General features: G+C 35.8%; 4 protein-coding genes across 5 annotated transcripts in view; 3 read left to right on the top strand and 1 right to left on the bottom strand.

The window, feature by feature from the left end:
• Positions 1–1,113: 1,113 nt before the first annotated feature.
• LOC129271117 (tubulin polyglutamylase TTLL7-like) lies at positions 1,114–25,112 on the top strand. 2 transcript variants are annotated; one of them, XM_064106268.1, is made up of 19 exons: positions 1,126–1,214; positions 3,306–3,349; positions 4,958–5,080; positions 5,539–5,673; positions 7,261–7,318; positions 8,158–8,221; positions 8,798–8,865; positions 9,507–9,665; positions 10,407–10,623; positions 11,362–11,526; positions 13,350–13,508; positions 14,981–15,169; positions 15,603–15,863; positions 16,411–16,497; positions 17,050–17,439; positions 17,751–17,879; positions 19,681–19,922; positions 20,702–20,878; positions 21,600–25,112. In XM_064106268.1, the coding sequence occupies exons 3-19, from the start codon at positions 5,044–5,046 to the stop codon at positions 21,724–21,726; spliced, it is 2,664 nt and encodes an 887-aa protein (XP_063962338.1). In that variant the 5' UTR covers positions 1,126–1,214; positions 3,306–3,349; positions 4,958–5,043; the 3' UTR covers positions 21,727–25,112. The 2 variants fall into 2 exon arrangements, with proteins under 2 accessions (XP_054764453.2, XP_063962338.1); XM_054908478.2 differs by lacking the exon at positions 3,306–3,349 and having other exon boundaries at positions 1,114–1,214.
• A 19,379-nt stretch (positions 25,113–44,491) lies between these two features.
• Positions 44,492–51,619, top strand: LOC129272076 (uncharacterized). Its single transcript, XM_054909314.2, has 3 exons — positions 44,492–44,496; positions 46,762–46,857; positions 47,578–51,619. The coding sequence occupies exons 1-3, from the start codon at positions 44,492–44,494 to the stop codon at positions 47,900–47,902; spliced, it is 426 nt and encodes a 141-aa protein (XP_054765289.2). The 3' UTR covers positions 47,903–51,619.
• A 3,386-nt stretch (positions 51,620–55,005) lies between these two features.
• Positions 55,006–109,142, bottom strand: LOC129271116 (fibrillin-2-like). The gene is made up of 39 exons (XM_054908477.2): positions 108,733–109,142; positions 105,517–105,657; positions 103,511–104,095; positions 101,474–101,758; positions 100,741–100,971; positions 99,492–99,662; positions 94,407–98,162; positions 92,976–93,203; positions 91,692–91,976; positions 90,898–91,128; positions 89,836–90,006; positions 88,550–89,404; positions 85,612–85,899; positions 85,081–85,368; positions 84,601–84,674; positions 81,305–83,960; positions 80,094–80,212; positions 79,333–79,451; positions 78,635–78,882; positions 77,323–77,419; positions 76,500–76,753; positions 75,873–76,033; positions 75,377–75,545; positions 74,066–74,278; positions 72,088–72,196; positions 70,442–70,606; positions 69,624–69,907; positions 68,766–68,987; positions 68,207–68,454; positions 67,438–67,615; positions 65,631–65,840; positions 64,737–64,958; positions 63,579–63,776; positions 63,117–63,257; positions 62,811–62,880; positions 61,621–61,845; positions 60,573–60,694; positions 57,591–59,852; positions 55,006–57,406 (listed from the first exon to the last, which is right to left on the bottom strand). Exons 1-38 carry the CDS (start codon positions 108,851–108,853, stop codon positions 59,665–59,667), a joined length of 14,328 nt encoding a protein of 4,775 aa, XP_054764452.2. The 5' UTR covers positions 108,854–109,142; the 3' UTR covers positions 55,006–57,406; positions 57,591–59,664.
• An 8,063-nt stretch (positions 109,143–117,205) lies between these two features.
• Positions 117,206–121,896, top strand: part of LOC129271115 (ran-binding protein 3-like) — a 29,891-nt gene continuing 25,200 nt past the window's right edge. Inside the window, exon 1 of the mRNA XM_064106267.1 lies at positions 117,206–117,322. Coding sequence (XP_063962337.1) covers positions 117,286–117,322 — 37 coding nt within the window. The 5' untranslated portion in view covers positions 117,206–117,285. The remainder of the gene's footprint in view (positions 117,323–121,896) is intronic.

Below are 121,896 nucleotides of genomic sequence, written 5' to 3'. Positions count from 1 at the left end.
TCATCTTCATCATAACAATAGTAATATATATATTACTATTGTTATGATGATAATAATGATGATGATGATAGTAATAATAATAATAATAATAACAATTATTGTTGTTATTATTATCATTATCATTATCATTATTATGGCAATAATAATATGTCCATATTAAATAAGATTTTATATAGTTTTTAAAGTTAAATAATCTTGATAAGGGACTTCCAATATCGAATTGTTTAGTTGGGATCAGTATACACTGACACCCCCCCCCCCTGGCACTCACGTATAATTTTAAATGGCTGTATGGGTATGTGTGGACCTTAACACCCCCTTTTCACATCCAGCCGAAGATGAAAAGTTTTGCTTAATATCACAAAACAGTTCGCACATTCTGGTCAGCGTGAAAATGACGCGGGATCGACGACACCGTATTGAATATGAAAATAAAATATTTTTCTCCTCATTTTCATGAAAAACAAAGCTTTAGGCTCTCTGAATAAGTGGAATTATCATTGTTTATGATTTAATCTAGAGGGTCCTTATTGTCAAATCTGTAAAAAGTGAAACAATGTACATTACTACATTTCAATATATTATATTTTTTTTAAATAGTGAGTGGGTGACATTCTCTCATTTCACTGAGCTGTGCAGCATGTAACTGCCATGACTTGTGAAAAATAAGCGACACTTTAGAATGTCATAACTTTCTTATTTTACATCGAATTTTGAAGATTTGTATGTGTTATGATTGTTTACCTTTTTTCTATTGATTCAATTTTTTTATGGGGGTGGACCTGACCTTCATGCTTGATTGCTTTCAGATACTGGGGCCTACACCCAAATAGGCATAGGCCTACCCTTTCCTAATCCGAGTCCCCCCCCCCCCCCCCCCAGGGTTGATAGAAAGATAGAGGGAGCGCTTTAAATCCCCAGATACCGTAATCACAGAAAGCGCAATCAAGTGAAAATGTCATAATTTACGACACCAACATTATTTTCAGTGCCATACCAGGAAAATAATTATCGACTCCACTTTAACCGAGCGTCTGTTGCTATGGAAACACCATTGCACCTGTCGTCTCATGTCAAATTCGACGACACGCGCACGGTATTTGTACGGATATCGACCGACGGACGAAAAAAATGAAAATATAACGTACGCGCGCGCGCATGATTTATCGAGCCGACATTTGTTTCTTAATCATCTTTCTTGAGTGAGAGTTGAGGTAAAACAAAACTTGTTTTGATAATTTGAATTACTCCACTATTATCATTTGTTCATCATGAATTATCACTGCTGGATCTCACTGTACTTTTTTAAAATGTTACTGAGAACTTCATAAGTAATTACGGTATCGGTAATCGTTATCTCGATCTTGACATCGCGTACACTGGTCCAAGCTGCCGGCTGCTGCCCTGATGATCGGGAAGCACCGGGTACCGGTACGGGTTACTCTCCCGTAGAGGCGCGAGGCTGCGGGGCAATTCATGTCCGCTACTAGGATGGGGGATCGGGTGTCCGGACACTTAATATTTTTGAAGCCTTCTTTTTTGTCATTGGATTACACTACAAATACGAAATCAATAGTTGTAATCATCTTCTATTTTGTTCTCTATAATATTTCCTGACATTTTGTACTAAAAATTGATAAAACTTTCCTTGTAAATTTTTCCAAATGACTTTCTAAAATTGATCGTCCGGACACACAACCTGTCCGGACACACAACAACTGGGTATACTACGCTCACAAATTGAACAAGTGCAACGCTTTTCATTTTTCTTTTAGTTGAATTAATTGTGTATTTGACAGAATATTATTTGTCTGAACAGTCTGATATATGGCAGTGTATCCAGTGTTTTCTTTTCATCGCACTTGCCGCGTACCCCTCCACGAAAAATAATTATTTTCGTGCATGACAAATTACATCATGATTCCAGACGCGCACCGGACGGGTAACGATATATTCTTGATTATTTTATAATATAAAATAATCTTGAACCTTGAAGAAGTACTCTCCCAAAAAGCGTACACGCGGTCCTTGGCTGGAGAATCAAGAATCTTCATGTCATGATCAGACTCATGATGTAAGATTAAGAAAGAATTGGTGTGAATTTTTCTTCATATCATGAGTAAATTCTAAGTTTTTTGTTTGCTTTTTTAAATTTTATATTGAATCTAAGCAGATGTTGGTAATAAATTTGTGTTTTCTAACTAATTTTTTTTATTTTAAAGTTCTGCATGTTCCATGGCAGTGATGGCACTTTCCAATATTATGCTCGTTCGTATTGTGCGCGTGACGCTCATTGCATTAAGTTCTATCGACGCGCTGTCGATCGTCGACGGCTCTAATCACGGTAAACCTCATGCACGGTACCTTGAGTCTGAGAGCTAGCCGTCGACGATCACCCACAATACCACACCTCAACATTCGATCGAAGGAGCGGATGAGATTGAAATTCGGCAAATCAGGCCCATATTTCCATCAGAAAATATATCAATTGTTAATGCAAAACAATGTTATGATATTTTAATCATTTTCTGTCATTTTAAAGATAAATAAGCCTAGGTAAAAGTTTGATTTTTTGCCTTGTTTTTGCAATCTTGTTCTATGTATTACTATGTGAAATTGAACTGCGGAAGTCCTACGGTATAGGTAGGAAATTGTTTTTTTTACGCACTAGTATGCGCGTCCGGAACCATGATAGTGTCCGGTAATACAATACGTGACTATAAATCTGGACTGGTTCATTGAGAGCTGTTTAAGCAAGGACAATGGTACGAACTACGATTTACAATAACATTTGGCATAACGTTCATGACATTAGACTAGAACTGTGTTAGTCTATAGAGTATAGTGGTCTATGCCATAAATAAACAAACCTTGAGGGGATAAGGTACATGGACGTGGTACTGTGAGTGGCCTAGTAGTAGTACGGGTAATGGTAGATTTCAAACATAAGTTACAAAAATCTTGCCTTGTGCTTTCGCGCTCACATTACTCTACTGATCATAAATACAACTTGTTATTTATAAAAAACTTCAAGTTCTCGGATCAGAATATCAAATATTTTCAGCTTAGGTGGCAATTTTTTTTTTAAACAAAGAAAGCAAAAGATTTTGTTCATGTTGATTACCCATCAAAATCAAATTAGATCTAATACGTTCTTTTCAATGAAAAAAAGGGAAAGACTTCCTTATGTCCCCTCCACTAATTAAAAAAAATACTTCTCCAAAATCCCCCTTCTTTCGTTCTCTTTTTCTTCTTTTTTTCTTCTTACTTCCGGTTGGAACTTGGATTCGAACCTCTCGTTGCAGAATGATGAATCTCCAGTTTGTCGCCTTACTCACTGAGCTAGCAGGTATTGTTGAAAGCCAATGGTTTCATAACGGTTATCAACCGGAATTATGACTAGTCTACTCTCCAAGAGTATTGGGCATTTATAACATTTTTCTTACTAAATAAACCGATGCCATAGGGAATTACACACACTCAAAATTTTGACGGAATAAAGCCATATTTCGGTATGTATCCAACTTTTCCTTCTTAAATCTCTTAGATATACATGTATGTTAGATAATTCTTGATAAACCTCCATATTTTTTTTTTCAATTTTAGTGGAGGGGATATATGGAAGTCTTGCCAAAAAAAAAAAATAAAAAAAATCAGCATTGCCATTATTAACGTTAAACGCTAACCTATGTCCAAATCATGCTAAAAAAGTGATGTTAAATTAGAAGATTGTTGTTGAGGGAGCATGCTTACGCCAGAGTGCCAGACTATCTTGGAGGAGTTAAAAAAAAAATACTTTTTTATTATGGAGGAAGTGCACTAGTCCAGCAGAATAAATGACATACATGTAACAGAGACTGAAGCATTTGGTCTAAAGCTGTTGCACAAGACACATTGCTTTTGTTTTCATAATAGATCTACCGGTATATGAATACATATGTATGCATGGGGGGGTGGAATCTCTGGCTCTGCTTTTTCATTCTTCACAACGTAAAGCATTGTGACCCTGGCCTGATGGCGTCTGAGGTCTCTGAGTTGCTTGTAATTCATCTTTTAACTTGTTTGTTGATAATAAAATATTTGAAAACAAAATATAGTGCCTTTGAGATGCCATCCCTGGCCAACATAGAAGATGAATTAACTAATTAAAAACTTGTTAAAGTTCAAGTCCACCCTAACAAAAAATTGGTTTGAATAAAAGGAAAGAAGAAAAACAAGTATAACACAGGAAATTTCATCAAAAGTAAATGTAGAATTTACAGAAGATATGACGTTGTAAACTTTTGTTTAATTTCACAAAAATATCTATGCACATAAACAGTATGCAAATGAGAGGATCTACATGTATTACATCACCCACTCACTATTTCTTTTGTGTTTTATAAAAATATTTATATTGAATATAATTTTCTCCTCTAAAATGCCATGTGAAAATATGTTTTATTCTTTCCTGAACATTACCACTGTTTTTTAATTTTATGGTTCAATTAAGAGGTTCCTTTATCTTTACCGCAAGGACTGGAGGAATGCTAAATTAGCATTGACAAATCTGTAAAAATTGAAATATTGTTTAATTCAAATAATAAAAACAAAAATAGTAAGCAAGTGACATCATCACTCAATTGCTTGTCACTGAGTTTTGCATTTATAATCGTAATGTGTGAAAAATAAGCGAAACTTTGAAATGTCAATTTCTTATTAAAAGTTATTAGACCATATGGGATAAGATGAAATGAAAAGTAGATGAAGTGGATCAGACCAATCACCAATTTACAATTTTGATAATGACCCTTGACCTGGGCCCGTAATACAAAGCTTAGCATTGATCATAGAACATTTTTCTACAATTGATTGCATTGACTACAATGTACAATCAATCATGAAATTCAAGCATACGATTAATCGCTAACCTTTGTGTTACTTAGCCCTTATGTGTCTATTGACTGATTCCTTTCAGGTGACAGTATGACATTATGACGAGAAGAATCTGCAATTTCAAACAACGGCATAAACTATAACCTCTCGCCCTGCTCGCCACTAAAAATGGAGTCAGGTGAAAGGCCTTCATCGTCAAGGAGAAGTAAGTAGTCTCATTTGACTCGTATTTTTCACTTGAGTTTTTAAATTCAAACTCTGTGTCCGAAATTGAAAAATTATAAAAATTGATAGCTGATTATGACACTGATTTGTAAAAAGTAGAGGTTCAAAAACTGTCAGTGCATTTGGTCTTCATTTGTAACTGTCTATAGGTTATATTATTGTGTTGTCATGGAGGGGTTATTGTTGGGTGGGTTATTTATTTTTTAAGAGGTGAGGAAGCCGGAAGGAGTGAGGTGGGACTGGAATGGGGTCAAACTGCAAGCTTCATGCATCAGCAAAGGACACTTTGATCGATAGGCAAGAATCATAACCATTACCCCACAACACTTCAGTTTACCACGTCACTAATTTGTGATTGTGATTATGGGTATATAGCTTTGAAAAATTGTCATCATTCTTTCTAATCTCCTTTTCCCTTTTTGCTTGTTTTCTATTTAGGTGTCCCCTTTCCAACTAGTAGAAAAGCCACATTCAGTGGATATGGCGAAGAGACACGCCCAGTTACCAATCACAAGAAGAAACGAAAAAAGCGACCTATATCCATCAATGTCACCGGCACAAAATATGAAGTCGGTAAGTACATACAAACATCAAACAATGTCAAATTCGCAGTCACCCAGTATTTGTAAGATCAACAAGAGTAAAGATAATGGTAAAGATAACTGTTTAGCTACATGGAGGTTCAAAGTTTTCTGCCGTATGAAAAAACTTTACTCCCCGTATGCCAATTGGTCCTGTGATTGTCCCTCTCGTAATTTTTTAGAAGGTAATGTGTTTATGGTTAAGCTTCTAAAAGTTTTTTTTTATTAATCTGAATAATGCCTGGATTATGGTTAAGAATGAGTTTGAGGTTAGATTCTATGTTTGGCTTAATATAAAGGTTTTGTCTCACCTGCATAGCAGAGTGAGACTATAGGCGCCGCTTTTCCGACGGCGACGGCGGCGGCGGCGGCGGCGACGGCGGCGTCAACACCAAATCTTAACCTGAGGTTAAGTTTTTGAAATGACAGCATAACTTAGAAAGTATATGGACCTAGTTCATGAAACTTGGCCATAAGGTTAATCAAGTATTACTGAACATCCTGCCTGAGTTTCATGTCACATGACCAAGGTCAAAGGTCATTTAGGGTCAATGAACTTAGACCATGTTGGGGGAATCAACATCAAAATCTTAACCTAAGGTTAAGTTTTTGAAATGTCATCATAACTTAGAAAATATATGGACCTAGTTCATGAAACTTATACATAAGGTTAATCAAGTATCACTGAACATCCTGCATGAGTTTCACGTCACATGAACAAGGTCAAAGGTCATTTAGGGTCAATGAACTTTGGCCGAATTGGGGGTATCTGTTGAATTACCATCATAACTTTGAAAGTTTATGGATCTGATTCATGAAACTTGGACATAATAGTAATCAAGTATTACTGAACATCCTGTGCAAGTTTCAGGTCACATGATCAAGGTCAAAGGTCATTTAGGGTCAATGAACTTTGGCCAAATTGGGGTATTTGTTGAATTACAGCCATAAATTTGAAAGTGTGTTGGTCTAGTTCATAAAACTTGGACATAATAGTAATCAAGTATCACTGAACATCCTGTGCGAGTTTCAGGTCACATGATCAAGGTCAAAGGTCATGTAAGGTCAAAGAACTTTGGCCACGTTGGGGGTATTTGTTGAATTGCCATCATATCTCTATAAGTGTATTGGTCTAGTTCATAAAACGTGGAAATAAGAGTAACCAAGTATCACTGAACATCTTGTGCGAGTTATAGTAGTTTTCAAAATCAGCACTGCTGCTATATTGAATCCCGTGATGCAGGTGAGACGGCCAGAGGCATTCCACTTGTTTCATCAAAGCAATCGTCATCAGAGTAAATGGGTCAGAAAAGTCTATCTAAAAAATGGGCTTCCTTAATTACAGCTAAATCTTAGTGTATAATGGCTGCATATTGATGAGTAGCTATCTACTAGGCCTTGGCCAGCAACATTATTGCAAAGTTCCAGGTATTACAGCATTAAATAGAACAGTCTGTACATATTTGCTTCTTTAGTTATCATTGATTATACACTAGAAAAGGATACCTCTCATTTTATGAAAAGTATTGTCCTTTTCTGCATTTGACAAGTTTATTAATCTCCTTTTATGTTTTTTTAGTGCGGAAAGTTGCAGAGAAGTATGGGGCGTTGACAGACAGAGAGGATGACCCCAACTGGTAAGTAATCATCTATCTATTTATTCATGGATTTATTTAATTTCTACATAAATAACACTTTAATTCTTATTAACATTCAGTCATTTTGAATTGTTGAGCAGTCATAAAAACAGAGGCTTGACATGCACACACAAAAAATGTTTCCCTGTTATGATATCATTTGCTTCCTTTTGTGAAACTTTGGCAGCGTATTATGTTGATCCCATTTTTATGATTCAGGATTGGATGCTACCCTAGAGCTGTTTCATAAAGCTGTTCATAAGTTATCCATGAGTTTCACAGGATTGGTGCCCCTTTCTTTTGTTATACATGTACCCCAGATTTTCATTGGAATTGATTTAGCTGTTAAGAAAGGAACACCAGTCCTGCATATTTATTGTTTATTACTTACAAACAGCTCTATGAAACAGCCACCAGGGGATGTCGACATAAAGATCTCTTTTCTCCATCCTATACTTGAACCAAGGAGATATCACCTCTAGAGGTGATATCTCCTTGCTTGAACATTTTTAAAGAAATTAATCATTGTTTATTAGTGGCAGCTTTTGTATCACATATCTCTCAATTGGGACAAGAAATGAAATTTTTTTTTGAGCCTTTCGCTGTCTGTGACCGTTACATTGCATTTATCTTCCATGTACATGTAAGCAACCACAACAAAATTGCCAGAATGTTCGAAAGAAAATTTCACACTCATCTCTTTCTATGCATGCTAAGTAATGTGATATGTCATTCAGCAGGATTTAAACACCAGTTCCACTAGTATTCTATCTGCTTAATATTGATCACTTAATACGTCTAAAAAGCTTCATAATTGTATTTTTTTGTTGTAATTGTAGCTTCTTGTTCTGGAATGATACAGCAATTCCACCTGAAAGAATAGGAGAATTGAAGTCATATCAGGTAAGCATTTCAATCATCTGCATCCATCTCTCACTTTCTGTCCTACCTTGTCTGTCTGTCTGTCTGTTTCTCTCTTCATTTTTGAAAGTCTAAAGTCTCCCCTTGCTCTGTGACCATTGGAGTGCATTCAGACACTGGAATAAAACCAATTATTATTGTTTTTTTTGCAATGAATTTGAAGTTTAAACAAGTACGATTTCCTTATTTGAGGATTGAAAAACATTGGTAAATGAAACCAAAATCATGAATAAGCCACTCAGTTACATTTAATGTTTAGTGAAGGAAAGTATACCTGGAGCTAACCTGTGTGAGCATTGTGCTATCATACATACATTTGTCACATGTTTCTTTGTGACCTACTTGCGATAGATTAATCATGTAATGGATTTCACTTCCAACTGACTTGTGTATGCATATGAAGTGCCAATGATCTGATCAGACTTGAAGTAAATGATACCATTATCAAAATCAACAATGCACTTAGTTGATAATAAACCAATTCATACGGTTTGGGATACTCAATGTAGAGTTTATTTCTTGTCACTCATTCAGTTCTTTTCCTTTTTTCTTTCACAGAGAATTAATCACTTTGCTGGAATGGGGGAAATATGTCGAAAAGACTGTCTTGCCAGAAATATGACCAAGTAAGTTTCTACTGTATTGATCTTTATTTCCACAGAGGTTATTCTGGGGGTGTTTCACAATGTGTTAAGTGCAGTAATGAGAAAGTCTGTAAAACCAAGGTTAATTGTCACTATATCTTCTAAGATCTACACTGTAGATCCGGGTTGAGATGTATTTACTGAACTTTTTGAAATCCTGAAATCTAAGCTAAAAACGATCATATTGAAGATCACCAACACAGATTAGCACATGTGTATTATTACTATTGCTTGGAAAGAGACCTGGGGAGTGTTTCATCAACATTTTCATCCGACAAGTTGTCAGATCTGACATCTTTCTCTGATGTTGATTGGCTGAGAGGTACTGTTACTATGGTAACTGTCGGATAAAATGGGACTTGTCGGATAAAACGTCCGACAAGTCCTTTCATGAAACGCCCCCCTGATGGCATTCTTGAATTTCATGCTTGTTTGGCTAATTTCTCAGCAATTACACATCTTCGAAAATCCTTTAGCACATAGTTGTATTTACAGACAGGTGGATGTTCATTTGATTTGATTTTGTATGAACTCATTTTGAAACTGGCATTTATCTTTAAAATGAGTGATTTTGATTGTCTTGTTCCTCAATCTATTGAAGGGTTTTGTCTTAATTTTCCTAGGATGGTCAAGAAACATCCTGAAGAATTCAGTTTCGTTCCCAGAACCTGGATCTTTCCAGCAGAGTACTCAAGTTTTCAAAACTACGTTCATGATCTCAGGAGAAGAAAGAAGACAAGGACTTTCATTGTTAAACCTGCGAACGGTTCCATGGGCCAGGGGTGAGTTCTTAATGAATTTTTTTGCCTCTTTGGACAGATCTTTATTACAATATAACCAACATCTACAAGCACCAGTATTCTCCATATTTCTGGGTCTTTTTCCTTTTGAATATTGGAAGTTTTTTTGCCATTGCTTCTATGTATCTAAGTATTGAATATAAACCTGGGTTTACTATTTGAGTATATTTGAATACATGAATTGCTCACCAGGCAATGGCAGATAGAATGTCACGTTTTGTATCATTCAAATGTTTGTTCCATTGTGAATTCTGATTTTTATATTCAAGTATGTTGAAGGCAATGCAGTGTATATCATGTCCACTTTGAACAGCAACAGCTCAATTACATCTAAAAAGGCCTAAGCTCGGGGTTGGCTGGAATGGGAAACGGTGGTAATGAATAATACTGTTAAATGCCACTTCCATAATTTTTTAGGAGAATGGGAAATAGTTGGAAATTAAGGGAAAGTATACTTCTTGACTACCAGTATTTTCAGGTTTACCCAGGTGTTTCTCAAGCACATTCTAGCATTGCATGGTAGCTCCCTGTAATCTGTAATACTTCCATCTGCAAGTTCTCAGTATTTCCCAAAACTACTCACTTAGGTCCTAGTTTCTTTACTGACGATGCTACATTTTGACCATTAGTGTGCATATAATACTGTATTACCATTAGAATGAAATGTAATTTTCTATTACTCTGAATCTATTATTTGTTGATTTGTTTGTAATGTACATGTAGGATCACGTTATACAGGAATGGAGAACGCATACCAGCTCAAGATCACATGATAGTACAGGAATATGTAGACAAACCTTTCCTTCTTGAAGGATTCAAGTTTGACCTTCGCGTCTACGTCCTGGTGACGTCATGCGATCCTTTGAGAATATTCCTCTATCCGGATGGCTTGGTCCGTATGGGAACGGAGCAATACTTGCAACCTACTGATAACAATGTGGTAAGAGGATGGATGGGTGGGTGGGTGGGTGGATAGATGGATGGCATGATGGATGGATGGAAGGAAGGAATGATGAATGGATTGATGGATGGATGGGTGGGTGGATAGATGGATGGATGGGTGGGTGGGTGGGTGGATAGATGGATGGATGGAATGGTGGATGGATGGATGGATGGATGGAATGATGGATGTATGTATGGATGGATGGATGGGTGGGTGGGTGGGTGGATGGATGGATGTGTGGATGGATGCATTGATGAATAGATGGATGGATAGATGGTTGGATATTAATGGTGGATGTATATATGAATGGATACAATGTAGATGGATGCATATGGAAATATAGAAATACCTGTAACCTACTGTATCATAACTATCCAATCTGATCCAATCCAATAGTAATTTTATATTTTGTATTTTCCTTTTGGTAACAAAGCGCTGCGCACACACTTCTCCATATTTGGGCCACTAAAACAACAATTGAACACCTCAGAGGGATCAGTTTAGTCCATGCAATTCATTGTCCTCTTAGCAAAATATGCCAAGGGAGGGATGGAAGGAATCCTTGTTTGCAATGTAGGCCTACTTGCAATCTATTAGGTAAAAAAGTGTATCAATTCCAGTAAATCCATAATTCTGGGGGCCCATTCTGAATCAAAACATGTTCAGCTTCTCTCTTAAAAATTGTTTTTGTGTGATATTTTTGTCTTCAACATATTTACTTTCTTTGTCATATAGGATCAACTGTACATGCATCTCACCAACTACTCAATCAACAAGAAGAATGCCAACTTTCAGCGTAGTTCTGACGTGAGTACGGGAAGCAAACGCTCCATCTCCTACCTGACTGACTACCTGAGACGAAAAGACTACGATGTCAATACTATGTGGAAGAACATTGCGGTAAGTCATTGATCCTTTAATCACCATATATTTCACTATTTCACCCACCAAGAGCTAGAACCATCCTTCTGAATAAAACATTTATTTTTACAGGTACACAACTTTGGAACTCTCTTTTGGAATCCGTGCGCAGTAAACCGACACATTTTAGTTTCAGTAATGGGTTAAAGAAAATTCTTCTCCACAAATATAAACCGCAGATATCCAACGTCTCTACTTAAGCAGCATTCTCTTTTTGTTTTTATTTTTTCTTATTTTCTATTCCCCTCTCCTCACATTTTCATCTTCTCTTTCTATTCTTAATGTGCAGATTTCTTGTTTGTTTTGTCTGTTCTGGTCTTTTGGCTTGTTATCTGTAGTGTTTGTTTTGTTTTTTGTTTCTCTGTCCTGTTTTGTCCTGTCTTGTCCTCTTCGGTACACTGTCTTTGTTTTGTTTTGTGTTTTTTCTCTGTTAATATTCCCTCTTGTCTTGTTAAATTTATCTTACATACAATATTTGAATCGTTATCTTGTATATATATATATATTTGTATACCATGGGTATGAATATATTGTCTTGATTGTATTAATTTTTGTATATTGCATAAACATACGAAGCTTGACCCCATTAGTAGTATTCAAATATTTTATTGAACATTGTTAATTTATATTTGTATTTGATAAATTTTAATCAGTTATTTATTTCAGGGGACTCACATAAACAAGCGAAGCTTTCCAGTGAGTTCCCTTTTTTCATTTCTGTTATTCATATTGTGTTTTGTTCCTACTTACTTTGTCAATTTGTTTGAAATGAAGAAAAAATAAATTCATTCAATCAATCAATCAATCAATCAATATAGGCATTGAACCCATGGCATAACAGTCACTGTTAGGGTAACTTTTTTCCATCTGATAGTGATTACCATGTTAATGATGCTCAATAGTCAATCAAAATCATGGGAGTTTACCATTGGATGGCAAAGTTGCCATAATAGTTACGTTTAACAGGGCTGTGGTTTGATTGAAATGTTTGTAGTGGTTACAGATGCAATTTCTCAATAAACAACCACAAAATATTCACTTTCTAAAATATGTGTAGTAAGTGAATGAGTAACAATAATATTGTGAATATAAATGCAAATTCTTGTGAGTCAGTGACTTTCTATTACACCCTCATGACCATATGGTTGAAATAGCTCCCCAGGGAGTTGATATGAGACAGATTGTGCGTTATCAAACTCAGAGTCAGATATTATACAGTTTGGAACTAGAGTAATGAAATAAAATAACAGACTCGATACCTTAAATACATCAAAATTGTCATTGGTTCTAGGCAGGTGAGAATCTATAAACTGGTAATTTTCAATTTAAGAAAAATAAACATAGGAACATTAAAAACAGGAATAAGCCCTGGGCCCCATAATAGAAAGGTTAGCGACGGATTGGAAATATGAAAGCAATATTTTGATTGGTTCGTTGTCAGTATTTGGAATTAATTGCCTATTCACCATTGTTCTTGATTGGCCATTGAGTTTAGTGATTGATCGCAAACCTTTGTTTGGGGGCCGTTTCATAAAGCTGTTTGTAAGTTGCGATGACTTTACAAACAACTGCTGACCCTTTCTTCAGCTAAATCATATTACACTATGTTGCCCAATTGGGGCATGTGAACACGTTCCAGTCGTACATGCATATCTTTACAAATGGCTTTATGAAGCACAACCCAGGGCAACAAATAGAGAAACAGAAAAATGTGTACTTTGACGACCGGATGGAGATACACAAGAGTCATTTTAAAATAATAGATCATAATGTATCTTTATTATATCTGTTTATTATGACAGGATGTGTTAGTGAAAACCATCATCGTGGCTGAACCCCATGTACTTCATGCATATCGGAACTGTCGACCTGGAGGAAATACCACCAATGACAGTGTGTGTTTTGAAATCCTAGGCTTTGATGTTCTACTGGATAGGAAACTTAACCCTTGGGTGCTTGAGGTAAGTTTTTATTATGATGATGAAGATGGTGATGCTGACAATTATAGTGGTGATGATGATTATTGTGATGGCGGTGGTAGTGAAGATGATAATGGTGACAATGATATTGATAATAATGGTGATGATGATGATAATGGTGGTGGTGGTGATCATGATGAAGATGATGATGATGATGATGATGATGATGATAGTGTTGATGATGATTATGGTAATGGTGGTGGTTTTGAAGATGATTATGATGATGATAATGATGACAGTGGTATTGATGATAATGGTTATGATGATGATAAATCCTGATGATGCTGCTGCTGCTGCTGCTGATGATGAAGATGATGGTGATGATGGTGATGGTGATGATGATGGTGATGGTGATGATGATGATGATGATGATGATAGTGTTGATGATGATTATGGTAATTGTGGTTTTGAAGATGATTATGATGATAATGATGACTGTGGTATTGATGATAATGGTGATGATGGTGATGGTATTGATGATGATAGTGATGATGATGATGATTATGATAGGAATAATGATGATGATGATGATGATAATGATGATGGTGATGATGGTGTAGGTGCTGGTAGTGGTGGTGGTGATGATATAGATGCTACTACTGCTGCTGCTGCTGATAAGAGAAATATCAATGACAATATTCAAAATTCAAGTCCCTTAACCCTATCTAGGCTGGGGTATTTTGGGAGTTCATATGGCCGGGCCGTGCGACATAATCTACAAAATTGTATAGTAATTTATTTCATGCAAATTGCTATTAAAAGTGATTATGCTAATTTATGCGTAATTAGTATGCGAAATCATATTTTTCCCTCTAACTCCCTAAATAAAGCTCCAAATGTTATAATTTTTGGTTTGGAAACTCTTTATGGTGATCTTAGCAAGTGAACATGAAAAAAATTGCGATATCAGATCAATTTCTTATGTATCATATTGTTTTTTGCAGTTTCTTATGTATTTCTTTGTTTTTTGGACCTTTTGTTTTTCATTGTTTTTAATGAAATTCGTTGGGGACTCTTCTGAGATCATAAACAGCATAAAATAAATACATTTGGACCAGCAAAACTATAAATAATCATACAATTAATGATTTTTATTTGAAAACACAATTTGCATTGACTTTGTACACGAAATCACGTTTTTAAGCAATTTTTGGTCTGACATTCACTTACATAATGTTGCGTAATTTCAGAACTGCGTACCCGGGTGACGCAAAATTGGGTCTCAAAAGTTGCGCAAGACTTAAAAGTAAAAAGTCAGCGAACGGCGGGGTCAAAAAATTTCGCGCGGCGAAGATATTGCGCGAATTGTTGAGGGGGGCCTGCGAGGCCCCCCCCCCCGCCTGGATAAGGTTAATGCAGGGGTAAAAAGAAGGAACGAAAAGTGAGAGATTAGTATCAAAGGAAATGTGTTAAAGAATTGAAAGATGACATCATTTGTGATATGTTTTTGATAGGTCAACCGAGCACCAAGCTTTGGAACAGATGAACAGATTGATCTGGACATCAAGAGTGGTCTGTTGACAGATTCATTCCGGCTCATCAATATGAGAACCTCAGATAAAAGAAAGGGTATGGCAGCCCAGAAAGCTGAATCACAGAAGAGATTACTCAGACCAACTAAACGACTCTCAACAGAACATAATGTGAGTAGGCTCCCTTCTTTGGACCAGAAATGTGTTGGTTATGATTATTATGGAGCTTCCAAAAAGACTACAGAGGGCAAAGAGGATGTTCAGATACATGTAGAAATTTATGCAAGTATGCTGTGAGCATGTTCAGTCCTAAATTGTTTGAGCATGCTCCTAAATGATTTAAACATGCTCAGTCCAAAATAATTAGAGCATGTGCAGCCTTTGATGATCTGAGCATGCTCAGTTTTTAAATTTTGTTCTTCTGAACATGGTGTGTTACTTTCTTGTACTCTTCTTGATTTTAACCATATTGGTATTATTACTAATTATTAAGCAAATGCTATTAAATTACATCTAGTGAGAAAATTATATTCATATCTTCTGAAAGTAATTTCTGCCTGTATGAAGAAAAATCTTGTGCACTTATTTCCTCCCCATAAAACAGGAGTTGGAAAAGAGGAGACTAGACATAGAGCAGCGGAAGGCGGAGATCAGGGTCAAGTTGACGCAGGTTCGACGAGAGAATGCACGGGAGGATTATGAAAATCGCAACATGGGACGTTTCCGTCGTATCTACCCACCTCACGATAGAATGCTAAAAGAGAAGTATGATAGATTGATAGATGATGCCTTTGAGATCTTTCTATCCGGTAGAGCTGCTACTATACAAAGGGATGCGTATCAACTACTCTCTGGTCAAATACAGGTAATAATTTTTTCTATTCAATGTATCTTTCTCTCAGCTGTATTCATGTGAGTGTGTGTGTGTGTGTGTGTGTCTCCCTCTCCCTATTTACCATCTCTTGGTATCTCTAGCTCTGTAGAAACTCTTTATGAAGGCATGAAAAAAAAATTCACACTACCTATCTTTAAATATTTTATTGGTAAGCCTTTTTTTTTCTTTTCTTGGGATTTTTATCAACTGAATTTCTTCTTTCTTTTTGAAAAATTATTCATCTTAGTTATTTTTAATGTTAGCACTGTTGCTAGATTGAATTTCGTAATGTGGACGAGGCTGCCAGGGGCAATCTGTTTCATTGGTTTATCACTTTTATCCGATTGACTTTTATCCGATTGACACAAAATTGTTAATGAGTGTAATAAGTCTCTGAGCTTTGTTTTACCACATCTAAAGAAACCTTTATTCTACTTACATATACACCATGTCCTCTGAAGCACATGTATGAAATGTCAACCAAGATAGATATATGCATAATTCCACTTCTACACAATTACCCATGTTATTATTACAGGAGGATGAGTTACTGGACATGTTACAGCAGTGTGATTTATCAGATTGTGAGAGGGAGGGCAGTGCCAAGGTGTTCAGGGGACCAAAGGTTAGTTTTTTTTCGGTTTCATATATGTAGTAACTTTGTGATAGCTAGATAATTTCTAAATATTTCAGTAATTCACAGATCGTCATGATGATGAACAGCTTTTGTATGGCGCCATTTTCAGTAAGTGGATTAGTTTCCAGACTTTGAAACAGAGGGTTGTGGGTTCATATCCCAGCCAAGGGGTAGATTTCTTCAGCAAGAAATTTATTCACATTGTGCTGCGCTTGACTCAGGTGAGGTAAATGGGTCCTTGGTAGGAATTAATTCCTTGAAATAAGTGTGCGCTGTAAATAATTACGGCTGCAAAGCTAAAACCGAGGTATTAATATCAAAGTCCTTTGGAAGCACATAGAGACGTTATAATCATAATGTGATATGCGTTATACAAGAACTGTTTATTATTGTCATTATTATTATGTCCCGTTCAGGTCTTTCACACTTATTCATAGGTGCATTATTATCAGCATTTCCCAATCGTATCTATAATTACAATTCAATCTTATGACCCACTTTCACCTTTACTTTTAACTTCATATTGTTTGTCTCTTTCAGCCTCTGTCATCCATGCCAACGGTGGTCAATCATGTTGAGGAAGAGGACGACGATGATGAGGATGACGATGAGGAATCCGAGATCTCACCATCTAGTACTCCATCCTCCTCCACTAACACCATCGATGCAACAGCACCGGAGGATCATGTCAGACCTCATGCGCCACCACCTAGGACGTCCCGCCCCCCTACACACCCCTCTCCTCACCCCTTGCCAAGCCCAATCAGTCCAGGGGTCGGTGGTAGGGCCAGACCGCAATCTGCTCAAAGACCAGGCTCAGCAAGACCACTGTCAGCATCCAACAACATCCGTAGTCTATCATCGTCTCAGAGATCGAGATCTCTGACACGTCCTAGGTCTTCAACCAATAGAATAACAACAGGGTCAATGGTGAGATGTGGTCTTTATGTTTCAGGTTTAAATGAATCTGTTTTAAATCCTCAAATTGGCAACATGATGTAAATTTATAACTAATTGATCATGATAGTGGTCTCTTGCATTCCTTTAAATTATCATTCTGTTAAATGACCAATATATTTTGTTGATATTTATTTTCATTGCTTATATTACAATTATTGTAATATTGATTTGTTATTTTATGTTGTGTTGTATACACATCTCTTCTGTGAATGCAAAAATGAAATCAATCTATCAATCAATTAAAACATTGATAAAATGTTTGCCCATTTCTTTTTTTACAGGATGATCTATCCGCTGCTATCAGGGATAAACAAGATGAGATTATCAAGAAGATGATAGCCTCCTTAAAGGAAATGAAAATTAAATTCCCAGGAAAAACAGATGATGAAGCCACAATGATACTAGATAAGGTATGTCCTTGACCTTACCCTTTTGGTCTTTACTTGTAGCATTGTAGCATATTATGATTAGCAACCAAAAAATGGGTGCTGCTACAAATGATCAGAAATAGAAGAAGAAAAGGCTAGCACACAAAATGCAGCATGACATAGCTTATTGATCAGTCGTAGAAGCTACATATTTGGACTGGCAATGAGGGGAAGACCTTGTAAATGCTTTCTTGAAGATTGATCGCAGAAGGCAAAGCTACAGGATATGAAATTAAAACAGATAGCTTGAGACCGTAGTAATTTGTTAGTTTCATAATACATTCTTCATTGATATTCATTATCATGATAGGCCTTGTGAGTCAACCACTTCTCCTTATAGGCCTAAATCACACACTGCGAGTGGGAATTTGAAAATTAGATATTTAAGTGAAAGATGAATCCCAATGGCAGTGAACACTAAGGTCTAATTAGTAGAACTATAGGTTTGATCCCAGGAAAACTAATGCTTAAATGTAGTTTGTAATCATTTTCATTCAATAAAAAAAAAAAACAGAAGCACTGATCAATGCATGAAGTTGAGGATACGTTATCAATCTCTCAGGATGAAACATGTATAAGTAAGCATGATGTGCCAATCCCAGGAATTTACTGACTCAACAATTTGGATGTCACATTAAGGGCACAACTTGTGTACATATACTATGAAATGCACATATCGGAGTGCCTCTTGATGTTAATTCTTCTGGGGTTACTGAACCAATTATGTTCTGACCGATCTCTATTGATGATTCACAGTATGCACAAGTGCATATTAAAGGCAGTAATAATCATATATTAGGTATTCAAATAACTCTTCCTGAATTTTAGCCCATCCTAGATGACACACATATATAGGGGAAGGCGGGGTAAGTTGTGACACTTTTTGCATTTTGCATGATAGAATTGATATGACTAATAATATTGTAGAAATAAGTACCTTGCCTTTAAATATGATTCTTGGGAAATCTTTTTCACCTATATACAACGTTCTACCCCCACACTGAAAATTGTTGTGACCTTTGAAAAAAACGATGTCAAGTGGCACAACTTGCCCCATCTGTGGGGTAAGTTGTGCCACCTTCTAGGGTAAGTTGAGCCACAAAACCTATGTACAAAATGTATGCGGGAAGAACCTGCATTTCAATTTTTTATTTAAAGTCTTTTCACTTGCTAATTCTCTATAAATACTAACATTCTCTAAAAGTAAAAGAACTGTCATGTGCATTTGCTCTTTTCTGCCTGCATATCGATGGCTTTTTAAGGGTTTGATTGTTTTTTATTTACATTACCATAAGAATTACCATGGCTCAACTTGCCCCATGTTGGCTGGCTCAACTTACCCCAGTCCGAACTTAATGCGATAATTTCGCAGCCACACATTTCTTATGCATCCATCATGTAAAAGATTGTGACAAGAATGAAGATCCATACCTGGACTGACAATGTTGTTCTTATGTCTTTTTATATGTAAAGACGTGTGTGTGTAAAAAACACTTATTTATTTCACACCCGTTTTTACTTTTTTGGCTGAAATTTGTATTTTTCCCTCTAAAAAAGTACTTTTTGTTTCAAAGTTGAAAAAAATGTGGTGGGGTTAAGGGTTATGTAATGGGTCATCAATAAATGACACCGCCATAATGTCTGACTCATTCATTATTGGCCTGGGGGTGGTGGCTCAACTTGCCCCTATGCTCAACTTACCCCGCCTTCCCCTACTTAATAAAAGTCCCTAAAATGTGCTAAAATCAGATACTGATATACTTGTATCTTGTTTCATTTTCAGATACATGACAACTGGAAGTATCACAAACCAAGGATAGCATCATATTGGCTTGTCAAACTAGATTCTATCAAGCGTCGTAAGGTGATTGACATCGTTCGTTCCAACGTGAAGGCTCTCATCCAACGTATCTGGCGTTGTTCTGAGATAGAGAACATCCGTCTCTATCGTATCTTAAGCAAGGTCTTTAATAGGCTCCTATGGAGTCACGGACAAGGGTTGTGGAATTGCTTCTCATCTTCAGGGTGAGTATTTTAATATACCTTTTTGTCTCGTCAGATTTAAAGCTAAACTCAAGTAGCCACAACAGATAGTAATTTCATGAGAAAGTCTTTTAAATGATGGTCGATTGTTGCTATCATTGCGAAATCATGAAGTCTAAGCTGAAAAACATATACTTATCTATCCATTACATGATAAAAAGATTTTGATGATATTTTGAATAACAAATGTGACGTGCCACCCCAAAACCAACAATATGTCGCCCAATATGAATTTGATATTTTTATTTAAAAAAAAGCACATTCTAAGCTGATGTATAATATGTCAACATCTATCAACAATAATTCACACAAGTACTTGATTGAATGTAGAAGGACTTCATTGAGAGTTGCAGAGAATAAGAGGAATAAGGTTTGAAGTTAGTTGCTGCCTCAAGTTTGAGATGTAAACACTGCAATTGTCTTTTATTTAACTTCACAACTTTCAAATGTTGTCAGTTTGAAGATGAAGAATTATTCTTTCAGATAGCTAACTAAAGTTTACCATTTGAATTTTTGAAGATCCAAATTTCTATGTTGGCTATTTTTACAGAGAACCTTCCCTGGCGACTTATTGTTGATTTTTAGATGTCTGGTCTCAAATGTACGGATTTTCAACAATTTTAACTGACTCAAAATCTCAAAAAGAAGGAACATGGTGAAATAATCTTAAGTGCTACAACGATATCACCTGCATATTTTTCACTTTATAAATCATTATCTTTCATGTATCATATTTTCCTGTTTGGTTAATAATTGTGTAGGAGTTCTTGGGAGACAATCTTCAGCAAGAGTACGGAGGCAATAACAGGACTGGAGATGATCTGCTGTAGAAGGGTTGTTGAGTTATGTCAGGATTGTCTTCTTATCGTCTATCAGTTTGCTGCGGATACCAAGACTACTAACAGTGGAGGGTACTCTGATTCCAGAAACCATCATAGGTAACTATTATGTAACATGGGTGTACTGCTTATAGTGGTATTGATATTGTATTTGATGGCTCAGAAACGGATACCAGAAATATTCCAAGTGTTAGGATCAATATTGCATGAATCAAAGATGAGTGAAATATATGTGGTTTTTCATTATAAAAGCCATCCAATACAATTATTATATGCAATAATATAGCATGATATTACGCATCAAGTTTTGTACATTAAGCTTTTTGGGAGTTTTGTTAGATTTTGCTTGATCATGCAATTTGCTTTCATGTTGAAATCATGCAGCATTCATTTTTATTTTTAATGCATGGATAAAATATGTAGATAATAATTGTGTATACTGAAATACATGTAGAAGGAAAGTTGTAGAAGAGTTGTGGAGTTATTTTAAGAACGCACTATATGTTACTGGCATATAAATTGTAATTTTTTGTGACTGAAGCATGTATGAAATAATGTGTCTGATTTTATATCAAATCTGCAAGTACAACCATTTCAATTACAAAGTTGAGAAATTGAAATTGTCAAATATGCTCATCTTTGATGCATTTTACCAAACCAAATATGCTTTCCTGTTGTCATCAATAGCATACCCCTTTTGAGAGTTCTTCAAAAAGAGATACAGTTTCGTTGTAACTAGATATTATTAAATATATGTTTTAAATGAGATATTGAAACAATACATTGTATGTTGGTCTTTGGTCTTTTTTGTTTCTTACAGAACTCAGTCCTCATTGGGACCACCTACGAAGATTGGATCCTGGAACAGTGCTAGTCCTACAGCTATGGTACCAATAAGTCAACGCATGTCCCGTCTCTATCCTACAAACTCGCTAGAAAAACTCTAGAACCATGGATTTTGTGAGAGTGCATGTTATACTTCTGTAGGACCAGTCATTGAGCACATGTCATGACTCTATTATTCAAATTCACTAGAGTATTCTCTAGGACCAATGATGGTTGACAGTTCTTATCCTATCTTAGGAAGGTGTCAGCGTAAGTGTCATATCTATCCTACAAACTTGCTTCAGAAACTCTATAACCATGTGTTGTGTAAGTGCTAGTCCTAGAGCTGTTGGACAAATCATTGAGCATATGTCATGACTCTATCCTTCAAATTCACAGGAGTATCTCTCGGACCATTGATGGATGAGGGTTCGAGTCCTGCAGCTATTGTATGAATTTATCAGCATAAGTAACATCTCTGTCCTACAAAACTTGCTACAGAAACTCTATAACCATTTGATGTATGAGCGCTAGTTCTAGAGCCGAGCTGTTACCAATGAATCAAGGTATCATGTGTTCTCTATCCTACAAACTCACAAGAGAAACTCTAGAACCACTGGTCATATGAGAGTGCTTGTCCTCTAGCTGTGGGTACCAATCAGTCAGGGCAAGTCATGTCTCCAACAAACTCAACAGAGAAACTGTAGGACCATGCATCGTATTTGTATAAGAGTACTAGTCCTATGGTACCGAGCAGTCAGTGTAAGACATGTCTCTGTCCTACAAACTCACTTGAGAAAATCTAAGACCATGGATCATACGTGAGTAGTGGTGCTGCTGCTATTGAACCAACCAGTTAGCATTAGCCATGTCACGTCCTGCAATCTCACACGAGGTACTGGAGAATGGCTGATTGTATGATAATGCCCTTCCTACAACTACAAGACCGGGCATCAAGCATATGTATTTCTTGCATTCATGAAGGCTGTCAATATGTAGAGCTAAATACAGTAGGTTTTGGACCATAATAGGGGTTGACAAAATTTGTGATGGTTGATGGGTTACCAAGCCTGCAGGCAGTGTAGCAGCAGGTACATATCCAGCATCAGATCCTACAAAGCATTTTATGGGCCCAATTGTCTGTGGACAAAAGTGACTCTATGATGCTTGTGCATGGGCCCATACATTGCTTTGTCATAGTTGATGCTGGATACGCTAGTAAGGAGGGAGCGTGATTCAGTTGTTTCTAATATGAAATTATTTGAATTTTTTTCCTTTTGTTCCTGATGATATTGTCATGATGAAAGACTGTTTCACTTTGAAGCAATAGTACTAAATCTGGTATACTCTACCTCTATGAAAATCTCAATAATCTGCATTATAAAGAAGATTCAAGGATGCAGCCAAGAGTGAATGTGTATGCAAGTCACATGCTGGTGGGATAATTTACCCAAATATCCAGCTGTGCTTTTATAATCCATCTCTTCACCTCTGGCGCAAAAAAAACTGAGATGTCGTGAAAACAGCCTATTTCAAAGACACATATGGCAAGGATTTGTATTTTGTGGCTCAGCCTTGTGTTGTAAATGTGGGAAATTATTTGAAAAAGTTTGTCTGTTTGATTCAAGAATGCGAAGGTACGTGTAGGCTGAATATTTAACAAGCTGTATCAATTATTTTTTATTCATGATATAAAACATGTTTGTCTAATAGAATGAAAATATTTGAATTGGATTATTTCAAAGGCCCATGTCAACCATGGTGAAATGTCATTTACATGTATAAATATAATAGAAAAATAAGATGTAAAGGCGTAAATGCATTATTATGACACAAATGGACATGAAATATTTGATGTTATCTGGGGAGCGTTGCATGAAAGGACTTGTCGGACGTTTTATCCGACAAGTCCTATTTTATCCGACAGTTACTATAGTAACAGTGCTTCTCAACCAATCAGAATCCAGGAAAGTTGTCAGATCTGACAACTTGTCGGACGAAAATATTGATGAAACGCCCCCCTGAAGTTCTGTATAAAGTATTGCCACTTAGATGTCTAAAAGAGTAAATAATTTGCTAGAAATTACCCAAGGTGTAAATTTCTGTTATTAGATATGAAATATATTGCTGTATACTTGTAAATAGTTTTCAGAGTTTATGTGAACTGTCAATCTTTATGCGTACATTACATCATATATTAATTATGTTGTAGATTAAAGATCTTTTTAAAAATCCTTTGTACTTTTGTAAATATGTGAGCTTTTTAGGATACCATATTTGCCTATCTATCTAAACTATGCAATATATTAGATATGAAAAATTAGATATAGAATATTACAGTAATAAAGATTGTTCTTTTTGTGTACGTGTTTCAGGGTTGAATTGATTTCAGATATAGACTGACGAATTCAAGTTCTTTATGCATTACAGATATATGCCTATATAATTATGGAACAATCCAAATGGGTGGTTTTAAATTCAATGTTTGTTATGCAGTTAATATGCTTAAACAGGGATTGAGTAAATTTATGTAAACAGGCCTTTTTTAATTTAACGTGTACTGAATATATTGAAAGCAATGCACATCTCATTAAATTTCTGTTCTTTTATACATATTTTAAGCAATAGTTTTTATTCAATAATAATAATAACAATTATGTTCACACATAGTGGCTTATTCTACAGATTTTTTAAATATATTCTTTTACCATTTTATACATCTGTCCATTTTGTCAGATTTTAAAAAGAATAGTGCTAATTCTTTGTCTCTCACTTTTTTTTTTCAATGGATGTCCCCATGCCAAAGGTTAAAGGGTTTTGCAGTTTTGGAAATTTGTTATCATATGCCCATTGTAAAAAATAGAATTCTATCAGTTATATAATTTTTAAAAGGAGTGGATTTTTTTATGTGAAGAATTAATGGAAGTTTAAGGGTTTTAATCTTAAAGAGGGATTTTCATCATGAAATGAATATAAATTAATGAAAATATGATGTATGAATTGATGGAAGTTTAAGGGTCTCAGTTTTAAAAGATGGATTTTCATCATGAAATAAATATAAATTAATAAAAATCTGATTTATCATAAAAAAATAAGTGGCTGAATATATAGATAAACTGTTTCATAGTTTCTAAACTTTCTATTCTGAAAATGGATTCTATTTATCATGCATTGGGCTTATTATAGGTATTGGTAATATTAGTAAGTTCTATATTCATATCTATTTGTAAATCAGGGAAAGATGTGTGTTAAATGTATAACTTTTTTTTTATAGAATTGGTTTAATTTGCAGTGTAAAGGCTCATTCAAATATGATGCTTCATAATGGAACAGCCACATAAGCACAGCTGACTCCGAATCAACCTATGGTATGCTGTTCAACATAATGTAATAACTTTGATTGGTTTGGAGTCTGTTTTGTTGATGCGACTCATAACTCATCAACAGTGTTCATGGTGTTCAGAGATATTGAAACAAATCACCACACTAACGTTCATTGCCTCCAATTCTTAAAAAATGTTCAAAAGTACCTGGATTTCTGGCTCATGACTTAAAAATAAAATCATTATATGATGTGAATATTTCAACAGTTCTCTGTATAGATTATTTTGCGCTAACTTTTGATCTTTGAAATACTAAGATTGGTCAGTAAATTCTGTCGTCTTATATTGAAATGAAGTTGCTTGATTCTGCAACACACCTACATGTACATTACACTTCATTTGCTTTTCAAACAAGAATGTTGATGAGTTTTGTGGCATCACTCCTGAACGAGTCTTTATTTGATCTAGATCAGTCGTGTCCTGATTTTAGAGGGGGACATTCAAACTCAGGTAGAAAGCTCTGTGTGATTTTTTTTTTTTCAATATTGCTGCATATTTTATATAATTAATTAATGATTATTACTGATTAATAGCTAGTGTTTTCTGTATTGCTTTAGGTTGAGCAAGCTTTGGTCTTACAGTCTTACAGAGTAGTTGTGATTTTATTAAGTTGTGTTGTAAATTGTGTTGAGGTGATTTAAAATGGAATTAAACACTTAGAGCCAGATGGATTATATAAAAAAATAGAAAGAAGCCAATCACTGAAAGATTGAGAAAAATCTAATAAAAGTGTTATGAGATTTTGAATGTTTTAATCACTAATCCCATAGACATCCTCTCATTGGCAATGCAGCCGTGATGTTTGATATCTCATATTAAATAAAGTTAAAGTTCACAATCAGATGTTTTGTTATTCAGTAAGCATGTTCATTCACAAATGGAGCAAAACCTCAGTCTGCTAATGCAACTAGAAAGATTTTTGGTATTTTTCAAATTGTTTGTAAAGTTCTTCATAACTTTACAAAGAACTCTTTGAAACACCCCCAAATCCATTGTTAATATAGCAGACAAATGACAGCCATGGAACAGGACATGTTTATTGTGATATGATGTTAGTTCAACCAGGAGATAAAGAGGAGCCTACCAACCTAAACATGACTTTATTTCCTTTTTAACGTGAAGTAAAACCAGAAATGTGGTTTATATTAGATAACCTAACATGCCCATTGCCCAACCAACCTATCGTCAAGGAAGCATTTATGTTTAAAGTATGAACGTTTTCAGGCAAATGACAGATTTCATGGGATAATTGATAAAGAAACATGTGTGACTTAAGTTCCAAGTTGCATATGGTGTAGGTGCATTCCTGCCAAGCATTCCTACAGTGTATTACATGGGAATATTCCTATTTTAGGGAAGGAAAATTGTTGTGTTCCTATTTTTGTCAGATATTTTAAGTCATTGATTTAAGAATGTTCCTATTTCTGAAAATTTATTTAGTACCGGTAATTTGTTCTTATTTATTGGCTGACGGTCAGAAAGTATGTGGATGAATAGGTTTGCGGATAATGATGTAGATGAAGTAGTCCTGAAAAAGGCTGTCGTGTAACATTTCATTGAAAGTTCTGAAAAGAACTGTTTTGGCTTTGATATTTTAAATGGTGAGCTCTAGTTCTTCATCAGGAGTAAAGTGTGGTATAATCTTTCATATTCGGAGAAGACACATTCCATGTGAAATATCATGTGCACTCAGGCACTTAAGAATGACTATGTGCAAAAAAACAAAGATCCTATCAATTTGCTTTCAGACTTTTTTTTACACATTTTTGTTTTAAAAGAAAGAAGAAAACTTCATCATCACACTTTATTATAAGCTCCTGTTATTAAATTCCTTAGAGCTGATAGACAATATCTCAATTTAATAACTATTTTGACTATTGTTATTTCCATTAGATTGTAAGGAGTGAATTTTGATAAGATACTTGCCCTTTAGGTCAAGAGGTGTATCATAGGAAGCTTATTAAATTTTCAGAATATGTAAAGCATCTGAAATTAAAAATAGACCTATAGCTTTCCCAACAACATTTGTTGATATCTTAGGCTGAATAATCTAGAAATTTGTACATTCCAAGTGAAATAAAAAAAAAATCTACATTTATGCATAAATTACTTGACTTGTTGCACTGAAATTGATTTTCCAATTTATAGATAGAATTGATATTATATAAAGAGGTATAATTATGACAAAAATATATGAATAGATTCACGGTGTATATAAGATATTTTCAATGGACCTACAGGTATATAATGTAGATTTCCAGATTGTCATATAAATTTCATAAACATGGTACATGGTATTTTTTATTTATCTTTCCATTATATTATTGTGTCGAACTGCATTAAGACTTTGGAGCTAGTAATTAGTATCAGTCATATGCAAATTTTCCTGTTCATTTACATAAATGACTGGTCATATAATTGATTTCAGCTGATTGATTAGGATCCTATCACCTTTTTATAACCTCACGTATATAATAATGATTTGACTCAGTGTGTGAGTGTTTGTGTGTGTGTACACGTGTGTCATGACTTGTAATAAGTCACTCTTAATCAAGAGTAACATAGAAGAAGTCTCGATTTTCTGTATTTGAAGAAGTCTGCTGAACACTTATGAAATTGTCTATTGTCACTACAGTCATTCATCTACTTATGCAAAGCAATTCTGATTATTAATGATGCCTGTTTGCGCCTTTGTGAATTATTATTGATTGTATTAAATGGATAGATTAATGTTATTTTGCTTGTCACTGCATACATGTTTGTATGATCATAGCATTGGTTCCAATTATTAAATCACTGTGCAAGGTAAAAAATGTTGGTAGTAGTTTGTTGTGCCAATAGTCAAGCCAACCAGCTCTTGGGTAATTCTAACCATTTAGAGCCTGTTTTGTAATAACTTTCTCACTATGACATCTATATAACAGAGCTCAGCAGCCAAACTAGAGTTTATACAAGGCCCTGTGTCTGATATGACGTGTGTTTCAGAAACTGAGCACCTAGTAAGAAAAGACCAATTGCTCTAAACCGGGTGAACGAGACATCCACTGGCCCTTTAGGAACCTAACTTTGATATCTTATGTGAACTATTGTTCCTGGTTTGAATCCGCTACCTGAAAGGTAGTGACCAATCAGCGAATGTATCGTTCGTATTCATGAACCATGTATGACCCTGTAACACAGAAGCAAACGTACAGGTCTCATTACGTCATCAGGCATCGAAAGTGCAGATTGGTGCATCAGCATACTCAGAAATAAGTCATGTAGCAAGCAGTAAAAGCCAGGTTCCAAAAGGCCTCGTTACTGAAGTTGCTCGATCTCGCATTCACCTGGTTTTGCCAGCTCTCTTCTCCAACCGCTAGTTTAATTTGACAAAGATTATAGCAAAGTCACTAGGACTTGTCAAAAGACTGAAGCCAATCACAATTAAGGTTTCCATTGTAGTTACCAAAATAACAAAAGTTGCCATAGTTGTAACATGTTATGAAATGCTACACAGGACTATTAGATTCTCTGTTATTATTAAAATTCAACCAACTTTGGCAACAAAGATTACTTTACAGTTAGTTGGGTTGACTATTCACACAAAGTTGGGTAAATTATTACACATATTCATTAGTATGGTATCAGCAGCTGATTTAATTACAAGTCAACACATTAATGATGCGATTTAGTATTGGGAGAGTCGGCTCTTTGAATATTGAAATACTTGTCACTTGGAATGAAAATGCAGTCAAGCCAACATAAGTCAACCTCTTAGTCAAATCATTGCCTGTCATAGCAATTTTTCAGACCAGATTTGTGCAAATGTTGTGATTTTTACCTCTTCTATATCAAGTTTTGTGTAAGTTGAATATATTTATTTGTTCCCAATAGATGACATAGGCATAGTCACATGTTATCCATTTGTTGTACAGGTAATCTGTCTTAGTCAAATTCTATGGGACCACAGGAATATCTTCTATTTAGGAAATATTAGTAGTACATGCTTGTATCAAATAGTGTAAAAGTTGCTTTGACTTCATAGGCAAATGTTTTATCTATGGAAGAATGACTGATGCATGTTAACCTGTTAATGAATTATTCTGATGTTACAATAGAAATTTCATATGCAGGTGACATGTTCTTCAACAAAATTTGATCAGAGGTGGCTGAAATATCAAGTACCTAATCATCAAGCTTAGGCTTTGGTAATATTCAATACTAGTTTTCATGGAAGAGATAATCAGTATTGATTAGAAAGGATATGTAGAAATGAATTTGTTGTTTTTTAGTCTATTCATATTTCCCTGAAAAAAAAAAGATATTTTGGACACCTATCACTGCAAAATATTGATAAAAGTGATATGTACCTGATTGAGCTGGAAAATGCACTCCATAAAAGTTTGGCTGTGTTCCATGCTATTAGAATATCAACCATCATTGAATATTGAAACAAATTGTTGAAATAACGTGTTACAGAGAAAGGAGACTAAGTTTGGGCAGGGTGCTTTTCCCCTGGTTTGTTTCTTATGGTAGGTTGGTACATACTTCAGTTACCAGCCGTAATAAATGGAAATATGCTGTTTGACTTGTTTAATGTTTTGTCAATCCGATGTGTATTAAAAAGAGCATATAAAGGAAGAATAATAAAACACGTCTTTCTCATCCAATACTTGTATTAAACTGTTTTTTTTAATCATCAATTCGTCCGGGGGAGGGCGTTTCACAAAGAGTTAAGTATGACAACAAATAAATCATGCTTAATACATAGAAAATGTTTTAAAATACCTAGATTCTGTTTAGATTTAATGTACATGCTTTCTATTCAAAATGACAAAACTAATTTGTTTCACAAGAATCGAGTCTCTCTTTTTTATTATTGAAAATATCTATGAAAAGTGCCAAACACTGCTTTCTATTAAAGTTATAGTATATTTTTATATAGTGTTGGTTTAAATATTTTTACTTGTCAGGGTTCTATTATGAAAAGATTATCAAGTAGAAAGTTCTGATAATCATCATCAAAATATTTATCATCATTTAAGTTTCACCAACATAGACTGAAGCGTGGCCCACGACATCCCCCTTCTAATTAAATTAACGATTTTCTCTAAATACCCCAAAATTTCCCTCTCTCATATCCTCTCTATGTCTCTCCTTGTCATGTTTATATTTGTCACTTTTCATTCTCCTCTTATTCTCTCAGTATATGTATCTGGGCCCCTTTTCGTCTTTGATATTTAATATATCCTATGTTTTTTACGAAATAATATGACATGTAGATGTAATTCAATGTTATCTTTTTAGATGTCGCTAGACCAGGCAACATCTTATTGCACTGTTTGTCCTGTTTTCCCTTTCCTTTCGAGGCCTTTATCAATTTCAAGCTCTAAGCTTAAGATGGAGGTCTCCCACATTTCAAAATGTATTATGTCAATATGTGTGTGTGTGTGTATATATATAAATATATATATATATATATATATATATATATATATATATATATATATATATATATATATATACATACATATTCTGCTATTTGTTTTAATTAAACAAAATAAATTTATCAGGTATAAATATATTTCAATTGGATTGTTAGAATGTATGTATGCATATGTTACTCTTTATGTCATTTGCTTATTATGTTATGCTGAGAAAAAAATGATAACACTTGTATACATACTTTTGTTATTGGAATGTGGAAATAAATAAATTCAAATCTTTACGGTAATTCATCATCTCAGGCAACGGGAAATAAATTCTCGGTAGAAACTACAGATTATACCAAAATCAACAAGCGGCTTCTTGAGATTCAATTTTATGTTTCTACCATTTCCCGCACATTTTTGTGCTTGTTTTCTCATTATTCGGAAGGGAAGGAAAAATACGCACCTGCAAAATTATGTATCATGTTATGCCTGGAAATAACCCAATCATGACTATGTGGGCGCACTAAGGAAGTGATTTACACCCAGGATATTGTTCATGTTTATTTATATTTACAAATTTACAGCAATAATTGTAACTTGGTTACAGCTTGCCTACTGACTGACCCAATTATTTATCGCCAATCAGCGAATTTGCAATGATCAAATGAACAAGCTAGTAACACAAAATTTGAGGGTTTTCAATTATAAAATAAAAAATAAGGAAAAAAACCATATACACACCGGGAAAAGCGCACGGGAAGTACTTTATGTCGAAGATTTACACCATGTATTATCAGTATGTATGTATTATTATAATTTTATTGTAATTGTTAACATTATGGTAATCGGAGCCAAATGGAAACTGTACTGAACTGCAATTAACCTATTTACACAGTAAAATATAATGTCATAAGCCAATATGCTTTCGGATAGTTTTCAAATATGTTAACTAAAAACAAACAAACAAGCATTCGGTTCACTGTAAAACATGAAGTGCTAATTTAGCACTTACAGTGCTTGTATATGACTGCACTACAAGTGCTGATTATTACATATAAAGCGAAACAAATCTCGCCTTTTTTCGCTTTACATGTAATAATTACATGTAAAGCGAAACAAATCTCGCCTTTGTTTCGCTTTACATGTAATTAGTACATGTAAAGCGAAACAAATCTCGCCTTTGTTTCGCTTTACATGTACTAATTACATGTAAAGCGAAACAAAGGCGAGATTTGTTTCGCTTTACATGTAATTATTACATGTAAAGCGAAAAAAGGCGAGATTTGTTTCGCTTTACATGTAATAATCAGCACTTGTAGTGCAGTCATATACAAATTCAGAAACTCAAATTCAAAAGTCAGAAACAAATCTCGCCTTGTCTTCGCCATGTCTTGCCTCAATCCGTTTTGCTAATGTTATACAATACTCTTATTTTACCGTATCTCAGTTACTGTAATATTGTTTGGGCAAATACTCATCCAACCAAACTCAAATGTTTATACCTCCTGCAAAAGAGGGTTGTCAGAATAATTACACTTTCTCATTATCAAGCCCATTCTAGCCCACTATTTAAACAACTCAATATATTAGATGTATACCAGTTAAATGACTATATGTGTGCAATTCTCATATTTAAACATGTAAACACTCAACTTCCTAAATACATATCGGATATGTTTGTAAAGAACAGTTTAATTCATACTTATAATACTAGAAACAGGAATCAATACCACAGATGGAATGTGAATACAGAATTTACTTTTTATTCATGTAGGCATCATGCTCCTACAATCTGGAATTCACTCCCTACATTTATAACCTCTATTTCATTTTATAACAGATTTAAGCACAATGTAAAGCTATATTTGATCAAACGTGACTCTCGTTGAAGTTTAAATGATTTTTGTCTTCTTTCCTTTCAATCCCCCCCCCTCTGCTTTTCATTCTCTCCTACCCTTTTCATGTATGTTTGTTCTGGGTTAGTCTTGGTGCAAGACGCAATTCATTTTTATTTACTGAATATTTACTGAATTTGTTCTCCGCTTTTATTAATTGATCAAATCTTATGCAAGTAAGGGAGCTGTCTTGACAAGACCTTTACGGTCTTTTACAGCTATACCTAATTTCAATACTTTTCTATTCAATATGCATGTACATACCATTCATATACTTTATTTTATCTTGAATTGCATTTTTTATCCAATGTGTTGTTATAAAATGTTTTTAATATTGGAATTGAATAAAGTTGAACTTGAAGTTGAACTATCATTTTGAATATTAATGAGAAAGGGATGAGGAAAATGAAAGGTCCTATTCAGTGATCGACTCGGTCTGGCTTGCATGTTCTTTAACAATTCATATATTCTTGCCACCGCCGAAAGAAAGTTCCAGGAATGGTCATATATACTTGTAACTCTTCGTATGTAAACTTTATTGTAGATAAATTTGATTTGGTTTGATACTGCCAACCCAATGTAGACTTACTGTAGATAGCATTAACGCCTTTTGTGGAGTTTTGAAGAAGTACGTTTTAAATAAATCACTTTTCCGTTCTTGTGTATAATATTTTTTTACTGTCAGTGTTTTTTAAATAAAAAATGTGGTAATTGAAATATAATTTCAAAAAAATCAACAATATACTATCATCTGGTCTACTCACAATGAGTTGACATCCTATTATCTGACATGTCTATAGCGATTTGGTTAATATTTATAATCAAACAGTTTCCGAAATCCGTGTTTTTATAAAGGTGTTTTTCCCCTGATTAACCGATAGTCATATCCTTTGATTACAGACTAGACCACCGGTGTTTACAAAGTGCTTCATCAAAGCTTTTCAATAGTTCAACACCATTTTAGTATTATCATAAAATAATCTGTTATTTCAACACAAGTTGGTGTATTTGGTGTATAATTTAACACCTGAGTGTATGGTTCTCTATGAACACCGATATCGTCCCGATTTCTCGAGCTCTAAAAAAGTTGTTTAAGTGTTATTGGATTTCAAATCAATTTCATTTTCCTCTCTGCGTTTATGTAATATAATTATATTCCGTAACATAACGAAAAGGAATATGGTAATTTCACTTCGATCTGCATCATGTTTACCGAAAATACAATTATTTACTGCCAAATTATCATGCCATACATCATATGCAGGATTATGATCTCATTTAAAATGGCAATAGTGATAACAATAATAGTAATCATAATGTCTGCAAAAAACAGACTAGTGTTTGTCATATACGTAATGTCCTCATACTTATACAAAATATCCTTCCAAATTTATTTCATTGTATGCAAAGCAATCATATATCTTAAATTCACTGTTTCATTCAGCATCCCATGTTAAAGCAGATACGAACCGATAGCGCCATCTCGAGTCCTCAACTACTCATACCTGGCCAGTTTCCTGACCCATAATGCCAGTATAGTCTAGTAATATAGACCCACTTGAATGATAACATACTTATTAACTACTCAATACATTTATACCGCAATAATAATGTTACCAAGTAGCAAAACAATTACTTTTCCTCTCAAAACATTTTAGTTTCTCTATACAAATGCAATTATAGGTCAATTTATTCTCTGTATTATTAGTAGATATCTGAAAACGTATATTTTAAGACTATGTATTTATAACACACAGCCAATGATAGACCACACACAGTTCACTCCCTTTTTAATGGACGATAAAACGAGTATTGAACCTATACTGTAAAAACGCGGTTTAAAGGCTTAATTAAGCCCGTCACTCTAACAACTATTATTCAAAGTTTTAAACAAGTTGTTTTAAAAAAGGTTTAAACAATAAAAAATAAACGTTTGAACAATTGTTTAAAAGTTTATATAACTTGTTGTTTATAGAGATGTAAAAGGTTATTTCTCGGGCTGAAACCTAGAGCACTTATCCTTTTTTTACAGGAAATTGAAGGAAATTCAAGGTTATTCCCTTACAGCGTACGTTTGAGCTCATAGATTATCATTCAACTATCGATTGTTGATTTGCTATTCGATGAACGAGCAATTTGTTTACGTTTACAGTAGTAATTATTATTGCGATTTTTACCTCTGAATCAATCGTGATTTGTTTAATCATTTTGGCTACGATTATCTTTTTTGATCATCTTTAATAATTGAGATTATCTGAGAATTGCCTCCACTTTGGAAAATAGATAATCATTCTGAGTACCGTAATAATATTGTTTAATATAGGATTATCATGGCCGATCGCTATTGTTTTGACGGCACTTTTATTTAAAAATTGCTCGGTATATGTTCCTTTATTATTATAAATGATGTTTTAATACTTTGTACATTGGCTTGAATGATAATTTCATTAACATTTCAATGTATATAAATGGAAAAAAATAAATGGAAAAAATGTTAAGCAATGTATGTGGCTTCAATCGTACTGTAATTATTCATAATCATGTACCCGCGTCCGCCCCCAGTCTGTTATGGTTTAGAAAATTACTTTTTTTTTTAATAACAGCCCACATGTAAAGGTGAAACATTTGGAGCTGGTTAGACAGACTGAGCAGGATATTCATGACATGCGCACTATCATGTCACGTCCGGACTTTTAACAACAAGCTATCCCGCCATTTCCTTAATCCCTGCTCGCTGATTGGCCAGTGAGTTTGAGTCACTTTTCGGTAAGTTCTGGTGCTCTATCGCGAGTGCTGTCTGTACCCCGGTCTGTCATATACTCCGGGCTGTGCATTCAACATAATTTCTCTATACTCTCTAGGAATTTAACAGGTGTTTTTCGTGTTTATTTATTCAATTTCCGACACCGCACTACATGTATTTATTCTTCTACGGAATCTATATAAACAGCTTCAGTCAAACTTCGAAATATTGCTTTGATAATTGATGGTGTTTTTGGAAAGTCGTAATATTTCTTCGCTAATCGCTTACAGTGATCATTAATTGTCGCCATGTTCTTTCGGACTTGGAACTCAGTTGTGTTAATACTCATAGGTCTTGTGTGTCTGCTAGATGCCACAGAAGATGGAGGTTATATAGAGAAAAGGGGAGCAGGCACTCAAAGAAACTTAGCTCTAAGAACTGGATCAACTGGTCCAACTACTCCAGCTAACCCAACATGTAAAGTATACTCGCTAACCTTGCTTGCACAAGATTCATATTATTACGCGTGCTGTGAGGGGACAACTATTACTGGAGAACCGGTTAGTATACAATCATGAACTTTTCATTTCATAGAGACAGGGAGAAAGAAAGAAAGAAAGAAAGAAAGAAAGAAAGAAAGAAAGAAAGAAAGAAAGAAAGAAAGAAAGAAAGAAAGAAAGAAAGAAAGAGAGAGGGGGAGAGAAAGAAAGAAAGAAAGAAAGAAGGACTGAGAGAGAAAGAGTAAGGGAGAGTGGTAGGAGAGATGTGCAGGGAAGAGCAGAGGAGACAGATCAAAGAGGCAATGAGAAACAGATAAAGACAGAGGTATAGGAGATAGGATATATAAATAAATACAAATCTGGCGCCCGTTTCATAAAGAGTTACAATTATGGTAACTTTCTCATCATTGCAAATTACTACCATGGTAACGGAACTCGGCAGCCAATCACAATCAAGGTCCCATGGTAGTTACCATAATGGTAAAGTTACGATAGTTGTGTTTATGAAACAGCTGATAAATACCAGCCATGCACCCACCTACCCCCCCCCCCCCAAAAAAAAAAGAGGCCAGGTTCACTTAATTGTCGTATCTCTATCAGGCCTTTAATACAAATCTCAAATAAAATAAATGATAAAACTGATGTGAATCAATATCTAGTAATAAAAAAAAAGGATATTATTATAGGTAATGTTTTGTTTTTTACCAACTGCCACCAAGTAAAGTTCAAAATCAGTGCACAGTACCCTATCAAAGACTTTAAGCAATTGATTAGATGCGATGGGAATATTTGATATGACTATGATATATTTTTCAACAATATTTATTTTTTTTTCTTGTAGGAAGTAATAAATTGGGATTGTGATCCACTGCGTAAAACATACGCGACATTGAACGAGAGTAAACCCTTCTACTGCGGGGGAATCACCGGGGAAGCGAACGCAAGAAAAAGGTAAGTAACCATGTAACCATGGACCTACTACTAAACTCGTGTTGTACATAAGGTATCGACGGGGTAAGCTCGGCGCATATTGCAACCCCCCCCCCATATGATAAGGTGGTGTGGATTGGGTAGTCTTATCCGAGTAGGCACGTCTGTGAAAGTATTTTTACTAAGGGCCCAGGCAAGGTAACCTGACGATGATTTCATTTATATTATCATTTTCCTCAACGAAAAAAAACAAAAAAAAAAACAAATAGGTGTTATATTATAGACAGAGTCCAGCACACTCCACTCTTGACCATCCCATCTTCTTGTTCTTTCTTCTACTTTTTCCTTTTCCTCCTCTAATCTTTATATTTAGTGATCAGTTGAAAATCGCAGGGAAGGCATAGGGATGCGACGCCCCTGCGGTGACACCCCATTAAGTCATCATTATTGTAATTTGATTGCTTCCCTGATTCAAACTCTCTAAGGAAATTAGAGTTCTATTTCAAATGAGTTTACTTTAAATGATGAAGTAAAATAAATGTCTAATTAAAAAAAAAAAATTCATACTGATTTCTCCCTCTCAATATGCATTCCAAATGATCGGATTAGATTATTTGGTTACATATTTCATTTATTTCACGTTTTAATGGTATCCACTTTTTAGATTGCCATTTATCCACTCTAGTTGTTTTGTTCTTGATTGTATATAATGTTACCTTACTAATTTTTTCATGTTGAATGATGTTTGTTTAACTGCAGAGCGCCTTTGTAAAGGTCTGGAGTTTCCATCTATAGTATTATTAAAGGAGTCTCCATCTATCTCCCCCTCAAGAGTCATTGTTTAATTAATAATACCCGGTAGTTACACGATAAAACAAGGATAGCTCCTACTTCCGTACTATACATGCTATAAGTGATTGGATAACACTTCCGAACTAAAACAATATTATCACTGAAGTTTTCGGACAGACTTTTAAAAACAATGTACAATAATTTAGGCGAGAATTAAATGTATTTGAGTTATTCATCAATTACTCATTCATTCATTATTTTATTAACAGAGTATTTAAAGTCTCTTATTATGTACTTATTACTAGAATCTGTATATCGCGACGCATTGTGGTTACCAGCTTCGGTAATTCTGCAATTTCTACAAACAAAATCCTGTAGGAATATCGGGTAATGGTTATGAGAAATTCGCTTGAACTTTGTTTTGAATTAAAAAAAACCCCACTGAAACAGCAGTTTGGGGGAGTTCGACATTCACATGAGCGATGATCACTGGAATTGACTATGCGCATGTTGTTGGTTTGTGTTTAGAGAAAAGATTTTATTAGATATATATAATTTGACATAAATATGGGGATCATCATCTGATTCAGTTCGGCAGCGGGCCTATGTCATAAAGGTTTACAACCCTGCCTTAACGTATAGTCAAACGAGGGCTTTGGCAAACTGTATATTTCAGAGTCTTTAATGAGAGCATACTTGCTGTTCTGAAAGTGAGTTGGAAATCAGGGGTTATTAACCATTTCCCGTCTCAACAGATTCGACAAACAACTATTGCACCGAATGTCAACGCATGCTGTTTTAAGCTTCAGTCAACCCAACATAACTGACTCCAGACCGATCAAAGCTATTACGTTAATCTTGAATGGCAAACCATCGGTCGGTTTGGAGTCGAATTCGTCGGTGTGACTGCAGCTCTATACCGGACTGGTTATGATAGAATGTTGGCAAGGCCCTGGGTTCGAACGATTTTTCAATAGGGGGTGCTGATTTTAAAGAAAAAAATTGACAAGAAAAACAAAAAGGACACAAGGGTTCTCACTCCATGAAGGTGATTTAGCTCAGGAAAAATTTGACAAGCCCCCCCCCCAAAAAAAAAAATTCAACACAGAATAAAGGTGATTTTGTTTTTTGTTTTTTACCTTACCTACTTGAATTCCAGGGGTGCTGCATATGGTAATTAACACCCCCTGCAACCCCGCTTCCCAGGGCCATGCACGTTGGAATTGATTTTGTTCTAGTTAATTTGAATAATGAACATAAAAATCCAAGGAAAAATGTTTATTTTGATTTAACCAAATTGATCTGAGGAAGAAACGAAGAGTCTCCATTTTGCTGTTGAGAAGACGTTGTCCAGCACGGCTGTCATACATTTTAGGCTCGAATATAACATGGAAGCATAGTACGCAATAGATAGACAATATTGTACAGATATAAGGAAAGAAACAGCATATGAAAAGGAAATAGGGAGACAGCAATTGTTATCTTATCGAACAAGCCCCCCCCAAAAAAAAAGATATGAGGGGGAAATGATAAATTTCCAAACGTACTTTTCTGTCATTGTGGTCAGGATCTTAGAACCACAACGCATTTTTGCGCAAAAGATCATCCTTGGTAGAATTGATTCTTAGTTTTCCTTAAAGAATGAATGGTCAAAATAAGTTTTGGTGAATTCTGTGAAAGTGATGTGTGCGACCAAAACATATCATAATTTACCCAAATTGTGGTTGATTTTGGTCAGTATTTTAGGTCGCACACAGATTCACAAATGCATTGGCTTTTTTGACCAATTCCTCTGAAGGCATTGTTAAAAATCGCCATGTATCGGCAGCTCAGACCAAAAATAATGTTAAAGAGTGTCCAATATGATGGTCATTTAATTTGACCAACTTATTGGTTTGAAATATACTGTTTTTGTTGATATTTCTTTAAGTCATACACATTTCCCGAACTCATTGTACATTTTGACGAATGCGTTCTTAGCGTTTGATATCATCCGAAATATGCAATGTATACAACCATCATTAAATTTTTTCACTGATTAACAGCTGTCTTTAAAAGGATTGATCAAAAGAACCAATATGCTGATGAAAAAAGTAGTCCAAGTCTACCAAGGCTTGAAATTTGAACCAATAATTTTTCCAATCTTTGCCAGAGATTTGAGGAGAAAAAAATTCACCAACACATTCGTTATTTTGACCTCCTGTAAATGTTGTCGTGGGTAAATAAGCAGGTATAACATAATTTGATATAAAATTGGTCCATACTCCCAACAAATGTTTATCAATTAGTTTTGGTGATACAGTGGTCGCATGGTTTTTAAAGTGTGTGTGTGGGGGGGGGGGGCTGAGCAAAATATGGGGCCTGACCAGGCAAAATATCACAATCAGATGGTCATTTAAACCTTTTTAACACGGTTTTAGAAAAAAAGTGGAGGGGGAGGCTGAAGCCCACCGAACTCCCTCTCTTCCACGGCCCCTTTGATAAGTCTGCATGGGAAGTATCCCGCTGTTTCATTGGACGTCCCCTTTAAAAACGAGGTTAGATATGACTCAGCTTTGATGCTTTAAGTCGAAGCTTTCACCGCGCTGCAACTAATGATTATAGAGAATAAAAACATGTTTGTCAAACACTGATTTCCAGAAGTTGACAAGTACATAGCCAATGTCTGTATTATTAGTAGTCGCGACAATAATAGTCGTTTGTTACTAGTAGGTCTTACTATATAACATAATGATGGTTTACATAATTCCGTCATTATCATTATTGTCATTGCAGCTTATTGTAACAAGCGTTACAACATCACGGTACTGTTACCATGGTTACTATTCATATTGTGTTTTTTTTTCTTTAATCAATTTACTATGAAGATGATGATTGTCACTGTTATGATAATAATCCTGATTAATGTTATTATTATTATTTATATTTTTGTTACTATTATTATAATTATTATCATCATTATTGTAATTGTTATCATCATTATTATTATTATCATTATTACTATTATTATTATTTTCATTATAATTATGTTATTAATAATTATACCATTATCATTAAGTGGAGTGAAGACAAAATGAATAAAGAATATACTTACGGAGTACGTACGTCATTACTCCTATATCCGATCATGCCCATACACTGAACAGTGGCAGATTTTACTCTTTCGAGAGAGATGAACAGGAAAAGTATGATTAAAGTGATTATGTGTGAAGCACGGAGTGAAAAATTATCAGAACGATTCGACTAACATGAATCAAATCATACGAATTTGAATTCGAGTTTTAATTAAAACTTCTCATTATATTCAAGAAAAGACAAACGCGTACTCAAATAGTAATATGACTTGTATACAAGTGCATACGAGGTAATGATCATTTTAATATTTAGAAATCATTGAATAGATTTGGAATAGACTAATAAAAATAGTAAGAAACCTCAATCGTGAGCGCAAATTTAGCAATGGCGGCATCGAAAAATACAAACTGCATTGCAAAACAAAACAAAAAACTTATGAAATAATCATTGATGTATTCCCATATCGTCAGATTCACCCACAATTATTATAATGTGGTGGTTATCATCTGATAGAATCATAGAATTATTCATTTTTTTTCAGGAAAAAAACCAAACACATATTAAATAGGAATATTATATTCCGAAAATTCAGTACATTGTCATTATAGGCAAACCAAATCTTATAAGAAAGCCAAAATTGAGAACTGCGTTTAAATTAACAATACAGAATATGATTATACTGTCACTGCAATCGACCAGTGGCGTAAGAAAGATTGCGTCATAATTATTGTCTGATATGTGATAACCGTACCAATTTCAATATCATCTCTTATAATAATTCATTTGAAATCTAGAGGAAGAGGAAGTTTACTTTAAACCTGTCTCCGTAAGATTAACGTTACGGATATTGGCACACATTCAAAAAGGATAACGCATGATATGTAACATCCAGTCATCATTTTTAATTTTGCCGAAATATCGATTTTCCAGTCGCTAATATTGCTTGACAATAACGTTGATAAAAATGTTGGATTCTTTGAGTTTCCTAATAACCCCCCAAAAAATGTTTTGATATAAAACCTATAAAATCATAACTCTGTACTATATCTGGCAATATAATCACTGGTTGTGAAAATATACGGTTTGTTTAGAAAGAGCGACAAAATATGCTCCTAAACTCCACCAAATATGCATCGCAACCAATATGAAATTTATCTTAACATTTATACATCATGTTATGGCTCTTTTATTAATAAACATAATAATGCTAATATACCTTGCCTTTAAATTTCTATGTAAATGTTTGCCACAAATAATGATTTTATATCGAAAATACATCTGACATGAGAGTAATGCAACTTCCTTTCGGCTACAAGAATAATCATAATTTGTGAAGACATATTTAATTAGATTACTTCTTATTAATATAAACGTGTTGATAGCGCATCCCGAATGTGTTTTGTACACCGAACTCTCGAATTCATACGAGGACGCGCCAAGTTGTGAACAAACATTTTGGCATGCATGGACACAATTATTTAAGAATTCAAATAGAACATGCTCATAATATTTTGCTATGTCATCTAATTGGTAAATCTGTGTTATTTAAGATTGCATAAAATGTAACAAACTGACAACAGTGAAATTACAGATGCATTGTTTCATATAGTAGATGACTATTCACATTGATATCAAAACAAAATGACAACAACAAGACAAAACAACAAAACAAAATGATATATCTTGTAAAACAGTTGCCATGACAAATTTGCTCAGACAGTGACTACATGTGAAAACACCTAGCCCCCTCTGTGACAATATTTCACAAACTTGCAAATGTCTTTGCAACAAAGTAGATTCATTCTTAAGCTACCAATAGAAAATAATTAAAACCTATAATATACAGAATGTATCAGAAAACGTTGAATATTAAACTACACTCTTTTACCTGATAATTTTATTTTGCCTTATGACGAATGAACAGCGAATGGAAAAAGGTTTTACAAGCGAGCATTTAATAAGAAAAATATAAAAAAGGATTATTCACGATTAATGCAGCGGAAGTTTTATTTGATTTGGGAGGAATGAATCTTCAATATCATCATGATCCATGTTTATCGGTTAATTGGTAATTTTTTTTATTCTTACTTTGATCAATTCTTGATAAAGTTATACACTAGATATCTTCATGTGAATGAACTTACAGCATAGACATTTTTGTTTGCTTTCGCAGACAAATATTGACTCAAAGATAAAAACATCCATTTATATAAGGTCGTGTGCTTCACTCTTTAACAGGCCTGTTATTTTGTTATTTTGATTGAGAATTGGAAAACATATGAATAAATATTATCAAAACATTGCAACGTTTGCAGATAATTTTATTAGTAAAATTGGGGGATTAAGCCATAACATATAGTTATACCTTAACCCTTACCGGTTGCTAACCTACCTCATTCATTGCCTGATATAGAATTCGCTTGTCTGTACCCATGGCAACAATAAATGTCAAACCTCCCCCTTGGTATGAGCAAGCAAGCGAGCAGGAAAGGGTGTAGCTGCATGATATCTCAATTCAATTACTTTTTCTACCCTATGTTAGCACACTTCATACTATATTGCTTTCATTCATCGCTCACCATTAAAGGGTGTACACTGAAGCTGCATTGCACGGCGCCCAACACCACCCCTCTATGATATTCCAAGGGAAGAAATAGAAAAAAAATAAGAGAGAAAGAAAGATGGGAAAAAGAGAGACTGTGTCGCGTAACTATGTCTATTCCTATTTTTATCAAAAATACATCAAACATTTTTTTTCTCTTTAAACCTCTTTCGATGGACTTTATTTACATCTCTATAATACAATTTACAAATCACAAAGTATATACAGTAATCAAATTAATCAATCAATAAATGAGTTCCAGCAATCTGTCAATTTCTTTTGTATTCTTATTTTTGGTAACATATTTTGAACTTAAATACCATCTTAGTTTCATTTTCAAATTCATCCATAATCTATTTACATTAACAAAGTAATAACCCTTTTTCATACTCGTTTCAATATAATTTCTGTAAATGGTGTATTGAGTAAAATTCAAAATGATATTAATTAACCAGTTTTTCGGTTCCTGTATATTCCAACCTAAAATTACTATGTTTTCATTAACACAGACCTGTACTTTAGAAACAGAAAGATTTGTGTCTTCTACCATTTTCCATAGAGGTTTTATATTCTCACATTTTATCAACATATGCATAATTGTTCCCTTAAGTAAACAAAGATTACATTTATCATCATTTTTTAAACTCCATTTAAATAAATTTGATTGGGACGGAAGTATTTTATGCAGGAGCTTAAAATTAAATTATCTAACCTTGTTATCTTTTATTTGTCTAACTTTAAAATACAGGACTTTGTCCCAATTAATTTCTATCTGAAGTCCCAAATAATTTTGCCAAAACATAAAGAAAGATGCTTCTGTTTTGTTATGTTCTAAATAATAATGATAATAATGCCTAGCTTTCAAGATATTTACATCAATTAAATCACCATTTGATATTTCAATAAGATTAGGTATAATCGTTATTTCCTTTTGTTGTGCATTTGATCTATTTTCCAGCCAGGTGTTGGGAAATGCTTTCTTCAACTTTTGTAGTTCAAAATTGTATAATAATTTTCTGTTTTCAAAATCATCAAATACCGTATTGAGGTTTTTCCATTTACCTTCTTTTATAACATGATTTACCATCAATACACCAGATTTCCTCCATTTATTAAAATTTAGTGTTTCATTTTGTAAAAAATACATCAAACATATTATATACTATTAAATATATTATAGAAAACCCTTTGATCATTTCGACGGCGTCAAGCAAGGGTGAGAAATTGGTATAGGTCGATAATAGATATCATATAGGACATGTATGAGTGGCGATATAAGTGAAAACTTGATTTAAATCATATAAAAAAGAAAGGTAAAAAACCGAGAAAAAAGCACGGTGAAAATTCATCTACGTTGAACGAGAACTGTTATTTCCTTTTACATCAATTTAATTTACATTTTTTTGGGGTACTATCAAAACTTTATAATCAAATACAGAATGCCTTTGCCCACACCCCACAAATTGTCGAAAAGTCAAATTGCTACTATTAGCTCTTATTTCAAGTTTGGGCATGTTTTCATATCGCTTCCTCATATGATCAAATTCATTAACTTTATGTCGTAAGAGTTCAAGAAGACAACCTTTTTTATGGACATATCTCACCTCCGACAAAACTCTAATGACCTCAACGGAAATAGATAGCGGAAGTACTAACTCTAGCGATGACACACGTTCAGCTCACTGATTGCATCCGCGCATGCGCATATTCATTATAGGAAATGAGAACAGAATTAAAACTTCATTTAAGCACGCTTTCACTAAACCTCAGTGATTCACTCTGACAATCAAACAGATATCATTTCATCATGTGAATGATAAGTCATTTATCAGTTTTCCACAGTGGTCAAGGTGATCCGATGTTTTTCCTGTGGCAATTGTCTTGCAATTTTCGAAGTTATAATGTTAGGGTTGTGATTTTTTTTGGTTAATTCTATCTTTTTTTTTTATTATGGATTGTGATTAACATGATTGAAGAAGCCTAGATTTGAAATTTGATTTGTTAATGTACAGACAATTCATCTGAGTCATTATTTTAAATTACTACAGCTAATGACATCGAAGTCACCACTGAGATATAGTTTCTATCTTTCCCCATATTTTTTTTAAAATTTTACTTCTACATTTTGCCCTTCAGATAAGTATGCAAAAGGACAATAAACAAGCACAAAATGCCTTTCAATTTTCTGGCACACCAATTGGGAACATAGAAGTGTCCCATATAACAATTTGTTCCTTAAATACAATGGCAAAACACCTTTTAATTCAAATTGTACCTGTTTGTTCCTGTGTGCAAACGAAAATGCCCATGTAAAAATGCAACTTTGCACGTATTGGTGCATAATACATTTTTGCTTTAAAAGAGGATCAAATCTGAAACTTCCCAAAAGGGTAGGCCTACAAATCCATCTGCACCAGTACAGGCTACGAAATATCGCAAACTGCATCGGTAATGGTGCAAAAAAATAGTCATGGGGTGCAATGTCAGACCGAAAAGGTGCTTCCAAGTGTTTTCTGTGAAGTGTGCATTTTTCAGGTTTTTTTTAAATTATTATTATAGATGCCTATTTTACATATTTTAGATTCATTTAAACAGTTAAGTGGGTGTTACGGTGTTCGCTTGTAATTCAAGTTACGTGGGGGATACGAATTAATGCAGAGGTTCGGGGTCAGAGCCTTGCATGACCATATTATTGGGATGGTGACGTTACACGTCTGTAAAAACTCATAATAAATAATATTGTACAAAAGTTTTCTCAAATTATATGGTTTTATATATTTCATTACGTCTCCTTTTTCACACACTCACAAAAAAAAGAATATCATCACGAAAAAAAAGATGTCACCAGGACAAATGAACCCATCGATCGGATGATATTGGAAGAGATTCCCAGGGACATGGTGTTTTGACAACTAATCAATGATCAAGTTGTGTACACGGTCAACGGATGTAACGATCTTGTCAAACTTTGACAGATATCCGTAATAACTCTCACTTTCACATTATTCATGTCGGGAAAAGCTTTTAAACCAGGTATCACGGAAACATTAAAGAAATCGGGTCATTCGTTTTTGTCATAGATAAAGAGAAAAATGACTGTTTTTTAATACTTTTTTTTTCATTATTCCAAAGGGGGTGTGTTCGACAACTTGGATGACATTACTATTATTTTAAACCCGTCCCTCAAAATATTACGTTAGTATAAGGTGATTCTTTGGTAGATGACATCACTCGATTAAACCAATTTTCAGTGATGCCCGAGTCATATATTTGGTGAAAATGTAATAGTTGGATGTGTTTGATTCTCCGGCCTTTTTGAGGAGCAGCTATCAATTGGGGATTGTCTCCATATACGCGATGGTACTAGATAAATTATGATTGTTCGTTATTCCTGTTTACTTATCAGAATTTGAGAATCATTTCATAATATCATTTCTGTGTCATTCTTAGGTTTCGCACAATCTTATATCTTTTATTGTAACATTTCGTTGCATTTACCACGTTGTAACATTCAATTAGGCCTATATACATTAATTTTGCGGCAAATGTTCTATTAATATTTTCCCTAGAGACTTCGAAGGAGTGTTTTCTGGACTACGGTAAATTGTTTAAGAATTAATTTTCCTGTTTTTTCGTTGTTGTGTTTAACATAATTTTAGTAAGGTCCTTGTTATATGGGGTTGTACGTGGTAGACTTATGTGTTTTGTTAAAAATGCAAAGCGATTAGCATTAATGATTATCATGAATAGAATTATATTATATGTTTGACTTCCATGATAGCACCGTGGCTGGTATAAATTGATTTTTATATTTTCTTCTATTCAGATGTGACGAACGATGGAAATGGCTGGCCAGCGAGGATTGCTTCAAATGGACAGAATGTTTCCTTGGAGTATGCCCATTTGAAGCCGAGAATAGAGGGTAAGATTTTCGTTTCAGTCCAACTCAGGGGCAGATCTGGGACTTAATTTAGGGGGGGGGGGGCACTGAGAAATGACATGTCCCCCGTTTATCACCAAGCATTAGTGGGGAGCCTTTCCCCCGACCTCATTGACAAGAAAAATAATAGAAGAGAGAGAGAGAGAGAGGGGGGGGGGGATTTCCTGTTAAAAGGGGGATTAATATTCTCATTCTCGCCTGGATTCCCGCTTGATCCCTTTCTCCGTTACATCTTCATTTCAATTTATTTTACTCTTTTCTCGCCATTAACATTTTAGGAATTTGATATCTCCATATTTCCGTTCACAATCCACTTTCTGGATCCTTACATTAATTTCATCTTTAAATTTCAATTCAATTTTAAGTTCATTTCATTAACATTTTAATTAAAAAATAGCCATTATTTGCATTAAGATATTCATAAAGGTTATAATACTTATAGAGTGGACAACTCTGAAATCACACCTAGTAGCGAGTTCACCGAATGGCAATGAAAGAAAAAAAATGGCATAATACTAAAACAGATAAACAGGGAACAATAATAATAAAGACAAAACAGGGAAACTTCACATATTTTATGTCAGATGAAACAACTAATAAATAGTCAAATTTTTTTTTGTATTTCTTGTGCTTTTGTCAATGGAATGACTAAAAACATTTCCAGATGGTGATATCAATTTGCTTCCTATTTTCTCTCTATAGATCGGCCATGGACGTGTCCTTCTGCGGCGATGGGCAGTGTGACGAGGGCTCGGAAGACCGTGATAATTGTCCAACTGATTGCTGTGAAGTTTACAATAAAAAATGTCTAGTTACTAATAATACCTGCCCTGACGCCTGCTGTTCAACGCCATCGTGTTGTGATGCCAGGTTTGGTATGCTCAATACATCCCAGGTGTGGCTCGTTATCATCGTCAGCGTCGTAGGCTCCATCCTCCTCATCAACTTTATCTGTTGTTGCTGCTGCTTCTGCTGCTTCAGGAAGTGTTGTGGTAGTAAAGGAAACAGCCGGAATGCGGTTGTGTGATCGTCACCACAAGTTGTGCGCGACGAATTTAGTCGTTAATTTAAGAAATTGAATGTATTCGTCTATAATTTGCATACAACAGCGAGTTTTAGATTTGCGAGGTAACGTCTGTAACGCGATCATCTCGTCAAAAATATTGTTATGTGCCTGCCCAAGGCAATGCTGACAAATGACCGCGTCACAAATCTAAAACAGCCTATTCCGGAAAATTCCCCTGAACGCAGGAAGAACGTAGGAACCTAGGACGGCGAGCAGCATCGTTGATGCATGAGTGGAACAAGGAATTTAGGTTGGCGTTCTCGGGAATTTTCCCGGTCTGTAACGTAAAGCTACGAGGAGAATGTTTTTTTTAAGTCTTCCATGTTTCATATCCATCAATCATAATCCGAATAAATATATACTCTTAGAAAAAATGTGCCGATTAGAACGTTTCTTTTCCCCGTATTTGAAACCTGTTAAGGTTCCTAAAAGAAGCAGAAAAGGGTACTAAACAGTCCTCTAGAAACCTGTTGGGTTCTACAAGGAACCCTTAAGATTCTTCTGTACAACATGCGATTCTTTCCAGAACCCCTTACGTCGTACTAGAACCTTAAAGGGTTCTATGTAGACCAGGGGGGCGTTTCGTCAAGCTGTTCGTAAGTTAAGAATGACTTTAAGAACGATTGGTTATCCTTTCTTTTGGTAAATGATATTCACCAATAAATGTTCATTGGTAAGTATAGGTTCACCAGTCGTTCTTAAAGTCGCTTTTACTTACGAACAGCTTTGAAACACCCACTGCCCCCAGGAAGATTCTAAAGTTTCGAAGAATCTTAGAAGTTTCTAAATACGGGACAAAGAAAGGTTCTAAAATTTCTAAGAATGTACTGTATAGCAGAGAACTTATAACTTTTCCCCTTTTCCTGTAGACTTGCTAAAACTGTTTGAATTATAATAATCATAATTACAATTCTATGTCTTAACGTCCTTAAAACTTGTACTATATGAATCATATTTATTTTTTTAAACTGCATATTGAACATATTGAAAACTACTTAAAATCGACCACTAAATTTTATATGATTATTGTATACCTAGTGCGTATGGAAAATTGTCTTTCGCGATTGTTTGTCAACATACATAGATTTTGCCATTGGTATGGTCTCATCGAAACTGTAGACCGAATCAAACTTGCCACTAGTTAATAGTTGGTGATAGTTATTAACGCTTTGACCACTTTTTAATACGTTTGGTCATTATGCCCTTTACTATATTTACCAAAAGCATGGTCGTAAGAAGCCCCTCCCGAAATTGTTAAACATTAATTTTAAATTAGCAACCCCAAAACACCAAAAGTGTAAAAATTGCCCCTAAATTTTATTTGAAATAATCACGCCCTCAAACGCTCTTATGATGCACTCGGTACCTTCTCTCACTCACTCAACATTTTCCATATTCTGAACCCCTCATAAAAAATCGTGAAAAAAGCCATGAACCCTATGATAATAGTGTTTTGAATACAATAGTAGCGTGGGAATAATCTCATATTTGGTATCGGAAGCAAGGAGTGCTGTTTTTGGCTAGTCAGTTCCTTCCGTCGAAGATCAGAAACAATGATCAGGGCCAGGGCCCTTTTGCAGAAATAGTTGAAATCAAACGCAACTATTAAAATCAATCGCGACTTAATTTTCAACCAATCAGCAGCACGCATTTTGGGACTTTACTTGCGTTTAAACGCATATCTTGATGCCCCAGATCATAAAGGGCTATGAGCGAATTTGATGTGACCTCTCACAGAGGCCTTTCTCTTGTGTGTGTTATCTATCGAGCTATGATTTTTTAATAGAAATTATCAATTTATGATGTGCAATGCATTAATACCTCAAAAAACTGCATTAAGAAAATCACGATTCATAATTATCGTTTCAACCAGGGGCGGTTCTCGGTTATTTTGATGTAAGCTATAGTGGGGGGGGGGGGGGGTGGGATAGGGGTGATTGACTTAAATGTGATGTTTTATTTCTTAATTAAGCTGAAGGGGTCGTTACACAACTCAGCTCACTCCTTGTGATATTGCTTTGTCTCAACTCCGAGGGGGGGGGGGGGGGGGGTGGGGACCTTTTCCATTCCATCGGGGGATCGCGACAGGTCGGGTCGTCGAGTAACCCGATCTTTCGTGAAAAGGGCCCCCTAGTTTCCGAAAGGTTGGTCCAAAATCGAATCTTTGGAAGGCTGATAAAAACTTACGTTCAGATACCTATTATTGGAAGATTCATTTTACCACAAAGAGAGTGTAACATGACTTACGAGTGGTGCAAATCAGCAATTGTGCAATATGTGCGGCAAAATTGATTTATTGGCTTACCTCTAGAAATACTTTTAATTGTCATGTTTTCGGTTACAACGAACTAACTCTTAACTTCAGAGCTTTCATAGAGCTCATCCTACACATTATACAATGAAGTCGGGTTTTTATTACTGAATGCGGGTCTGAATTATGAAAACGGGAAGATCAAATAATGCTGTTAACCTTTTGGTGTTGTAAAATATGAAAGAGTTAATGAAAGCAATATTTATTATTTTTCATATATGTGTTATTTTGCGTGTGTTATATTATGTGGTGTAGTCATTGGTAGAATGTCTTGTTTTTATGCTCATAGAGAATTCATTTAATTATAATGTACTCACTGACTTGTTTCCTGTGTAGTGATAAAAGAGTGATAATCACTCGATTTCCACTGTAATTTTGTTAGGAAGATTGATAGTTTCGTTTAAATGTATTTAAATTGTGTGTTTTACTATAGATAGTTATTAGTATGATGTAGTTGTTAATGTCTTTATTATTAAAGACCCGAAGCCAGCTAACACATCACTGCCATGATCGTGAAAGCTTCGATAACATCTGCCGATTAGGCAGCGATGAATTGTATAACGAAAATTATTATTATGTAATGCTTATCTCTCTGTTTTGCCTTATGTACACAGTAATGCGATTATTATTTTGAAACTGCAAATATTATGTGAACAATTGCAAGTTTTGATGAATTAAAGTACGTCTACTCGAAAATCTTGAAAATTTAAGGAATTCAAGGAATATCCCTTAAATATGAATAGGAGCGAGGATCCCGAAGCCATTTCATATCCCCTCTTAATCTGCTCAATATAATCTTTAAAAAAAAATCAATGATTAAATGAAAGCGTGCTAAATATATTACACACCCCAAACTGTAATATGTTTCGGCAGCTCATATTTTTTTTTAAATATAAATAGCTAAAAGTAAGTTATTGTCGTATAGCATATTCCGACCATTGTTTGCAGTTCCAAAGTATGTAGTTACATTTGCTGTGATTATATGAAAAGTAATAATTACTTTATAGTCTCTATTTTGATTGTCATCATTAATGTATTGTAAAAACTATTTTTCTTGATATTGTTAATTTTGTTATGTCTCTGTTACGGAAGCTTTACGGTGTCATCTCCTTGACGGGTGGTGACATATAAGGTATGCTATACCGTGTCGACTTCTAAACAGGTAGACCAATATGTCGTCATGTTGGCATAATTTCGTGTTGATTAAATTTAATAAGATAGTTGATGCTGCTATGTCGGCCTATAGCAATTCATGTCTACATGTCAACGTATAAAGTTTTAGAAGTCGGCCTGGCAATGCATGTCATCATGGAGACATAATTATGATGATAATGAAGATGATGATGACACCATTAATAGCGCCATTTATCTGTAAAAAAAAAACTAAAAAAAAATTAAATCCTCAGTGTGTCACACATCATTAACACATTTGCTTTAGAAGTCCACGTGGCAATTTATGTCAACATGGCGACAAATAACCTTTAGAAGTCGACTTGGCAACATACCTCATGTCGACATGTCAACTAAGTAACGAAGTTAATATAAAAATATTTCGCCAAGTAGATGGCACTTGTAAAATTTCCGTACTTTATACCAAGCTAACACGACACTGCCAAATTGTTCGTGAAGATTTCGGGTAAATGCCGTCGAGGTACCGTAGTCTTAACTATCTATGCAATTTGTAAATACGTACATATAGCCTGTCTGTATAGAGAAGCAATATAGTAGTACATTTTATAGAAATTTATAAATACTTTCATGATTTATTAATGTGTTTGTATAGAGCTATCTATCTGTAAATAGTGTCCTAAATTTATAATCAGTTGTTAAGCTAATTATATTAGTTATGATCTTATCTAATAAAAATTGGAATGCATTTTTATTAAAATAATTGTTCCATCGGAGCTAGTTCATACTAAAGGTCGATACTGCCGCATTGTGTCACAGTCATACCAACGAAACCGTCTCCAGACCGATCAAAGCTATTACGTTATTTCCAATCGAATATCTTCGGTCGGGTTGGATTCGGTTACGTTTGTGTATAGCATAAGGATTCTGTGTCCGGCCTTAATAAAGTCTTGTTTGATTATGTTTGGAAGGCCGCACATTAAGACTACATGCATCCAACTTCAAAGGCACTGTCACATCGTTTCGTGCAATCTGTGCGTGTGACTTGCGGGTAACTATCTTTGCGACACGCAGGTCGCCCCCACTGACAGTATCTCGCACGCATATGTTGCCCGTATAGGAGCGTATGCAAGTCTGATTTTCCCGCATAAAAGTTTTGAACTTGCTCAAACTCGTTTCGGGTGATTGCCCGCAGGTTCCAGGCAGAACATCAGTAAGAGACCCGCAATTAGTCACACACAGTTAAACCGCTTTGAAGCACGCAGATTGCCCGCGGAGCTGGCTATGCCCTGGAAATGCGTGCTAAGGCACATGTCACAATCAAACCTTGCGTGTGACTTGCGTGCAGGAATTTTCCAACACGCGACAAGTTTTCTGCAGGCAGACAAGGACTTACACATGTTTTGCGTGAGTCTTACCTGCTGCACGCATGCTACTTACTGTCTACTTGCGTGCATGTGACCTGCGAGGGTGTTGCGAGAGAACGTTGAAACTGATCCGTGTTAGTAACGGGCGACATTAGGGCGTTGCGAGGGACCTGCGTCAAATCTGCGAGTTACTTGCGTGGAGTTGCGTGTGGGTTAGCTGGTGATATCACCTTGGTGATGAAGCAGAGGTGATCAACAAACGTAATTATCTTGGCCGCAACCAACCCGCAATTAACCAGTAGAAAGACAGTAATTCGTCCCTCAACATGCACGCGCCTCGCCCGCAGAACTCACCAGCTACACGTATGTCGACAGTATCATGACCGTTCCATGCCAGTAATTCACCCGTATTATATGCACACAGAATGCCCGCAGATATCACGCATTTCCAGGGCATAGCCAGAGATCCGCGGGCAATCTACGTTCTTCAAGCGGGTTAACTGTGTGTGACTTGGGTGTCAATGGTTCAAAACTTTTCTGCGGGCAATCAGACTTGCGTGCGCTCCAGCGGGCAACATGCGTGTGAGATACGTGCGTGATACTGTTAATGCGGGCGACCTGCGGGTAGCAAATTATAGTTATCCGCAAGTCACACGCAAGGCTTGCATGAAACAATGTGACAGGGCCTTTATCTGCGGGCATTCTACGTGCAAAATACGGGTGAATTACTGGAGAGGAACGGTGATGCTACGGCCAACAAACGTGTAGCTGCTGGTGAGTTCTGCGGGCAAGGCGCGAGCAAATCGTGTGCATGTTGAGGGCGAATTACTGTCTTTCTACGGGTAAGTTGCGGGTTTTTTTGCGGCCAAAATAATTACGTTTGTTGAGCACCTCTGCTAATCACTAAGCAACCCACGTACACGCAACTCGCACGCAAGTAACTTGCAGATTTGACGCAGGTTGGCAGTAACACCCTCGCGCCTCGCCCGCAGGGCACAAACAATAAAAAAGGCACACAATTCACGCAAGTCGACAGTAAATTGCATGCGTCCCACACGCAGAACTTGTGAAAATTCTTGTTTGCCCGGAGAAATGTTGCTGCGTGCTGGAAAATATCTGCCCGCAACTCACCCGCAAGGCTTGCATGGAACGATATGACAGTGCCTTTAGATATGCGTATGAAGTAGCTAAAATGAACTAAATTATAAATATTCGTTTATGCACTTTTACTCAGACATAATTATCGATTGAACATGGGTGTACGGTTGTTATCTGACATAAAAAAAGAGAACAAAATCAAACAATGAGTGGCTTCATTTTTAGGGTTTGATAACCCATTTTTGTTGTCTTAAACTCAAGCATTCCCCCCCTGTTATTTGCTGAAACATTCTTTGAGAGCTAGAGCATGACTAATTAGAACACCTGTGTGATCTTAAAGTTGCAATGAATTGTTAAGATGAGCCTCTCTGGGATCATACGCTAGCCAGCTTACAGAGCGGCGATGATCAAATCATTTTTATATTTTTATGCAGTTATAAAAGAGTTATTTTCATCCAGATTGTGAATAAAATTTAAAGGCAATTTTATATCGATGCCTGTTTGTTTATATTTTTATTCTTATTGTGGGCGCATGATATTATGACGAGACAAAGGTATCGGCATAGGCCGACGTAATCTGGAAAGAAGGAAATAGAAGAAAATAATAGGTTGGTTAAAATTTAAAACAGAGAATTGGAAGAGGAAGAAGAAAGAACAGGACGAAGAAGTGTAAGAGCAAGAAATGGAAGTGAAGAAGAAAGAAAAAGGAGAAGACGAAGAAGACAAAGAAGGAGGAGGAAGAGGGAGGGGGAGGAAAAGGATGACCCTAAATGACATTTGACCTCAGTCATGTGACCTGAAACTCACGCAGGATGTTAACTAATACTTAATTACCCTTGTCCAAGTTTCATGAACTAGGTTCATATACTTTCTAAGTTATGATGACATTTCAAAAAACTTAACCTTAGGCAGTTAGGTTCAAGATTTCAATGTTGACGACGCGGCGCCACTTTTCCGATAGCGCCGCCGCCACCGCTGTCGGAAAAGTGGCTCCTGTAGTCTCGCTTTGCTATGCAGGCGAGACAAATATTAGACCTTCAGAAATAGGAAAATAAATTCTGTAAAAGAACAGAATAGTGAACTTCGAGTGTCAGTGATGGCAAAGATAATGTAGAATAGTCTCACAGTTTACTACGAAATAAGAGTAACCATCAAAACAATTTCTGACAATAAAATGTATTCTTTATTCGATTAGCACAAAGGTTCTAACGATCCTTCCAATGGAATTTTAGTCTATCATAATTTCCACATTGACTTGCAATAGTTTGCCTGCACTAATGTTAGTCAATGCATAAGGTTTAATACACACACGATCAATACACAGAAGTTTACAATAGCATCTAAATACAATACCATCACACACACTGCTTTATAAAGAACTATAAAGATAACTACATCAAGGTATATTTTTTCAGCCTGGATGGAATAGAAATACTCAAGGTTATTCAGTTTTGTAAAAAATCGAAAATAAACAAGCATGAATATGTATACCACTACTGCATGCATGGTCTAAGATAAATAATATAATGAACTGACATTTGGCCTGATCCTGCTTATGTACTTCCCATTTGATCACATCCCACAATCCTAAATGGGCTTATCCCATATAGCTCACTGCTAGATCAAGTAGGTGTTAAAGCTTTTTACAGCTTTTTATGACTAAGAATCAGACTTCTGTTTAGTACAGGTAGCTGAATTCAGGCACATAACAAAATACCCAGATCAATCATTAAATAACCATTTTATAAACAACCATGGTAAGAGCAAAACCCTCTCTGATTTTTTTGTCTGAGTTTTTTTTTCAAGAAAAAGGCTACGGCTTTGTGTAGCTCTATGAAAAACCTAACAGTATCATTTGGACCAAAAAGGGCTAATAATAATTATCTTGATCAACACCGCCCATTTTTTTTTACATTTGAACTGTTATAGAACTGGCTCTAGTACCAAAACGACAAAATACAAGAACTACAATATGAACATTTTTATACAAAAAAGACTTACAATCTCTTGAGTATAAACATTACAATTTAAATACCTATGCAAAACATAATAGACTGATAAATTATGTCTGAAAATGTTGCATGATTAAGACAGACTTAAGACTATTCTTGGTATAATATACTTCTCCTTAAAACGCTTGAAATTTTCACAATAAAAACAAATGTCTTCATCTTATTTAGTAGTTAAACTATTAAATTCAGCCTAAATCATGAAAGACATAAAAATATCTAGTATTTCAAAATACATGCAGCTATATCAGTATCATACTTACAAATCTATCATATTCTAAAATTTGTCACATAATTTGCCTAAAAAAATATCTCATACAGAACATTACATACCACTGATTTTTTTTAACCAATTATTAATTTGTTTTTGAAAGACAGCAGCATTGAAAATTCATTAGTAATAATATTACTGTAGTACTTAACTTTTCATCCACCTCGGTAAGTTCATAGTAATTATAAGCAATATTCATCTTCCTTTTTATCTTCTCATGAATAGTTAATCAATTTCTGATTTAGATATATAAAGAAGGAGAATAAACTAGCAGTTCTCTGAAAAGCAAGCCGTTACATGGCAATAATTAGTTATTTACCAACATTTACATTCAAATAACCAGAACAAAACTAGCATTACACCTATGAAAAAATATCCATTCCCTTTCAAACTCACAGTATTATATAAAAGAAACCATTGCATTTAGTACATTAGAAATGGAACATGTATTATCATTTGTTTCATTACATTAAATTTACAATCTAAATACACTTAATTAATCAAAATTCTTTGCCAACAATATTCCATGATATTTATCATAGGAAGTCATGTAAAAATTGAAAATTTACTTTTAAATGTATAGCATATGTCTCTATTCTATTTTAATATCTGCAATTATGTTTCACTTATTTACATACTATAAGATGTATAAAAAGGGGAGATATTGTGTGGTACTGTATACTTTGTTTCCTGTCCAAAAAACTGCTATATATCCAACATATTTTATAATTTGTTTTTGCACTTCAGCAATTTGACTGATAATCTTTCCTTTATAGGAATTATTCTTTTACTTTTAAAATACTGTTACATGTAAATACATGGATATACAATAAGTACTGTATGGCAAAATGAATATATTATATTGATAAAAATTGATAGAATTTTACTGCTGCATATAAAAATCAGTAAAAAGTCAAGGTGATTATCAAAAGACTCTTGTCCGAAGAACTAAGTTTCTATAAACATACTTAATCCTACAGAAAGTTAAGCAAACCACAACAACTACAGATAAGATAAAATTCAAGGCAAAATATGACACTTTGCATGATTAATTTCCATTCAATACTTACTTTCTTAAACCAATAGTGAAAATGGGCTTTGAAAATCATATTCATACTTTGATATAAAAACCCCAAGGTATCAATATGAAAAGTTCTTTGGAAGTTATGACAGATGTCAGACTACAAGGTGATAGACAAAATAAAAGAGCAGCACATTTTATCATAATCATTGAACCACTAGAGACTGATTAATCAACATCTTGCATAGATCCAAGGGGGCCTTTTCATAAAGCTGTTCGCAAATTAAGAGCAACTATAAAAACGACTGGTGATCCTTTTTTGTGGTAGATGATATTCACCATTATGTTCATTGGTGATTATCTAGCGCGTAAGAAAGGTTCACCAGTCGTTCTTAAAATCGCTCTTAACTTACAAACAGCTTTATGAAACGGCCCCCTGAATACATATATATGTGAACTCTATCTCTAACATGTTAAATAAAATTTGCAATAAGATCATTGGATACCATGCATGCACATCAAATGCGCTAAATAGTTTGAAAATAATTTAGACATGATTTTCATCAAAAATATTTATGAATTGGTTCCAGTATATGCATGTATATGCATGTAGCTACCACCTCAGACATGTGTATGCAATATGATTACTGCCTTATAAAGATTTTATGTGTAACAAATGACTTTTTAAATGACGTCAATATGCTTTTGTGCTAAATGAGATGCTTCAATCTTTCCTAGCGTTTTGATCAAGTGGAACTAAATTTATTACATTGCCCTAATCTTTGACAGCTCATGAACTTTGAATTGAAATTCATAAACATTTTACAACAATTTTAATACTCAAAGACTGCATCTGAACGTTTGCTGCTGGGAATTTGAGTGATTGATACTTTGAATTAACATCAAGATCAAGTTCTGATTCATAAAAACTTTATGGACAACTAAAGGAACAGCCCCTTCAGATTAGACCAAAAAGTTCACTGATTCCACATTATCTATATAATATGCGAGATACAAAATCTGAAAACACCTACATAGTATAAAAAATGCAAAAGTACCTGCATGCTTTACAACAGGGCATCTAAGCATAGACTATGCAGCTTTAAATGAAACTGAACTGTGGCATAGTAGGAAGATACAAGCTGGAAAGACATCATATTTCGTACCATGGAATTGTATGCATGGAGGCACTTTTCATAAGATATACCAAGAAGAGATACAGCCAAGAAAATATCTCAGAGGCTATTCAGTGTAGTAGAATATTCTCAAGTTAGCACAAGTTACGTAATGTGTATTGAAGTAGAGGAAACCAATAATTAATAGTAGGATTTAATTCCAATTAATGTAAAAACTGTCAACTTTAACACTTTAAAAAGACAGTATAAAATGTATTGCTACCAATCATACAACTTTTAATTTAAGACACATACGAACACAATAATATTAGGTCTTTTACTCATTAAAACTTATCCTTCAGATATAGTTATACTAATGTTTTTGAAATCTTCTTTTGGATTGTGGAAATCCATTGTCCCAAGTTTTGGCTAAAGCAGCAAAGTATAAAATCTGAGTCCTAGAAGTATTGCTGACCAATTCACACTGATTTTGTAAAATTTAGATAGAAATCAGACACTTTGACTTTAGGATTAATGGAAAAGCTGAGGTGGTTATGCCTATTCCAATGCAAGAATTATCTTAGCTACATGCATTCACAGATCGCGTAGAAGGTTTCTCCTCAGATATGATGCATTTAAATTGGTTGCTAACAATGCTCTCAAGATGACGCAAGATAAGTCTATGCTTTCATTGGAAGGTAGTCAATTTAAAACACATTCCTATATCAAATGCAAGCAAAAAAATATATTCTTTTCAAATCAAACTTCATTATATAAAAATATCCTCACGTACAAACATTTTATTGTCAATACTTCCAATGCTAACCATCAGAAATTTTCTGAACCTTTTATGGATAGACATTCCAGACTAAAGTCTTGCAGAATAACTTAAGATATTTAAAAAACTTTGTATTTCTTAGGTCTCTTTCATCTTCTGCTTTCCGGACAGAGAACCTTTTGAAAAACTGTAGACGTTTTGCAAGCGTTTTTTGAACGTGCTGAAAATGTTTTGTTTCCTTTGGTCTCTTTAAATGCATTTACTTTCCAGTCAAAGATCCTGCAAAAAATCTTTGAATATTTTGCAATCCTTTTCTAAACATTCTGAAAAAGTTTCCTGTGTCTCTTTTAGGAATCTATATGTACTTTGCACACTAAGGACCTGCAGAAAACCTTTAGATATGTTTGTAGACGTTTTGCACATGTTTTCTGTTTCCTGGGTCTTCTCTATGCATTTCCAGTCCAGTGTCAGAACCTGCAAAAAAAAACCTTCAGACAAAGCGTGTTTGCTAGGTCCCTGTTATGCATTTTCTTTCCAGTCTAAGGCACCTGCAGAACAACTTTTATACATTGTGATACATTTCACATTTGCTTGGAATTACTCTATGGCAAGAAAGAGTGTATGACTAACTACTGTTTAATCCTAAATCACAATTCTGGATCCCAGCTCCTCCCGTCCGCTGCGATTCGACGAGATCAACGACTTGAAGATTACCGGATGGGTTTACCGAGGTCAGTAGTTGAGCTATGCATCCATTGAAGCCTGATGAGAAGTAACCACTGGTTAGCTGCGTGATGTCAGATGAATAACCACCTAGAGAGGGAGACAAACAGGGAATTAAGCTATGTAATCATTAATTGAATAGCTGGATAAAATGCAGTCACAGATGGGTTTAATGAATAGGTCTTGCGGCTCAGTGAATAAGTCTCCGGACTTCAAACCATAAGGACTGGGGTTCAAATCCCACTGAAGCATCAGCATTCTCTGGAGATGTAGTTATCTACATTTGCCTGTGTATCCCGTAGGAAGGAATTCCTTGAATGCTCAAGTGCCAAATCAGGGTAGCCATGCTAAAGTTGGGTTAATAGTATGCAGCACTTTGATATTTTGTATCAAGCACTACATAAACTTTGCATATTGTAAAACAACCATGCAGGCTCAATGAATTTTGGTGATACATTCTATGCCTGAGATCTAACTCTAATACGGGTCTATGAAAAACAAGTATAGCACTGAAAAATAAATTGATTCTCAACACATGACTCACAGAGGGGGGGGGGGGGGGGGGGTGAGAGGTGTGAGGCCTAAACATAGAATTCCTAACTCATCTTCAGGGGTAAATTCTCACAAAAAGAATACTCATGTTAAGAATTTCTTTCAATATTGTAGACCAATATCTAAGGATTTTTTGTGACAAATTGACCCAATTTGTGTAGGACATCCCTGTACAATGAGGGCCTATATTTGGCAGTACCCCCTTCCTCCTTCCTCTTTGCAGGCATGCTAGAGAGGCGAATAAAGTCAAATAATTACCTAAGAAGACCGAGGATCCGAATGTAGCTAGACCAGTGGAGGATCCAGGACTAGATCCTGTTACAGATTGAGATTGGACTGGATTCAAAGATTGGACTACCAAGGAAGCCGATGCTCCTCTCCTGTAAACACACAGTGTTATCAATGATAATGATTATGATACTATCAATTATCCTTGGTTACATAGCAATGAAATTTTAGTACCGTTATGCACCTTTAAGGAGTCTTTAGATCGGGCTGCGTTCCAAGGAATATCATGGAAATCATTTCATTTGAAATTCTCTCTTTTGAAGAATAAAAATAATGAAGCAAAGGAAATTTAGTGGAATTTATATGTACATGTATATAAGGAAAATAAACAAAAACAAAATCATTATTTTAAAATGCAAATTAGCCAAGTTTTGTTAAAATTCCGCTGGTTTGATTCATGGTATGTCATATCCATTTTCATATTTATTTTTATTAATGTATGAAAATGAAAAGAAAATAACCCTTTATTGCCAATTTGAGGATCAAAGCAGATTAATCCTGATTTTATGAATGCTGTATACCTCTATGGATTAAAAGATAAAAGGCGCTGAGTGAGGCTACTGCAGGAAGAAGTTGCCAAGAGGGACTTTAAAGGCGACCGCACACTTTACGATTGGTCTGCGATCCGATTTCAGAATAAAATGTAGTAGGATTTGATGCTAACATTGAGACTTGGAATATCTTACTGTGTAATGTTCATCGTACGAATACCTAGGTTCAAACCTTTGACTATGCTATCATCCTTCTTAGAATATAAAGCAAATTTAATATCTAGTCGTAATGACGTCATAGCAGTCGTACAATTGGCTACGATTTGAAACTAATTTGGCCTTTACGAAATAAAGTCTTGCAATCTTTCAAAATGGTTATATTAGTATTCTTTCAATTAATTTAAACCTCAAATAGAAGAATATATGTTCCATTCACATTTTTAGAAAATAAGCAAAATGCGATTTGTTCCAAAATCGGATCGCAAACAGTCGTTAATGTGTGCGGTGGCCTTTACTCAGATACATACCTCGTCACTTCCACATTATACCACACGAAATTCTCAATCGTGATCTCATCGGCACGTAATTCTCCGATCCCACTGCCAAGGTTATAAAGCAGTGTGATGATTCCATCCTTGATTCCCAATGTTATAAAACTATCTTGGATTGATGGACCATGCCAGAGGAGGAGGCTGTCTGACGATGCATCCATGGCACGGAATAGAAGACGGATGTCTGTTGCATGAAAGACACTGCATACAAAGAGAAAAGGAGATTATCTTTAGATTTCTATATATGTAATATGTTGGTTCCTCTTACACTGTATAGTTCATTGGAGGGTAAGCTGTCAGCATCCAAGTTGGTCATTTGTACACAACCTGTTAACATTGGAATAACTTTAATTTGAAAGGGCTATGGCTTATTTGATATTGTTTTTACACCTAAAATGTCACAATTACTGAAAATTATGTCTCGACCACCTCAGTCCAAAGCCCCAATATGCCATGATTCAGCCATATAAACACCAATTGATAAACTGTACACTGTATCCGTGGGGGGGAGGGGAGGGTTAGCAGCAACCCAACCCCAATAAAAGAGCAGATGATGAAAGAATCTATCATTTGTGTTCATATTAAGGATACAACATAATACTTTACTACTTTCAAGCTAGGCACTGGAGGCAGCGAAGTACAGATGCATTGCAGTCTGCAGGCACAGACCCTGGTTGAATCTTTATCAACAATTAGGTCTTGACACAAGACTAACACCCATACAACATGCTTCAATCCTTGAGTGACCTCTATGTACAAATCCGAGTAAGAGACTTTAGACTGCGTATTCAGACCACTTTCTTCAGGCAAAGGGTTTGCACATAAAGCTTAATGCACAGACCATTTATCCATGCTATTGTCCAGATAGAATATCATAATCAACATCCAAAGATGTGATGCTACAGGCTAAAAGATAGTTGAGACAATAAACTTCTTGGGTTTTTTTTAAATAGAATTTCAGATGATTTTATTGTACTTTAATTTACTCCTACTTGACATGTTTGGATGGACTCGGCCTTTCAATAAACTACTGTAATAAATTTCAGGCAATAAAAATTACTTTAACTATTAAGGAATTCAGTACAACATCAGTGGCACTTCCATGTCAATGTATATTTTAGAGATTGCCATAATTAACACAGTTAACATGATGAAGAAGGGTTTACCTTGTAAGAATTGCTCTTTCAAATGATAGGTAGCTATTTCCACCAAACATAGGAATGCTGTATGTAGATGCTGCCAATAGGGAACAGAAAAGACATTATTAATGTGAAACGACATGAAAAAGAAACATTCATCAATATAAATAATAGGAAATTGCATAACTCTCTACAGATTAATTTAGCCCTGTGGTATGATATATAGTTAATCTTTACAGAAGTAACCAGTGATATAATTTGACTTTAAAATCATCAAATCAATTTTAAAATGATACATCTACAAGACTTGTACAATAAGTTTTTTTTACGTACGTTGGTCACAGATGGGTCCGGAGAAGCCTACACTGCAGAGACAAGACGCTTGACCGCTATCACTCATGTAACACTGACCGTCATTCTGACACTGCTGATTGGTTGGAAGCAAGTCACATGATGATGTCTCACAGAGGTCCCCTGTAGTGCAAGATCACAATTAAATCAATAAAAACATATATATTTCACAATACGGACAGAGGAGAGTAAGTCATAACAAAAATATATCCTTTTTAACATTAGCAAAAAGGGAAATCAATGTTATTGCTAAAACAGCAATTCAGTCAAAACTATTGTATCTCCTTAGTTGTTTTTTTTAAACACTGAGCACTCAAAAATAATCAGATGCAACTTTTTTGTATAAATGATATACTGTTCATTATTATTTGTTTCTTAGACATCAGGTGATGTTATTTGACAGGGACATATGGTCATGTGATCTGGGGTCAGAGGTCACATTACCTGAATAGCCTGGTGCACATTCACACAGGTAACCAGTCGAGGAGGAGGATGATAACACACAGCGGGCTTCGTTCTGACATCCATGATCAAGATTACATATCTCATCATTACACTGGGAGACTGAAGACTGGGCTAGATTCTCGGTCAGATCTATGACCTCTTCACTCACTGTTAGACTGCGAATACATCCTGAAAAACCTGTACAATCAATCAAACAATATTCATTCATTTCATTTATTTATTAATTCCACATGAAAAACCATCAAAATCAAATAAATACAAAACTTCCATGACCATCAAGGTGTATTTGCCAAAAGATCAGCTTAGATTTCAGGATTGATGATAATAATAATAATAATAATACGGAAGGTCTTGAATTAGAAAGAAAAGAGGACCCATTTGATAATAATAATAATATAGGGTATTTATATTGCGCACATATCCACCTTGTTAGGTGCTCAAGGCGCTCCTATATTACCCGGCTAAGCTAGGCGTTCATAGCGCACACAGCTTTTTAAGGAATTACTTCCTACCTGTACCCATTTACCTCACCTGGGTTGAGTGCAGCACATTGTGGATCAGTTTCTTGCCGAAGGAAATTACGCCATGGCTGGGATTCGAACCCATGACCCTCTGTTTCAAAGTCCGAAGACTAATCCACTGGGCCACAACGCTCCACATGATAGAATATAGAACAATAACCCTAGATTTCTGGAAGAAGTCTGGTTGCTGTTTAATATACCAACAGAACATCAAGTTGTGGACAAGGGAAATAACAATAATAATACTAATAATAATATAAATAATTAATAATAGTAAAAATATTCACTAAAGTATGTATTCTACTGCACTACATATAAAAGACTCCTAAAATGTCTTGTTATTAGTGAAAAAGATGTGTTTTGAGTTTTGTTTCAAGTTATTTATGGATGGTGCTTTCCTGACCAATTGGCCTTGGTTTTGCACACTTTTTTTATTAAATCAATGTTTACTGCGACTATAACTACATTCATTCATCTTTAAGCTCAATTCATACTTAAGATGATTCACTTTCCCCATCGTTCATGTCTGTCTAGACTTCCAAGGAGAAACATGGAGTGCAATATCTAGTTCCAAGACAGAATACAAATCAAGACTGAATATTATGAATCGACTTACCGCCAGTAATTCCAGCTCTTGCGGGCACCGTCACTGATGATGCCACTCCCCCGATGTATGTCAATCCGACACTGAGTCCTACGCTAGATCCAGAAGACTGACCGGTCACAGGACTTTCCTGGTCATTCAACCATAGCTGACCATCTCCATTCCGTCTGCTCACTCTGACTGTATACCACTCTCCACTGTCCAGTTGGTTGTCGCTTACGAGCGTAGCAGGTCCTATTAAGATGAATGATAGAATGGGTGAGAACATCCCTGCAATCTGATTGGTTGAAATCACTATATATGAACTTTTACTGGGCTACATGAGCAATATCAACAATCACAACACTAGCCTTATGATTTAAAAACATGCTAAATAATATTGTTAACTTTTCCTCCAAATAGTGCGATTTCATAAGCAACACTCATGTATAATTCATGCATGATATATCAATTGTTTATGGTTTCTGTAGCCTTCAAATCTACTATAAATCTTTATATTCATTGAATAGGTAAAGTAATGGCACTCCCTGGAAAAAAAATATTGGTCTCATCGGGAGACTGGCTCAATATTGCGACTTATCTCACTCAAGGCTAATCAAATATTTATAATGGCAAATCACCTGACAACTCTGTCACTCACGTTCACATGTGTGAATGTCATGTGACTTTTCCTGCCAATCAGAGACAAGTATCCTGCAAGGCACCGTGCACACGGCACCCTGACTAAGCATATACAGCCTGCTTTCAATTTATAACTTTGTTGCTCATTCCGAAGACAACAAAAACCCACTTGTCGAAACAACGAGGTTGGGAGGTCTTTTTCAGGACCCACATATGCCAATGGTGTACTGAGCAACCACTAGATTCATTTTGAATATAAACATTTCTAACGGTCGAATGACTAACCTGATCCAAGGTCAAAGGTGAATTGAATCCGTCGATCAACAAGACCTATCCCCATGAAATCATTCTCAGCCGAGTTCCAATATATAATACCATCATCATCAGTATCTGGTCTAATCTCCATGGTAACGGAGGACAAATACTGGATCCTGTTACTGATATTCACTGCTAGGTACGAGGAGCCAGAGAACTTGGGAACGGTCACAATCTCCGCTGAAATAACAAAAATAATCATTAAAAAAAAATAAGATGACAAAATATAATGAGCAATAAGAAAGTGATCTGCCGATAGAAAAAAGATTGGGGGGGGGTCCAAATTGATAGATGACTACAGAAAAAAATATGTAAATAGTTAAGAGGATGGTAGAATTGAATAAATTAAAGAATATTGGTTTAAGTGATTTGTCTTTAGCACGGTTTGATTCAAATTTAAATAACAGAAAACAATATGTTGCGATAATAAAATGCTAAATCAAATGATCGATGTATTTCCCTTGGAGTTCAACAAGGATCTATATCAGGTCCCTTACTTTTTTAAATTTATATTGATGATATGTTAAAAGTTTTGAATCATGGAAAGTTAGTAATGTATGCTGATGATACTACCCTATATGTAAGTGCTATATACGAAATACAAGTAAAACTTCAGAATGATTTTGATGCAATCGCTAAGTGGATCAAGTTAAATAAGTTATGTTTCAATGTTGATAAAACCAAATATATGATCATTGGAAGTAAAAAAGACTAAAGGTATTAAAAGAAATTGAAAAGTGTAATAGTTTTAAATGTCTTGGTGTTATTGTTGATAATTTGTTATGGGGCAATCATGTTGACTATGTATGTAGAAAAGTATTTGCAGGACTTGCTATGCTCAGAAGAGTCAAACCATATGTTGATGAAGCTTCAATGAAATTATTATATGTATGCCTCATTCAAACACAAATGGATTACTGTTGTGAAATTTGGGGGAATAGATATTTAGGTCAAATTGATAAGTTGACTAAATTGCAAAAGAGGGTATATACACCCCCTCTAATGAAATATTTACTCGTTTAAGATGGATGCCTTTTAAGAAAAGAGTAGAATACTTCAGGTGTATATTTATTTATAAATGTCTTCATGACTTATCAGCAGATTGTTTTAAAAATGTTTTAAAAGAAATTTCTAAAGTTCATAATGTAAATACTTGACAAAGTGCTCATCATGATTTAGTTAGTGTTAAAAATGTTAAAACCCTTAATAATTTCAAACTCTCTGTTAAAAGACATTTCCTCAATCTTGCCTAGGCCGATCGACTGGGATGCAATACCATTTCCCTTTTAGGACTGATGCTTTTAACTATAATCTCTTTTTTGATGTATTACTTTATATAATACTGTTGTCACTTTATACATCTGTATTTTAACAATATCATATGAAATGATGATTGTATATGTATTATCACCATTGGTTGTTTTTAATTGTATATAGTTGTATTGTTTGTTATCCAAGGCCTCATGGAAGATCAACTTTTGTTGAATGAGCTATCCTGGTGAAATATGAATGAATAAATAAATAATAGAATGCAAAGAAAATAAACAAGAAGAGGGAGGTGGAAATGCAATGGAAATAAATATTCAAAACTACTTTTTGCAAGAAAATAATCTCTAAGTATGACTAGTACAATGTGAAAATAATCAGGTCTACATAGAATATACATTATAAAATCAATGAAAATGAAAAGTAATTCATATCAATGGAAATGGTTGTAAATCATTTAATAAGATCTACTTAAATATCTAAACTTTTGCTAATCTGAATGAAACCCTACCTTGTTCACACCTAGCACCACTCTGACCTGAAGGACAAATACACTCCAGTGTGAATGCATCAATGGATTGGCATGTACCACCATTCAGACAGACTGTAGAGTTACATGTACTGTGTTCACATTGCTCTATATCACCTCCTTCTGTAGCCAATGAAGGGTACAATGACGTTTCGCCAACCTAAAATAATAAATAAATAATCCATAAACACTCATATCAGTTTTTGCAGTGCTCAAGCAGTCAATTGCTAATACTACCTTGGCTTATAATAAATCTAATAAATATCACTTCAATTTTATAGCAATAAAAAGCAAAAGTATGTTTTTAAGATCAAATTAGTGACACATCCAGGAATAAAACGTAAATCTCATTACTTTACATTTTAGCAATCATCAAGTCCTAACCTCATCTCTAAAGTAGAAAAGCACTGATCCCCCAACAAAAATATAAATATTACCTTCCAGTCTCATGCTTGTAATGGTTTTGATATGCAGTGAACATGATGTCAAGGATGGAGTCCACTTATCATTTTGGTGATTAAATTGCTTTATAGCAATCATTTTAGGTGCAATATCAATAACCTTTCACTATCATTCAGAGAAAATATCCTGCATCACTTAAATTCACAATGAGACCAAATAACATTTCATCTTTGAAATAAAAAATTAATTTTCAGCATCCATCTGACACAAATAATAAGACAGAGTAATTAATGTGAGATGGTAGTTTGTGACAGGGAAATAACTGTTTCTACAGTGCAACAATTTTCACCTTCAAGATTTCAATGCATCCATAGAATCCTGTATCAAACATGGAATCTTCATGAAGGAATGAACGCGTAGGGATGCCTCCCATGTAAAGAAGACTATCTACCGTTAGACCAATGGACCCACTACCATCATGATCTACTACATTGTCATCCACTATCAACTGAGCTGTGTTCTGAGTCCGTACAATGGAGATAACGTGCCAATCCTCAGCTGTGACGATGTCACTGGTCAAAGTAGAAGTACCACTTCCTGTAAAAAAAGGGAGTAAATGGTAAGCAGTAAGTTGAAGTAAAATGGTAAATGGTAAGTTTTCAAAGGACACACACAAAAAAATTTTAATCCACATTTAGAGGTATGTCAAATATCTGTATCGAAACATAAAGTTATTAAAAACATTTTATATATCGCCTTATTTGAATGAAATTTAATGAATCTTGAATCTTTGGATCAATTTCTCAATTGATACATAAAATATCATTAGTCATTCTCAGGTGGAATGAACAACAATGAACAACATTCGAGAATTTATATCCTATTGTCATTAATACAAGTACACTAACCCAGGTTGAAACGTAGCTCCACAGCATCCTCAACCATCCCTAGTGCTAAGAAATCACCGGCAGCCAATGAAGTATCTTCTACGTACAGAATAAGAGCATTCTGTCCGGAGGATCCAGGTCTGATACGTAGACTAATCCTAGTTTCTTGAGTTGACAGACCCTCAGGCCACAGGTAGCCCAAATATGAAGTACCACGGAAAGAAGGTGTTAATTCACTCACATCTAAAACAGAAATAAAACATACATGTACAAATGAATTACATGTTATAATTCAGTTTGAAACTGTTATTTTTACTTTGAAAATCCTAAAGAAAATGTGTTGAGGGTCCAGAAGATGAAAACGAGAACAAATAGTAATACAAAATCATCACAGAAATAAAGAGACTTAGACTTTGTATGAACTACACATCTCTCTGGCACTGCAATATCACTTAACTTTGGAAAATAAAGAAGAAGAGCCTTCATGGATATGCAAGTGGAAAACAAGTGGATAGGGTATTTTCCACATTTTTTTATTATCAAAGGTCCCATTTCTAAACTGAGATGATACTATCTAACAATGGAACTGTTTGCAAGTTACAAAGCTGTTTGCAAGTTGCAAATAAAATGACTTTACACAAGACTGGAACATGTTCTAATGACAATATTTCCACATATTTCAACATTTTCTGATAACCCACATCAAATATTGACAAATAAAAATCTTTGCCTTGAGAAATATCATATTTAAACTTTAATAGCTGATGGGGGAAAATGTTCAGAACCTGATGAAGCACCAATCAACGTGTTCAGGTGTGTAAAATTTACGATCAGTTTTTTAAACATGCCATAGCCGTTATATATTCAATGACACCATACCTTGTTCCTGGTCACATAAGATTCCCATCATGCCTAGCAGACAGATGCATCTGAAGCCATCTTGAGTGACTACACACGACGATCCATTACTACATCCAGCCGTCTGACAAACATCCATTCTCTCTTCACATCTATCGCCATAGTAACCATCATCGCACTGGCAGGAGTAGGCGGAGCCTGGTTGAGACTGGCACGTTCCATTGTTGAGACAAGGGCGTGCCTGACAAACGTTCCGGCGGCACTGAGCCACATTCTGTAGCTCAGATATGTCGGATGGGTTGAAACTATAGAACAAAAGAACAATACGTCAATTCAAACAACTAATAAGGATTGTTAAGACTTTGAATAATGCAAGCTGTACCAAGTGTTATCAGTCAATAGTTTTGCTTTTCCAAAAATAAAAAGAAGAAAAGTTTTATTTCAGCAATGTAATAATTTTCATAATGTATTGGCTTAGCAAATCAGATCCACAGTTAGGCAAAACCTCATTTGAGTATCAGTCAGTTTGCATAAATTATACAAGACTAAGTATCACTATAGCCACAATGAGCAGATAGATGAAGTGTGCAGCCCATTAATCTATACCACTGCCCCAACAACATGTCACACCATTCAAGTAAGCCCGCAAAGCTATAGGCCAGAAATTATTTGAGACAATAAACACAGTATATATATTTGGTTTACAATGACCTACATGAATGCATATGTCATTTTAAGTCTTACTCATTCATTAACCTTTGGTCTCATGACCAGAGGTAATATGTAACCAGCAAACCTAAGACCAGTTCCAAGCACAGAATAGTAACATTAGGTCTCACCTATATGTTTGGTCTTGAATAACCAGAGACAATATGCAACCAGCAAACCCAGGACCAGTTCCAAGTACAGATGGGAGAACAGAATAGTCCTCATAGCCTCCGACAAAGACTTCAGATCCAACATTCAAGGACTGCAATGATCCACCAGCTTCACCAATCTTGGGGCTTCATAGATGAGAAGAACAAGTCATATTAATCAAACAATAATTCGATTGATTGATTTTATTTCATTTCATTCATATATCATTGTCAACATTACATAACGACTGTCAATGGTATAATCATTCGGATATGAGAGGATCATCATAAGCTCTCAGGGGGTGCAAGAAAAAAATTTGCAATCAATTGCAACTGAAATTTTGGATTGCTAATCTACAATAGATATATCAATTGTATCTACATGTACACCGAATTAATTTTTTGCAAGAAGCAGACCAGCAATGTAGATTTGCAATTAATTGCCAGACTTGTGACCTAAATTTCACTTTCAATTGATTGCAACTTTCTTGCAACGCCCCATTAGAGTTTGAGAGTGATGTCTATATATGAAAAGAAAAAAAATAACATTAATAATTGAAAACATGTAAGCCTTACATATATATATATATTGTAAAGAAATGGATGAAGAGAACAATGGTAGGCGTAGCTTAAATCAAGGTTCCCCAGAGCTATCTACCCTTTGGAAAAATTGGTGATGCCGAAAAAATGTCCCTGCCGGGAATCGAACCTGGGCCCCCAGCTTTAAACGCCGGTGCCGTAACCACTAGACCACAGAGACGGGTTAGTGGCTAAGGCGACCCCGATCCGATTGACCGTCAGATAGACAGATTTTAGACACTATACCAATTATAATTTCCTTTGTCGGGTGAAGATGGGTTTCGAACAATGACAAGCCGCCATGCATGGCGGCTCTGTGGTCTAGTGGTTAAGGCACCGGCGTTCAAAGCTGGGGGCCCGGGTTCGATTCCCGGCAGGGACATTTTTTCGGCATCACCAATTTTTCCAAAGGGTAGATAGCTCTGGGGAACCTTGATTTAAGCTACGCCTACCATTGTTCTCTTCATCCATTTCTTTACAATATTTAAATAAAAGAGTTGCCAAAGCTGTTGTACATGTATAACTTTACACATACATATATATATATATATATATATATAAATATTAGAAACACTTTCACTAATTTGTGATTACTAACATAATCAGAAATTATTCTACTGTGATTCATATGCACTGCATATCAAAAGCAAAACCAAACTCTGAACACAGTGGCCTGTATTCTGAACTCGGGTTTGATTTGCTTTCTGGTCTATAGTTGTGGTTTAACTATATATGGATAGCCACATGTGACAGGTTTCTCTAACAGTATGACAGTACAAGTTCAATTTGACTCTCAATTCACTCATACCTGACTGGGAATAATTACTGAAATAGTTCTCTTCTTTATTAAAACATGAGTAAAGAGCCAAATAAAGACAGGAAAATGCGATTTTGAAATGTTTGGCTTCCCATAATTTCTAAGGCTTAAAGGAAGCAATTTCCATATGAGCTATTTTACATATTGGGTTATCCCCCAAAATACCCAATAAATTTGAAAGCAGAAAAAAAGTGTTCTAAATAGCTGAATATCATCAGGTTTTAAGTCTTACCTCTGTCCTGTGACATTCATCTGACCTTCTCGTCCACTCCTTAAGATGCTCACTTCAACCAACTCTTCAAGAAGAATAGGATCGCTAGTAATAGATCCAACACCGCTCCCTATTATACAACATAAAACAGTGTGTTAGTATCACTTCCTTGTGAACAGATGTCAAAAGGATCTTAATTTGTAGCATATTATACAGTCCATTAATAAAGTCAAATAAACTTAATTTAACAGGAAATGTGTTTATTATCAAATGCATAGGTTTTACCTCCAAGCACTTTATGATACTTATACAACATGGTATAAGAGGCTGTTCACATGTGACATAACAAAAACATAGCTTTAAAATGCCTAACTCTTATTTTTTTCTTTTTACAATGTTTTTGATAAATAAATGTATGCTTCTAATTTTTCTGATTTAGTTTACAAAAAAAAATTGTCATGGATATTCTTCAACTTTCAGGAATATTAATATAGTGCCAAAAATTTAGTTTTATGCATATATAAAATTAGCCATTAATGTAAACAAGTGGAATGCCTCTGGCCGTCTCACCTGCATCACGCGATTCAATATAGCAGCAGTGCTGATTTTGAAAACTACTATAACTCGCACAAGATGTTCAGTGATACTTGGTTACTCTTATTTCCACGTTTTATGAACTAGACCAATACACTTATAGAGATATGATGGCAATTCAACAAATACCCCCAACGTGGCCAAAGTTCTTTGACCTTACATGACCTTTGACCTTGATCATGTGACCTGAAACTCGCACAGGATGTTCAGTGATACTTGATTACTATTATGTCCAAGTTTTATGAACTAGACCAACACACTTTCAAATTTATGGCTGTAATTTAACAAATACCCCAATTTGGCCAAAGTTCATTGACCCTAAATGACCTTTGACCTTGATCATGTGACCTGAAACTTGCACAGGATGTTCAGTAATACTTGATTACTATTATGTCCAAGTTTCATGAATCAGATCCATAAACTTTCAAAGTTATGATGGTAATTCAACAGATACCCCCAATTCGGCCAAAGTTCATTGACCCTAAATGACCTTTGACCTTGGTCATGTGATGTGAAACTCATGCAGGATGTTCAGTGATACTTGATTAACCTTATGTATAAGTTTCATGAACTAGGTCCATATATTTTCTAAGTTATGATGACATTTCAAAAACTTAACCTTAGGTTAAGATTTTGATGTTGATTCCCCCAACATGGTCTAAGTTCATTGACCCTAAATGACCTTTGACCTTGATCATGTGACATGAAACTCAGGCAGGATGTTCAGTAATACTTGATTAACCTTATGGCCAAGTTTCATGAACTAGGTCCATATACTTTCTAAGTTATGCTGTCATTTCAAAAACTTAACCTCAGGTTAAGATTTGGTGTTGACGCCGCCGCCGCCGTCGCCGTCGCCGTCGGAAAAGCGGCGCCTATAGTCTCACTCTGCTATGCAGGTGAGACAAAAATGACTGAACATTGGACTGTTACTTTTTGAATTATAAAATACCACTAGTAGTGCACCTTAAAATTTATACATTATTGGTTCCTTTTGGAGTGAATGTCTCGAGTGTCAGATTGGCGGATAGGACTCAAATTTATATGATAATATGTTTAAGTGCTAATTTCTTTTTAAAGTAACTGTTACACCCGAATTATTATGCCAGTGAATGCCAATGTACATATGTCAAGCCATATCATCATTTAAACTTCTTTTACGACATCAAGAATTATTTAAAAAATATTTAATTCTTGATATCAAGAAATCATATTCTTGATATCACCAATTTGTGTGTTGTGAACACATGGCATTAACTTAAAAATTAAGCGTAAATCCCTAATATATCTATTTCACTGTTTGAAAATCAATTTGTGTTTGAATTTTTTTTAGTTGCAAATGATTGCAACTCTTTTTGCAATGGGCACCAGGTATGAAAACGTGTTATCTAAAGTGAAATCCTACCCAAATCAAAGTTGAAGACAAGTCGACTATCTTGAATACTGAGTGAGAAGAAGTCCCCTGGTCCTGACTCCTGTTGCGCATACAAGATGATCCCTTGATTTTCCATGATGAATTCAAGTTTTATATAGAGCTCGTTGAGGACAGGCATTGAGGCAGGAAGAGAGGTCTTTAGGAAGGATGTTCCTGAGAAATGGGGCACATTGGTCGTTGCTCCTGGACAGATTAAAATAATTGAGAGGATTTTGTTACAGTGCAGCTAAAGTTTTGGTGCGGCGCCAATCTTCAGAAGTGTAGTGTTCTCTATGAAAATGTCAAATATTAAAATCTTGTACCCTCTTTCCATAACGTTTATATTTTTCTTTAAACTCTATGGCCATTGGCCCGTATTCTGAACTCTGGTTTAAATCAAACCCTGGTTTAAGTATGGAGAGCCAATTGGAGCACAAATCCCTAACAGTACACATTGGATTTATTAACTCATATGACACCCAAATTGTTCATAATTTTCTGGGAATGATAACTGAAGTATTTTTCTTCATTATGAAAGCAAAAGGAAACAAAATAGTAAACATAAGAAATATACAATATAAACATAATTTTTGAACTTTTGGCTCCCCATAATTTTAGCACAGAGTTAGACCATGGTCTAAGTTAAACCTTACTTCAGAATACGGGCCTTTGAGTTTATAACAATAAATAGAAAGCTACAGACAAAGAACATTTTTATCTGGCATCCCATTAAAATAAATTTTCATGTAAAATCAGTTTCTTCTATGAAACAAATTTCCATTTCATATTCTCCACAGCATAACTGTTTTATGGCCCACACATTCATATAAACTAGTAATGAATCAGAATAGTAATAAATGCACTTTAAAATGTCAATGATGGAGATATTTTTCTTTAATTTCTGTGTTCAGTTTTGTTCCCTGCGCCAATGTAACAGATGCTTTTACAACTAGCACTTGAAAATTAACAACTGTGCTTGAAGATTTGAAATGAACATCACAAATATTCTGAGCATACAAAATGTTAGAGGGTTGAACTATTGTGTGTTAACAACATCCTGCCCCCTAAAATCCTGTTTGACCTGAGGGGTGTTTCACAAAGATTTATGTGTGATATAAAGTCATACTTAATGGTCAGTTGAACATGATCATTATCATTCCACTGCAATGGTCAGATTATAAGGTAAGCATACCACTGTTTCACAATCTATGAGATTATATGATAAATGACATGTGTGCATTGTTCTTAAGCATTACTTTATACCAAATATAATTCTTGTGAAACCACCTCCCATGTGTTTACCTTCTTGACACAGCATGCCAGTAAAACCCAGATCACATCTACAGTAATCAATCCCTTCATTATCCACCAAACAAATTCCATTCTCACAAGCTAATGTATCGCAGGATGATGAAGATTGGCATGTGGGTCCACTAAACTGCTCCAAACAAACACATGAAAACCCATTCACCTAGAAAGAAAAGAAAGCATTTCCTAGGTAAGGTGATAGTTTTTCAACGCATATGAAAATGGGGCATGCAAGGACCCAGTTTCAGAAAAAAGAATGCAGGTGAGACAAATGGTGTCACAAACATTTTTAAAGTTTGTTTACTAGTTATGTACCTTACGGGTGCAATTAGTTTATACAGAAGAGTATATTAAAATAAGATGATTATTTGCTTATCTGACCTATATTGTTACCATCCAACAGACTTGACTCCGGGTTCATACCTCATAATCTACATCAGTTTGTATATTCCCCCATTCAGCTTGAGTTGACATATTATTTATTATTCACCTGATCAATGCAAGTTCCTCCGTTATCACATGATGTCGGTAGGCAGTCATCAATGTTTACAGAGCAGCCTGAATCGGTAAAACCTTCCCTACATTGACATTCATACCCCAATGATGAAGACGTAGAGGGCACACACGTAGCTCCATTCAAACATACATCAGCTGCATAGAAGAAAACAGGAAGGGTCAGAGTTCACACATTTTAAGTAAGAATAAAGGATTTATTAAGATTTTTTTACCTTTAGCCAAGTTCAGATATTACATGACAAAGCTCAACAGATTTCATAGTTCGCGATTGGTGACCTATCAGCACTTGCAATAAAACAGCATTCAGGCATTGTTTCATCGCCCCTGGGGCCCCATTGCAAAAAAAGCTACCATAATGGTAACCTTGCCATCCAATCGTAACTACCATGGTAATGCTGCTAATCAGCCAATCAGAATCAAGGATTCCATACAAGTTACCATTGCATGGCAAAGTTACCATAATGGTAACTTTTATGCAACATGGCCCAGGTGACAACAATATCAACTGCACTTTGCAATGAAATAATATCTGGAAGGGGGTATGAAATATATTCTGTACCAAAAAGATATCAAAGGAAAGAATCAGGAAGAAAAGTCTTACTTGCACAATGATCACATTCAAACGTATCCTGGAGATTAATACATGGCACTCCTGCCGGACAAGGGTCAACACTGCAGAAGTCTTGTAGCTCGCATTCAGCACCACTGAAGCTGCTTGGGCATACACATGTATAAGGGGTTCCAAACACTGTATTGGGACTGTTCTCACAAGTAGCCCCATTCAGACAGGCATTGATTCCACAGGGTATGTAGAATTCGCAGTGGGTTCCAGTGAAGACTGGAGTACATGAACAGCTGTACGAGAAAGCAATGAATGAGCTGATCATTTCATTTCAATTCCAATGCAGGGGTATATGCCAAAAAGATGTTCCAAACTTTTCCACAATTTTTGGACATAAGGTTAAGGAATAACAAGAATAGAGATTTTAGAAATGTGAGTCTCAAAAAATTATTACCTTTTAAACACACAATCATCTAATCTTTTTTTTGCTCAACATGATGTTGCATACTAGATGTAAATATCAGTCACTTATGTAAATGTAAATTTGCAGAGTCATTGTATCGCTTTGCTATAGTACTTTTTTTTCTATGAAAAAGCACGATTGTGCCCTGGCATATATATATTTTTTCAATATTAATGTTAATAAAGGTTTGCTGTCACCCAGGAATTCCACTTTTTTCTGCAAAAATCTCAAAATTGATTATTTCTCCCCCAAACCAACTTATACAACAGTTCAAATCAATGCCATTGTATTAATGATAAACTAATATTAATAATCAATTTATCTTGAATAGAAAATGCCACAACATATAGAATCTTTTCAATAATTTTCAAGTGAGAAAATAAAGAACCGTGAATATACCTGTATCCACTGACGAGGTCATTGCATTCTGCTCCATTTTGGCAAGGGTTGCTCAAACATTCATTGATCTCTGTATCACAATTAAGTCCAGTGTATCCTGAAACATGAAGAAAAAACAAGATTAGCCTATAAACATCCAGTAAACAGAATTACAAAAACATTTTTTTTCTTTTATCCTCTTAATCGAGGTATTTATTCACAATAACATGTACATATATATAAATACACACAATTAAAAACAAAAAAAAATCAATTCAATTCAATAATGCAATAATTTTTTTAATATCACATTTTTTCAGAATTCCGAACTTGCTTTTTTGTTTACATAAACTTTCTAAATAATCATAGTAAGCTTGAATTCAATCCATAAAGAATTTGTATCATATTTTTTTCCTTTGAATAGGCTTTTTATATAATTTTGATAAATAACAAATTGAGCAATAACACAAAAAATATTACACATAACATTGATCGAATTTTGCAGATCATAACCTATAATTAATGTTTTTTCAACTATAGAAATAGTAATCTCGAAAATATACAATACCAACCTTTCTATAATTTTCCAAAAAAATCTAACATATTTACAATACAGTATAAAATGAAAAGTGGTATCTGATACCACAGAATTACAAGAACATAACAAGTTTTGAGACATAAGGTTAGCCAAGAAACCCAAAGCTTATTGATCACTGGGCTGATTTCTATGATTTTTGCATTGATTATTGTGTATTATATGACACCTAGATATTTCCTTGTCATTTGATTGGTTGTTTGATATCGATCATTCAGCCCATTTTACAAAGACGTCATTAACCGTGCAATTTTGGATCCATACGATTTTGTCCATTGCACGCGGGCACTACAAGGAAAACCACTCGTGTTTGCGACCCGCATGCTGTATGTATGTAACAATCAAAAGACCAAGCTCGCATATTTTACATCGAAATTCATAAAATTCATATGAAAAAGATTTTTTTTAAAGGTGTCATATAAACCAAATAATGAATGTTATTTCCATTTGTGCAATGGACAGAATACTTCATTTGGTGAAAAATGAAATGAATGATCCATTCAACTCGGCTACGCCTCATTGAATGGATCATTTCATCTTTCACCTCATGAAGTATTCTGTCCATTGCACTCATAAACATTCATTACTTGTATACTATATAATCAGATGTTAAAATCAGCATGCAACAAAGTCCCTCCACCATGAATTATAATAACTTTGGATATAAACGGTCATTCGGGACATGGCTACTAAATACAAACTGGTCTATTTGATGAAAGAGTAAGCGATAATACAAACCTGAGGTGCAAGTACACTGGTAGCTGTCTTGCCCTACATCTGTGCAAGTAGCTCCATTAAGACAAGGGCTGCTGGCGCACGCTGAGAGATCTGTGACTTGACATAGATCTCCTAAGAACCCTTCTAAACACTGACATTCAAAGCTTCCATCAAGCACATTGGCTATACAGGAGCCTCCATTCTCACAGGGGTTGAAGAGACAGGGGTTGTCAAACTGACAGAGTAGACCGATGAATTCCGTTGGACATCTGAATGTGAAAATGAAGGGATTTTTAAGGTTACTTTCACCACACAGCTACCTAGTCAAGAGTTGTGCCCATCAATTTTGCCACATGAATGATTTCAAAAGCAACTCTTTGTAAGTCTGGGCCCTGGTCAGTCTGATACATACTATAACCATGGTAACAGGATTGTATTATCAAAAAGTTACCAAAAAGCATATTGAAACAGTAATTTTGCTGTTTTGATTGCATTTCAAATCAAGAGTGTGTAATGACAAGGTTAAAGTTAAACAGCTTTTATTTTGGAACAACACCAAATACAGCAGTATAAATTGTACCAACAATTTCAGGACATTTTTTAATTTCTAATCATATTCCAGCAATCGGGATTAAGGAAAACTAGATCCTGTACCTCTAAGGGATAATGGGCCAATTACCAACAAGGTTGAACATAGAAAAAAAAACAATGTTACTAACCTGCATTCAAAATTTCCATTGATACCCGTCACGCAATCTCCATTTACACATGGCCCACAATCACTGACTCTTTCTTCACAAAGAGGTCCTTTGAAACCTTCCTCACAATCACAATACGGCTGGAGTAGAAAACAAAGAAGACCGTCCATCAGAATGTTTATAGATATGATGAGAATGGCGGTAAATGTCTGCCAAATATTACCATCCCGACACACAATCATAAGCTTGGCTTCAGCTTAAATGCTATAAAGAACTTTAGCATTTCAAGAAATGAGATTCCTTTCATTTGCTTGACCTGCATACTATTGTCATCCTTATAAAAAGAAACAATGGCATAGGGAAGATACATTGCTAACAATCTACAATAAACACCTGTCTGTTCCCACTTAAAATAAAAGAAAATATTCAGATTTTTCTGACATTTCATATTTATGCAATTCTATGAATTATGTGCATCAGACCCTCTGTAAGTCCAACCTTCCTGAAATCATTGGTCTCTTTTTTCTGGTTCATATGAAAGGTTGTAATGTTCTCAAAATCAAATTTAATGTGCTTGAGTGTAAATTATGTACAATCAGAACCTACATCAAATTATATACATATATAAGACCTTCCTGGTGAATTATTTTTTTTTGGTTCAAATGAAATTGCTTTTATATTATCAAATTTAATGCCTTAAGTCAAAATGAACAAACAAGTTTGATTATTCAATGAAATAGTCCATTTCATTAGTATGATGATTACCCTTCAATAAATCTCACCTTAGATCCATTTGGATAGCAGATGGCACCGTTCTGACAAGGATTATTGGGATAGCATACACTTGGAGCAAACTGACACCATAGGCCACTAATGCCATCAGGACAAAAGCAATACAAACCTGAAAATGAAATGAAAATGTCAATAAAGCATTGGAAGATGACGGGGGGTGGCCAGGACACTCCCCTCCCCCATGAGGGATCATCAGGCAGATGATGAAGATAATAATGATAGGGACGACGGTGATGATAGTGATTTCAGTTAATGTATAAATATGATGGTGGTAGGGGTGATGATGTTGAAAGAAGAATAAGATTATGAAGATGAAGATGCAAGTCTGTGGCGTGGGAACAATTTTTTTTTAGTGGGGGTGCTGATGTCAATTTTCCAACCCCCCCCCCCGAAAAAAAAAGATTTCTGTAAAAAATGGAGGTCACTTTTGTTACTTTTTTAACATTTAGTTAAACCTTCCAGAATTCCAGGGGGTGCTGCCTGTGGAAAATAATACACGCAGCACCCCTGCTTTCCAGGGCCATGTGAAGATGTTGATGATGACGATGGTGAAGATGATGATGGTAGTGCAGATAGTGGTGATAATGGCGATACTGGTGATAATGATAATAATGATGATGGTGATAATAGTGACAATGACAATGATAGTGATAATGGTGATGATGATGATGGAAGTATCAAGCTCAATCCCATTATAAAGAATGAAAAAACGTATTCACACCAATTTCAGCTTAAGTGCAACTCTTAACCATTTGCTAAATGAAAACAGGTGGTCCCTCTACATAACAAATGGAAATGACCAATTCTGAAATTAATCTGAATAGATAAATTCGATCCTAATGGAATTTAAAGGTTTGAAATGAGAGATTTATGCCTATTGCAAGATTCCCCTACCCCTTCCACTTTAGCAATGCTTTGATTAGTAAAGTAAATTTTTAGATTTCACCTCAGATCAACATGTTAATTATGTATGTACTGTTTACATATGACCTACGAAAAACATCAAAACATAAGATTAGTTAAAAAAAAAAGATTTACAAGCAAGATGGAAGTGGCTGGACTTTAAGCATTAATTAAAAGCATATCTTCTACATATAACATTCTGTCTGCACTTTTCTAAAAACTTTCTGCCATTATAGTTGAAAATCCAACACAAGACATTTATGATACATGTTAAATAAGTAACCAGCTCAAGTCTTACCAAAGATATCACTGAAGCATATTCCATCATTAAGGCAGGGGTTAGGCTCACAAGATGTTACTTCACTTTCGCACAGTGGACCAGTCCGCCCGGGTGCGCAGTCACATATCACATTATTCCCTTCACTAGTACATCTGCCCTCATATAAGCATGGGTTATCATCACATGGGTCATTCAAATCACATCTTAAACCAAAAAAGCCAGGTGGACAGTCACACGAAAATGTTTGGGATCCGTCATCACTGCAAGTTCCACCATTCAGACAAGGATTGCTGCTACATGCCGGAGGTAACTCTACTTCACACCTGGTGCCATCGAATCCTGGGGGACATTGACATGTAAAAGAAACAAATCCAACATCTTGGCACGTGGCAGAGTTCAAACAAGGGTTGCTATCACAAGGTCTGGGGATTACATTAGCGCAGGTGGTACCATTGAAACCTTCCAGACAATCGCAGGTAAAGGAATCCAGGTCATCACTACATGACCCTCCGTTCAGGCATGGGTTGCTATCACATGGATCTGGCACCTCCCTTTCACATCTATTTCCTTCAAACCTGGGCGGGCATGTACAGACGTAAGAGACAAACCCATTATTGGAGCAAGTTGCAGAATTCTGGCAGGGGTTACTCAGACAAGGTGCTGGCGTCTCGCAAGTGGCTCCAGTGTATTCTGATGTACATTGACACGTGAAAGATGTAAAGTCAATGCTGTTGACGCAGGGTGCTAAGTTCTGACATGGATTGCTCAGACATGGAGCTGGGGTCTGACAAAACAAACCAGAATAGTCTGGTGGACATTGGCAAGAAAAGCTCTCATCTCCAGTATTCAAACAAGTCGCCCCATTTCTGCAAGGATTACTCAGGCAAGGGGCTGGGTTTTCGCACAAATCTCCTGTAAAGTCCTGGGAGCATTGGCAAGAGAACGACTCAAAACCTTGGTTGATGCAGGTACCACCATTCTGACAAGGTTCACTGAGGCAGGGTAGTGGTGTGGAACAAAGAGAGCCTGTAAAATCTGGTGTACATTGGCAAGTGAAGGAAGTGAATCCTTGATCAATGCAGGTTGCTTCATTGCTACAAGGGTTGCTCTCACAAGGCCTTGGTATCACTCTCTGACAGCGCTCACCACTGAAACCATCCGGACACTCACAACTGTATGAGATGAATCCAAAGTCTGTACAGTTTGCATCGTTCTCACAAGGGTTGCTGGAGCAGGGGAGAGGAATAGCAGTCTCACAAAATGTGCCTGTGAATCCTTCTGCACATTCACATGAGAAGGAGTCATAATTGTTATTCTGGCATTCAGCTTCATTTTGGCAAGGGTCACTTTCACATGGCAGAGGAATCCTTGTTTCACACCGCGTGCCTTCAAAACCAACAGGACAATTACATGTATATGATGCACGGTTGTCATTAGAGCAAGTTGCTCCATTTAGACAAGGGTTGCTTTCACAAGGAAATGGAATCCTTGTCTCACAATTGCGTCCTGTGAAACCTTCACTACAAACACAACGATAGTCTGAGAACCCATCATTGAAGCAGGTAGCACCATTAGCACATGGGAAGCTTTCACAGGGGAATGGAATCCTGTTGCCACAGTCATCACCGTTGAATCCAAATGGGCATTCACATCTGTAAGAATAATCCTCAAGGTCATTTACACACGTTGCACTATTCAGACAGGGGGTGCTTTCACAGGGTAACGGAATGGCATTTTCACACATGTCACCTTCAAATCTATCTGAACATTCGCAAGTGAAAGAAATGAATCCGTCATTGCTGCACGTGGCTCCATTCATACATGGGTTGCTATCACAAGGGAATGGAGGGATAGTTGATTCACAACTAAATCCAGTAAAACCATTATCACACATGCAGGTGTAATGTGTATCATTGACATTCATGCAGTCTCCGAAGTTGCAGGGACTACTGTCACAAGGAAGTATCTTCACCGAACAGTTCATACCTCGGAAGCCTTCTTCACAATCACATCTATAGTTATTGACAAGGTTAACACAAACACCGTTAACACATGGCTCAATGTCGCAAGGTAGTATACGCCTCTCACACTGCGGTCCAGTGAATCCTGAGTAACAGCTACATGTATACGCAGTATTGTTCACATTATTACAGAGTCCATTGACGCATGGGCTGCTATCGCAAGGGGTGATGACAGTTTCACAGAATTGACCTGTGTAGAATTCAGGACATTGGCATGTGAAGTCAGACCCCTGAGGTACACATTCACCCCCTTGAAGACATGGTGAGCTATCACATGCTTGAATCTCCTCATCACAGTCTCTTCCTGTGTACCCTTCATCACAAAGGCACTGGTAATCACTTCCTAAAGATTGGCAGCGACCGAACACACATGGATCAGGGGTGCAGGGCAAATCAGTCTCACAGAGCTCTCCGGTGTACCCTGTGCGACATTCACATTCAAACCCTGATGCCATGTTGATACACTGTCCATTGTTGGCACATGGTGAACCCGAGCAAAGGTCAACTTCCGTTTGACAGAAGTTCCCTGTGTAGCCGTTGGCACAGTAGCATTGGAAGAATCCTGGAGCAATATTGGGAGGGCATCCAACCTTTCCCTGCTGACAGCAGTATGCATTGTTCTTACATGGATTGGAGTCACATACTTGAAGAATCTGTAATAGTGAAAGGACAAATACAAAATTTAGGTACAGACAGTCAAAGCTGCTTTAGTGACCACCTTTTAAAGAAGGACAACCTGTCTATATAGACCACAAGTTTGGTTTACCTTGAATAGTATTCCCTATTGTCATTGTCACATATCCTATATGAATATGTCCATAAAGACCAGTTTTATTGTTATACATAGCTTTAGCTCATCATTAATAATGGTCTGTCAAAATTCATGACAAGTTCATGAGCCAAACCTGATCATCCAGCTATGTTAAGTGTATCCACATATCACACTCTGGGTCCATTCTTTTCAAAGCCTTCTTTTATCAGCTTTTATTCTAACCGCCAACCTAAAGTATTTTCTTCCTTTGCTACACTTTTTTTTTCTGAGTTCACGTATCAGAAAAAAATGAAGATAAATTAAACATATATTTTAAGCATGTAATCATTATCCTTAAACATATATCAAAAGCATGATATTATGAACACAATATTCAACTTATTCTTCTCATATATTTAATATGATTTTTATGGCTCTATATCAAAAGAAATTTGGGAAAACCTCAAAATTACGTCACTTGTCCTGGATGATAGGAAAATACCAAAATGTTCAACAAATGAATTACATAGTAACAATCCTACCTCATTACAAGTAGGTCCTGTATACCCAAAGTTACAATCACAGCTGTAAGCATCAACACCATCTACACAAGTACCTGGGAATAAAAAATAATAATAATAATTTGAGGAACAATAAATTAATCCAATGGTCAAGTTATAGTAGTAACATCCTAAAAGGAGCATAGAAACACAGCATTAAGTGCTAAAACAGTGATTATTATCATAATGTATTTCTAAAAGGATTAATTCCTTAAAACGCAAGCATGCAGTAAAGGCTGCAGAGATAAGACCGGGTTCTAATATCCAGGTACTTTAGAAACACAGAGTAAATTATATTATAAAGTGATATGTGCTATACAAAAACTATGTATCACTTTCATTATTATTGCATAAATGCAGATTGATCTTGGGTTTAATTTATTTAATGATCATAGTTCAGACTTAATAATCAATGCAATCAATCGTAGAAATGCTTTATGTTACGGGATCAGGTCTACTTACCAAACTGACATGGGCCCGATGCGCATTCATCAATATTAATCTCACACAGACTTCCTTCAAAGCCAAGAATACAGTCACAGATCGGATCACCAATACCCTCCGGAGGGTCACTACATTGAGCTCCATTCAAACAGGGATTGTTGATACACGTGGATTCAAACTCGCATCGTAGACCAGCTCTATCGCTACGGCAACTACAAACATAACCATTTATCACGTCTGCACAGGTACCGTCAAAGAGACAAGGATTGGAGCTGCATTCATCAATGTTGGTCTGGCAATTAGAACCTATATACCACAAATAACAAAATATAGTTTTCATATAGATTATCAAATCATAATTCACAAACCACAAATTCAATGACTAACACTATTCTATCTAACCTGTACATGCATATATCAAATCCTCAAAATTTCAGCTACTTATAAATTAAACTTCTGTTCAAATAATTTTGCATACATGAAAATATCTACTTCAGATAAGATAAACTTAGAAGTCACTACAGTTTCAACCTGACATACAGGTCATACCTGTATATCCAGCCACACAGTTGCATGTGTATCCATTGACTCTGTCCACACAGGTGGCTCCATTTTGACAAGGGTTGCTGGCACACTCTATGATCTCTTCCTCACATAGATTGCCAGTATATCCAGGCATACAGGTACAGAAGAACTGGCCATCACCAGTGTTGGTACATGAACCAGCATTCTTACAAGGGTTGGAGGAGCAAGCATCAATAAATATCTCACAGGTAGCACCACTGAACTGCTCGCTGCACTCACACCGATAACTGTTAAGAAGGTCTAAGCAGGTAGCTGAAAGTAAACATGAAGGGAAACAAACTTGTCCTGAAAATTAACCAACTCTAAGGGAAATTATTTTATATAGCATCTATGTGCCTATGTAGACTTTACATACTCTGTAGAAAACAATATATGAAATTAATACCTGACTGTAGCATTGCTGCCACATATTTAATAAAGCATTTAAGGGATTAGCAAAGTGATTCAGTATTCATTATTTACTGAAAAATGACTCTGATTCAAATGCTAGTCTGTAATATATATCTGAATAAATACATTGAAGAGATCTTTGTGAAATATCAAAATGAATAAAATATGTGGTGCAAACTGTAAAGATCACTGCCTTACAATTGCTATTTAAAAACCTTATGCATACCATCATTACAGAAAGCAATAAGAAAATTAAATAAACACTTCACTGAAATTAGTAGAAAAAAAATGCATACCCATGCCCAGGGCTCGACACTAGCGCCGGTCCGACGGTCCCAGACCGGTAAAAATCACTGTCGGGCCGGTAGATTTTCAGAAATAGCAAGATTTACTGGTCCGACAAGACCAGTAAGAAAATATCATTGTCGGGCCGGTAATTTTTCCAAAAATAGCAAGATTTATGGGTCCGACATAAACAGTAATAAAAACCATTGTTGGGCCAGTAACTTTTCCAGAAATGGTCAAATTCAATAGTCCAACATAAACATAAAAAATATTCCATGACTCAAATTGCAAACCATTTTCCTCCCGTTAAATTTGGTCATTCACACACAGAATACACACAGAATGAATCGCATGCAATTTTTACTAGGGTAACATACAGTGTACATATGGCTAGCCAGCCACACAGCCAACATGGTGAATTTTCTACTGGCTGCACGAACGAAGCTTGGCGAAGCTTGGCAAACCTCTGGCAGAAATCTCTCACAGAACGGTCAAAATTCACATTTCACACTAATGAAAAGCTCTTATAATGTCCATATTTCCAAAAAATTGGGGTAACTGTCATTTGTAAGCAGTAAAAGGAGAAATTTTCACTTCTGTTTTAGTTCAAAGAGATCGGGTTTCGAGTGATATCGTCTGAATACATGATAGCCCCACATATGCATTTGTGTGTGTGTTGATACACTTGGTTTCTTTCGTAGCTATATCTTAATTGAGCCAAAAAGAAACTGATAATTTATTTATGATAGTTTTAGCTTTCTTCCTCTGTTTTCTTTCTATCTTTCTTTCCTTCTTTCTTTTCAATCTTTCTTTGTTTCTTCCCTCTCTTCTTTAATTTTTTTGTTACTGTCTTTCTTTTTTAATTATTCTTTGTCTTTCGTTCTTTCATTCTTTCTGTCCTTTTAACATTTTTCTCTATTTCTTTTTCTCTTTCTTTTTTTATTTCTTTCTTTCTTTTATTCTTGAGTCCATCCATCCTATATTTATCTCTTCTTTCTTTCTTCCTTTCCTTCTTTTTACCCTTTCTTTCCTTCATTCTTTGTTTCTTTCTTCATTCCATCCATCCTTTCTTTACCATTTCTTGTTTTTTATTTCTTCCTTCTTTCAGCCCTTTCTCTCTTTCTTTCATTCATTCCTTCCTTTCTGTTCCTTCTTTTTTCCCTTCATTCCATCTATCCTTTTACCTTTTTTTTTTTTTTTTTACTGCTTGCTTCCTTTCCTTTCTTCTTTCGTTCTTTTTTCCCTCATTCCTTCCTTTCTTTGTCTTTCGGTCTTTCTTTTTTTTCTTACTTTCATCTATTTTACATTTTCTTTCTTTTTTCTATTGCTTGCTTGCTTCCTTCCTTCTTTCCTTCTATCTATCATTTTGCCTTTCTTTATTTCTTCCTTCTTTCAATACTTTCTTTCTTTTTTCCTTCTTTCCATCTCTCCTTTTACCCTTTCTTTCTTTATTGCTTCTTTCCTTCTTTCTGTCTTTTGTTCTTTCTTTCTATATTGCTTGCTTCATTTCTTTCCTTCTTTCTTTCATTCCTTTATTTCTTCTTTTTCTTTTGTTCTTTCTTTCTTATTTTTGTTCTTTCTTTCCTTCCTTCCTTTCCCTCTTCAGTTCTTTCTTTTTTTCCTTCCTTCACATTTATCCTTTCTTTACCCTTTTTCTTCCTTTCTTTCTTTCTTTCTTTCTATCTTTTTTCCTTCTTTCCATCTTTCCTTATACCCTTTCTTTCTTATTTTATTGCTTCTTTCCTTTTTTCATTACTTTCTGTCTTTTGTTTTTTCTTTCTTTCCTTTTTTCTTTTGTTCTTTCTTTCTTTTTTCCTTCCTTCACATCTATCCTTTCTTTACCTTTTATTTGTTCTTCCTTCCTTTCTTTTATTATTTCTTCCTTTGTTTCTTTTTGTCTTTCATTCCTTCATTTTTTTTGGGGGGGGGGTAACAAGAAAGGACAGCAAAATAAACTCACACCTTTTTTTAATGTTTTCTTTATTTTGGGGACCAGTAGATTTTAGGTTCGGACCAGTAAAAAATGGAAAAACTGGGTATCTACTGGTCCGACATGAATAGGTTGGACCAGTAGAAAAAAAGGGTTAGTGTGGAGCCCTGACCTGCCATGCCCTACATTCACTTTGCCCTTATTTCTCGCTTGAATAGCTGGTATTTAATGTGGTATTATGAATTGACTCTCAGCAATCTGGGCAAAAGATGAGAAAATATAAGAAAAGAGACTGACCTTCATTCAGACATGGGTTGGCTGCACATTCATCTATTTCCTGTTCACAATTGGCACCCTCATATCCAGCTGTGCAGTTACAGAAATATGCATTGATGAGATCAAGACATGGAGACGAGTTCTGACAAGGATTGCTGGCACATTCCCTGATCTCTGTTTCACACCGTAAGCCAGAGTAACCAGGTGAACAGCTACAGTTATACCCATCTATCAGATCCATACAGATGCCATTAAACAAGCATGGGTTGCTACTGCATTCATCAATTTCTATACTGCAAGTGAGGCCTTCAAACCCAGAAGCACAATCACAGAAGAAGCCATTGATGGCATCCGTGCAAGTTGCACCATTGAGGCAAGGATCAGATCTGCATTCATCAATCTCAATCTCACACAGACTACCATTGTAACCTGCAAGACAATCGCACAAGAACTCATTGATAAGGTCAACACAGGGGGCGCTGTTCTGACAAGGGTTGCTCTGGCATTCATCCAAGTCTGTCTGACAAAGATCACCGCTGAATCCTGGCTGACACAGACACATGTAGGTTTGAATACCATCCATGCACATAGCCCCGTTCTCACACTCATTATTCTCACAGTCGTCTATGTTGACTTGACAGTTCAACCCTGTGTAGCCTCCAAGACAGTTGCAGGTATAGTTGTTGACGAGGTCTTGACAGGTAGCACCGTTGCGGCATGGCATGCCAGCACACTCATCGATGTCTACATTGCATGTCACCCCTGTGTACCCTGGTACACAATCACATGTATATCCATTGATGACATCATAGCATGTAGCACTGTTTTGGCATGGTTGGCTGGCACATTCATCAATCTCAGTCTCACAAAAGATACCTGTATGAAAGAAAACACTACTATGATTAAAATGAAACATATTCTATGCCACAATTATGGTAAGCTGAAAAGATCAAAACTTTATGGTCACTGTATGTTTAACATCATATATATGGCAAAGAAAGTAATTACTGGAGTTTCAAAGACATTGACAGTTTGACGTCAATTGTTTTGGTAAATTGATTACTACTGGCTGTGATTTACCATTATACCTTTTGTAACTAACTATAATTCAAATGTATATCATTATATGTATGTAACATTGCAATAATCCTGTATGATTGCTTGATAGTGATGTAGAATAATAGTATGAATTGGAACAGTGCAGCAACGATACAAATATCCTCTCCTGTGCTTTGAAACTCTTTTTGCTTGTAGTACAAAATTAACTAAATGAAACTAAAAGAGGATAATGTAGAACATAAAAATACCTGAATATCCATTCACGCATCTACACAGGAAGGACAGAGTGCCATCTAAACAAGTTGCCCCATTCTGACAGGGTGAGGAAACACACTGATCTCCATCAAGCTCACAGTGATCACCAAACCATGGTCCTACACAGTCACATTCGTATCCTCCTACCAGGTTTATACAAACACCTGCAAATGGATATATAAATAAATAAGTAAATAAATAAATAAATGAAATAAATAAATAAATAAACAATTACGATGATAATAATGATGAACTACTATTACTACTACTACTTCTAATTATAATGATGACATTTGGGTTTACATTATGCTTTTCCAGAGGAACCAAAGTGCATTTATTTCTACACCTTCTGTAGCTTGTGCTGCCTCTTTATCAGAAGTAATCACAGCATTCAAGGATTTAATCATGTCAGGTATCCATTCCCATCACCTGGGTTGAGTGCAACACAAAGTGGATCAAGTTCTTGCTGAATGAATATTATATTCCTCGTCTCACATCTTCCCATTAGACAGAAATACATAATAAGGGAATCCAGTCTTGGTAAAGAAAAAAAGTTTATGAATAAAGAAAAACAATGAAAACAGAATGGTTAAAGTTTGAATGGAACATTTATGCAGGTAGAATGTGTGCGTCCTTTTAAAGTGCACTTTAAATATAGATGTCAGGGAATAATTTTTCCTGGTATTCCATTGCAATTTGCTCCACATGTTTGAAAGACTGCCATGCATTAAGTCTTTTGTATAGCATATTTTTATATAGGACTGTACAGTACTTAGTTGAGAACTTTCCCCTAATGACCAAAGATGCTATTCAAATTTGTAGAGCAAAATTATTCCCTGGATGCAAACTCATACATGCATCATTGTCTTGACAAAACGATCTGATCCCCTTCATTTCCAAAGAGATGTTGTGTACATTTCCTACATGAAAATGATGACATTGATGGATTTCCATCGTTAAGGTTGATAACATAATTCACAAATCTTTGTGAGACAAGACCTTGTATTCTTGACAAATTTTTAAAAGAAATAGCGCTCTGAACCATGAAAACACACCTTCATTTTGACACGGAGAGCTTTGGCACTCATCAATCAGATCTACTTCGCAGTTTCTTCCCGATAGTCCATCAAGACAGGTACACTGAAAGTCCAGGACTAGGTCTTGACAGGTTCCACCATTAAGACAAGGTGATCCTTCGCATTGATCACCATCCAACTCACAGTGTGTACCGAAGAAACCACCGGTACAGTTACACTCATAGGAATCCACCAAATCTATACAGTCACCTGTAGAAACAATGGGTGATTTTGAAAATTAATGTTATTAGCATAATAGGATCTCTGTTCTAGTTCTACTGATTAATCCTTATTCTTTCCTGTGCTTGGGATTCATCTTCAGTTAAATATTTACAATTTTCCAAGTCTTACTCATGACCAATGCTATCTTGTAAGGAAATAGTTGTAAACCCACTAGTGTCTTTGGAGACTCATCGTATGAATAACATGAATTGGGATGAAAGGAAGCTACATAAACAGACCCATAGGCCCAAATTCATAAAGATGGTTTGAAAACTGTCAGTTGAACCCATGGTTTATGCAGATCTCTTGTATAAATAACACTCAAGTTTACAAAATGTCCAATGCTGAAGTGCACTTTTGTCACATTGCACTAATTTGACACCTGTTGCAATGGTTGAGCACACTATATTATTAATGAGTCCAAGTACAATTTATACACAAAATCTGCATAAACCATGGGTTCAACCAGCATTTTTCAAAACCACTTTTAGGGGATTCGGGCCAAACAGAAAACATTCATTTTACCACTAGTGTACATATAGCATCCATACCTTGGTTGAGGCAGGGCATACTGGCACACTCATCGATGTTCACCTCGCAGGTTAATCCACGGAATCCAGCCAAACATGAGCAGTTATACCCGGCAATGAGATCAGTACAAAGCCCTCCATTCATGCAGGGAATACTCAAACATTCATCTGTTTCCGTCTCACAATGTGAACCTTCATATCCCAGAGCACATTCACAAGTGTATCCATCTATGCCATCCAGACAGGTGGCGCCGTTCACACATGAATCTGAAGAGCATTCATCTATGTTGATCTCACAGTGTATACCTGAGGGGAGAAATTGCATACTTTGTCATGAACCCAATATGCATTTATTATTAATGATAGGCGAGTGTATAACGCCACCTATATCAATTTGACCTATTCAAAGGTGCACTATTATTATTACCCTGGAAATAGCTAAAGCTGCCGTTTCTAGCGCTCAGTGCATTCAAGGAATCAATCTTGCTGGGTACCTACATGTATTTACTTAATCTGGGTTGAGTGCATTTATGGGTAAAATCAGGCATGATATTCCCCTCTGAAAAAAAAAATCTGAAAGGTAGCCAAAGGTGGCTAAGTCCCGACGAAGTCAGAGACGCCGTGGTCGGGGTTACAAGCTCTTGCATAGTAAAGAAATTGAAAGTGAGTTTTCAAGGTGAGTCTGCATGATAGCTTTATCATTTGACTTAAAAAAGTAATAAAAAAACAGCATGAGAATATTCTTGGGCAAAGAATTTCACGTAAAAAAAAATCTGAAAAAAAAAAGAAAAAAAAAGAGGAGAATATCATGTCTGGTAAATTAATTGCAGAAGGATAACACCCCATGACCAGGATTCAAATCTAGGTTTCAAATCTACGATTTAATAGAGAGTCAGAACCATGAGACCGTAAGCCTCCATAAGCATTCAAGTTTTCCAAATAGAACCTTAACCCATCACTTTTATAGCAGTTATGAAAATTGAATCATTCAGTAATTCAATATGTACCTTTACATTTCTTGCATTGCCATGCATCGCAGGATGGATTCTTATATGAAAATTGATCAAACATAATAGCTTTTATTGTTCCAGAGTCAGTTTCATTTATAGCTAAACAGTAGCATTTTAGTTATGATAGGGACTTTGATTAAAGATATTGAAAGGATAAGGACTAGAATTAGGGTAAGGTTTGTTTTATGCTTGGGTAAATGTGCAAATTTTCCATAGGGGCATTTGTCGCGTGAGCACCTACCATAGGGAAATGGTACGATAAATCACAAACTTAGACAGAATGGTTTCCACTTACCTTGGAAACCTGGCAGACATGAGCACTCATATCCATTGATGAGATCCGTACAGTTTCCTCCATTCTGACAGGGGATACTGGAACATTCTGTGATCTCCGATTGACAGTTTCTACCAGTATAGCCAGAAACACACTGACATTGATAACCACCAATACCATTAATGCAGGATGCTCCGTTCACACATGGCCCACTGGCGCATTCATCTATCTCAGTCTCACAATGGACTCCTGATCAAAAGAAGTTTTAAAAAACAACAAAGAGAAGCATTGTTAAAGCTCAACAGAACATTGTCAAGAAAAACTAAGGGTGCGAAATATGATTTATTGAATAATGTCACCAATTAAATCTTCCGTCCATTCAAATTACCCCAATTTTTCTCATACTGAATGAATAAACAGAGATCTTAAACCTTAGCAACAAGCATGGATTCAATACCTTGTCTAAAGCATGCATTCATTAGATTGGACCTTTGAAAATCAATTAGATTCTTAACGAAGTGTGCCTTTCAACAACAGTTGCAACAGTGTCATCCACCTTCATAACATGTAAATGAAAAAACACCCAAAACATGTATGCAGATAAGAACAGGTTAGAATAGAGGTATAAAATAGAATGGAAAAGAAAAAAAAACACTACAAAGCACCTTGCAAAGATAAGCCCATTACCAAAGAACAGAAGTTTGTCTGTTTTGAAAGCACAAAGAGGGTAGATTAATGAGAATACATGTATTCCAATCAAACTGTTAATACTTCAAACTAACAGGATAGGAGCATAGACATGTGTCTGTAAGTACACATATGTAATGAAAAAAAAAATGAGAGAGTCACTATACCGCTTCCATATGTATTTGTCCTGAGGTATGAACAAATACTGAAAATCACTGATCATAATTAAATTTGTTATTAAAAACATTTTGATACAATATTAGACACTCCACTCTCTCTCTACATCAGTAATCTATTTTCATTTGTAAGTCAGTTACTTCTCTTTTTGACTTGTGTCATTTTCAGTTTCACAGGATCAAACAGCAATGCAATATAAAGATGTTTTCCTATAATTTTGCAGGATTACCAAAAGGAACATTTCATACAGTATGGATGGGTTAAAGATGTTTGTGATATGTCAGGCATTAACAGTAAATTAGTGTTACAGGTACATAGATAGTAATATTAGCAACAAAGCATGCATAAATTATAATGTTATCATACTAGAGATGGGTTAGGCACACTGTTTCTTCTATGAATTGAAATAGACCTTCAGCACCACGCATTAATACATTCAATTAGCATACAGGGAAGGTAGTTATGAGTTATTCAGGAACCATGCAGGGAATGCTGGGATACGTGCAAACAAATGAATGGGATCATTAGGAATGGATGGATGTTAGTGGCCATGCAAACTGCATGGCAGAGTTTCAACACTATTGTCACCTTCGAACCCTGTTGCACATTCGCACTCGTAGCGGTTGATGAGATCCATACACGTTGCTCCATTCATACATGGAAAGCTTCCACATTCTTCGATGTCAATCTGGCATTCTGCTCCTTCATACCCATCCAGGCACAGACAATCATATCCATTGAACTGATCTCTACAGCTGGCACCGTTTACACATGGTGAGCTTTCACATTCGTCTGCTTCCAAAGCACAAGTGACGCCTGTGTAACCTGGGCTGCAGCTACATGTAAAAGAATTGATCCCATCTATGCAAAGTCCTCCATTTAAACAAGGAATGCTCTCGCACTCATCTTGATTAATTTCACAAGTTATTCCTTCAAAACCATCAGCACAGCTGCACTGATAGCGGTTGATGAAATCTTCACAGGAGGCTCCGTTTTCACAAGGGTTACTCTGGCATTCGTCAATGTCAAGTTCACATCTTGCTCCTTGATATCCAGGAAGGCATGAGCAGATGAATCCATTAGCAGCATCTCGGCAGGTGGCATTATTCATACATGGACTTGATAAACATTCATCGATATTGATTTCACAATGGTCCCCTAGAAATCCAGAGGTACAGAGGCAGGCATAGCCAGCAAGACCTTCTTGACAGGATGCCCCATTCAGACAAGGATCACTTTCACATTCATCGATCTCTGCCTCACAGAATGACCCTGTGTAACCAGGTAAACAGGTACATGTGAAACCTGCAACACCATCTACACATGCTGCTCCATTCTGGCAAGGGTTGGAATCGCACTCATCAATGTTTTGAGCACAAAATATTCCAGAGAATCCTTGAGCACATTGGCATGTATAGCCTGCATGAAGGTCAGTACAGGATGCTCCATTGAGGCATGGGTTACTTGCACACTCATCCAGATCATCATCACAGACAGAACCAGTGTATCCAACAGGACAAACACATCTAAAACCATTCACCTCATCCTCGCACGTGGCACCATTCCTACAAGGCTGACTTAAGCACTCATCAATGTTGTCTTCACAGAGGATACCTTGAAACCCTGCTGCACATTGGCATTGATATCCATTCAAGTAGTCTTGGCAGATGGCTCCATTAAGACATGGATTTGATGAACACTCATCGCTGTCAAGCTCACAGTTTGCACCCTCATAGCCGCTGGGACATTCACAAACATAACCGGCTATCATATCTGTACAGTTGGCTCCATTCTGGCATGGTGAACTTCCACACTCATTGATCTCATTGGCACATGTAGTCCCAAAGAATCCTGGTGCACAGATACAATTATAAGTGTTGACCAAGTCTTGACATGTTGCATCATTCAAACAGGGACTGCTTGAACATTCATTAATTTCTAAATCACAGTTTCTTCCAGAGTATCCCGCTTCACATTGGCATTCGTAGCGACCTATAAAATCTATGCATGAACCTCTCATACACGGATTCGAGGCACACTCATCTGTTTCTATTTCACATGTGTCACCTTGATATCCAAGTGTGCAGTTGCACAAGAACTGTCCAATCCTATCCAGACAAACTCCATTAACGCATGGATCACTTTCACATTCATCTATATCAGCTTCACAGTTGGTCCCTGTAAAGCCATTCAGACAGATGCATGTATACTGATTGATCATGTCCTGACACTCGGCTCCATTTAAGCAGGGACCAATGGCGCAGTCATTAATGTTTGTTTCGCAACGCTCTCCTTCAAAACCAGGTAAGCATTCACACTGAAACTGGTTCAACAGGTCTGTACACTGTCCTCCATTCATGCAAGGACTTGAAGCACATTCATCAATTTCAAACTCACAGTGTACACCTGTGTACCCTGAGGCACAAATGCAGATGTAGCGCGCAATCTCTTCCAAACAAGTGGCTCCATTTTGACAAGGATCACTGGAACACTCTTCAATTTCAGTGCTGCACTCAGAGCCTTGGAAACCTGGAGGGCAAAGGCAACGATAAGAGTTGACAAGGTCACTGCATGTAGCTTCATTAGAGCATGGGTTGCTGGAACACTCATCAATATTCACCTCACAGAATGTTCCAGTAAATCCTTCAATGCAAGAACAGTTATACCCATTGACTCCTTCTTCGCAAGTTGCCCCATTTCGACAAGGATCACTAGCGCATTCTTCAATATCTGCTTCGCAGTTGGTACCCTGAAAACCTGGTAAGCATTCACAAGTATAACTTGCTATCAGATCACTGCATGGAGCACCATTCTGGCAAGGGTTGCTATCACATTCATTGATAATTGTGGAACATGTCGGATCAGTGTATCCTGGAAGACATACACATAAAAAGAGATTGACAAAGTCCATGCAAGTTGCTCCATTTTCACAAGGATCATCATCACATTCATCAAAATCGATTTCACATTGATTCCCTGTGTAGCCTGGGAGACAGTCACATCTGTAAGAATTGACAAGATCAAAACATGTTGCTTGGTTTTGACAAGGTCCACTACTGCATTCATCAATATTGATCTCACATTCTGTTCCCTGGAATCCTTCTACACATCGGCAGTTGTATCTGCCAATCTGGTCTACACAGGTAGCACCATTCTGGCAAGGATCACTGTCACACTCCTGGATGTTCACCTCGCAGTTGACTCCAGAGAAGCCAAGAAGACAGGAGCAGTTATACCCACCAATCAAATCAGTACACTGTCCTCCATTCTGACATGGCAAGCTTGCGCATTCGTCGATTTCAGTTTCACAATGAATACCAGTAAAACCCACTGGACAGGTGCATGTGTATCGTGCAATTTCTTCTCTGCAAGTAGCCCCATTCATGCATGGTGTACTAGCACACTCCAGTACTTCCGTCTCACATCTGTCCCCAATGAATCCAGCAGCACAGGTGCAACTGAAGGCTCCAATCAAATCATTACAGATGCCTCCATTAGCACATGGAGTGCTGGCACATTCATCAATTTGAGTTTCACAGAGGATGCCTGTGAATCCAAACAAGCATTCACAGGAATAGCCATTGATTTCATCAATGCAGGTTGCTCCGTTCCGACATGGTACACTAAGACACTCTTGAATGTCAGCTTCACATCTATCGCCTTGAAACCCTGGTGCACACCTACAGCTGTATCCATTCACCTCATCAATGCAGGTTGCTCCATTCTCACAGTCGTTACTGATACAATCATCAATATCTGTCTCACAGTTAGTCCCTGTGTATCCCTCTATGCATTCACAAATGTACAAATCAAACTCATCCCAACAGGAAGCTCCATTAAGACAAGGGTTGCTCTGACATTCATCTATCTCCATCTCGCATCTTTCTCCTTCATACCCCACTGCACAGTGACAGACATGACCATTAATGTCATCAATGCAGGTGGCACCATTGGTGCAGGGGTTACTTAAACACTCGTTGATGTTTGTCTCACAGAGCCGACCAGTAAATCCAGGGAAACAGTCACAGACAAAGCCATTGACAACATCTAAACATGTTGAATCATTGCTGCATGGTTGTGGAAGACATTCATCAATCTCGTCCTGACAGTTTACATTAGTGTAACCGGGTACGCAGGTGCATTCATAGCCATCTATTACATCCTGACAGGTGGCTCCGTTCACACATGGTAAGCTTGAACATTCGTCAATGTCTATATCACATATCAGACCAGTAAATCCTGGAAGGCAAATGCACTGGTATCCATTGATTCGATCCTCACATGTTGAGCCAGCACTACAGGGTGAACTGGAGCATTCATTGATGTCCTGTTCACAGTTTGTACCTAGTGAAATGGAAGGAATATGTAAAAAAGATATGAAAAATATGACACAATAAAAGCGTAAGTGAAATAATGATCCACTATCACGAAATGTATCAATTACATGAAAGAGATTACCTAGACATTTTTATTTCATATTATTACAGATCCAAAACTGATCCCCTTTTTTCCCTCCAAACAAAATATAAGAAAGAGAGAAAACTGCAATTAATTCTACATCAATGAATCAAAGACAAAAAACAGAAGAACAAAATGAAAAACATATGACAACAACTTATCATGAGCCCTTTCCCATTTTGTGTACTTTACTAAACAAAAAAAATACATCACTAGCCATTTCAAAATAAAATACAAAAAGCCACAATGCTAAAATCAACTCACAGCACGAAGATACAATATCAAAACCTTCAAAGATAATTTCAATATGCCAAAAGCATTGTACATTACATTCCATCTGTGCAGATTCTCTCAACAGCCAGGAAGGCCCACACTTGTCTGCCACTGCAGAACTGCTAGCAGCTAGCACGGCAGGATACAATTCAATAAATATCAAAGGTCATTTCATGACTCAGTGACCTTTGAACTTTCCAAAAGTATATGTATATGAATTAAGAGTACATTGTTATTCTATTTGGCAGCTTATTTTGCAGAGACAAATATACACACAGAAGCAGCAGGTCTACCTTCTAAATGTTCTTTGCAGCTTTTATCATGGAAACTGATTGCTGTTGAAATTCATTTCAATGACGATGAATTTAAATCAAAGTCATGATGAAAAATTCCAATCATGACATCTTTATTTTTATTTTCTTGATAATGTTTTCTAGTAAAAGAATGTAACATTTGAATAAAACATGTAATGACCATTCAAAAATCATTTGCCAAATGATTAAATGTTTAAAAAATGTGTGCTTGCTTGGGATTTTTTTTTCTATGCAACAATGACATTTGCACATGTCTTTATCTGTCTTGGCAGTCTACAGAGAGCTGGCTTTTTAGCAAAGATTTATTCATTTCAAAACGCTTCGTGTGTGGAAACTTACTAGATCGACATCTATGATGATATGCTAACAGTTGTCCTTGATTTTAAAGACCTCATGAAATCATTGTAATATGCAACATTTGTATAACATTTAAAACAATATTGTCTAAGCGCTCTAACCTCTATTCTATTCCTCTAGCTTAAGCACAGACAACTCATTAGGTCCTCGAACATTCAAGAAATTTCTTCCAACTGGGTTACCCATTCACTACACCTGGGTTGAGAGCGTAAAAGTTATGTGTCTGCTATTTGATTTATTTCCCTTTGTACAAATCTGGTGACATACAAACCTGTAAATCCTGGAGTACATTGACAGGTATAGGACATGATGTCATCCACGCAGGTTGCTTCATTGAGACAAGGGTCAGAATCACATTGATCGCCATCCAATTCACAGTTCATTCCAAACCAGCCTTCACTGCAGTTACACCTGTATTCATTGATCCCATTGATGCAGGTTCCTGTAATAATCAACAGAAATTACACATCTTTTAAACCATGATGGTAAGCAGTGACATCTAAAAGATAATTGGCATAAAGCTCATTCAAAATGGTTTGAATGTCTGACTTCCGTGGAAATGTAAATGCTATAAATTGTATAATCTTCACATTTCAAATAACTTTCAAAAGGACAATTCAAAACTCTGGTCATATACACTGGCATGTCTCAATAGTCTACAATGTGCAAAGTGGTTCATTAAACATGGTCATGATCATGCATGAGCAAGAATCTGAATGGTTTAAGATGTAGGTGGATTTTGAAAGATACTTCATGCACAAGACTTAATGTTTATGATTTTGATATATTTCAACCATTTCTGAATCTATTTTGCTCAAATGAACCAAGTCTTCCACTTCTGAACCTTGTGTTTAAAGTCAATCTAATCTTGGGAAAGTGTATATTGAGTTACAAGATGCTAAATGTACTCAAATAAATACAGCTAATAAATGATACACACAAATGAATCTCTCCTCCATGAAACCTTAAAAATACTGAACGAAAATATACTAACCAATGGTACAGTAGTATAATATTTTGACAAAACAATCATAGACAATGCGACCTATAGTCAAGTATCATAAAAAATTAAAATATTACACAAGTGTAGTGGTAATTGGATGCATTTTTTGATCAACTAGAATTGAAATAAGGCATGTTTCTGGCCGCTAGGATTTAAATTTAAATCTAGCACTCTCTTTTATGTTTATATTTTTATTTAAAATAGCTATTCCAGCACATATTAGACATATTTAGTAACTTGATATTAGAAAGCTAGTGACTAAGCTTATATCCTGAAATTTTCAGCTCATTCCATGCTTTAGAAGGTGATATTCTATTTTGATCGAGCACCTGATCAAATTAAAAGATTATGTAAAATCAGTGAATTTATCCAATAAAACACATTTTTAGTTGACATCTTTCACACAACCGTTTTTGGGAACATGCATAGATATAATGTCATACTGCAATGGACTAATGACATTCACTTTTGGGGGATTAACCTAAACTAAAGATAGGCTTTAATAAATATAATTTACCTTGGTTCTGGCATGGATTACTGATGCACTCGTCAAACTCGTCAATTTCACAATTGGATCCTCTGGTGCCAGTTACACAAACACACTGATACGCCCTGATAAGATCCACACAGGTTGCACCATTCTGACAAGGGTTACTGCTACACTGATTGCCATCTTCCTCACAGGTAATACCACTGAAGCCATCAACGCAGTCACAGCTATATCCATTCAATTCATCTCTGCATTCACCTAATTGATGGTGAAGAAATATAATTGAATTATATAGGATACTTATCAAGCACATGATAAGGTGGTTGACTGCTCTCTAAGCACTTGATGGTCATAATAATGGCAACAATGATCAAGGTAATAATAACTAAAGCCAAAATAATAGAAACATTTAAAAAAATCATGAAAAGCAATGGAAACAGCACTAATACTACTAATACTGTGACTACTCCTACTGAAGATGATGGTAATGGTGGTGATCAATGATGATGGAACATAATGATGATGATTGAACATGATAATGATGATGATAATGCCAATGATGATGATAATAATGATGACAATAAAAGTGGTGATAAATGGTGGTTATGATGATGATGAAGATGATAATTTACTTGGCAAAATTAATTTATTCAATATCCATTCTCAACATTTTCATTTCAGGATAAAGAGACGACTAATAAAAAATAAAGACAGGGGAGAAAAAGTATTTTTTGTATCATGAAGAATACAATTTTCCTACCTCCATTCTTGCAGGGTATGCTGTCACACTCGTCGATTTCAGTCTCACAATTCTCACCAGTGTAACCACTAACACAGTTACATTGATACGTTGCTATACCATCTATACAGGTTGCTCCGTTCACACACGGGTCAGGATTGCATTCATTGATCTCAAAGGAACATAATGTACCAAAGAAACCAGGAGAACAGACACATGCGAACGAATCAATGTTGTCTTGACATTCAGACCCATTTTCACATGGATCACTGGAACACTCATTAATATTAGTCTCACATCTTCGACCTGTGTTAAAGGAGGAATAAGAGAGAGAGAGAGAACAAGTATATTAATCAATATGATACAAGAGCTAAAAACCTATAATATAGACTTTACACATAATGAAGAATTTGTAAGGTTTTATAATCAATGATAATAAATATATTTATAAAATATATAACATAGACTTTTACACAGAATTTCTAATGACTAAAGCAAATTAATACCAGTTCTGTTAAGAGTATCAGTATACATTTTTTAGTAAAAATATAACGAGGCTGAAATTTCAAGATAATAATGCAGATTTTATCTACGGTTGCAAGGTTTAAAATTTGAATGAACTCAGATCTACATTCCATGTAATATCAAACAATCATAAAAAAGAGTAATCGATGAAAATTAGTGATGAAAGCAACAATTATCGCTTGTATAATCCTCTTCATGTATAGTCTTTGACTGATAACAGGAATATCTTATTTTACCCTCATGATACAATGACAAGGTCTCTTACCCAGTGCAATTTAAAATGTCATCCCATGTAATGATCCCATGAATACGATTGTCTATGTTTCATATTTTTGTATGATGAATCCATATTAGATTTAACTCTTCCAGTAATCATTACTACAGCATGAACAATGAATAGCCAATTCAAAGTAGCTTTCACTTCCCACGTCTCGATCAAAATACTAATAGCAAATCTCCACTGCACACACAGACTGATGGGTGTATTAACTGCAGCAGATGTTGCTATTTACTGAGTAAACAATGCTCATAAATTGGTTGTAAGCTGGAAATCAGAACTGTACTCAGATTTGTTTTGAAATAGGAAAAAAGAACAGCTGCACTTTGATTAAATATACATTTACAGAGTGGCTGTGATTTGCTAATTTTGCAAAACTCTTCCTTAGTATCGTAAAGAAGGTCCATTATTGGGTCTGCAATTTAGACAAAATTATACTTGGATGAATTCCTAATAGTCCCAGGCAGCCATTCCATTGTGACTTGCATGACATTTATTCTTAAAATTTCAATTTGTTGAGGTCAATTTTTGACACATGTTTTCATTCTTATTTTTGAAATCGATCAAAGTATTGGCAATACACATTGTCAAATCAAGAATTCAAATTTTACAGGACTTCATTGTTATGGGAGATATTCATTCAATTTGTTAGTTGTGACTCGCATGATGCAACATTTATTATTGAAGATTGCTGACCTTACTGTAGTGGAACTCCATTACACTAATGAGATTTAGTTAGAATTTTCTATCGGTTTATTTTGAAACATTACAAAACATTTTATTAGTCACAACAAAACTGGAGTGATGGTAGAAAATGACGTAATCTAGGGGTTATATCTAATTTCACTAAATCTATTAATTTTCCATCTTAATTAATTATGATAATTTATGCAAAATATTAGAAGTTGATGTAATTCTGTAAAGAAAGCCACTGAACTATTAATGTTTTGGTTTAGAGACTCTTTTATTTAGCAAAGGTTATAATTGGTATTGAAATGTTTTCTCATGTATTTTATTGTATTTTAAAACTACAGGTATTTCCTTGTTTTTTATCCTTTAAATTTTTTTCCAATGGAAACTGTCATCAACAATGTTTCAATCATAAACAACATGAAATCACTTGATTTTCATCATTTCGAAGAAATTTGCAGCATTATACTTTTCATCAAAATATTGTTTTTGTTGGGATGGACTTCCCCTTTCAACAACCATTATCCTAAGCCATTCACAAATATGATAATGTGTTCAGACAATACCTTCAAATCCATCTGAACAGCTACACACTGCCATAACACCAATCTGTATACATGTTGCTCCATTCTGACAATCAAGCACCTCACACGTTGTGCTCCCTGACGTTGTAGACAACGTTGCAGTAGATGACTCCACCAATGTTGTCTGAGCCGTGGATTGAGCAGATGTTTGCTGTGTGGTAGGAGTAGAAGCCTGTGTTGTGACCAGTGGCAAGATTGTTGTTGGTGTATTCTGCGTAGTGGACGTGGGAGAGGTTGTAGATTGCGATGGCGTGGTAGAACTTTGAGTTGTTGCCCGTGTGGTTTCGATCAACTCAATAGTTGTAGATTGGCGTGTTGTTACTGCTTCTGTTGAAGCGGCACCTGTTGTTTGTGGAAGCAATGTTGTAGATGCAACTTCCTCTGTCTGCAACGTTGTGGTTTGTGTGGTAGACTCTGTTGCTGGCTGGGTGGTGACAACAATCTCACATTGGTCACCACGTGTGTTAGATGGGCAATCACAATTATAATAGGCAACCTTACCGCTTGTTCTATCCACTGATGTACATGTGCCTCCATTCATGCATGGGTTACTATCACAAGCAGAAACTAAAAATAAGAAAAATTACATTTTCATGAAATATACATCAACAATCAAACAGCGATAAGTCCACACTGATCTGATTATTTCAACACTTTGGGGATAAAAAAACTAGGGGGGGCAGGGTGCTACATAAGCACTTGCCTGATTGCCCGGGCAAGTAAAAGTTACAGTCCGGCAAGTGTTTTGAAGTAAAGACCAAAACTACTTGCCCGAATTGGGCAAGCAAAATTATCACAGTAGAATGACCAAAATTAGGGTCGATATGATATATTGACCCTAATTTTGGTCATAAAATCACTTTGGAAAAGGAAATGCAATAACAAAGTAGATCAGTTCATGTCAAAAGAGAGAAAAAGGTCAATGGACTTTTGAAGAGGTAAAACTTTTTTTTTTTATGTTTTTGTCGGGCAAGTGAAATAGATTTTTGGGCAAGTATATTCCAACTATCTAAAAATTTACTTGCCCAACTGGGCAAGTGCTTCTAAAAAAATATGTAGCACCCTGGGGGTTAAAACAATGTAAATTGAATTTCAGATGGTCAGGCTCATAGAATATCATAGAATTTTACAGCACAAAGAAGTGTGTGATAACATTGGTTCTTTTATTTGAATATCAACCATTTTGTGCAATTGTCTAATGACCAGGGCGTCATTTTGTAACAAAAACCAAACTTTGATATAGCTTAATATCATAACACCAAAAAATGCTGCAATATTTATAAAAAACAAACATATAAAATTGCTATTTACCTCAAGAATATTCAGCACCAAGAAATTTTAGAAATACTAGATGTAAATGCTGATAGTAAAGTAAAATTTTCCTTTTATGAAAACAAATGTAAATCTTTTTTTTTTCATGCCAGCAACAAGTAACAAGTGTGTGTGTGTGCAGTGGCGGACCGTGACCCGGAGGAGACAAAGCATTGGAGGGGCACAGCATTGTTCACTTACAATACAGTGCCCCTCCAATGCTTTGTCTCCTCGGGTCACGGTCCGCCACTGTGTGTGTGTATTTTGGTAGGATTCAATGACATTTGCTACATCGAAATTTTGCTCCGCTATAAATTTCACACATTTAATCGAATATCTAACTTCAAAAATGGATTTAAACTATACCTTAAACCTAACATGAAATCCTAATTGCAACCCTAACCCTCCATCTTAGACAAAATTATGCCCGGAGCAAATGCTATGTCACCATGTGTAAACACACACACACATAACTCTCATTTGTATGTTTTTACAAGTATGAATTGCCTCTTTTTTCTACGATTGCAAAATATTTTATGTGATGTTTACCAAGAGAAGGAATATGTAACTGTACTGGTGAAATAAATACATGTAATCCCCCCCCCCACCAAAAAAAAAAAATGCATAGGAATTAAATTGTATAATTGTATAAGAAGAAAATGAAGTGAAATAAATACCATCATCATTGCAAGTAGCAGCACTCTCATCAGAGCCATCAGGACAGTCAGATATACCATCGCAGATATAGAAACTAAAAACACAGCTACCATCAGCACACTCCACTTCACTGAGAATACCAGATCCACCACAGGACTGACCTGGAAAACAAAGGATTGTACATGCAGTAGTGCTAATATGTATATCAATGGTTGCTTCATACACTACCAGCTACCAGTCACAATTCTTTGACTACCTGTTTACCTGTTTCACCAGAGAACAATAGATTCGATCCACTGAATCAATTGTTCTCTGGTGAAACAGGTAAACAGGTAGTCAAAGAATTGTGACTGGTGCTGTAAATCTTTTTCAACCCCCCTCCCCCCCCCTTGAAATATGTATACATTGTACAAATATAAAAAAAGGAAATACAGAAAACATGGATTTTGAGAATTTCAGATTGAGATTATAATTCAGTTTTAATCTATAAAAGTAATGTATACCAGTACCAGCTATACAGTGCGTTAAAAAAAAAAGTTTACACTTAGAAAAAGTCCTGTAAAATTATACATTTGTAATATCCTGAAGATTTTTCCACATTTTAACATTGGTACAGATCCATAAAAGCAAATGACGATATAACTGTCGAAAAATATTTCCGCTTGAGTGAGCACCACTTACTTTTGAAAAGTTATTGAAAAATGATTTGCGCAGAACTTTGAAATAGCTATGTGAATAAAAGTAGACCTTAATCATGAAGAACACATGTAATCTAGCTAGTAAAATTGATTTGAAGATATCTTTTACCTTTTTTAACTTGTTTCCTTGCCCAAAACACTTCGAAGAATGCATTGCGCCCCACCCCACTCCCCCACACACCAAGGCCATTGTGACGATATTTGCTTTACACTGAGCTGTTATTTACATGAAATGGCTTAGGCTTGATTTTCATTTTGTTAATCATTGTCAAGCTTGGGAAAAGTGTGGAGAAACAATATTGAATGAAAAATGAAATGTAAACCCACTTTAAATGATAAAACCTTAGTGAAAAATGCTGGAGATGTCTGATATAAACTTTTGTTCCGATTCAATTATGTCCTCAGATCCAGCTGGCACAAAAATGGTAAAGGTTGTGCTTACTAAGTGTTGAAATTTTAATTTGGGTGGCAAAATTGTTATAAAATGTTTGAATGTATCCGTTTTATTCAATTGACTAAAAGTGCAAGGGAAATGTATGAGAAATGTATCGCAGGGTAAGTTTGATTTCGCCCTTTCCCCTTGACACAGCGTGAAAACGAGCATTTCTGCGCAAACAGATTTCTGCGAGCTTTACAAAAATGGACAGTGCTCACTCACGTGAAACATTCTGTCGAAAAATTTCTTTCATTGGTTAGATGAGACCCAAACCCAAGATTATATGTGAAAAAATTACCCACATGTTGTATATTTTTTAATTCCCAGGGCTTTTTCAAAGTGTTAACTTTTTTGTTATACGCACTGTAGTATACAAATATGTCCAGCATATCAGGCTTTGAGAAGGTATAGTGGGTAGGCCTATTGTTTATCCAAGGTTGGTCTGGCAAGAAAAATAGTTATATTGCCAGTCCAACCAAGGATTAATCATTCCCAAGTATGCTTTCGAAGGAAATGCCTGATCAATATATTTGTCTTATATCATATTTTAACAAATTAGAACCAATATCTACATGTATACACTGGGCTTGTAGAGTCTGGTTATTGCATTGAATTACCTAATTTTCCCTAAGCCAATGCGCTCTGCACTGACGCATCATGGGACTTTGCCTAAATTAGAGACAGCTCGCTAAGCTATGCGCCCGAAAGATGAGCTAAATATCTCATCTTAAATAATGCTTCAAAAGTCCCATTTCATAAAAACTTACTATGATAGCAACTCTCGCTGAGATATCATCTTTTATTGGAAGAGCCAAATAGCAGAATTTTCAATGTTGTCGTGGAAGTTGACATTCCAGCAAGACCTGATATCAGAACAAATTTTTATGAAATGGGGCCCAGAATATTCGCATAGCTCAAAATATATCAAGGTCTGACGTCATGCAACATCATATATTTGGTCACATGATGCTATTTGAAGCAATCACTATATTGATAATCTATGTAGGATACTTTGCTATCCACCATTCTTCAATTTGTCAAGAATCCTACCTAGATATAGGAGTTACACTAACAAGTATCAAAATGATCTTTTTTATTTACACGTTAAATCAAAACAAAGCTCAGTTAAAGACCTCATATATTCATTATTATATCCTACACAGAGTAAATCCTGTATACTGATTGGTTCAAGTAGCATCATGTGACCGAATATATTTCAACTATGGTGTTGCGTGACGTCAGACCTCGATATATTTTTTGATATACCAATATTCTGACGTCATTATTTCACAAAACTGGATATCTAGATAAACTCTAGGGCGCACCAGCCAGCGCGCTCTCTCTCCCGGGCAAGTCCAGCGATGCGTCGGCGCAGGCACTAATCTGCGTTCCGCTGAGCGCGGTGGCTCGGAGAAAAGTAGGTAATTCAATGCAAGTAACCGGACTTTGCAAGATCAGCGCATAGATTTTGGTTATAAATTATTAAAAGTAGGATATAAAACAAATATATTTAAGGCGTTTCATTCGAAAGCATAGTGGGAATTATTAATCCTCGGTTGGACTGGCAAAACTACTATATTTCCCTCGGGGCTTTGCCCCTCGGGAAAAATAGTAGTTGCCAGACCAACCTCGGATAAATAATTCCACTATACTTTCTCAAAGCCTGATATATTTGTTTAATGAAATAATGATAATGGCAATGCTATTAAAAAATCTAGGTAATTTCCACTCACACTAATACGAGGTTAGTATATATACTAACGAAATAATTAATTTCTAAATTCTATAAAACAAACCTAGCAAATACTGAATAATGGTCTAACAGTCTTAAGACTTGACACTTCCATATATATCTGGATCTAGCTAATTCCAAAATCATAAAGAGAATGGTTGTTATGGACTATAAAAGAACAGTGATATTCCATTTCTGAAATTCTGAAAACCATAATTCCATTTCAAACTAAAAATTTTTATTTTGCCAATATCACTGTCTACTCTTAAATTTGTCAAAGGACCCAAAATGGAAGATCACTGTCCAAAAAAGTAGGCTCTTTATAGTTTATGTTATTTTGTCTCTGAAACTTTCTGAAAGCACTTCTTACCTGCTGTAATCGGGAGGAAAATAAGCGTTCCTGCGAGGAAAGTGAAAAACACAACACCAAACTTGACAAGTGGGACCGAAGTATTCATGCTTCGCTTCGAATCCGTTGGGCTAGCCATCATCACGCCAGCGCTAGCTCGTCAAAGCGTCACTGGTATCCTTGGTAAACCGACGCACACCTGTCACCATCCAACTTTCATCTAAATTCGACTTATTGGCTAAGATGTGCTGGCATTTTAGGAGGAAATAATTGAATTTTGCTCAGACTATATTCTCTCAATCTCCTTGCGGATTAAATTCAGTATGATTGCGTGAAAAACAACTCCGTGACATATTGCGGATAAGGACAAGATCCGGCTCGAGCAGACGGAATTTGAAAAATCGAAATTTATTGTTATACAAACTGGGTATGGTGTGCCATTGGTGTGTGGTATACGGGGGTAACGCCCAAAGACTCCTTACCCATGACTCATCGACTCTCATTAAGGTCCCTGCTATAAATAATGTTTACAAAAAAGGAGAGTGAATTATATTCAGTCGGTTTATTAGTAATGAGTACTGGTTATAGGCTTCTTCAACTTATAAGATATGTGCATGGATTTGTCCATGTTTTAGAACATTTGGGTCAAATTGGGTGTATGAAAATCCATAAAAGTTATGATGTAAGCAGACCCAGGGGCAGGACAATTCATGAAACAAATGGCCCTGGGAATCGGGAGGTGACACGACATTTTCTCCACCGACAATTGCTCCGGAGTATCATGGGGGCATTATTTCGTCTAAGATGTGAGTTACTTTGTTGCAACAGGGTTTTTGTTAGGTTTAGACAGGGGCGGGTCCATGATTTTCCAATGGTCATCACTGCTCATTTATTCCACAAAAAAATTGACATGCAAAAAAAAAAGGTCTTCACTTGCACATGCATGCCTTTTCCCATTTTGTAACGAGCTAAAAAAATTGAGATGGCCGGTATTGGCGCATATCAGGCAAGTTTATTTTTAAAAAGAGAGAAAGAAAGGTGAAAAAAAAACTGGGAGGGAACAAAGCGAGTGAGCAAAAATATTGACCTGCCTATAATACAAAAATCTAAATTTATGTGTGATAGATTTAGACCTAAAAAAATGTATTTAACCCTTTTTCTTTCCTCTTTTTTTAAAACACCTTTTCTTCTTTTTTTATTGGTTCTTAGTCTTATACCTTTTGGAGAGTCCATGCCACCAAGCCATCATCTGTAGGCCGAGGGAGGGGCCCGGTGTAGTCATTGATGAAGTTTCAAGTACAAGTTAGGGTTAGGGTTGTTAGGACGAGATCAATAATGCGAGTGCGAAGCGAGATGTGACATTTTTTATATACTGACCCCTGAATATGGGCCATTTTAAGGACTCCGTCGGCTTTCGTGATTCTTTCCCTTTCATAACATCTCTTGAATGTAAATTTTGCTTCCTCTATTTCTTCTCCACTTATTTACATCATAAACCTGAATAAAGAATAGGCCTATGAAAAATATGATGTGATAATTAAGGATGGTGAAATAAAAGGGACACAACCAATGCGCTTGTTTGCGAGGAGAAAAATAAATTCTGAAAAGATTACGCAAGCTTTTGTCATTAATAAAAAAACATAAACATGAACATTTCATTCTATTTCCCGTCTATTTCACCCTGGAACATTTGTTCTATCTCCATCCTTACATTTGTAATAGATTCCGGAAGGATTGGTTGCATTCACTAAAAACAAGCATAAGAAAATTATGGGAAAATAAATAAATCGATGGTTAGCTTGCGTTAATCAGCAATTGCTATGATCATAACCATCTCCCACTATTTCTTATTGATCATGATCATCCTTGTCATACAGAGGCGATTCAGAGGGGGGGGGGCACATCACGCCCATGTCCGCCCTGCTTGAGAGCCATAATCAAATTTTTAATGTAAATATTCTGTTCTTACACAAATGCGCCCCCCCCCCCTTTGAAAGTCACAGCATACTTTTTTTATAATCAAATGGGAATAAGTCGTTCATACACAAGTGAATACATATTTGGGGGCAAATTTTACGTTCACGAAATTACCTTCATTTTTAGGTGAATTTTTTTTTTTTGCTTGTCAAAGTTTGCTAGAGAAAATGTGCCCCCCCTGTGGATCCACCCCTGTTGTCTTATCATTCATCATAATTATAATAAAGATGTACCGTTAATTATCTGGAGGACGATATATACATATGCCATTCCCCCACATGACACAGGGAGGGGGTTGGGTGAAGCGGATATGTTCATGGATGAATCCCATACCAGAAAATGAACATAATTATTTAAAGTGTTCACGTTATTTTTTGATAAAATGTTTCCTCTGTGCTCGCCGAACATTTTATTGTCGTTGTCTACATTTAACACTTAGCAGGAAGGAGTGCATTTTGTTCGGGGTTCACTAACCTAATTAGCACAACCGTATACCCCCCCCCCTTATCGCAATCGACTCTAATGCCATTTCTCTTATTTTTCATTTTCCATTCCCTATAGTAAAATGAAAACATTTCAGTGAGTTGTCCAACATTGATGAAGCCAGTGGCGTAATGTGCCAAAAATTTTGAGGGGGCTCGATATGGCGTATCGCAAATTTACACTTTTATTACAAAAATCCAAGTTTGTGATAGATTTTGACATAATATTTCAGAAAATAGTATTACATTTCACCCTTGCCCCTTTCCTTTTCTCTTTTATTTTCTTGATCGTGAACGGGGGGGGGGGGCAAGAGCCCCCCCAAGCCCCCTATCTGTACGACAGTGGATGAAGTCCGGGGGGCAGGCACCATAGCCCTGGGAAGCCGGGTGATGGGGTAGTTATACACCATATAAGCATCACCCATTGAAAATCAAGTTGATTTGTTAAAGTAAAAATTTATCTCACCTTCATTGTGGAGCGAAATTTTTGTTTGTTTGTCAAATAAGTTGTTTCTAATAAAAATCACCATCATTTTTTTGACCGTCAACCTTATTTTTTTGGGCTTGTCATTTTTTTCAAAACCAGGACCCATCTCCAAACTTCGTTCCCAGGGCCCTGGGGGCACTCACATATAATGACATTATGGGTATTTGCGACCCTTTTTTACACCTTGCCAGCAGTTCCTATGCATTTCAGGCGTCAATTCCCCTAATCATTTTCATGCCGGATTTCATGTTCCAAACTAATCCAAATTACCCCCATTTGCAGGGCGCCATCTAATTCTACGTAGCCCCTCTTTCCATACAAACTTGCCATTCTTATAAGGGTATGCATGGTTTCAGATTTTGGGGCCGCACACCCCTATCTCTTCTCATCCGAGTGCCCCCCAGGCACTAGCGTACCTACGGGGGGGGGGGGGCAAAGGACGTATCCCTGCCCCCCTGACGAGCTTGAAAGACCTTTTTTGCCCCCCCTGACGAGCTTGAAGACCTTTATTGCCCCCCTGACGAGATTGAAGACCCTTTTTTTTTTTTGGCGGACGGTTTTGCCCCCCCCCCCCCCTGTGAAAAATCCTAGGTACGCCACTGCCCCCAGGTGATAAAGTAAATCTACAAACTCTTTTTTTGCCCACTATCAGGGGCGGAAATCTCTCCCAAAAGGTAGGGGGACACAGGGGCGGATCCAGCCTTCGCCAATAGGGGGAGGGCAGAAATTTGTTTCAGCCATATTTTCCCCGATCGGCAGCTCGAAGATGATTTTTGTTTGTTTCTTTGAAGGGGTAGTCCTCATTAGTCACTTCTTAGCTTTATTCTTATAAATTAATATATAATATCATAATCCTCATTTATATGATGCTAGCGCGAAGCGCGAGCTAATTTTTTTGGAAATTTGATGTATTTTTCCCTAAAATTTGAACTGATTCTGGGCAATGTTTGTTATCCTGAAAAAGATGTGTATGCAACTTAATAATTACTACAAACGCAAAGCGCGAGCAGAAATGAACTGATGGAAAAGATACCTGTTAAAGTAGCATTTAACATTCAAATAATGCGAGCGCAAAGCGCGAGCTGAATTTTTTTTTTACATTTCACCTAAAGAATGGAAATTCTAAGCACTTTTTGTAACTCAAGCAGAATAGGTATATAAGTAAACAATTAATGCGAGCGTGAAGCGCGAGCGGAAAATTTCGAGATTTAGTCCTATATAATTTTTACTGAACGAGACACTCTATATATGTTTTGTAAATCCTGTTAAGGATGAGTATTAATAATGCGTTTTGAACTGGTACCTGTTGAAAAGGTACCTGTTAAGGACTGCTCGCATTTAGCCATGAAGGCGTTACATATTTCAACAATAAAAAAATGCGAGCGCGAAGCTCGAGCTGAAACATTTTGAACTTTCTAAAGAAAGAATGGAAAATTTTAATCAGTTTTTGTAATCGTGAACAGGATAGCTATATAAATTAACGATTGATGCGTGCGCCAAGCGCGAGCAGAATTTTTTTTCGAGATTTAGACCTAAAAATGTGCCAATCTGTTCATGTATTGTAAATCATCAAAAGGATGAGTAATATGGGGTCTTCCTACAATAATAATGCGAGCATAAAGCGCGAGCAGAAAATTTTTGATATTGTGATCTGAAATTGGATAATGATTTAAACTAGAGAACAAGTTGAGTATCTGAATAAACATGCGCGAGCGTGTTTCATATTTAGACCAAGAATCTAGGCATTCTAAATACAACTTTAATCATGAAAATCATGAAACTTTGATATTCCGATCTGAAAAAAGAGTCAATTTCAGCTTTATATTTCAAGTCCTTGTATAAAAATTGCAAGGTGGATATGGATCGCACTTTATAGAAAAGAGTTGATATTATTATTACTTTGAGTTTTGACATAGGACCGGGACATTCTTACGACATGTCATCATATGAAAATGATGACTATCTTCCTATTTCTCTTGCTAAGAGCGAGATGAAACAAAAGGGACAATTTAATTATTAAAATAATATATATTTATTAATGCCTTATGAGGGCGCGAAATCTGATGATATCATGGCATAAAAATTGGACATTTCACTTTTGTGATTATGAATAGGATGCATCAGTTAATATGTTTTTAACCATTAATGCGAGCGCAAATCGCGAGCTAAATTTTTTGATAAACTGTCATGAAAAGGGGATTTTAAGTAGTTTGTTGTATAATCAATATTGAAACATTTATATAACTCGCCAATCAGAATGCGAGCGTGCAGCGCGCTAGCTGATACGTCTTGAAAATCAGACCTGAAAAGGGATATTTTGAAAACTTTATGGAATACACGAAAACAATAGGTACCTGATAAATCAAAATTTGCGAGCGCGCAGCGCAAGCAGCAAATGTTAACATTCAGACCATAAAACTGACATTTTTACAGAGCACTTTTTAAAAACCAATTTGTAAATTACACAAAATAATGAAAGTTCGATTTCCGAGGTGAAATATGTTTTGTATATTGACTTCCAAACTTGATATTCGAACTCCATATTGACAAGATATGTAAATCACCTAACAGGCAATGCGAGCGCGAAGCGCGAGCGAAAATTTTAGATAGTGGCACGAAAGATTATTTTTATTTTCCAAGTCTTCCCCTCATCTTATTTTATGCACTCGTCGTCCTTCTTTTCTTTTTCTCCTCTCTTTTTCCCTCCTTTTATCCTTCTTTCTTTCCTTTTTTTTCTTTTTTTGCTCCGACAAGAGCGGGGGGGGGGGGGGGGCGGGCCCCTCGGCCCCTGGATCCGCCTATGGGGACAAGGGGCGGGAAAATTTGACAAGCAAAAAAAAGTTATCATCGCCAAAGTAAGGTCATATCTCGTCCCAAAATACATGTTTTATTTCGATTTAGAATGATGTATTTAGAATGATGTATTTCTTACCATCATAAAAGACCAAAAATAGTAGGGGGGACATTTGATATTGTGTTCCCCCTACTATTTTGAGTAGGGGGGACACGTCCCCCCTGTCCCCCCTGGGGTTTCCGCCCATGCCCACTATGACAAGCAAGAAAAAAAAATCCCTAATTTTAGCCGATGGATGTCATAGCCCTGGGAAACGGGGGTGCTGGGGTTGCTGCAGCAACCCCAAGATTTTGCTGGGGTGGGGGGGGGGGGGGGGGGAGGGACGTTGTTATTTACTATAGGCAGCACCCTGGAAATTAGAATTGTATGTTTAAATGTCTATGCTTTATACTGATTATAATATCAATGTGACGCAAGTGTGATTTCTAAGTGAAAATATGCTTTGTTTATTCACATATATTTCTTGAAAAAAAAAAGATTTTTTCTAAGATACATATCGGTTACCAAAATACGTTAAAATGTGCATTTTATTTTACTGTTCAGAAATTTCAAACTTTTATCTACAATAAGACCAATCTTGTGATGAATAACCAATTCTAAGAGCAAAAAACGATGATTGGAAATATCGTACTCAATGGGCTGCTGTCAGCTCAGCTGCTCACTGCTCTTTGTGTGACATTCAAATTCAAATTCAAATTTATTTATTTCACTTCCATCAATTGTACATACATGAATTGTATACCATATATAAACATAAATATTTGTATACGTTGCAAAAAAAGAAAATAATGATACATATGTTGTGAAAAAAAAAAAAACACTTAGACAATTTTGGCAACACATTGTAGGTTTTAAATAAGTATACTATTTTTCAATAGAAATTAAATTAAGATGGAAATGGAGGGACCCACTAAAAAGCAATGCTTGTACAATGTGGGCCCCTCAAAAAAATAGATAACACAACAAATAACAAAATAACAAAATAGCAAAGTATAAATACAGATAATCAAATGAGAAAAAAATCAATAACTGAGAGGGAAATACTCACAAAATAAATACAAAGTTATCAAAAATATACAGTTAGATAAAGGACAAAACAACCCGTCCTAAAAATATCCACCCTTCCCCACATCACTCAACTGGAGCTCGCCGGAGGACCGATGAAGGCAGAAATAAACATATGGCATGAAAATAATTTGTTTATTTATTTATTTATTTATCATTATTATTATTATTATTTTTTTTTTTGGGGGGGGGGGGGGGGGTGGGTTGTCATTTTTTAAACGAAACCCGCCATAGTACCCCCTATTTTTAAACCGTTCCTAAGGCCACCGAGGGCTCTGTTAGTTTGTAATCGAGTGATGCATCCCTCGATCACCTCCTGGCTCCTATACAGCGTGTCTCTAAAAAAAGTAAACCCAACTTCAATGGCAAATTTTCAGAAAACTAAAAAATATTTACACATTATTTTTTCATGGTTAGATAGTCCAATAAGTCCTCTGTCCAATTATATCACTTAGGTTATCTAACTCTTATGCATGACTGAGCATGATTCAACTTAGTGAACTGGTGTCAAATCATCACTGTGGCAAGTTATTTCTTGCTATTGTCATGCATTCAAGGCCTATTTGAAGTTAAATTTTGGTCACATGTTAGGCCTATAATTTCATAACAACTTCAGCAGCAAAGGTTGTTCCTCACACAGGCACACTTCACATGCTTTCCAAACATGGTACAGTTGACAATTGAGCAGAGAGTATTCCTGGTAACTCAATACCAGGAAACAAGAAGTTTCGTGGAAGTTCAAGAGGCTTTTCGGGTGCAGTTCCCCGAGAGGCAGCCTCCAACAAAAGGGCCATCTGGTACAATGTGAGAAAGTATGCTGATCACGGAACCACTGAGTTTAACTTCAAATAGGCCTTGAATGCATGAAAATAACAAGAAATAACTTGCCACAGTGATGATTTGACACCAGTTCACTAAGTTGAATCATGCTCAGTCATGCATGAGAGTTAGATAACCTAAGTGATGTAATTGGACAGAAGACTTATTGGACTATCTAACCATGAAAAAATAATGTCTAAATATTTTTTAGTTTTCTGAAAATTTGCCGTTGAAGTTGGGTTTACTTTTTTTAGAGACACACTGTAGACAATACATTTACCCCCTTTTTAAAACCTTTTCCCCCTTCTCTTTATTCTTTACCATGTTACCTTTTCTATACACTTTCCTCCTTTTCTTTCCTCCCTTCTTCCTTCCTTCCTTCCTTTTTCTTTCTTTCTTTCTTTCTTTCTTTCTTTCTTTCTTTCTTTCTTTCTTTCTTTCTTTCTTTCTTTCTTTCTTTCTTTCTTTCTTTCTTTCTTTCTTTCTTTCTTTCTTTCTTTCTTTCTTTCTTTCTTTCTTTCTTTCTTTCTTTCTTTCTTTCTTTCTTTCTTTCTTTCTTTCTTTCTTTCTTTCTTTCTTTCTTTCTTTCTTTCTTTCTTTCTTTCTTTCTTTATAATTCTTTCTTTCTTTCTCTGGTATTCATAATTCATTCATCATTCATTCATTCATTCATTCATTCATTCATTCATAAACCCGGATAATATTACCCCCGTCCCTCTGATTGAATTTCCCTCCTTTTTTAAAAACTGAACAGACAACCCAAAGACGAGATCTGCAAAGATATATACCATGCCTCTACATCGGTAGTATCGAGCGCATTGAACGCAACGTTTACCACATTCCATGCAGTTTGTCTTCAAGAGCAAATCGTTTACCACTAGTAGTCCAATATGGCGGAATCGCAACCGGCTGCAACTGCTCCAGCAGGTTCGTGTAAACAATCAAATTGATATCTCTGTCATTGTGTTTGTGTGTTGTCTGGTCTGAATCATGATTAAATATATCTGTTCTGATTGGTGAGTTATGTTTCTGCCTAATATCAATGATTTGAATGGTCATTTTGAGTGCAAGAGAGTGTTTTGTTGAGTCTTGACTTGGGCCCGAAAATTCATTCTGGATGAGGCCATCCCGATTTTGGCATGTGTAGTTTCTTGCTCGTGCCTGTGAATTGGTGATTTCACGATTCCTTGTTGTCCTTGATGTGCATTCAATAAAATACTTAGCATGCAAAATCACTGGCTGCAGTTCATCAGTTGTGCTTCCCTCATAAAGTGTGAGTGGTTGGCTTTATTTTTTTAGAATTGGGTGTCCACATTTTTTATTAAACTTTCTAATGCAACGACTAACGTCAAACTTACGTTACAGCAGTAGAGGCGCACGGCCAATATGGCCTTATTGGAGACTCTCTCCAATAGGGGAGACAATCTCCCACATTGGAGACTTGCTTTGCAAAAGGACAAAAGAAACAACACCAACAAAAGCATGATTTTTTCCACCTAAATTTTGTCTCACTGAGGTCAGAAGCCCATTTGTTTTGTGTGTGATTGACAACAAAAATCCTTATCAAAACAAAAGTAGACGGTGAATTTTTAAAGTAGACGGTGAAAAGGGGTAATTTTTCATGAGGAATCTGCTTATCACATTTTTATTTGCCGCCAAGTTAATCCTTTTGCAGCAAATGTAAACAAAGGAAATTGGACTCCAAAACTGGAGACTGTCTCTGAAATTGGATACCCAAATTCTTTACAAAAGTCTCTGATATTGGAGATAATCTCCCACATTGGAGACAGTCTCCAATATTGGCCGTGCGCCTCTACTGTACAGCACTGTCAGCAGGGTGTTATTTGTTAACTACCTCAGGCGATGTTCGTGCAGGCTCCACTCCACTTCACTACTGCTACACTACGCTCCACCTACCCGAACATCGGGACAGTAAACTCGATCGGATATTCCGAGTCACAAAGGTGGGATGGCAATCATGGTTATCGTAAAAATTAAAGAAAAAAAATATAACGAGGGATAAGAATGACTTATAATATCTTACTCTACACCCGTATTTCACTCCGTGTCCATCCTCCGGTTATCCTCAAAATTGGTGATTTTGGGCCAGTATCTTTTTTCCTCACACGTATTATTCACGGCCGATTTCAAAACATCGCATGCGATCGCGATCGATCAGCGACCGATCGCATGCGATGTTTTGAAATCGGCCGTGAATAATACGTGTGAGGAAAAAGATACTAGCCCAAAATCACAAATTTTGAGGATAACCGGAGGACAACCATGGGTTCATATCATCTCGCGTGCGAAGGAATATTAGTCATATGCACGTGACACACACGACACATCCAAAATATACTGGGCTTTTGCCCACATAAAATATCACGCATAATCTGGTATTTCACATTCTGCTATGACACTTACCGAATCATTTAGAATTTTCTGTGACTTCTCCTTTAAGTTTCTTTTAAAAAATATGTATATTTTCTTGATCTTTAGTGAAGATTTCACGGAGATAAAAATTGGTCAGCGTGGATATCAATTTTCGCCTAAAGAGGGCGTGCGATTTATATTCATATCAAAGACACGACAAGGGAAAGACTAGGCACCTACACTATTTTACACGCAAATCGACGCAAGGCATTACGCGAAGTCCGTGAAGTGTCCAATCTTTTCATTGTATAGACTTTGGTATACTGTATTATTGACGTTCGTTAAAGCTTGTACTGCTGGTTTCGTTCCAGGCATGTGTATTTTTTCAATTTTTTTTATTAGTCATCGTTTTAAATTAATTGCAAAAAAGTGTTATCATCGCCAATAGTAATCTTGAATTATTTTTTTGAAGGTATTTCATTTATTGTTGCCCATAATTAGTAAATTAATCATAAGAATTGCGCATTCAAAGAATTTAGACACAGTTATAAAATTACCGAGGTGCTGAATCAAGGTTGTGAAATTTATTAGCGCCACCAACGGGCGAAGTCACTTGCTAGGCCGAGGTAAGCGAAATTTGCTCTTTTTGTAATGAAATTATTTCCAAATCATATGTATAATTTTTTCATGTATTGCTACTTACCGGAAAGAGCCCCGATGCGTAGCGAGAAGGAGTTTCCGCAAATATTACTTCAGCAATGAAGCGATGTTTGCCGACTACTTCGAAATCCAGGGTCAAACACGGTCCCTTGTACGAGGTTAGTAACCTCGTATTAGTGTGAGTGACCGGAGGATGGACACGGAGTGAAATACGGGTGTAGAGTAAGATATTAAGTCATTCTTATCCCTCGTTATATTATTTTTCTTTAATTTTTACGATAACCATGATTGCCATCCCACCTTTGTGACTCGGAATATCCGATCGAGTTTACTGTCCCGATGTTCGGGTAGGTGGAGCGCAGTGTAGCGGTAGAGAAGTGGAGTGGAGCCTACACGAACATCGCCTGAGGTAGGTGTTAACCACCCAAGGGTTCATTACATGCCGCCGCCGCGCATAGAAAAATCAAGCCATAGAAGTCGTGTGTTGTGGACACCAGAAGTGAGATCCCAGCACGCTCGACCCACTAGTTAGAAATCCACTGCCAAACGCAGTTCATGGTGCGAGGTTAGTATACTCATACTAACCTCGCAGTACGTGTGAGTGGGTGTTAACTGCTAGATTGTAAAAAAAAAAGAATTAGAATAGAAATTGATTATTAGAAATGGGTGAGCAAAAATAGCCATCAAGTTGGTTCATGGGGCTTTGCATCTGGGAGTTGTATTTACATGCCAAACAAGCTAGCCAAGGCTTCAAGGCAAAGCCAAAGGGGCAGTGCATGTCATTTCCTGTAGATTTTTTTTCCAATAATTTAGTTTCTTAGACTTAGTTAACTCATTACTTGCCTATAAGAAGTTGAAATTTCAGATCCTCCTGATTGTTTTCCCTAAATTAGATCTAGACTCATTTGTTTCAGTTTTACTTTGTTAACAGTATATCAATGCTTTAATATGCGCGCCAGCACCATTTGCTATGCAGTTTTGACTTGTTGATGAGTATGCAGAAGTGCAATACCGGTATATAAGCTCCAGTCTTGATAGACTAGTAAAAGAAAGCAAAGGAAGATGAAAGAATGAAAAAAGGGAATGAAAGGGAAAAAAAAGAAAACAGAGGTTTCCTTTATTCTTTGAAAGAAAGAATGAAAGAAAATATAGATAAAAAGATGGAAAATGATGAAAGTAATGGAAGAGAAATAAGGAAAGAAAAAAAATGAAAAGAAAAGGGGAGAAGAGAGAATGAAATAAAAATGAAGTCTGAAGGAAAGAAAGAAAGAATAATGGTCCAACTTAAGGAAAGAATAAAGGGAAGAAGGAATGAAAGAAAAAGAGGAGGATGAAAGAATGAAGAAAACAAGAGAAATGAAGGAAAGAAGGAAAAAGTTAAAGAAAAATGAAGGAAAAAAATAAAAGAAAGTAGGGAGAATGAAAGAAAGGATGAGAAGAAAGAATTGACAAAAAAAATGTTTTCCTACTTTCCTGCAAACTTTAGAAAAAGAAAGAAGATAAAGTTTAAAAGAAAATGAAGAGAGATAGAATAGGTTGAAGGAAGGCTTAGAATAATGGGAAAGAAAGAAAGCAAGAAATAAATGGAAGAAATAAAGAAAGAATATGGAAAAGAAAAAAACAGATTCTTGGTTCGTGAACCACCTTGTTTAGTTAAAGGATGGTCCGGGCTGAAAGTATTTATAGCTTAATAAATAGAGTAATTCACTGAGCAAAATGCTGAAAATTTCATCAACATCGGATAACAAATAACAAAGTTATTGAAGTTTAAAGTTAAGCAATATTTTGTGAAAACAGTCGTCATGAATATTTATTAGGTGGACTGATGATGTCACATCTCCTCTTGTTCTTTTGTATTTTATTATATGAAATTAGGTTTATTCAATTTTTTTCCTCCAAGATCTAGAAAAATTGGATTGACAACTGATTTAGTGCATTAGATATTTACTGCTGCAACTTATTTCATTATAAGGGAGACATATTATTCAAACAAGTATGAAATAATGAAAAAAATACGATTTTATGTAATAACATAAGAAAACGGAAAGTGGGGATGTGACATCATCAGCCAACCAAATGAATATTCATGACGACTGTTTTAAAAAAATATTGCTAAACTTAAAACTTCAATAACTTTATCATTTGTTATCTGATTTGATGAAATTTTTGGCATTTTGCTCAGTGAATTCTACTCTATGTATTAAGATATAAATATTTTCAGCCTGGACCATCCCTTTAATTGATTTTACTTCAGATTTTTTTTTAAGGATTGAATTTTTATGATTGAATTATTAATACCCGATGGTCATATTAAGGTTCAATATCACTTGTTCATTTGAAAGGACAAGTCCACCCCAACAAAAAGTTGATTTTAATAAAAAGAGAAAAATCCAACAGCATAAGTATGATCATCAAAATCGGATGTAAAATAAGAAAGTTATGACATTTTAAAGTTATACTTAATTTCA

Source organism: Lytechinus pictus, chromosome 11 (assembly GCF_037042905.1).
Source record: "Lytechinus pictus isolate F3 Inbred chromosome 11, Lp3.0, whole genome shotgun sequence".
Classification (NCBI taxonomy): Eukaryota; Metazoa; Echinodermata; class Echinoidea; order Temnopleuroida; family Toxopneustidae; genus Lytechinus; species Lytechinus pictus.
This window is presented reverse-complemented; position numbering and strand designations above follow the sequence as displayed.

What these genes read in the sequence shown, in the direction of transcription:
- LOC129271117 (XM_054908478.2), top strand. Translation starts at nt 5,044, where the DNA reads ATGGAGTCAGGTGAAAGGCCTTCATCGTCAAGGAGAA. An exon ending in AGAGAGGATGACCCCAACTG is followed by an intron (nt 7,319 to 8,157) that starts GTAAGTAATCAT and finishes TTGTAATTGTAG; the next exon opens with CTTCTTGTTCTGGAATGATA. An exon ending in TACTCTCTGGTCAAATACAG is followed by an intron (nt 15,864 to 16,410) that starts GTAATAATTTTT and finishes TTATTATTACAG; the next exon opens with GAGGATGAGTTACTGGACAT.
- LOC129271116 (XM_054908477.2), bottom strand. Translation starts at nt 108,853, where the DNA reads ATGATGGCTAGCCCAACGGATTCGAAGCGAAGCATGAATACTTCGGTC. An exon ending in GGAGCTACGTTTCAACCTGG is followed by an intron (nt 68,455 to 68,765) that starts GTTAGTGTACTT and finishes CTTTTTTTACAG; the next exon opens with GAAGTGGTACTTCTACTTTG. An exon ending in CGGATCCTCGGTCTTCTTAG is followed by an intron (nt 59,853 to 60,572) that starts GTAATTATTTGA and finishes CTCCCTCTCTAG; the next exon opens with GTGGTTATTCATCTGACATC.
- LOC129272076 (XM_054909314.2), top strand. An exon ending in TTTGAAGCCGAGAATAGAGG is followed by an intron (nt 46,858 to 47,577) that starts GTAAGATTTTCG and finishes TTCTCTCTATAG; the next exon opens with ATCGGCCATGGACGTGTCCT.